The 118779-nt window shown below is 38.4% G+C and overlaps 6 protein-coding genes across 17 annotated transcripts; 2 read left to right on the top strand and 4 right to left on the bottom strand.

Annotated features, from left to right (window-relative positions):
* Positions 1–271: 271 nt before the first annotated feature.
* Positions 272–12862, bottom strand: ddx56 (DEAD (Asp-Glu-Ala-Asp) box helicase 56). Its single transcript, XM_085165839.1, has 14 exons — positions 12741–12862; positions 11157–11318; positions 10737–10891; positions 9799–9969; positions 9150–9240; positions 8064–8305; positions 6561–6701; positions 5559–5672; positions 5390–5484; positions 3900–3973; positions 3000–3089; positions 2808–2913; positions 1223–1323; positions 272–531 (listed from the first exon to the last, which is right to left on the bottom strand). Exons 1-14 carry the CDS (start codon positions 12795–12797, stop codon positions 448–450), a joined length of 1683 nt encoding a protein of 560 aa, XP_085021965.1. The 5' UTR covers positions 12798–12862; the 3' UTR covers positions 272–447.
* Positions 12863–15322: 2460 nt separating this feature from the next.
* dusp26 (dual specificity phosphatase 26) lies at positions 15323–22461 on the top strand. The gene is made up of 3 exons (XM_085165840.1): positions 15323–15501; positions 15906–16117; positions 19196–22461. The coding sequence occupies exons 1-3, from the start codon at positions 15323–15325 to the stop codon at positions 19399–19401; spliced, it is 597 nt and encodes a 198-aa protein (XP_085021966.1). The 3' UTR covers positions 19402–22461.
* Positions 22462–31964: 9503 nt separating this feature from the next.
* ppiab (peptidylprolyl isomerase Ab (cyclophilin A)) lies at positions 31965–35752 on the bottom strand. Of its 2 annotated transcripts, XM_085165841.1 has the most exons (5): positions 35582–35746; positions 33479–33509; positions 32763–32851; positions 32494–32666; positions 31965–32399 (listed from the first exon to the last, which is right to left on the bottom strand). In XM_085165841.1, the coding sequence occupies exons 1-5, from the start codon at positions 35648–35650 to the stop codon at positions 32264–32266; spliced, it is 498 nt and encodes a 165-aa protein (XP_085021967.1). In that variant the 5' UTR covers positions 35651–35746; the 3' UTR covers positions 31965–32263. The 2 variants fall into 2 exon arrangements, with proteins under 2 accessions (XP_085021967.1, XP_085021968.1); XM_085165842.1 differs by having other exon boundaries at positions 32494–32851; positions 35582–35752.
* A 2486-nt stretch (positions 35753–38238) lies between these two features.
* Positions 38239–71351, bottom strand: zmiz2 (zinc finger, MIZ-type containing 2). Of its 7 annotated transcripts, none has more exons than XM_085165832.1 (20): positions 70536–71351; positions 63624–63699; positions 61698–61815; positions 60504–60706; positions 59407–59575; positions 57710–57928; positions 56992–57204; positions 53497–53580; positions 52054–52231; positions 51404–51545; positions 51009–51087; positions 50390–50521; positions 50150–50255; positions 48843–49000; positions 48686–48753; positions 48530–48598; positions 46928–47169; positions 43525–43646; positions 40757–40966; positions 38239–40458 (listed from the first exon to the last, which is right to left on the bottom strand). In XM_085165832.1, the coding sequence occupies exons 2-20, from the start codon at positions 63665–63667 to the stop codon at positions 40351–40353; spliced, it is 2664 nt and encodes an 887-aa protein (XP_085021958.1). In that variant the 5' UTR covers positions 63668–63699; positions 70536–71351; the 3' UTR covers positions 38239–40350. The 7 variants fall into 7 exon arrangements, with proteins under 7 accessions (XP_085021958.1, XP_085021957.1, XP_085021962.1 ...); XM_085165831.1 differs by having other exon boundaries at positions 70918–71351; XM_085165836.1 differs by lacking the exon at positions 61698–61815 and having other exon boundaries at positions 70918–71351.
* A 5407-nt stretch (positions 71352–76758) lies between these two features.
* Positions 76759–95012, top strand: pargl (poly (ADP-ribose) glycohydrolase, like). 4 transcript variants are annotated; one of them, XM_085165299.1, is made up of 16 exons: positions 76759–76912; positions 79995–80167; positions 80969–81058; positions 84884–84973; positions 85149–85220; positions 85312–85398; positions 87109–87269; positions 87353–87432; positions 87512–87584; positions 87693–87768; positions 87861–88008; positions 89870–89948; positions 90043–90151; positions 91363–91462; positions 92066–92194; positions 93020–95012. In XM_085165299.1, exons 2-16 carry the CDS (start codon positions 80057–80059, stop codon positions 93127–93129), a joined length of 1515 nt encoding a protein of 504 aa, XP_085021425.1. In that variant the 5' UTR covers positions 76759–76912; positions 79995–80056; the 3' UTR covers positions 93130–95012. The 4 variants fall into 4 exon arrangements, with proteins under 4 accessions (XP_085021425.1, XP_085021422.1, XP_085021423.1 ...); XM_085165296.1 differs by having other exon boundaries at positions 79839–80167; XM_085165297.1 differs by having other exon boundaries at positions 79839–80167; positions 80969–81062; positions 84888–84973.
* Positions 94849–118492, bottom strand: ogdhb (oxoglutarate dehydrogenase b). 2 transcript variants are annotated; one of them, XM_085165295.1, is made up of 24 exons: positions 116485–118492; positions 114833–115225; positions 112849–113037; positions 111157–111250; positions 108667–108782; positions 108301–108455; positions 108023–108169; positions 104413–104503; positions 103424–103603; positions 103201–103329; positions 102688–102867; positions 101687–101839; positions 101028–101130; positions 100714–100842; positions 100466–100616; positions 100140–100267; positions 99771–99949; positions 99280–99351; positions 97370–97495; positions 97216–97288; positions 96973–97136; positions 96529–96683; positions 96150–96175; positions 94898–94987 (listed from the first exon to the last, which is right to left on the bottom strand). In XM_085165295.1, the coding sequence occupies exons 2-23, from the start codon at positions 115118–115120 to the stop codon at positions 96160–96162; spliced, it is 3018 nt and encodes a 1005-aa protein (XP_085021421.1). In that variant the 5' UTR covers positions 115121–115225; positions 116485–118492; the 3' UTR covers positions 94898–94987; positions 96150–96159. The 2 variants fall into 2 exon arrangements, with proteins under 2 accessions (XP_085021420.1, XP_085021421.1); XM_085165294.1 differs by lacking the exon at positions 96150–96175 and having other exon boundaries at positions 94849–94987.
* Positions 118493–118779: the final 287 nt, after the last annotated feature.

Here is a 118779-nt window from a genome sequence, read left to right as displayed (position 1 = left end):
TAAGGACTTACATTCTAGGCCTAAAAGGTTAGAAACCTCAGTTTTAGCCTCTGGGCTTATGAGTCAAATACACAGAGAAAAGAGAGAAGTCAGAGAGACAGACCAAATTATTGCCAAGTAACAAAGTAGTAGAATTTCACTCAGTGAAACTAAAGTTTTCTAAACTTTACCAACCTTTGTTTTATGTGTCATTTTGCAAACATCAGCATGCTAATGCTCATCGAATTACACGTAAACAACTTTGCAAACTTAAGCCCCAAGAAGCACAACAGAGGTTTGACAGAAAATTTATTCCAACATGTGTAACTATACAGAACAAATGCACTGTGTATACAGTTAATTATTCAATGGATCAAATAAAACAGATATTGCTAATGAGATATAATAGACTGGTGTATGAGTGTAATAACATTTGCAACTCAAACGCATTCAGGTGTGTTCCAACGGCTATAACTGCCTCGCTTTGCCTTTTCTGTTTTTCCCTCCAGTGTACTGGAAACTCTTCAGTGGGTTCTTCCCCCGGATGTTCTTCTACCAAAACCAAAAGGGAACACATTAGCTCAGAACAAGGGGGTGATTTCATCAAACTAACTGGACATTTTTGTTTTAATATACATTTTATATTGTGAGCTTTGTAAAAGGCATAAAATGGCATCTCACTAATATCAATATAAATAAAATTGATAAAACGTGCCATCTAAAAGTGATGCTCAAAACTAGTTCCTGCATTTATTACATCTAGGCTAGACTATTATAATTCATTATTATCAGATTGTGTCTTTTATCCTGCCAGCTGCAGTAGATGTCTGCCCCTCCCTGTTTCTGTTAGAGGTTTCTTCCTATTAAAAAGAAGCTCCTTCTTCCCAGTGTCACCAAGTGTTTGCACACAGGGGGTCGTTCGACTGTTGGGGTTTTCTTCTGTACTATTATAGGGTGTTTGCCTTACAATATAAAATGCCTTGAAGCAACTGTCCTCATTTGGTATATTATAAGTAAAAGTGAACTGAAATTTAGAAGTAAGAAAATAGTACAAACGCTCACAACTCAAATTGCCTGATTTTGTTTAACTAAAATCTAATAGATATACAGTTTGTTTTCACAGTGAAACAGAAAATACATGACAAAAAATATGACAAGAAGGTGAAACCTGGAACAGAATTCAAACTATTACACAGATCTGTAGTGTATCAAAGACCTGGTGTCCCTTCCGACCAAATCTCACCTTAAAACTGCTCTTGATGACTCCTTCTGGTCTCTGTATCTCTTTTCTCCGCCTTCTTCTGCTTGTCAGTGGATGTACCACGCCCTTCAGTGCCTCAGGAACTGCAGGAAAGTGAAATGAAAATGAAATAAAATTGCATACTCAAATATACATTGATACATTGTAATTAGATCTTCCAGCAAATTGATGCATCCTTATAAAATAAATTAATCCATGAAACGTACTTAGGAGTAGAAAGCCACCATGTTTGCCCTGCCATCTTGAACACAGTGGCTGAGTAGGTCATTGCCATTTTGCGTTAACTGTGTTTTATGCATGTGGACAGAGAAGGATCCACATGTGCAGTACACCAAAGGCAGAAGAGAAGAAACTCGTAGGCATTTGCGTGCCACTGAGACAAATTTTAATTTGTCTGTGGACTTTCACACTCAACATATGAAGGATCATTCTTATATTTTTTTCATTTGAGAAGCTGTCGCCACCAAAGAAGCAAAAATGCAAAGGGAAGAGACAACACAACAGGCATCATTATAAGACGCCATCTTTTCACCTCATTCCTCATCTGAAGTCTTTAGTCAGGCCTCTAACATACAAAAACATATGTAAACATTCTTATTTATTCCTGATATTGTCGCAAATGCTTATGGTCAAGCAAATTAGACATGTAACCATCCCACCTCCGGACAGCTAACAACAAGCAAGTTAACAACAGCTGATTATATGCTAGCAATATACCAGCTAATGTTAGGTTCCAGTTTCCTAAAAAATGTACTTTCTGCTCTGATGATTAGTTTGCTCATTCACATTATATGACAGTTTATTCACTAAGTGTCGCACAGTCCAATAATCTCAGATCTACTTCAAAGAAAGTTTTACAAACAATGACTAACAGTAGGACAAACAGAAGCACTTACTGACAGAAAAGTTTAGACCTCTTCAGCAACTCAGTATCACTGTCATCAGACTGACTCATGGACTCGTATCGAATTCTTTCGGCGTAAATAGATGTGACCACATATTGACAGCTGATTGACCATTTTTTGTCCTACAGAAACCATTATGGCTAGGATTATTGAACTGAATTGGGAGGCGTAAGAAAACAGAACTCGACTTGACTGAAATTTGCAATCTAGTGGTGAAATTTTACACTCTGTAACTTAAGCTCTGTAAGCTCTGAAAATATGCTACTGTAACTTAACTCCAACTTTCAGTTATCTCGCCCAATTACATTTTTCACAATAAAAAAATTACGTTCTGTTAATGTTAATTTCCTTCAATAAAAAATGAACTAACAGAATTTTAGAAGAAATTATCCAAATTTGAGCTAACACTATGTAAACCTAATTGTCCAATGTGATGTGCCCATGTGTAATAGTTTCTTTCAGTATTGTATTTAAAGTCAAACTTTCAACAAAAAAAAATATTATTTCACACAAATCACTCCTTACTAGCCAAGACCTACATGGCATCATGGAAGTAGAAGATCAATATTTTTTTAGCATGAACAATATACATTATAAACAGGAAAAATATCTTAATGGAAAATTTTTGTTAGGGTGACGTTCATATATAATCAGACACTTACTGAGATACTCAGGTACATTCTTAAGGTGAGGTTTGACAACAGCAGGATGGAGGTCTTTGTCATGCCGGAGTAGCTGCAGATCTCTGGGGTTGTCCTCAAAGTATGTCTGAGTGAGAGCACAAGCATGCAATCAAAACGTGTTCAAACACTTCTGCCTTCCTCTGTCTTTAGAAAAAAAAAATCATCGCTCACCTTAAGTTTTTCTGAATTGAGCAGCTCCTGTTTGATCTCTTTTAGTCTGGCCTCCTTCACTGCCTGCTTTGTCACTGAGCGCATTGCGTCCTAAAGAAAAACTAAAAATAATCAATTCCCCTTACATTACACTTAAAAAGGGCTAGGACTTGGCGATAAAACGATAAAAACGGTTATCTTTCCTCGTCTTTCCATCAAAAGAAATATGAGAAATGGTCAACATAAAGTAGAACTTGAAATTTGACAGACAACACAAAAGGCACAATGAGAATAGCACTGGACCAAATCAATCATGTGCTCGAAAACTCAGCTGATGGCATTACTACACAAGACAACTCAACAGACACAGTCCAAAGGTCAAACGATGAACAACCAAGGAACTCATCACCATCTTTATTTCTAGCATTTTTCTGTTTTTTAAAACAGTTTGGTCAGAAGGTCCACTGCTGTCTCTCCCACACATCTCCCTCCTTCAACTGAGCCAAAAATCTTTCTGCTCTTCATTCTCTGCCTCCTTCTCCTGCCTTTCCTTCGCTCTTGTTGCCTCCTAACATGTCTTCCCCCTTTCCTATTTCTTGGTCAGGTGGTCATTGTTGAGTCAAAACCTGACCAATCGGTAGGGAAATCTTTTTTTTTTTTTAATGATCAGTATGTTTGATTTGTCCAAGATTTTACACCAAATGCCCTTCCTGATGGAACTCCCCCCATTTACAAGGGCGAAGGGACTGGCACAGAGTATACCGGCTTGTGCTGATATGAAAAAATGATTATAAGTTTGTTTGTTTTTTCCATTTGTTGTTCAGCCATAGACTCAACTAATGCCAACAATCAGCAAATGTTGAGGAATTTGCCATTTTTGGAATTAAATTGAGCTTCCAAAAGGAGGAGGAGGATACTCACCCGGCATCTGTACCTGAAGCCTTCAATCTGCTCCATTTTAAATTCATATGGTTTGAGGGGAGAATTTGTCTCATCTAAACACAAACAGAATAAAAACAACTTAGAAAATTATCTCACTACATTTAAATATCATGCTACACTCTAAAAGTATTTGCACCCATCCTGATTTCATAGTTATTTTGTACATTTGTCTTCCCTTTACTTGTTGGTAGACAGCAGAATCCATACTTCCACTAGGTTTCCAACAAAGAAGCAGCAAAGCAGCCCCACATAATCACACTACCAAGCACTTTAGATTTTTGGTATGAAATGCTATTTTATTTTTATGCCCGATGTAATGAGACTCAAACCTTCCAACAAGTTCAACTTTTGTCTCGTCAATCCACAAAATATTTTCCCATGAGCCTTGCAGATCAAGATATTTTTTTGGCTAATGTGAGACAAGGCTTTTTTGTTTGTTTGTCAGGAATGTTTTTCACCTTGCAACTCTCCAATTTTTTCCCAGTTTCTTTTTTCATGAATACTGACTTCAACTGAGGCAACTGAGGCCTGCAGTTCTTTAGATGTTATTCTGGGTTCTTTTGTGAACTTCTCGATGAGCCATTGATAGCCCATCATTTTTGGCAGGCCATCCATTTGGAAGGTTCACTACAGTTTCAGATGTTCTCCTTTTGTGGATAATGGCTCTCCCCATAGTTCATTGGAGTTCCAAAGCTTGAGAAAGGCTTTGGAACTATTTCCAAATTAGACAAATGTCACTGACTTTGTTTTTTTTTATCTGTTCTTGAGTTTCTTCAGATCGCAGCATGATGCGTTCCTCTTTGAGATCTTTCAGCCTATTTCACTTTGTCCAACTGGTTTTATTTAAAGGATTTATGTCTGGAGGTAATCAGCCATGAGGTGAGTGTGGCTAGTGAATTTGAACTCAGCATTCCAAAGGAAAAAAAAGTCACACCTAATTCCTGATTCAACAAAAGGGGATTTCCACATTGGTAGGTTTGGATGAAAAACAAAAAATTTAAAAACTGCAGTTTGTGTTTAGTCTGGTTATCAATTTCTTTGATAATGTGAAACATGCAAGTGTGACAAATATGCAAAAAGATATAGGGTGCAAGTACTTGTTCACAGCACTGTATACTACTCCCTGAGGTTCAATATTTTAGCACTGAGAGACATCAAACTCTGATGCAGCTGTAGAAGGTGAAACTGACTAACTAGAGAAACGGTCTACCATTTCACTTATTCAGCGAAAAACTAGATGTGGGCCTTTTCCGCATGTGAAGTGAACATAGCCTAACTGTGTTTAAAGTAAAATGGAAAACAACATGCTACAGTCATCAACACAGAAACAGTCCCCTAAAAGCTCATAATAATAATGATGATATTAATGCAAGTGGATCTCTACGCAACTCCATTTTTACTTAATTTTCACATTAAAAAGTCAGTGAAAGTTGTAGGCCTATAAATAGATCAAAACATATCTTCATTACCCCCAGTAAGAGCTTCTTCCACCTCTGACAGCAAACCAAGCTCGGTGTGAGATACAAATGACAGAGCGGTGCCCGGGTTGTCTGCTCTTGCCGTTCTGCAAGAATAAAAGTGGCCATCAGAGTTTGATTTTTATGTCATGTCATTTTTTTTAAAAGAAACTGTACATACCTTCCAACTCGATGAATATACGATTCCACAGTTTTTGGAAAATCAAAGTTAATTACATTGGCAACATTTTGGAAGTCCACACCTCTTGACACTCCATACTCTTTATCTTTAGCTCTAAAGAGACAACAAAACAGTCAACACAGTGTCCAAATGCAATTTTTAAACAGGCTGGTTCTACCATCCAATATCTGACGACATGGGTTACGCCACATAATGTGGAGTTTTCAATGTGGCTGCAAACACAGCTTGTTTAGAAGGTTTAAATGTATTTATTGAAATGGTAAAATCTCAACTTCAGCAGTCCAACTGAACATCAAACTCTTTTTCCACTGATAAAAACCAACAACCTGAAAGCTTCCATTTATCCATCCATCCTCTCCTGCTAACCCTTATCAGGGTCGTGGAGAGACTGGAGCCTTTTGTAAGACTACATTACTGTCTGTAATATTGTTAAAGTCCTAAATTATCACCTTTAAAGTGTTTGCACTCATAACATCATGTACAGTAAGACAGGCATGGAGAACAGTGGCGAGGCAGCCCAGGCGGAGAAATTTTGCTTTTAGACTTTGTGACTCATTTAATTTCTATATCTGACGGAGAAAAAAAAAGAACTATCCAATCAGATAGGTATTTATGGTGAATGAAATACAGTTACAGTTTCAAGCAGTTTTAAGCACCACATCCAAAATTCAAGCACTTTTCAAACCACGAAGGGGCAATGTTAAAATTTAAGCAATTTCTAGAATTTCAAGCACCCATACGAACCCTGGGCACCATTTCTGGTAACCAGCACCAAAAAACTTCACTTTTGTCTATACTTAAGAATATAAACTGTAGTTTTACACTGTTGAGAAAGTCCAACTGGTTACTGAAACATCACATAAAATGTATTCTACTAACATTAGTTTGCTCCCTTATGGCATTTTTCCCCATCTTGTGCTGCTTCAGAATATTATCTCTCTAATATTTTTTATTTGAGTGTTAATCAATAGTCTGACTTACTTTCCTCCCTTCTTTTGGGTCTTTTTCTTCTCTTTCCCTGCAGTCGTCTGTGGTGCAGCGGCTGTATCAGTCAGACTCTGCTCATCTGAGGCGATGATGTAGTCATAAAACCCCTGATTAAACTGGGCAATAATGTGACACCTGCAACAGAGTGATACAAAACACAAACACAGAGAGAAGAGAAAGGAATCAATAATGCACCATACATACTGGCTGCCTGCTACAGTATACTTTTACTATTGTGGGTGTCATGTGCCGTGTCGGGTCCAAATTAACAAGACGCTTAAAAAAAAACAAGCAAATAAACAAAAATCTTAAAACAGATGCATTAATAGTTCAAAACTATGATACTTATATTTGTGGACAGACTATTCTGTGTAACACTACACAAGCCTCTCTAATAGTGCCTTGAAACGTGATCCTTTGTTGTTACTTTGCTGTCTAGACTGATTATTAATTAGTTTTTGTTCTTTAAGTCATCCAGCTATTTATCAACAGAGGTTCCAACCCTAACCCACAGGTAAATTTACCTTAATTTCACCAACTTAAACTGCAGTAGCTTTTCTTCAAAAGATGCAGGGCATTTTAAAATGTGGCAAGTTCAAAACTGGATTTGTGCTGCTACACAGAGCTCCCCATGGCTATGGTGCAGAACAAAGACCATCAGCTGCAGTCTAAGCTAGTGGAGCTGGAGCAGCTATTGGCCGCAAAGTGCAATATTTGCAAGACTCCTTTTACTGTGCTCACAGATACTCGCATGCTTATTGAGCCCAATTCTTTTAATTCTTTTAAAAAACAAAAAAAACCCAAAACAAAACAAAAAAAACTCATTATGTGATATTATAGTATATAGTATATCAGAAATCTGTTCACTATTTTTATTACAAATTATATCAGTAAGGGAGCTGACTAAATATTAACTGATAATTTATGGCAAAGGCGTGGGATTAAATAAGTGTTTACTTCTTCCCACTCCCTTTCAACATGTAAATTAATCAGAACGTTTTTTTTGTATAGTATTTTTTTTTCTTTCCTATTTTCTTTTCTAAATGTACTTGTATATTGTTCACATGTTGAAATAAATTACCAATCAAAAAATCAAAAATCTATTTTTGTACACAACCTTGGGATCTAAAGTCTGATCTTCAAAGCGCATGTTTCATGTAGGTTCTGATGTTAATCATTTAAAGAAATATTACAGAATCATCTGCATTGTCACATTGCGTATAAAATCAATGAAATTGACTGTCCCTCTTCACAGGAGTCATTGACCAATAAAGTTTACTGCAACAGTCTAGATGGTCACAAAGGAACTCTGGCCTTTTTAACACTTATGTTCATGTTCATCAGTCCATCATCAGGGGAAAACTCAATAATTACACTGTATAGAGCCCAATGTTGTGCTCTGAATAAGGTGACTGTACACCTTCATATTTCCACACAGAATCAAGTTGAAAGAAAAAAAACATGTATATAACACTGTCCTGTGAATTCTCCTCTCACCTGGACTGGACCGGCAGTTCAGAATTGAGGACGCAGGCAGGAATGCCAAACTGTTCGAGAAACAGTTTGAGTCTATAGCATCTGTCCACAGTTCCCACAAACAATAGCGTCTTCCCCTTAACCAGGCACAGCTTGAGCAGTGTGTACACAAGTAGAAACTTGTCCTCCTCCTCACATTTGATGCTGTACTGCTGCAGCTGGCTGCTGTCTGGGAGCTGGGATCCTTGAAGCTTCAGTATCACCTAACAAAACACCATATCCAAAATGGATGTGTGGGTCAAGACAAAACCAGAAACATCAACACATCCTGCAGATCACCTCTGACTGCAGCTTAAACTTCACTTATTCTTCACTAAGGTTTTTGCAAGAGAATAACGTTGTGTTTTTTTGTACTCATTTACTTTGCGCAAGTCTTTAACGGCACAATGCAGAAGAGAACACTGATAATGATAATACAACAATGATCAATTTACACTGTGTGAAATTAACTCTTGGTCTCAGTCTGTACAGTATTAATTAGAAACATAGCAGGCTAAGAGTGTTTTCACAACTATAGTTCTTTTACTCTGGTCCGAATCAGGTGGCTAGTTGCTAACTTGTACTGACCTTCGCTTCTATGATACCCTGCCACATCTCAGGTGGGAAGGTGTGTATCTTAAACTTACTAGTATTTGGGTTGAATCACGTTCACACCAAACGGTATGGTTGTTTTGTTTTGTTCTCAACCCAAGTGCAATTACTGTGTTCTGTTAAATTAATATAGTGGCCGTTTGCTGTTACTGGTTGGGGGTTAAGGGAAGAGAAAATATAATAATAATAAATCTAATAATAAATACTGAATAAATATATTCAGTAAGTGGGAGTCTCTGGGAGAAAATGCTGTGTTGATACCTGAGGCTGAAGGAGAAAGGCAGGGCTGATTTGACTTGACAGGAAGGCAACAGTAACTCAAATGTTATTAATAATGTATCTAAACATTCAATCTGTATCTCATTGTACAACTGTCTAGTGACAATAAAGGCATTCTATTCTAATTGTATAGAAAACAATAAATCTTTGATCAAGTGAGTGTTAAGGGGACATTACAGGATTGTGCAGCAACAGCTCCTTGAGGCTCTGGACATCCTCATTAAATGTAGCAGACATCAGGAAAGACTGGTAGATATTTGGTAAATGGCTGTTTAAAAAAAAGAAAAGAAAGAAAGATTAAAAAAAAAAAAAAACAGTTAAATTTGACATTAAGGCTACAATAACTAACCTAAACCCAACTGAAGCCAAACTAAATGTAAACACAGGCAACTTGTGGCTGCAGGGAAGAAAAGTATGTTTGGTGGTCTTTGAAAAAGACTGATGCTCTAATCTAAAACAGATTTTTGCTTCATTTCTTTTTTACCAAGTTTGAGATTTTAAGAACAAGAACAGAAGAAAACTATGATGTGAAAAAAGAGACTTCTTTCTTATTTGCCTCTCACATTTAAATTAGTTTGGAAAATGGATGAGTTGAAAACATTATTAGCTTGTGTCATATTCATAAGAAGGCTATAACCTATAACACTATTACACATGTAGGTTTCATGCAACTTTCACCTAAAAAGGCTGGGAATCTCTCATTTAAATCCTGGACGTTAAAAACAAACAAAAACACCACCTTTCTAATGCAAATTTTAAAACAAACAGCGGCAGGAGACGCTTGCATGAAGCGAGTTCCCTTTGGTGAAAATCTGTACACTCTCACCACAACAAGTTCTTCAGGTCAGACTCAAAGCCAAAAGAGAAGATTAGGTCGGCTTCGTCTACCACCAGCATCTCAAGAGAAGAACGCAGGACCAGGTTCTGTGCGTTGAGATGGGCAAGCACACGGGATGGCGTCCCCACAACTACATCCGGCTTCTCCATTAAAATGGGCCTGTCCACACATAAAAGTGATCATTTAAAATACATCTCCTTGTTTGACAACACGGACTTTTTTATTAATCTATGAAGTCCACAATTACACTTTGCGGATTTAAAAATATTATATAACTGCAATACTGTGGAAAAATGCAGGCACTTGAAGTCTTTAGATTCTTATCACACAATCAGGGACTTTTGAGCTTGCTAAATGTACAACAGAACAATAAACCCAAGCAAAGCATTAAACAGGAAGGGGTAAGAGCAATTAAAATCAAAAGAACAAGGAGGACTGTTCACTAGCAAAATCTTTGCAGATTTACAAAAAGAAAGAAAGAAATTAATTAATAAATAAAATACTAAAAAAAATGACTGTACCATGAAATCAAATACACATGTTACAGTACCATTGTACCATGATAGATCAAATTCTACTTTACTGTATTCATAATTCCATCAGTATTGACATGATCCCAAACACCACTGGCTGAAATGCAGCTCTAAAGCATGGTAGGCCTCCACAATGTTTTAGAGATTACTGTAGCCACACACAGCTGCACCCATCTTCTGACGTGTTCCATACATGTTGGCACTAATCAGAACCAAAGTGAGAACAAAAGTAACCTGATGACAGCAATATTGAGGTCACTGTTTTTTTTCTGTGGACTACTCTGAAGTTAAACGATAAATAAAAACTATTCAGACCACGTGGACCAGTATCTCCCACACAGACTTTATTTGAACAGACCGCTTCAGCTTTCTGACTGAAAGAAATGTGCTGACCTCTGTGTTGACAGATCAACCTTGCTAGAGATGTCGGCCACTCGGACGTCCCTGGAGCAGTACGCCGTTAACTGTCTCATCATAATCTGAACTTGGTGACCCAGTTCTTTGGTTGGCACCACAATCAGAGCCCTCACATCTTGCTCACGCACAGTCTAACAGGAGAAACAACAAACAGTGAATAAACAACTCTGGAGTAAAACAAATTATCTGGAGAACAGAAAACATCACCCTAAGCAATAGGAACACCATTTTGTTTTTTAAATTTTATACACTAAACAATAAAAAACAAAAAAACAAAACCCGGAGAGTCACATTCTCTAAGGTGCAGAGATCATCTAAGATGAAAGTAATATCAACCTACAGTGTGTAAACTCAGCATTTGAATCTGCTTCCAAAAAGGTTATTGCTGTTTCTCACCTGTTTGGAAGCCAGGATGCGCTGTATGACAGGTATACCATATGAGGCAGTCTTCCCAGACCCAGTCCGGGCTCGAGCCAGAAGGTCCTTTCCATCTAAAGCCAAAGGGATTACCTTTTCTTGGATCAGAGTGGGCTTTGACCATCCCAGATCTGCGACTGCCTGAGTCAAGAATAAAAAACAAAAAACCCAGAGGTGAAACAAATTATTATAGTGACACAGACAAATGTCAGACAAATCTCAGTTTAATATTTGGTACAGAGCATTCCCTAGGTTGACTGCTCTGTGCTAAATGTAAATGGAGCCGTTTTCTCATCTACTTGAGCACTCAGAGTGCTTTATACAACATGTCTCATTTACTCAATCACACAACCACTTTTTCTACACTTAAGCGCTTAACACACACACAAAAACAAACCCCAAAACAAAACAAAAAACCCCACTGAAAACATGGAGGTACAGGGCTGGACTGAAAATGAATGAAAAAGCAGCAAGCATGTCCACAAAAACAAACAAACTCTGCAAAAAAATTTTCTATAAAAGGACTGGCAACACAGCAGCAGCAGTTTAACATGGAGCTGGAGTTCATTCACACACACAGCAAAGAGTCTGAGCCGGCTCCCCCAAATGCAGCCCCCTTAGAGGCCCACCCTATCCCAAGACGCTTTGCATATTGGTGAAGAAATCTTTTGAACAAAAATGACGGACAATCGAAGTGAAGTGGTCCAAGAATAAACTTGTTACAAAATTTGTACATCTGCCCAACCTTTTTTATTTTATCTTGCGTGTATGTGTTTGGTTTTTTTGTTCTTCATTTTGTCATTGTTCTACTATGTGTTTTACTCTATTGTTTAGTGAACAGGGGGAGAACAGACAGCTGTTCTCTGTAGCCGAGGGAGAACAGCTGTCTATTAACAACAAGAATAATAATAAACACATTTAATTTGTAGTGCACCTTACATTTGCAAAACAAAAATTGGAACTAGCCCTTTTTTGTTTTACATTCTAACCGTAAAATTTTATTGCATACAATGAAACACGGATCTATAATTTTTGTAGTAGTTTTGTAGTTTCACTGCTAAAAAATAAGGACAAATTCAATATGGCGGACGCGCTGACGGGTCGCAGCAACGGGTCAGCCCCCTCCCTCAATGTGGCGTCTGTGTATGCATGTTTTATGTCGAAATCAATTTATGGGTTAACTGAATTCCCATTTAAGTAAATAACATTATAACCGGATTTTGTCATACATTATAAACGGGACACTAGGAAGGCAGTTACAACCAGGAGAAAGTCAAAAACAATGTAGGGTAATCAAACTGTTATTAGCTTTTGATAAAAGTGCGAAACGGCGTCTATACTAGAAAACAGCTGACATGATTTCTATTACTTCTGTAATCCAGCATTTTTCCATGTCTAGTAATTTCACCTATGCACAACTTCATGTTTGCATAAAAACTAAACTCTGCTACCGAGCGAGCAGTTCCGACTCCCGAAGTAACTGTCTAATTTTCAAACTTCTCGGAGGATTTTATTCTCCACCTGAAAATTCACAATTCCCCCGACAGCCTCGAAGTTTGTTACCTTTAGCAGGCGGTCGTCTAAGCCCATTTCATGGAATTGTAGCCTCTCATGAGCCATCGCTCTTCTCTCACCAAGCTCACACGTGCGTCGCAGGTTTATGACGTCATGTCGCTTTTAAGCAACTCCGAAATAAAAGAAAGAATACTTTGTAGTCAATCTCTACTTTATATCTGTACTTTTTAAATATTAAACACAGTTTTCTTGCTTTTAAAAAAGAAACTGAAGCATATATATATATATATATATATATATATATATATATATATATATATATAGGGATAGATAGATAGATAGATAGATATTTATTTTTAAAGTGTAGTAACACTATATGGTTATCCCACCATTCCAATTTTTTTTAAAAATATTTTTCCTTTTTTGCTGTTTTTCCTATTTTGCGTGGACTGCTGGTGTTTTTTTTCCCCCTTTACCCATGTTTCCACGTTTTCAACATTTCTATTTGTTTTTATGGATACTGTTCTTTGTACAAATTGTACAATTAATTCCTCCTGTGGTCAGTGGCCCCTGTATCATACAACTCCTCTTTGTGAGGAGTTGTATGATACAACACTTTAAAAAAACAGTCAGCACACAAAAGCTGAAGAAGAGAGTCCAAGCAGGGTGACGCAGGTGGAGATGAGTATCAGGGTTGATTTGTCAAAGAAGGACAGCAGCAAGAGTGAAAGGACATGGACATGGAAATGTCATCTACTATGATGTGTGGTTTGAAGATGGTGACGCTAACAAAAAGACAAGAGGGCGAGCTACGAAAGCTATGAAAACCTGAAGGATCTTTAGATTTTTTATGTGAGTGAGGAGGGACAGGATTAGAAATCAGTATATCAGAGTGACAGGTTGAGTCGCATCAACATAAAGTTAGAGAAACAAGACTTAGATGGTTTGAGCAAGTGCAAAGGAAAGACAGCTTACTGGACAAAAGATACTGTGGATGGAGCTGTCAGGCAGGAGGTAAAGAGGGAAACCATCATGGATGTCATGAAGGACCTTTAGTTGGTTGGTGTTGCAGAAGACGGTGCTACAGATTGGATGAGATAGGCATATGATCTGAATATATTCATTTTTATGTTAAATTTCAACTCAATATTGTTTATGACCAGTAATACTATTTTCAGGCTTATATACTTTTCTATATACTCTACCGCAAGTTACCATTGTGATGTACCCTGGCAAGCAACCACCTCAATAATGAAAACTAACCTCACCAAGACCAAAATATTGTTTCATAATACAGGCCTCTGATAATGTTATTTATGTTGTTATTGTCTGATGCTGGAAAGAAATCGTACTATTTCACACAATCATTCCAAATGAATTTTCATTTTTCCTATATTTTTTTCTGTAGCAAGCCCAAATTTTGATTTTTTTATGGTTAGATTTTTTTCAGTGGGTCTAACGTTTCTTCATTATATTTTTAAATGATTTATTAAATCAGTTATTATTAAATCAGATTTAAAACTAATTTTATTAATTGTAATTTGTAATTCATAACATATATTATTTTCTGCTAGTCAGTTTTAAGACTTTTCCATCACTCTTTATACAAGGAGAACAACACCGCACTACTCCAGTGGTGTGATGGAAAGTTCCAGAGCAGATGGACCTTGTGGTAAGACTGCTATTCATTTTTTCCTACCTTAACATTTTTAATGCTTTACCCCCATTTGACCAGCAGATGGTAGCAAACACCACAATGACTAAAATCCATTAATGATAAATAATACCATTAAAGCCATCATCAGTTAGCAATAGCAACATTCGCATAAAAACTGAAAGATCCCTCTTCGATCCCAGGAGTGCTCACAAATCCTTTTGGAGTTGCGTCGGGAAATAAACTACCTTCAATTGCTTCCTTTAGTCACAATGGTGTCAAGAAGTCGGTGTAAAAATCTTCCAAATCAAATATGCAGTCTTACTCGCTGTGGCGACCCCTTGTGACCAATGTGACTAAAGGAGCAGCTGAAAGTCGCTTATTTCAACACAACCGATTATAAATTGCCACAGAGAAGAACTGGAGAACCTCTTTGTACTGTGTAAGCTCACATTATTTTAAATTTCGTTAAATTTCGTTTTAAAACGAGAGCTATGTCCTCGGAGTCACGCACCTTAATGAAGACTTGTTGAGAAGACGGTGAAGATGCCCACTGAATGCAATAGCAGCTGTCTCGTCTACACAGTTATCCTCCCATAACAAATAAATTAGTCAACATGGCCGCAGAGCACCTAGCCCCACATAACTGAGACACGGAATAAAACATCACAGGTAAATACAAATATGGTATTCGCGTTTTAAAAAACACGTAAAATTCATGATCTGCATGCTTTTGTTTGATTCCGCAACTGTAAACTAACATGCTACGAATTATTTGCATAAAGCTATAGGTACATTTGTTATTAAAATGTCATATTCAAATAATAAACGTAGGGATTACAACACACAATCAGTTTATATTTTAATTTTATTCGCTTTATTCTGAACGCGCGCGCGTGTGAATTTCTTTAACAATAATAATAATGATGATAATAATAAAAAGACCCGTCCTTTCATCTCTGTTTTCACAGATTTAATGGCGTTCATGTCTCGATTCTCTCGGTCCCGGAGCAGCTCCAGGTCTCCGAGCCGAAAAGACTCTGAACGTTCCTCCCCGACCCTGACCGTCTCCGAGCTAGAAAGGCTCCTTTACACGGGCAAAACGGCCTGCAACCATGCAGACGAAGTGTGGCCACGACTCTATATCGGAGACCAGTGAGTGTTTCTAACCTCTAAACGGTGGCAGAAGAAGTAAATACTCAGAGTGTCTTAATAACAGTGAATAAATACTTAAAGTATTAATTTCTTAGTAACGTATTACTTAGAAATAAAAATACCCATTACTTATTACGAGTGAGTAATGAGCACCCAACGAGAACTAATTTTAATGAAGTAAATATTCTGGCATTCCACCATATAAGCTGAAAGTAGTTTAGTCTAAAGCAAACATCTTTATCTAACATCTGTATCTAGCTCCATCACCCAGCAGTATCTGTTTGTCTCATTCATAAGCTTAGGAGTCACATAAGAGTTACATGTCAGCATAAATCATACAAGTTATGTAGTCAAGTGAAAACAGTTTAACTGCTAGAGCTGGACATACCTTCTTTCCTCTGCAGGGACATTGCATCAGATCGACGAGAATTGGCCAAACTTGGCATTACACATATCCTCAACTGCGCACAGACGAAGTGGCGCGGGGGAGCCGAATATTATGCTGGGATGAACATCACCTATCATGGCATTGAGGCTCATGACTCACCAACGTTTGACATGAGTGTTAACTTCTATCCTGCTTCCGAGTTCATTCACAAAGCCCTCACCAGTGGAGGTTAGTCTGAGTCTGGGTGTGTGGGGGTCTGTGTGGGTAGATTCTCTGTTCTACTGTGTTTGATTTTAATTTTATGATCTATTGACTTTTAAATCTATGCGCTCTTCCAATTGTTATTTTTTGCATGCTGTGTTTTTTGTTATTTAATTGCTTACAAGGTATCTTTGATTCTTTTGAAAGATGCCTATAAAAAATGTATTATTAATTGATAACATGAGGGAAAATCATCACTTCAAATAGCAGGTCATCTAGCAATTAGAAGCTCTGTGTTCTGCATATCAAAAAAGGATCCCGGGGCAAGACTGAACCCCATATAACCCTGATGGCCTGATGGATAGATATTGACTAAAGTCATTTTAAGTAAAAATGAGTTATTATATTACTAGAGTAAACAAATACATTTGTTGTTTGACCTAAGACTTAAGACCTAAGACTGTTCTTTGACCTAAATGGTAAATGGCCGGTATTTGTATAGAGCTTTTCCAGTCCCTAAGGACCCCAAAGCGCTTTACACAACCTGTCATCCACCCATTCACACACTGGTGATGGCAAGCTACATTCTAGCCACAGCCACCCTGGGGCGCACTGACAGAGGGGAGGCTGCCGGACACTGGCGCCACCGAGCCCTCTGACCACCACCAGTAGGCAACGGGTGAAGTGTCTTGCCCAAAGACCTAAGAAATTTTCAGACTGTAGTATTTTCTACATTTTAAATGAATCTCTTTTTGATCTATGAAAAGTCTTATATAACTACTGGGAAAACGTAATGTAACCTTGCTTTAGCAGATTCATCCATTTGTATTTGAATGGCCCTGTTTTTAGTTTATAAATTTTCCCACTACATGCTGTTGCTTATTCAAAAACACTTAAATGTTGTGTTATATAGTTAGACTTGTGTGGCTCAGCAGGTCTAAATAATGATGCAAATGTCTAATGTAGTGAAGAAGAAAAAAAGAGGAATTTGGGGCACAGCCCTTGTCTTTACTGGTCATTTAGCTTTTTCTTTAAAGTATTAACAAATATTTAGTATATTGCTTTACACTGATTACATGAAACTATTAACATTTATATAAAATATGTATAAATATTTTTAGGGTAGCTAATAGTCTTTTGTAAATCATCAATTTATCCTAGTAATTTGCACTGGGATGAGGGGAGCAACCATTTGTGTTTAATAGCATTGATCAGGGGCACAGCTATCCTAAAACCACGCTGAAGATTGTAATATAAACAAACATCCACAAGCTCACACTCTGGTTCTGTATGTCTCTTTTGCAGACTGTATAAAAATAATAGAAGTTTGTGACATCATCCATTGATTTCTGGAATCTGGCGTAATGTTAGTTTTGTGGCCACTGGCATGTTGTTTTTGGAGCCAGAGATGGTTACATTTGACATCTCTACTATTTATACATAAAAGACTGAGTGGGAATTCCAATTGCAGAACAAACTGACCATTTTAAGCAAAACATTTTGACCTAACATTTTGTAATCTTATGGAATTATTTATGTCAAAAATTCCACGCAAGAAAAAACGTAATCTAGAATTAAATTCCTCTGCATAAATTCAACAACCTGTGCATGCAGAACTTTGATTCACACTCTCACTGTTGCCTTGTTGCTCTTGAAGCTGACTCTTGCTCCTGCAAATGAATTGAATTTTGACTGTTTGGAGCGGAGCCCAAAGGAAGAAGGGTTCTAATGTGATTGGCCACTTTTAATGGACATTTCAGGTTACTGCATGAAAGCAAGGTGGCGCCATGATCAGCGCTGTTTTGAACCGTATTTGTGTACAATTTGGAAACGAAATTTGGAAGCCTCTCCAGTACTTATGTTGCTGCCAAATGGTCACTCAGTGAAACACAGCTGTACACCTCTGGCTGCAGAGTTCCACTCACTGTGGGTTCAGGTTCCAGTATTATAGGTCATCTAGATAAAGTTACATGTCCGCTGAGCAGTGGACAGAGAGGAGTATGTGACAGACTGTCTTTTTACAATATATGACAACAATAAGTAGCTCATTTGTCTGATCTGAACAGTTCAGGTTGTTTCTATCATTTTACGTAAATCATCTTATGTAAATATGGTGGTTCTTAGATCTTTGTTTACTAGTAAAAGTATTCTGCACTGTTTTGATAAACAGTGAACAAATGCTCTGATCAAATGCTGATTATCAGCATTTTACAGCTTAGGAAGAAGTGTCCTAAATCTGCTACTTATATAAAAGTAATACAATAGTGTATGTATATTCAGTAAAAATAACATTTTACTGAAATAAAAATATAAATGTGCTGCAATAAAATCTACTTGAATCTCTATAAAAGTATTTACTCATTAAAGTCTCCACCCGAGCTGGAACAAATTCACTGTAGCTAAAACACACCATTACTTATTATTTATTTTGCCTGTTTATAGTGTGAATAAATTACAAAATCACTATGAAAGATTTGATATGTGTGCTGCACATCAATAATTTGTTGTCTTCAGGATTTGTTGATTTTTTGAAAGTTAACTATACATTTCCACTGTACAAGGGTGAATGTATTGATTTATCACTGGCTTCTCTCTAATACAGAAAAAAAAATGCAAAACCTGAAACTCATCCAGTCATGATAAGTGCAGTTACATGTGTTGCTGAAGGCTGAGCAACTTTTTATTGGAGAATGAAATGTCTGTATGGGCAAAGTTATAATTGCTGGATCACAATGCACACTTACTTTCCTGAGCCTCATTATGTTTGTTTGTTTGTACAAGATATTGATATTGTACAAGACTAATGGAACAGGAGTGCTGAGGCTTTAGAGCTCGCCTTAGAATCCTCCAGTTTTAAAGATTCATGTAATCCAGTGGCAGTTGTTGATATTTCCACTGCTACACAGCAAACAATAACTGTTGACAAACTTCATTTTTCAAATAGTAAAAAGATACATTTTAAAACAACGCTGATGTTTCTGCCACAGTGGATACAAAGCAAACAGTTTTGTCTATGTGCTGGGTTATTTGTGTGCATGGCTACTGAGTTCTATGCAGGTTGTTTAATTTGCGTGGACTTGTGATTATGTTTTTTGGTATGTGCAGGTAAGGTTCTGGTCCACTGTACTGTGGGAGTGAGCCGCTCAGCTACTCTGGTGCTAGCCTACTTGATGATCAGACAAAATCTGACGCTTGTGGAGGCCATCAAGACAGTAAAAGACCACAGAGGTGTCATCCCTAACCGAGGTTTCCTCCGCCAGCTGAATGGCCTGGACAGCATCCTGAGAGAGAGCCGAAAGACATCGCCGTAGAGCTGAAAATACTCTCAAGACACACTCCACCTGAGGTAGCAGCCCATTACACTGGGAGATATTCTGGGACCAAACTAGGAGCAACCTGTGAATTTCTGACTTTGCAGCTCTGAATGGTAGCCAGTGATACCACAGATCAAGTGATGCCATTATTTTCATAGTCAATTTGCTCAGTTTGTTTAATCTTTGTAGTTCTGTAGACTCTGAAACAGCAGCACCAAATAATTTTATATTCCTTAAGATATAAAAGTTTACTGGTACATTAAGGTTCTAAAAAATTAGAAACTTTTATTAATAATTCCACTATTTCCTTCAAAGTGTTTTTTCAATTTGTAACTGACCTCTGCCTTTCAGATATTCACGCACATAATGGTAGAGATTTTACAGCAACATCAGTTGAGCTATGTAAGTTAAGTAGTAAACCCTTACCTTTGACTTATAGGATTCAAAAGTTGACTGTGAGTCCAAAATTGAGGAAACTGCTGCACAGGGTTTGAGTCAGATGTGAAACAGGGGTTTGGGGTGTAACCTCACTGTCTGAATTATGTTAATTTAGGCTACGTCCACACTAGCCCGGATAGATTTGAAAACGGCGTTTTCATCTGAAAACGCTCCGCGTCCACGCTAGCGTTTTCAGTCGTTTTCACAGAGTTGTGCGTCCACATTGAAATGGCCAAAAACGCTTACGCTCCAGTCCTGCGCATGCGCAAAGTGGGTGAGAATTAAAGAATTTGAATAAAAGCTATCTGGAGCATGTACAAACTGATATTAATCTTTTTTAGGGCTGTCAAAATTGAGAGCAATCAAAACAACTGCTGTATAATGCCCTCCGCTATCTTTGTTTAATTGGTCACATGACTGCATCACATGACTAAAATGCGTCATCGTTTTAGAAAGTCTGCGTTTTCGAGTGTCCACACTGCGACAGGACAGCTCCGTTTTGAAATATATGCGTTTTCGAGAGCGTTTTCAAAACGCTGTGTTTTTCCTTGAGGAAAATGCCATCTCAGTGTGGACAGGAGGCCAAAACTGAGAAAAAACTATGCGTTTTCAAACAAAAACGCATTAGTGTGGACGTAGCCTTAATTTAGCTTCTATTTATTGATCTGAGAAGTAGTTTCGATGCTCGGTAAACATTTTTTGCACAATTATGGCAGACTATACCGACAAGGGGAAAACACCTACGTTAAAAGTATAAAGGGACTAGAAACAATCATTCTTATGGCTGACAAGTGCTAACATGTTTATTCATGGTACCATGTTTGCAGTTATCTTGCCAGCCACAGATGTCCACAAAATTTATGCCAAAAACTTTTACAGGCTTCATCCACACATGTTTTTGGACGCTTCTGCAGTTTTGAACTCATATGCATTGTTTTTCTTTTTAGTCAAGCTTGTAGAGAACACGTCTAACAGAGATTCCTGTCTGACTTTTTTAAATTTCAGAAGAAAATAGTCAACCTGAGGCAGGTTATCGCCAACCTGATTAACATATCTGGGGTCTGAACCCAGCAAAGAGTCACAAAATAAACCCAGCAGACACTGTGATATTGACTAGGATGTTAATCTTTTTTGTTATCTAGTCTTTGTAGAGAAATAGTTCCACATAGAGTTCGAATATGAGTTGTGCCAAGGTTGCAGATGTGAGTTTACTGTTGTCTTGACATACTTTCTGAGTGTTGTCTGACTTTCTAGCAAGAGAAAGTATGTGTTTAAGAATGGTTTTATATCAGTATTTTAATGATTACAACAAAATGAAATAAACAAAACTGCCTCAACCCAGAGAGAAGTTTATAACGTTTTGTGTAAATTCCCTCTCAGTTGTTTAAATGAGAGGGAATTTACACAAAGGTAACACAAAGGTACTTGGCTTTAAAGTTATGTGAAGATAAGAATTTTAAAACAGACTCCGCGTTCTTGTCTGTCTATTTGGAATTAACATTATGTGGCTGTAACTGCATTACAAAATATATTTTTAAATAGATAAGAAAAGTGAAAGGTGCGAGTGATATTACAAAAATCAAATCATTAAGCCTAAAATTCAAACAGGCATTGTTGTTTAAAATAGTTGTATAGATTTGCAAGTCTTAACGATTTGTGAATCCACTTCATGCCTGAAATTAAACTGGCAGATGTTTTAAAGTGGTTAATGAAGTTATGAGGTCCTTTGCAGAAAGGAAAGGTATTTTACTATGATCAAAACTTATAATATGTAAAAGTAGAATAGAATCTTATATTAAAATAAACCTCAGCCTGTTAAAAAAACATGATGAAAATTGGCAGAAGAAAATTGTTTGTGCTAGGAAATTTAAATGTCTGTGTGACAGCAACATTAGGCCCTGTTCATTCACAAGCATACTTATGTAAATTCATTGTCCAGAGAGTGGGAGTTCTTGAGCATATCACAAATCCTCTGATGATACTCCATATCAATTTAATGTATTCCCTCATCATGTTGAAAGTAATCTCTTTAAATGTTCCACAACTTTAGCCCGAATCTTATGGATAAAATACACGGGTCACTGTTATGATTCAGGAGTGTCAGTAATTAAAAACTGATCACAACTGACCCTAAGCAGACACGTTCCTTGTTGTATTTTCTAGTTAATATAGAGCGTAAATAAGTTATATCAACCCCCAAAAAGGTTTTTTTTCCCCCGTGGTTCCAGTCATTTTTACATTCGTGAAATGCCCTATAACCCGGGTCTAATCCAGCAAAGTTATGTAGCTTATAGAATTCCAGCGTAATTCCAGCATATAAAATGTAATTATTTGTTTGTGAACACAAAAGCAAATGCACCAATTGCAATTTGGTTGTTTGCTTCCAAGTTCCTTTTTTTGCTGATTCTGATTTTTTTTTTCTAAAAACTATAACTTACAGCATATACAAACAAACTTTTCAACTTTTCTCAAAGTAAAATATTATTTTTATACTAAAAGAAATAATTAAACTTCCTAAATCCCCCAAATTGCATTAAATAACAGGATCTTCTCTTTTTTAAACAGTGAAAAGAGGTACAAATAATTAACAGAAATGAGTTGGTATATACCCACTGTTATCTGACATATCTTAACTTACCAAACGTAAGCAGGTTGATTTATATAACAAAACAAATGTCAGGTAGTTGCATTATTTCCAGTATGTTTATAAATTTAACAGATAAAATTATGTTGACCTCTCTTTCTTTAACATTTTTTTAAATTTTCATAATTTTTCTTGTAACTGTTTTTTTTCAGAGTAGCTTCTGGCTGGCTCTGAGCTCTGAATAGCGTAAGGCTGTTCCAAGTAGATGGTCCCTGGCCAAGCCATTGTTGCATCTTTAATTAATTAGTTGCTTACAATTTGGTGTTGTTTAAGTAAACTTTTTTATGGGGTAATTTATCAAAATAAATTCATGCTCTCTAAGTATCTCCCAGTCCAGTGTATCACCTTAACTTTACAGTGACTGTTAGCTGTCCAGAGTACTACTCGAAGTGAAGATGTAGTATGCTAGCTCAAGAAGCATTTTGAGTAGACATGCAGTGAGAGACAATACCACAGATGTGCCATTGCAAAAGCTACCAACTGCCTGGATAACATACACAGTAATCATGCTGTGTGCACAAGTCGGGTAAAGTCTGCTGTTTTGTCTTGATGTTAAAAGTGAGGCTTGTGTTCTCATGCTTGTAAAAAAAAACTTTAGAAGAGCCAATTCTGTGCTTTTAACCAGCATTTCAAATACTTTCCAGTGTGTTACTAATGATTACCTCAAGAATTATGTTTGAAACACATTTTTTGTGGCTTGTAGAATTTGTGCTGTGTAACATCACCATGTTGAGGTACAAGGGGGAATGAAGTGAGCATTGTTACTCTCAACAAATGCAGATAAAAAATACCCCCCCCCCCAAAAAAAAATAAATAAATAAATTAAAAAAAATGAGGATCTGTACAGTCTGTGGATATTAAAGAGGGTGTACTCTTAGCTCTTTATTATCTCAGTGAGTACAGATATCTCCAATAAGGTCATCTCAGGCACACAGCTCTAGTCTCCCCACCCATATGGTGTTCAAACCTGTTTGCAAGGAGCAGCAAATCTAAAGACAGTTGGCTGTTCTTCAGACAAAGGATAAACTTAGTGCCTGCACCTACACCCAGCATAAAAGAAATAGTATAATCTATTATGGTTGAAGAATAAAAATGAGAAGCTGGAAATGAGCAGACTGTGCTATTACTATTGCTCTCAGCAGCTTGGTTGCTGGCAAATATGAAGTCTTGTCAGAATCTCCAAGTAAGAAATACATTCCTGCCCACCCACTGCTGGCTCTGTTGTGCTTGCTCCAGGTCCATTGTGTAACTGACGCCACCAACATTAACAGGACACTTACATTAGAGACTCGTATTTTGTGTTTTGTTTGGGTTTCCAGGTTTGGGTTTGCGTGGAATTGCCAAAATTAGAGAGGGGACGGCCTGTGAAACAGCAAATGACTTCAGTGTAATCCATTTCAACACAGTAACTGTATTCTTATTATCACTTTTTTAAACAGTAACTCTAATGGAATACAGTTACTCATATTTTGTATTTTAAATACGTAACGCCGGTACATGTATTCCATTACTCTGCAACACTGCTCTTAGCAAGAAAGGGTGTATTTCACAAAATACATATCTGTATTTTGAACCATAGTATTGGAACGCAAACAAGAGCAACAAGCAATCTGAACTCAACTGTCATGACTTTTCAGTGACAATTTGTGTGCATTTTATAGGGAATTAATTGCATCTTAACTGGGTGCCTAGGGGTCAATAGATAATCAAATGGCCACATCAGACTATAACTTTCTGTTATAGAAAGCATATAAAGATGGATGGAATACCCATTATCACTTCCTGCCTTTTTAGCCCATGTCTTTGAGTGTAACTAGCATGACATTACCATAGTATTGTAGCCACAACTTGTGCCTGACCCAAATGGTAGCTCACTTGATAACAGTAGTTTATTGTTGTATATCTAAAAATGCTGTATCAGCCATAAGAGAAACTATTTAAAAATTGTTAAAAAGTCCTCCAATGTTTTTATGTACAATATCTAAACAGATGCTAAAACATGTCTACATTACTTATTTATTCAAAGGAGCTACCTGTCACTTTCAGTCATCAGATACCTTTTTTTTTTAGCATCAAGCAACTAAACAGTGACAAAATATCATAGTGATGAGTAAAAGTCAATTTGACTACATATTTGCTACATTTGATAAAATATGTTTTAGTCAGGCTCATATCCTCTATGCTAACAAGAATAGGGAGCTGTGATGTTGTCCATCTTAATGTCTATGCCTTGCAGTATTAAAAATTACTTCTACTGGCAAAAACCCACTTTATGTGTGTTTTTTTGCAAGGCCTGTGGTGCTTTTTCAGTTCCGTCATTCCATTTCCATCGCAGGTACAATTTTTAGTGATCATTAACTTAAGGGCAATATACATAAAAAGTGATAAGTGAAAGAAATGCAAACGGAAGATGTTTGCAAAAGTTTGCATGTTTGCAGGACGTTCGTTTCATTATCCCCCTGTCTAGAAATATCAAAATAATTTACACTTAGAATAAATAAATGCTAAAATAATTGCTCTTTGTGACATTTTTCATTCAGATTGGCCCATCCATTAAGGAGGAGATAGGGTGTATATATACATACATATAGTGGAGGAAGTCGTTGTTTGAGCCCCTGCTAAATGTGTAAGTTTACTAACTTAAAAAACAAATGAAATGTAGTAGTAGTAGTAGTGGTAATTTCATTTTTATGGACAGAGAAAAATATCAACCAAAATCCAAAAAACATGAAAATTATGTTTTGAGTTAAATAAGTATTTGATCCTCAGGCAAAACATGACTTAGTACTTGGTAAAGAAGCCCTTATTGGTAGATGTAGTTGTGAGATGTTTTTTGTAGTTCACCAGGTTTGTGCATTGTAGCAAGTGTGACCCACGCTTGGCAGTGTAATTACAGAGTCTTCATTTACAATGTGCATTGTCCTTGTAATCTTGTGCTTGCGTGAGCAGCTTTCCAGCTTCTGGTCACTTGGCAGTGCTTCTTGCCCTCGCTCTTCTTGCTACTGCTCTCCTCAGCTACTGCAGAAAAAGTGGATGCATGATTATGATGATAGGTCCTTGCTGTGTCTGCCAGCCTCCCCTGACACTACACCCTTAACCCGCTGCACCAACCCTCCTCTACGGCAGAGCCAAAGACAACACCCCGCCACACAAACATCTCAGGAGTGATTATGGCCCAGAAATTTTCTAAATCCTTTAGGTTTTTGGAAACTTGAAGCTTTAGCTGCCTTCACTGATTTTCTATAGGACTGACATCTGAAAACTGGCTAGGCCACTTCCTGACCTTAATATGCTTCTTTTTTTAGCCACTTCTTTGTTGTCTTGGCTATATGTTTGGGGTATTTGTCATGCTGGAAGACCCATCCACGATCCTTCAGTGTTCTGGCTTGGGAAAGGATGTTCTTGTTCAACATTTTACAGTACATGGCCTGCCCATTGGTTCCTTAATGCAGTGAAGTCATGCTGTAACCTTAGCAGAAAAACAGCCTTAAAGCATAATGTTTCCAGCTCCGTGCTTGACTGTGGGGATGGTATTCTTTGGGTCAACATCTTTCTTCCCTGAAATGCTCAATTTTAGTTTTATATGACCACTGGACTTGGACGGATTCTTATATAGCACTTTTCTACTTTCCTAGAGCACTCAAAGTGCTTAATACAAGCCACATTCACCCATTCACACAAGCACTGTCTTCTATGCTTTAAGTGCTTTCTATCTAAGCATTCACACACATTCATATGAGCTTGGGGTTAGGGTTAGGATACTTAGCATGCAGACTGGGGCAGCAAGGGATCAAACCACCAGCCTTCCAATTAGTAGCTGACCTGCTCTACCTCCTGAGCTACAGCCACCCCACTTTCACCTGACTGTTCCCAGAATCATTTAGAAGTGTGAAAACTGCACATGTGCTTTCTTGACCAGGGGGGTCATGTGGGCTCAGCAAGATTTTAATCCATTACAGTTTAGAGTGTTATCAATCGTGTTCTTGGCGACTGTGGTCCCAACTGCCTTCAGATCGTAGTCTTGGGTCATGATCATCCTTACCTATTAAGGCAAGATCTTACATGGAGACCGAGAATGACTGATAGTCGTTTTATATTTTTATTCCATCACACCAGCAGCCGTTACTTTCTCACAAAGCTTTTCCTGAAGGCTTTGAGATCAGAAATTGTAATATTTGATAGATTGAATATAGTCTTTGTGCTACATGGGCACATAACCAATCTGTGGAGGCCAGAATTCTGGCTGTAGGTTATAGGGGATCATTTACCTATTCCACTAAATGATATGCTATTCAATTTATAACTTTTAAGTAATGGAGTTGTCTGGATTTTTGATTGATATTCAGTTTCTCCTTTAAAATGCAACTACAATAAAAATTAGAGACTGTTCATTTCTTTGTAAGTGAGCAAACCAAATTCAACAGAGGATCAGATAATTATTACCCTGAATATACTGTATGAACATTATTGTAAGAATATGAGATTCTGATTGATATGATTGATATGATGATGTTGCTCTAATGCGTCAATTAGTATCTGGAAAAAAAGGAGCATGGTGTGCAAAATTTGGCAAAGCATCCTTAGTTTTACTGAGTTAAAGCACAGGAGAGGCGCATATATATATATATATATATATATATATATATATGATCATTTCTAGATGGGACCTGTATTACCATTGTATTACCTATGCTGTATTGGATTTGCATGTTTTGTACCTGTGAATTTTTTGTGCTGTGATTGTTGTTGTTCTCAATTCCTGTTTCTATCTCTATTGTTTTGTCATAGAGCCCTTTCTATAGAAAAACTTGAATTGTTTTAAATTTATTTTTGTATCACTTTCTGTGCGGTTCATTAAAGGAGACACTAGCAAATGAGATGTTAATGCCTTAATCTGTGTACTTCAAGTTGGTTTTTAATCTTGTGTGTCTGTTTTTATTGTAAATAACACTGAACATTGCTAATTTTGTTTTGATAAATTCTCTACTAAATGTAATAAAAATATTCTAACTGAAATATTTTACTGTTTTCATTTTTTACAAACTGTGTTGTGTCAGATCAAATATTTTATATTTTTAATTTTAATGTTCATGCAAGGAAAGAGGACATTCAACTTGAAGAACACACAGACTCGCTTCAGAGACGTAAAAACAGCTGATGATAATACCATAAGGTGATAATATACACCTTGTGTCAAACCTGTGATTTATGACCCCATATCCCCCTGAAAATCAGAATCAAAGTCAGACTTACTCTCCACAGCAACGTGAGACTGTCGTACTGGAGCAAAGATCCCAGAGAAAAGCCAGTGTGGGTAAAATGACTCATACGGGCCGCAAGTAGAGGTGACATGGGCCGTGAAATTGAGACCCAGGCATTAGAGCCTTTTAATGCGTGTTTTGTTTGGGTTTTCCACCAGCATGCAGTTACCAAAAATAGAGAGGGGACAGCCTAACATATGAAACAGGAAAAGACCGCCATGTAATCCCTTTATTTCAACAAAGTAACTGTATTCTGAATACCATCTTTTTAAACAGTAACTGTAACAGAATACAGTTACTCATATTTTGTATTTTAAATACGTAACGCTGGTACATGTATTCCGTTACTCCCCAACACTGAGTACAAGCATCATTTAACTTTTCTTTGCTTTTCAGCATAAATGCAGGAACTTGCAGGTTTTATTGAAACTGTCATAATTGCCAAAAACAGGGTTGACCCATGTTTAAATGAGGATTGCTTCATATATCAACAGAACAGAGGTTCCCCACACTTTGGGAACCCCTGTTCTAAATGACTGCAACATCATTTCCTCTCCAGCTTACATGTTAGATGTTCCCACTTCTGGCAGAGCTTTGATTGCTTTCCAAGGGAAGTTGGGAATATTGAGTCCATATTCCACACCTCCTTTCCTGAGGCAGATGCAAGGAGCTGCGGCTGCAAGGTCATTGGTGCCTTTCATGGCAGTAATCCTAGAATCAGATGGTTGATGCCAAGGTTTGGATCTGTTAGGCTGAAGAAGGAGTCTGCCTTTAGAGCTTGTGGGACTCCAGAGGGAGCTTACAGGTACCAGCAGGCCAAGCAGCCACCCCCAGCCACTACAGTAAGTGGCTGACTCAAAAAAAAAAAAAGGTGCAGGAAGAGTTTAGTTAAATCAGAAAACAAGACTTTTGGTCAGCCTCAAGCCAATCTGGAAAATTGTAAGACAACTCGGGAGGCGAAAGCAGTGCCTTATTCACACTGTGTACAGTGGTCGAAGAATATAATCAGCCGATGGATGGAACACTTTAAGGATCTCCTAAGTCTCACTCTCACGCCTTCTATAATGGGAGAAATCTGGAGATGAAGGGTACAATCGTTAGTAGAACCTTGGATTCAATTAACATGAGCAGCCTCAGTGCCCAATTCTTTTTGTGCCATATATATGGCCTAGGGCTCATCCCCCTCCCTAATCCAGTGGAGCGTCATTATTGGTGCCCGGGAGGAGCCAGATCTCCAGAACTCTGGTCTGGAGCGCTGCCTGGTCTTGCAGTGTGTCCACCTGTTGTTGACACACCACCGCCTACTCCGAATACATAATTTGCCAGTGTCAGAGTTTCTGCAGAGATGGTAAAAATCAGTGGGCGACATGTTGTGCCACTGTCACCACAGCTGGGCAGCACAGAAACAGCGGCTCAGGGCAGCAGATTGCAGATAGGCTGATATATCGGCTGATAGAGTTGGGTTCTACCATATTAGAGTTGTTATTGTTTTGGTTAATTGGTATTCGAAATTGGTTGTAGGTGTGAATATGAGTTTGGACTGTTAAATGGTAAAATGGCCTGTATTTATATAGCGCTTTACTAGTCCCTAAGGACCCCAAAGCGCTTTACATATCCAGTCATCCACCCATTCACACACACATTCACACACTGGTGATGGCAAGCTACATTGTAGCCACAGCCACCCTGGGGCGCACTGACAGAGGCGAGGCTGCCGGACACTGGCGCCACCGGGCCCTCTGACCACCACCAGTAGGCAACGGGTGAAGTGTCTTGCCCAAGGACACAACGACCGAGACTGTCCAAGCCGGGGCTCGAACCGGCAACCTTCCGATTACAAGGCGAACTCCCAACTCTTGAGCCACGATCGCCCACGTTGTCTGTTGTCTGTCACTATGCATTATCCCTGCAACTGACTGACAAGCTCCATCTCTGCTATGACCATCAATTGGATAAGCAAAAGAAAATGGATGGATGGATATCAACCATCACCCCCAATCAATCACGACAGATGGAGGCCCCTCCCCGTACCTGGTTCTGTTATGACAGGACTGGGCAACTCCAGGCCTTGAGGGCCAGTGTCCTGCAGGTTTTAGATGTGTCCTTGAGCCAACACAGCTGACTCAAATGGCTAAATTACCTCAACAAGCCACTGGAGAACTCCAGAGGCTTGGTAACTAACTAATCATGTGATTCAGGTGTGTTGACCCAGGGTGATATCTAAAACCTGCAAGACACCAGCCCTCGAGGCCTGGAGTAGCCCACCCCTGCACTATGACCTGTTAAAAGAGTTTTTTTCCTTTCAACTGTTTGTCAAGTACTTGCTCATAGGTGGTCATCTGATTTTTGGGGTCTCCTATTATTGAAGCACCTTTACCTTACAATATAAAGTATAATACAATATAAGTGTGATTTGGAGCCATAAAAAAAAAGTGGAAGTGAAAGTGGATAGAGGGAAGGTTTAGCTTCAGAATTAGGGGGCTTGGATAGTAATTTCACATACTGATCAGTAAAGTTTACATTTATTTCTTTTGGCAATTTCTTGTTTTAACAGATGAGATGTAATGCTCCAAGAAATGTGCCCCGCTTGTCTGCTCTGTGTTCTTATCAATCCCAGTGAGTATATGCAACAAAGAACACGTGCTGTAAATACACCTGAAGGACAATGACTTGCAAACAAGCAGGCTTCTTCACGTTGCTGTGGAAATTTTAAGCAACAAGATCATCCAAACCACTGGAAACAGAATTCTGAAACCAAAGTATTATGTGATTTCAGCAAAAGTGGCAGAGCTGGCTAGAGAATTTAAGTTAATCTTAAGGGTTTGCATGCTCCCTAGTGCATGTGTGTATGTTACACCACTCTAAAAGATGCCTATCGCTCTGTGCCCCGGGCAGCTTTGGGACATTCTGATCACTGCATGGTCCATCTTATTCCAGTTTATAGGTAAAAACTCAAACGTGTCAAGCCTGTAGTCAAAACTGTGAAGAAGTGGACTTTTAACACCATTGTGCCTGAACTTCTCTCCTCCAAACTCTCCCAGCTCAGCGTGTCACCAGCTACCTGTCAGTGGATCACCAGCTTCCTGACAGATAGAAAGCAACAAGTGAGATCACCTCTGAAACTCGGTCCCTCAGTATTCCCTCAAGGATGTGTCCTCTCACCACTGTTCTCCCTCTACACTAATGACTGCACCTCCAAGAACTCGGCTGTTAAACTCCTAAAGTTTGCAGATGACACCACTGTCATTGGCCTCATTCAGGATGGTGATGAGTCTGCATACCGGCAGGAAGTTGAGCGGCTGGTACTCTGGTGCAGTCAGCACAATCTGGAGCTGAACACTTAAAACTGTAGAGATGACAGTGGACTTCAGGAGACATCCCTCAACTCTGCTCCCCCTCACCATATCAGACAGCCCTGTGTCGACTGTGAAGATCTTCAAGTTCCTGGGTACAACCATCTCCCAGGACCTGAAGTGGGAGACCAACATTAACTCCATCCTCAAAAAGACCCAGCAGAGGATGTACTTCCTGATACAACTGGGGAAGTACAGTCGTCCACAGGAGCTGCTAATCCAGTTCTACACTGCGGTCATTGAGTCTGTCCTGTGCTCCTCCATCACAGTCTGGTATGGTGCAGCCACTAAACAGGACAGGAGCAGACTGCAGCGAACTGTACGGGCAGCAGAAAGGATCATCGGCGCCCCCCTGCCCTCCATCCAGGATCTGTACCTCTCAAGAGCCAGGAAACGGGCAGAGAAAATCATCACAGACCCCTCACACCCTGGACGCAGACTTTTTGATCTGCTGCCCTCTGGCAGACGGTACAGAAGCCTGCAGACCAGGACCACCCGACATAGGAACAGTTTCTTTCCCCTCGCCATCTCCCTTCTAAACAGTTGACCTGTCACACTGCTAGACTGCAACTGCACCTTCTGTACATTCTGTAGTATTCATTCCACCTCATTTCATTGCTGTATTTTATGTATACAAGTTTAGATTAGTTATTTATAGTTGGTTTACACAACTTTTAGTATGTATGTGTATGCATGTGTAATGTATATATAGACACGTGTGTGTGTGTCTAATTTACATTGCTGTGCTTGAGAGCCACCATCTACCGGAACCAAATTCCTTGTATGTGTCTGCACATATACTTGGCCAATAAACACGATTCTGATTCTGATAATGTATAAATAAAAGAGGCCATACACAAAAAACATGCTTTCAATTAGTTTATTTATAACACCACCACCATTTTATCTAGATTTCGTTAACAAATGTGATCATGAAAAGGATAATGTTATAGGTAAAAAGAAATTAAACAAAATAAATTATTTAAAAAAAACAAACAAACAAAAAATAACACGACAAATGACAACACAGCAGACAAACATTTTAGAAGGAGAAAGTTGGTCAACTTGGTGTTTTTCCCCCATTCTGACTGTTGATATGCTGAACCATAAAAACTGACTGGCGTGGATGATAAAGGCTATATCAGATAAGGGAATGAGTTACACTACTTTAGTTCGCCACAGTCAGCAATGACAATCTTGGCTTTAGTTGTGCCACTCTTTGTGCCTTGCTTCTCCATTGCCTTGACAACATCGATACCCTCCACAATGTTGCCAAACACCACATGCTTCCCATTCAGCCTGGAGAGCAGAGGAAAGTATTAGTATGCGAGAAAGACACCTGAAATAAGCTGAATAGAACCTGAATGCAGCAGCATTACTAAGTAGAGCTTACCAGTCAGTTGAGGCTGTGCAGATGAAGAACTGGGAACCATTTGTGTTGGGCCCTGCATTGGCCATGGACAGTGTCCCCATGCCTGTGTGCTTCAACTGAAAGTTCTCATCAGGAAATTTCTCTCCATAGATGGACTTGCCCCCTGTTCCATTGTGGTTGGTAAAGTCTCCACCCTGAAGAGAAAAAATGAAGCACATGTGGTAAACATACATAAATACATACATACAGGTGAAAGTGAGGACACTACATATTCCAAGCCTCGACTGTACCTGGCACATGAATTTAGGGATCACACGGTGAAATGTGGAGCCTTTGTAGCCAAAACCTCTCTCTCCAGTGCACAAAGCACGGAAGTTTTCTGTAAAATTAACATATTGTTGCTTACTTAAAAATATATAAAGCAACTAAAGTCAGTAAAAATAATATGCACACTATGTTTCTGCTTTTTGTAAACAAAACAAAAACAACAAACAAACAAATAAAAAAACCTGAATACTCAATTAATTTCCTGGAGGAACCTACCTGAGGGATGAATAAAGTTCTATCATCTTTACAGTAAATTTGAAACTTCATGGATAACAATAATAATTATATTTTAACATTTTTAGAAATACCATTTTGATTAAGTATGTTATGGTGAATTATTCATCTCAGAAATATAATAAATAATGTCATAATAATATAACTTTTGGGCAGCTGTGGCATAAACCTTAGTGGTTGGTGATCTAGTAAATTTGTAAAGCATTACACAGATCCTTCTCTTTCTAGTATTAAGCTATAGGTGTTAGTATCTCCACGAGTCAGTTGATTCCTGTATTATTTTCACAATCTCTATCACCCATAACCCTGACAGATATTTAGAATAAATCCCGCTGAGGTTGAATGGGGATGCAAACTTTTCAGCAGTGAAACATAAATTGATTGTTGGGTGTGAGGAAGCTGAGGACGCACAGTCACACGGAAAATGTTTTTCAACCTCACCTACCTGCAGTCTTCGGGACCACATCAGCCCGGAGCTACAGAACACAGAGATTTCAATTAGTGGAAAGGAAACAGGGGATTCTGTTTTAAGGTTGAGAATTTATTGATGTCATAAAAACACGCAAGTTTGAGACCTGCTAAAGGATATTTGCTTTTATTTATTTGCTTAAACGTTAATATATTTTTAAGCAGCATATTTATCAACACTCAACCCTATACTAGAGACAGCAACCCCACCCTTCCCCAAGCACTACTCATAGGAATTGACGATTCTGCGAATGCAACATACAAATATAAATAGTTCATGTAAAAAACCGTTAACCTGGAACCAGTAGCGGTTTTAGATACGGGCGACACGGGCGGTTGCCCCGGGCGGCATCGTGGTGGGGGGCGGCGTCACGGACATCGGCAAAAAAAAAAAGAAAGAAATTGCTCGTACTCATGCTGCCCCGACATCAGCCAGCGCATACTGGGAATGGCATAGGCACCGATCGGTTTTCTATCGCCCATTTGCTGGGAGTAAAGGCGCCCTCCGTTTGCAAGGTGCGCCTGCTGCTTGCGGCACAGGGAGGAGAGGGCGGGGCGGCGGGGGATTCTCTGGCTGGCTGGAGCAGCGTCTAATAACCAACTCGCAAAATAAAACAAAATAAAAACAAAACAACAAACACGAAAACACCCGACATTATGATGCAGACTTATAATTTGCACCGATGTTTTTTCGAAATTCTATACACGAAAAGTGAGCGAGAGAGCCCTCGGTGCGCATGCTCGCTGCTGAAGTCAAAGTAAACTTTATTGTCATCTCCGCTACAGTCCAGTATGTAGAAAGACGAGACGACGAGGCTCCACTTACAGCAGTGAAAGTAAACAAACAATAAATATAAGTAGAGTAAGAAAATAAATGTACACTTTAGTACCAAGGGTAAAGGGATCATTAACAATTTAAAATTTATAATTTACAGTTTGATGATTTAAAGTCTCACACACAGCCCGTCGAAAGGGGAGGGGGGGCTGGCTGCTTCCAAATAGAGCACATTTAATTCATAATGTTGTAAATCCAAGCCCATTATGTATTCATGATTTGAATCCTGGGTTGTGTGAAATCTCAGAAATAAAGTGAATCTGTGAACTAAGGTGTAGGTCTATTAGGTTATGTTGTGGTGATCCTCAAGTTGGGGGATTTGTATTCATACTGGAGTGCAAAATTAAAACCAAGATGGACAAGAAAAGTTCAAAGCCATCAGGTGCTCAGTTTAGAAAAAAGAGAAAAGAAGAGGAAGAGAAACGAGCAAAAGATGCAGGTAAGCAGATGTGTCATTGGATAACGGCAGGTCATCCTGAAACAATCAGAATCAGAATCAAAATACTTTATTAATCCCTAAAGAAATTATGTGAATTACAGCTGCTCCAAGAAGAAATGGTAAAAATAGTAACAGTAACAGACTAAACTCCAAACAATACAATATGTTACAGATTTTAATATTAATTAGTCATTGTCAATTGTTGATTTGTCCTGTTCTCATCATTACAATTCTCATTGTATGAGGAATTATGATGGCTGTTTGGTAGCTGTTTGCATACAATGCATCAATGCATACTCTCTCATACTCTCTGTGTGATTCTCTGGCGAAATTCAGTATGGTTCCGACAACAGCTTTATGTTAATGTATAATCCTTAATATGTTTTGTGTGTGTGTGTGCGTGTGTGGAAGGGGGGGGGGGGGGGCGCCAGAGGGAGTGTTCGCCCGGGGCGCCAAACGGGCTAGGACCGCCACTGCCTGGAACACTGGAGTACCCGGAGAGAACCCACGGAGACACTGGAAGAAGCCATAGGCCGCACACAGAGAGGCTAGATTGGAAACCACAGTGCTAACCATAGTAGCACTATGGTTGCCCTCAGTTTATATTGTCACCTGACGATAACACTGACACCTACATGCATTTTCTTTGACGAGAGTTTAAAAAAAAAAAAAAAAAAAAAAAGCAGCGAGATTTTAAATCTCATCAGACTATTGAGAATGAAATTGAGACTACTCCTTAGAAGATGACGAAGCTGTAGCTCTGGAACACGGAGTGACAAAATAAACGATAATAGGAAATCTCTTACCTCCATTACAATTCTGCCGGCGTTAGCGCCATCAATTGTGATGTCAAAGAAAACTCTGGGGTTTCCCATGTTCACAAATGTGTTCGCGATTCGGTCGTGATAAAGAATAACGTACTGAACCTGACAGCGACACTCGGGTCTATTTTTGGATGGGTCTTGCGGCAGCGATGTAAAGGGCCCACAGCCAATCACAGCCGTTCCCTTTCAAAGACTCCAATGCTGACCAATTGGATTTAAGATAATCGAGGTTACGTGTGACATTTCCACGGCAACCCTCAAGGGCGGGGCAGGGAGCAAAACAGTTAGGTGCCTGACCTAAATTATTCCCTTTTGATAGACTTGTAGTCAAGACCAGCTAAACCAAGACCAAGACAATACCAAGACCAGAGGGTATAGACCAAGACAAGACCGAGACCGAGACAAAAAAAAGTCTTTAAACTGCAGCCAGATGCTGCTTCGTTTACGGGTGTCAGGCATATTTATGTGTTTTTGCGATGCACTCGCACAGCCCTCCTCACCGCTGTCTACTGTCTCACTCACTTACAGAGAGGACAGACGCACGCTCCACTTGACTGTCGCGTCTCTCACCCTCTCTGTTTTTCTCATAATGATATTATCCTATATGCTCGTATGTGATTGGCCACAATATGGAGGGATTGAAGCATAGCTGAGCCACTGTGTGAGAACTGAGCAGCGAAAGGAAATTAAGTGAGGCTCTTAGAGAACTTACGTTGTGTGTCATGGATACTGTTGACTCCAAATCTCCCCCGACCACTATGTCGATCTGAGACAGCAAAGCCGAGAAAGCGAGACCAAGACAAGACCAAAGTCCATCGAGACCATTACATCAGTTACATTTGGGGTCAGATGATGATTCATCTGAGCCCAAAACAGCTTTCCACTTTACCTTGGTCCATTTTTGAATGAGCTTTGGTGCACATACAATGGTGACACTATTGGATCATTTTAACATATGCCTTCTTTTTTGCATAATACTGCTTCAGCCAACATTTGTGGATGGCATGGTGAACTGTCTGAACAGAAAATTTAGGAATTTTTATACATAGTCCCCCATTTTCAGGTTCAGCATTAACTGTGCAGTTGACTAACAAGCAGTTTCATGGTCAGGAGAGGTCTATGACAAATTAAGTAGATCAAAGATTTGAAGCTGATTCCAAATGTTGGATTTCCATTTGGTAGCTGCTCAATAGAACTCTCAACATGAGGTCCACAGAAATGTCAAGGTGGCCATCATTACACTGAAAAAACAGATAAATCAAAGATTAACTTGGGACAGCATGCTAGTAAGAGAAAAGTATGGAGAAAGAGAGAAATGGTGGAGGCAATGTTATGGCATAGGCATGGTTGCCAGTAGAACCAGACCACTACTGTTTATTGATGATGTGCCTGCTAATAGAAGTAGGATTAATTCTAAAGGCTATGCTCTGAGCCCAAAAATGCTGTAACATACAAACTATTTCAAAAAATTATTTATGCTATTAGTTTTATCCATTTATAACACAGAGTTTAAATATCCAGCTAAAAGCAGACTAATAGTTAACTATAAGGGAAAACAAAATTAATAAAGATGACTAACCCAAACAGCAGTTGGCATTCTGATGGAAAAAGTTTTACATACAATAAATACATTCAAAAAGCTAAAACTAAAATAAACGTTAAAGTTAAATATAAAAAACACCATTGGTCAAATAGCAATGTTTAATTCTGATTCAGTTTCAGGAAGGGGACAAAGCAACTGTGAATACAATGATAATTATAATTAAAAAATAAATAGAAAATAATGGCAATTACAATGTGTTACAAAATAGGCAGAACATTTTTAAAATATTTTTTGTTTTTTGTTTAGTTTTTTTGTAGTAAATTTGTTTGTTCATACTTTTCAAATATAATTTTGCGTAGCTCAACCTGGAAAAGAATTTCTGTTGCTTTGTCAACACAATGTTGGACCACAACGAGTAAATAGTTCATACAAAAAATGTCAACTTTAAAAAAACCACATTAGGAATAATTTCAACTTTATCTTGATGACTGCTGACTGTCCATTTTTTTTGTCACACATGCATCTTTTATGTATGACCTTGATTTTTACAATTGGTTTAACACTTTTAAACATACAGTATACAGTGCCAACAATGATCCTTTATCCAACTAATAACATTAAAATTATCATGTTTAACAATTTGTCTGATACACACACACGTTCTCTAATGAAAACAGTTGATTATACAATACGTAAACCCGTGCCATGATGGGTTATAAATGTAAAACAATATAAAAACATACTAACTTTCAAATGGCAGAAAAATGCCATGACACACAGCTCATATAAAGTATTTTTGAAAGCCCTCAAAAGAGGGTAAACCAACAGAGGGAAAGTGAGGCTTTGTACATTTCACAGTGCTGAAGGATGTCAGAGAGACAATGAATGTCAGTGCTCTCCCAGCTTTATGTTGTGGAAAAGGCCTACTGGCAATGCCTTCATACATTGGGCTTTTTCTCATTTACTCTATGACGACATGTGTCTTTTAGCTCTACACCTTAACCACTCTCATTTTACATTGTAATCATTGTGTATTTAAGAAAATGTTTGTCAGTTTTCTTTATCTTGAATTATCATCAATTCCCAGAAGATGACCACAACTAAGAAATGCATCATGCTACCAATTAGTGGGTCTCAAGCAAGAAATACTTGTATGAATAAATATAGTAACTTATAGTATTTAATTTAAATAAAATTGCACAAAATCATCAATTTTTACCTGAATAAATGTAAACAAACTAAATTATGTAAGATTAATATTTAGTTATTTAATTAATAATATTATCAATTACCAAAAATGTCCAATGTAATCATCTTCAGTTTCCCAAGGTTGGCTCAAACTCATCAAACCACTGCTGCTTGAAAAGAACTATAAATACTTTTAAATGACCCCAAGTTTACTGGGTTTGGATCATACCACATTCCTTTGTTATCTTGTAAATTTGAATTTTCTCATAAATTGACAACAGCGTTATATGGTTAGATCAACCTCACCTCACCATTGACACCACTCATGGCTTCCCCAATTATAATCTCAGAATATCTGGCTGTTCTTATAAATAGATCACACATTGCTTGTTTGGATTAACATCAATTTCCAACAGATATCACTTACATATTTATGATTTATAATATGAGAATGTCAGAGCTATTCTTGTGTGTGTGTGTGTGTGTGTGTGTGTGTGTGTGTATATCAGCTCTTTCAATGATGGTCCCATGTAATATTTTCATACGAATAAAAGGGAAACTGCTCCAGCACCTCTTTACACCCCTATATGTGATTTGACCTCAGTAACTTATTTCTGAATTTAGTTTGCAAAATACTGTTTTGTAAATCTTATTCACACTATGCTTCAAAATGAAAGTTTATATGACTTGTGATCGACATGTCATTAGCCAATACACAACTAGTTTCGCAGTCAGACTCACCCCTCCTTGTCACATTCAAATGTTTGTTAACCAAAAGCTGAAAACAGTAAATTCAAACCTTCAAAGGGGGCTCCAACTTGTATACCGTCTATTGAAAACACACTTATCCCAATCCCCAGTTTGATTTAACTGGTCATTATTGGGCAATGTTTATGTAAATAACCAGTGCTAAATGTTTTCTATTGCTTTCCATTGTATTACTAACAAAAATCTTAGAAAAACAGGTGCTTTCAACTTTTTCAACTCAAAGTGAGCTCATAGTTGGATTTGACCTTCCCCTCAAAAATTAAATGCCATGATACCACCCTGGCCGTTGGTCACATATTCTGTAGCATAAAATTGTCTTTCTTTTGGCTAATATTACCAGACAATGCAGATGCAGACAAATTGCTTGTCACTGGCAATATGCTATCTGAAGCCATATCAGTATTTGAGTCGTGAAATTTATGTTGGAGTCTGTTGGTAATTAGTGGGATATTATTGGCTAGAGCCAAACAAGTTTATAAATAATCATTATACCGTTTAGGAGCAGTGTATCCTATGGGGGAGTGACCCTGTTTAGCTTGAACCTTTAATTTTAGAACTGTGTAAACTTAACACACACAAAAAAAGCTACAGAATGAGAAAAATCCCAAAAGCATAATAGGGGTGCTTTAAACAAAAGGTGCTATGTAATGGAAGGAAATTCAAATTAACTGTATATATAAATAAATATATATGTTTTTTAAGCTGAGTTGGCATTAAAAATAAGCCAATAATAACCTTACAGAAAAACCTAATTTTAAGGCAAGAATACAAAAATATTCTTGCATGAAACTTTTTGTTTCCATTATCATACTTAACATGTGGACAAGTTACAATACAACGATCTGCAGACAATTTGCAGCACTCACAATGTGCAGAAGTGTATGTTAATGTATGAAAATCCCCAGTCAAATTTTGGGAACTCCTTTATGAATGTACACCAATAAAAAAAACCAAACAAAAAACAATTTAATCATTAAATACAAAATACTCCAGCCAGTAATTTGTGCTATAGTTTCAAATGCTGGTCTGTAGAGTCAATGCCTGTGTACTGTTGCATTCTTCATACTCATAATAGTGTTCACATTTCGAGAGTGTTCCTACATACACCTTAACACTGTACTCAAAGAATTTCAGCAGCAGGACACTTCAGAGCAACTGATACACAAAAAACAACATAACACACACAAAGAAGTTGGTGAAAACTGAGCTGAGCTACAGCAAAGAGAGAAAGAGGCTGGAATGGAAGTTTGACTCAGTTGTTCTCGAACAGAGAAAGCAGATCATCACTGCTGTTGTTGGGAAGGTCCGGAGGCCCCAGATAGGACAGCAGCTCATCTGGGTTGGTCAGCTCAGGAAGAAGCTTGATGACAGATAATTAAGGAAAAAAATAGACACTTAAAATGTTTTTCAAATAAAATAAACACTGAAAGTTTGAGATACAGCAATCTTATTAAAACTGTATTCAAATCTTTATATACACAAACAAGAACCAAACTTCTTGTTTACCCCACTCTTTCTGTGGATCATGTTCATATTTCTGTTCCTTTATGGGAAATGTTTTGCTACACTATGTTTATACGTTTTTATGATTTCTTTACTATTCTTTTTTTTTTTTTTAAACTGAAAATTTAGTACGACATCAACAGGCCTCTACTCACATCTAGCGCATGATCTGTCCCCTCTCCCACAGGCAGTCCCGGGCCGCTCAGACCAAAGGTGCCTTCGCTCTGTCCGAGGGTATTCTGGGTATTGGTGCTCCGCTGTGGCAGAGGGCTGCTAGTGTCACACAGACTCGGGTTACTGTGCACACCTGAGCCATGCTGCTGGAGGATGTTATGAGAGTGGTCAATTTGTCCAGAATGAGCCGTCTAACAGGAAAAAGAAAATAAAAAAGGAAACAAGAAGGGAATGCTTATTTTACAGTATCACATGGACAACATTATTCACCACAAATAATACTGTGCAAGGACAATTTACTGAGGCCTTTACTTCAGAGGTTGAAGGTAAGACGTTTCTGGCAGCAAAAGGAGGGCAGCTGCTTTGAAAACACGAAGCAGCTGCATGTGACAGGATTCGTTTTAGTGGCCAATGACTGTAAGTGTGAGCAAACATGTTGTTGATGACAGCCAAGCGCAGAGAAGCATGATTTTAAGCTGGATGACAAATGATTCAAACCAAAACAAATAACTAACCAATCAAAAGGCAAACACTCTTATAGCTAATTGATAACTTTTAAAATATTAGGGGGAAACTTTACATTTTGTCTATTTTGCCAAGCACTTTCATGACCATGAAAGGTGTGCATTATTTTGAAGTCTAAAATCAGAGAACTGCTCTCCAAAAATAAAGAACATTAAACTTTTACATTTTTCTCACTTTTAATGAGGCAGTGAGAGAACAGTGTGTTACCCAGGAGCTCTAAGAGACCATAAAAGACTTATCCTTGTGGATTTCTAGCTTTATTAATAATAATAATAATAATAATAATAATAATAATAATAATAATAGGAAGAAGAAGAAGAAGAAGAAGAAGAAGAAGAAGAAGAAGAAGAAGAAGAAGAAGAAGAAGAAGAAGAATGGATTGGATTTATATAGCGCTTTTCAAGGCACCCAAAGCGCTTTACAATGCCACTATTCATTCACTCTCACATTCACACACTGGTGGAGGCAAGCTACAGTTGTAGCCACAGCTGCCCTGGGGCAGACTGACAGAGGCGAGGCTGCCATATCGCGCCATCGGCCCCTCTGGCCAACACCAGTAGGCGGTAGGGTAGAGTGTCTTGCCCAAGGACACAACGACCAGGACAAAGAGCCCAGGGATCGAACCGGCAATACATCTGTAACTTCCGGTTACAGATGCCCTTCCCAACCCCCTGAGCCACGGTCGCCCCCTTTATAAACTTAAATTTACCATAACAGTTCTGCTTACTTAACAGTTCATAATAATCCTCATCTATCTTATATTGGGGCTTGGTGCAGACCTCAGTTCATCCTCTATGTGAAAAAAAGCCATTTTAGCCCATTAAGGCCATGCTCCCTTTAAGCCCACATTATTTCTGATGGGCTGCCCTTTGTTAACAGAAGCTTTGAAAAACAAGTGGGAAAGACCATCTCTGAATCGAGGAGGGGGCCTAAGGGTACATCTTTCACCATTTTACAATGCTGTGATTGCATCCATTCCCAAATTTTTTGTGAATGGTACTCGTGGCCAGTGATCAGTGGTTGTTGATCAGTGGGTTTTGGTCAGTGGTTGTTGATCAATGGTCATGAGAATTTGCATAATTATGATTAAGGAACTGACCTCCCAGCCCATTGTTCCTTCAGTGGGCTGGTTTCAGTCATTATGCAAATGTACTGTTTATAAGATTGGGGAAACCTGCAGTCAGCTGAGACTGAAGAAGTCACTTGGATGAGTGACGAAACGTTTCTCCCACAAAACGCTACGTCCAGATGAACAGAATCAACTTTTGGAGAAGTGGGCTCACTGCCAGACGGTGTGGGTGAGAAAAAACAGTGCACAATATCCACTCAGTAACATCCTATAACAGCACTCATTAGTTAGGTTAGCTGTTTACTCCGTTCATAATCTAAATCAGGAGCGTCAAACATAAGGGCCCAGGGTCAGAACTGGCCCGACAAAGACTCAAATCTCCCCCATTGAACAGCTTTAGAAAATCTAAAGGACGGTATCAAGTTTGGACTTTTAACTGTATTTTTATATCTTATATAGCTTTTCCTGTTGATAAAGCTCTCCCCCCAGGGACATTAAGGTTGGGCGACGTAAAATTTTTCCAATCGTCAATCCAGTAAATGACGACAGGCAATAGATTTGTGCAAGTGACTTTTTGACAGGCAGAGCAATGTAATCATGCACGGACTGATTTGCACATTTAGAATTTATACGTTTTGTTTGGAGGGAATATTTTAACCTTGTTTCAGTATTAATAGCTACTTTTATAGCTACTTTTTGGATTATTCATTTATTTATTTATTTGAGATGCGCCAAATCACACATAAGACTTAACATTACGTTGAAGATTTAAATGTTTTTTAAAAAGTTTGGATGAAGAGCAGGAATCTCTCTGAGATAGAGGTTTTCAGTTGAGAAAACATAACAGACAAAATAATTCGAAACAAGAAGTCAGACTTCCTGTAGCTTCTAGTAGCTAGCCCTAAGATAAACTACTATGTGTGCTTCTTCAAGTAATGGACTGCATCAATTAGGGTTACATAAACAACAGTACAGTATATAAGAAGCCTTTGACTGTGGTGCATTTATTCTTGTTTATTGCTGAAGTCTACTTAGCGTCAAAGGAAAATACCTGAGGAAATTGACCCTAATTCGCATTGCTGTGGCCATAAGGTCCCTCTTTTTCCCTGCCCGTTTATTTACATATATATTAATTGGGTATTAAAGATATCCAACCTGCTCAGACTGATAAGGGAGTGGAGGTGGTGGTCCAGAAGGTGCATACTCTCCTAGTATTGGGGTCCCAGGAGTGTTGGGGAAATCTGTAAATCCTGGCTGGTTGGAGAATCCCTGATTCCCTACAACAAAAATAATACAAACATTATTTCCATTGAGCAAATAAAAACAGGCCAGTAGAGACTTTTTTTTCCTGTTGCATAATAGTACTCAAGGCAACAGTGGAGAGAGAAAACTTCCTGCTGAAGAGTCAAAGAGCATATCTTTATTGCAGTGCTTGTAATATTACTTAGGTCCCTCACATCTATCTTCTATGCTTGTCTATAGTTTCTGCAATGATGCACAATATATATCATGAGTTACAAGTGGGGATAGCATAGAAACCATGGAAACTTCATTTTCTGGACATTTCTGACCAAGCAAACAGTCCTCTTTAAAATGGTTTCAATAAAAGAAAAAAAAAAAAAAAAGCTGTCAATGAAAGTTGCACCGAAAAAAGTAGATCCAGCAATACATTTGTCAGGCTTTTAAATCCATCTGATTAGAATCAGTGGTTCCACATCAGATCAGGGCTCTTGAACCATTTTATAAATCAAAATTACGTTTTTCTTAAGACCTATTTAAAATCTCAACCAAAAAAAATCTTGACATGAAATGGCTATTAAAGACAGCTTTTTTGGTATACAGCTCTTTAGCAGTGTAATCCCTATAATAATCCCTTAAACCACAGGGTAGGGATTACTGGTATGATAATGGACGTGTGGTAAAGTGAATGTGGAAAAGCGTTTCACATCAAGTAATTTTGTGTTTTTACATCAGTAAAAATAAATGAAGACACATAAGATGCTACCTTAACTCATTTGACTTAACAGAGTACTAAACAGACCTTATTTGATTGAGGGAGCATATTAGTTATTGTTATTTATCATTATATAATTTTTTATTTTTAATACATAGTTACAGTCATGGTATGTACAGTATATAGGGCTTTTGTACTGAGCACTCAAAACACTTTTTTAAACATGTATCTGGGCAACATGGGTTCAGTATCTTATTCAAGTATAGGTTGACATGTAGGTGGGAGTATCCAGGGATCAATCCACACTTTCTAACAGTGTTGCATCGGTTAATTGAAGTTTGTGGGCATGTCTTTATGCACAGTTTTTTTTAAAGCCTCAACTTTGGTCTTGTTGTCCACAAGACATTGTTCCAGAAGTCTCATGGTTTGTTCAAATGCAAATTTGGAAAGTGAAGTAGTGTTGCCATGCTTTTTTCAGTGAGAAGAGGCTTTCTGTACTTGTGCAGTGTTTTTCTAATCTGATTGTCATAATTGTCAAATTGTCTGGAAATGGCCTTTTAACCCTTCTGTGTGTGTGAGAGAGAGAGAGAGAGAGAGAGAGAGAGAGAGAGAGAGAGAGAGAGAGAGAGAGAGAGAGACAGACAGACAGACAGACAGACAGACAGACAGACAGACAGACAGACAGCAACAATTTCTACCTTAAAATCATTGCTGGCTGATATCTTTCCTCCTTGGTATCGTGATAATAGGTAACTGTCACAATTTGTAAATGATACAGATTAATGAGTGAGGACCAACAATGCCGATACCATAGGTAGGCAGAAAACGAGCCATTTATTAAGGCTGGAAAAATGTAAAAAAGCATAACACAAATCTAATGAGGAAACCGTGACACTAAAATCAAACATGCAGGCAGCCGCCAGTGCTACTCCTCAGCCTCCTAGTAATCTGAGAAGGTAATTTCATTTCATGGTGCAGGTATTCATTGCCACTCAAGCAATTAAATTCCTTGTGTGCGAATTCAACATCCTGCGTGAATAGAACTTGGCAGCTACACGCACAAAGAAGCCTTTGCACACGTGAGTCTGCTTTGTGTGTATGGGTGCAGCGTCACACTCTTGTGGGTAGCTTTTGCGCTAAAAGCTAAATCCTGCTCGCTCAAATCAGACTTTTGACTGTCTGGATGCGGAGCCCAAAGGAAGAGTTGTCCTAAAGTGACTGGTCACTTTAATGGAGGTTATTGCATTAAACAGAGTTACACCTTGTCAGCAACATAAGTGTTGTTTTAAAATGTATCTGTTTATAATTTCGAAAATAAAGTTTGCTCTTAACAACAGTTGCTGTTTGCTGTGCAGCAGTGGAAATACTGACAACCAGTGTTGGTCAAGCTACTTGAAAATCGTAATTAGATACTAATTACGGATTACTTCTCCAAGAAAGTAATCCCATTATTTTACTGATTACTTTTTTAAAGTAATTAGTTATTTTATTAATTACCTTATTAGTGTACAGTGGACGCTAATGTTTTTGTCACTTTTTACGGAATAAAACTCAAAGTAATGTCAGTACTTCTAAGCTTTAAACGCTGCATGGTCGTACTCTCTTCCGCACTCCATATTATCCATTGTTGATCAATACACGTCTGTTGCTGCCACAGACGCCGCACGTTCATACGTCATTGTCATGAGACACTCTCACAAACAAAATCAAGTTCTAGTAATGCAGTAACAGTAATCGAATTACTTTTTTGGCAATAGTAATCCCTTACTTGTTACTTGAAAAAAGTAATTGGACAACTTGACAATCAACAACTGTCACTGGTTTACGTTAATGCTGAAGAAATCTTAAAATCCATAATTCTAAGGGACATTTTGAAGCACTCCAATCTAGTCATGTATGCAGTTACATGCGTTTCCTGCAGAGTGAGCAACTTTTGATGGCAGGTTTATAAATCTCTATTGTGGTCAAAGTTATAATTGCTAGATCCCAGTGCACACTTGCTTTCCCGATCCTTGTTATGAGTTTATTTGTTATTTTAAATTTGGAAAATTATTTTTAAACTGTGTACAACAGATTCATGGGACAGTATTTCAGAGGTTTGAGGCTTCATTATATAGGATTCATTATTTGCTGTTACTTGCAGATTATGTTTTTTCTCACATGCAACTTTTGAGAAAAAAGTAATTCCACAAACTATGGAACAAAGTAAAACAAGAAATACAGAAAAAGATGACAGATTCTAACATACAAATATGACCACAGGATACAAAAAAATAGGAAAGGTAACTAAACCCAAATTCCATCTATCCATCTTATAGACCAATGTCAACCTTATTTTTATCTCAAAATTTTATTAAAGAGTAGTTATAAAACCTAGTTGTAAGACATTTTTTATATTAAAAATGTTTATTTGTATATTCATGTAGATTAATTATTTTTTAGATTTTGATCTTGGAGGTTAGGTGGGTTAGGGAATGTGAATAAAATGGAATCAGACTTAAAAAAAACTGTAACAAAAAAATCTCATTATATTTTATGTATGTTAATTATAACCGCCTCTCTTCAAATTATAACAACAACAAAAAAAAAAGTCCTCTTTCATACCTGGCCGACTGTACTCTGGGGTGTTCCTGCCTCCTGCATTCAGACTTTGGTAAGGGGATGATGCTGGGCCCAGAGCAGCAATCATTTCCATCACATTTGGTAAGACCATGTGACTTGGACTGACCGTGCGACAGCGTTTGAGGACTGGTCCATCAGGCTCCTCTTTTATGTGAAGGTCAGGTTTAACAGGCACCGGCCTCCATCCACAAACTGGGTCTATAGTGATCTCCTCATAGTCCGAACTGAGGAAGGGAGGGAGGGGTGAGACATGAAAATGGAGGACATTAAATAACAAAAATAAATAAATAAATCAATTGTGGAGCTTTTATCAAATTCTGTTCATTTCTAATATCATGTGTTCATAATTCATTAAATGCCGTTTTACTTATATAGCACCAGTTCCCAGCAACAGTCATTTTAAGGCATTTTATATTATGATGCGCTTCCAATATTAAAGAGAGAACCCAAACCATCTGATGATTCCCAATTAACAACACTGGAGTGATGAATGGAAACTAATGCTCCTGTTTAGATTCATCACTTGTTGTCCTCCACCTGTTCTGTTTCCTCATGTTTTTTTAAGGACACACCACACAGCATGTTAAGAAATGCCAATAATAGCTATTTCTGCTAATAGCGCTTTTGGAATCCTATTGTTGGTTAAAAAAAACTATTTTATGTCTTTCAAACTATGTTATCTTTGTCATTTCTCATAAATTCAACTAAATTGTGAACTAATTAAGTGTGTTTGCAATGGTCTGCTATTAAAGTACCTAAAAAATACTATTTAAAACTGGTTCTTGGCTTAGTTTTCTGTTATGTGTAGCGACAAGACTAGTTCATTTCATGAGTTGGGTGCCTTTTTTACGCTTGAATGATTCAAAAGGTCACAGCTAAGTTGTTCACCAAACAAAAAATTGTCCTCTGAAAATGGTCAGGTAAAGACTGGGCAAAAAGTAAGTGAAAAAGCAAAACGTTAACAGATTTTAAAAGAATAATAAGAATAAGAAAGCAAAATATAAAGAAATAAAAGGTGGCTCAACATTTTTGTTGTGTGTGTGTGTGTGTGTGTGTATAGCATTATTGTGAACCTTATTCTTTTTAACCACAAAAATGTAGTGACCTGAAAATTGGCAAGCTCTTTAGATAGCCATTTATCATTTTTCAGGATTATGGCAAATAAAGAATTACTAAAAAAATAGTTTTTTGTTAAAAATGACAGCAGTACAGAAGTGAGTGTATCAATTAAATTCAATGTCATTTTACTTGTATATATCAACGGTAGTTGCCTCAGGTACTTTATATTGTAAAGACTGTAGAGACATACAGAGAAAGCACCAACAATCAAACTACCACCTTGGAGCAAGCACTTGGTGACAGTGGGAAGGAAAAACTCCCTTTTAACAGGAAGAAAGCTCTGGCAGAACCAGGCTGGGGGAGTAGCAAGCATCTGCCATGACTGCTTGGGGGGTGAGTATCATGAGTAATCTACCATTTTCTGTATACTAATGCAGCTCTCTTACATTTATTAGAATTTAAGAGATTTCACTTATTTTGAGATTCTATAGCTGTTAAGTAACTATTTACAGTAACAACACTTACTTTTGGATATAGACAAGAATCCCAAGCATATACTGGTCAACCTCCAGTCCTTCTAGCAAAGCTGTTTTACTGTGAACAAGAGGAACAAACAGCTGGTTAAAACTTTATGCTGATGATTATGAAAAAAGGGCAACAAGTCATTGTTAATGCACTTACTTGCAAACAGGGCATCGCCAGGTCCCTCTTTCACAGTTTAGCTGCAAATAGGACTCTAGATCGAAACACTATAAAAAAAGATCAAAGATTTCCACGTTGAAAGAACTCCACCAAATTTATCTGGAGGTGTAAGTAATAAGTGCACACATGACCTTACCTGTATGTGCCTGCAGTCATGGCCTCTGGCTGGCAGCTGGATTCGTTTGAATGTGATGGGGCATTTGAGAGAAACTTTAATAGCCGTCTGCTCCACTCCATCCTCCCCATTCAGACCAGGGGTTCCAGGAATGGTGCCACTGCTGAAGTTTCTTTTTACTGAAACAAAATGACCATAAAAAAGAAAAAGATGACTACCCGAGTGCTCCTAGAACTCCTTTGAGGAGAAAACTCTACAGCCGAAATAGACAAAGATTTTTCTGTATCAATGCTGGTGCGAAGACTGTTTGTGCTGTACTGATCCCCTTGCAAAGTTTCTTTCAATAAATCCCCAAATCAGTTTTCTTTCAATGGTGAATTTTATTTTTCACAACTGGAAGTCTACAAAGTTAGCTCCTTCATTCTTCATTCTGTATTCTCTGTAGCTTAGAAGGTAGAATGGGTCATTTACTAATCGAATGCTTTGTGGTTCGATCCCTGACTATGCTAGTTTGCATGCCAGATATCCTTGGGGAAGCTGCTAATCCCAAAGCTGCTATTTGATGCATCCACCAGAGTATGAATGTTAGATAGAAAGCACTTAGACAGAAAAAAGTGCTTGTATGAATGGTTGAATGAGACATGTTGTACAAAGTGCTTTGAGTACTCAGTAGTGCTATGCAAGTACCAGTCCATTTGCCAGTTGCTACTTTTCACCAATACTGAATACAATAAGGAATTCGGTTCATAAACTATCGTGTCCAATGATTAGCATTATCATATCTCTAGACTATAAGTGTTTATTGTCTCTTTGCTTTTCAAATATATTTCCTCACATATCCTGCATACTTTTAAAAGACCAAGATGGTTATGGTAAAACTGGGGTGGCTGTAGCTCAGGCGGTAGAGCAGGTCATCTACTGATCGGAAGGTTGGTGGTTCGATTATCCTTACTAACCCCATGTTGCTCTCTAATGCATCCATCGTAGTGTGAATGTGTATGAATGTTAGATAGGCACTAACAGCTTAGAAAAAGTGCTTGTGTGATTGGGTGAATGAATTACTTTGAGCTTTGAGTGCTCAGATAGGGTAGAAAAGCGCTATATAAGAACCAGTCCATTTACCAAAACTCTTCAACTTGAGGCTTAGTCACAGAAACTTGCTAATCAACATGCAACCTCACAGCCAGTGTTGCATAAAATACAAATACACATACACACTATACCAAGTTGTACAGGGCTTTCTAATTCACTGAATGGATGCACAGTGTGGCAAAGTGTTAAGTGGAAACCAGTGGGCCCTGCTATAACTGATGAGGTTGATAACTCACTCTTTGTAATGCAGTGCTCGGCCGGCAGCAGTCTCTTCTTCATCAGACCCTGCAGAACAGACCTGACAGATGGCCGGTGCACCAACTGTAGCACAAACAGGTGGGACTGGGGACAAAGAGACATAAGGGGCAAATAGGAGTAGAAAATGAGGTTAATTCATTAGTTCAATGTAACGTACTGTACTAAATTTTCTGCATTTCTGTGACTGAGTCAGGAAACAGTTACATCGAGGAACTTACACAGCAGCATGCTGTCACTGTGATCTGTACAGTGTTGCGCCCTGGCTGACACACTTGTTTTAGATACAAGGGCTTGTGGGAGGTTTTGTTGTCACCTCTTTCAATGGACAGAGGAGTTGCATTAACACTGACCTGATGAAAATGAAGAAGAGAGAAGAAGAGAAAACATCAACAAAATCCTGGCAAATTAATCAGCACCTTTAGAAGATCCCTTCTAAAGGTGGTAATTAAAGTTGAAATGTGGGGACAGTTACCTCTTCAAAATGTTATCTCAAGAACTGTTTATAATTAGTCACAGGAAACCAAACCAATAAATACAAAACATATCCAGCTATCTCTATCATAGACCACTGAGTTTTAGACCATCAGTGTGATGACATTTTTTAATTCAAACTTTTTTCCCCTTTCATATCCATTCAAATGCATCTTTAAGGGTTCAGACTTGGCTTTAGGTTTAAAGTAACAGAGTTTAGTGCTTAGTCTAATTGTTAAACCTAGGAATAACAGACATATGAATGCACTGATAATAAATGTCCATACAAAAAGCCAAACATACATACGGCTGTGTGTGTATATTGACGTCCATATATATAAATATATAACAGATATGGATGCTTACTTGCACAGAGGCAGGCCAGTTAGTGTTCATTTGTCTGTCTTCGTGGTGGTAACACTTAAATTGCAGCTCTAAATCTGGCCTGTGGAGGGAGACACAAAACAGCTGTCAGGGGAAAAGACTGGGTGGGGTTGTCAGACATTCTTCATTTGTTTTCTTTCTGCTGTTTTAAATTGCTCAGGAAGAGAGCAATTTATTTTCATATCACACCACAGTCAAGCACAGTGTCCCTCAAATATTTTCAAAAAGAACCTATAACATTTTTTTCTTTTTTTCTGTCATATCCTGGACATGCACAAGTAATCTATGTAAGCCAAAGCTCAGGCTTCAAACTGTTCCAAACACTGTTTCTCACTTTGTTCTGCTGTCGTCATGTGACTGCATGTCAGTCTTTATACCTCATCATTAGTGTTTTGTAGACAGAGTCTCGCAGATGGAAGGCATGGTTGCTGACAGCCAGGTTGTGCTCCAGTCTGAAAGGCTCCAATACTACACCATCTCGTACAGGGAAAGTCAGACGCAGGTCGTCACTGGGGTTACCTTGAATGGAAAGTTGCAGTTTCTGATGCATCAGTGAATTCAAGGTCTATCTGGTGCCTTGACAGACAACTGAGGCAAGAGGTTGTGGTCCCATTTTTTCAAATAAAACAGACACTTTTGTTTATGCCTAATTTTATCCTGAGAGGAGTCTGAAAGAAAACAAAAGTAACTGTACCTTTTTAGATGAATACTAAAAACCTCTGACCTGCACGTGTTCTCGTTTACATTTTTTTGTGATCAGTTGTTCTTTTGTGGATACAATGTTTATGACTCAATCAATTTTTAATTAAACATTTTGATGTTTGTTTATTTTCTCAATTGTTAATTATTCTTCTACTCTGTTATTAACACTGTGAGAGCTGAGGTAGAGGCAAGTTTTCAGTGCCATTCATCACAAGATTAAGGAAATGCTACAGAGCCTAAATTCAAGTAATTTGTTATTTCCAGTCAAACTTCATCTGTATATCATCTTTAGCAGTGTACTTACTCTGTGGCAGCTGAGTCTCACCTGTAACAGGCTGCTGGGTGTTGATGTTGGCTTTGGTTTCTGTTGTAAGGTAGGGGGGTTTGGTTTCCTGGCCTGGAGAAAGGTAGGGAGGTATGGAGGTCCCCGGTGTCATTGGAGGGGTAGGATTCCCTCCCATTGGTGAGGTGGGATACCCAGGAAGCACCCCACCCCGAACTGGCTGAGAGACGAGGATGAGGAATATTTAGAGCATCAAACCTAACTAAAAAGTATTTTCGGCACTTGACTTGTTCCACATTTTGTCACGTTACAACCTTATTACTAAATGGATTAAATCAATCCTCTCTACATGCACAACCCTATGTAATTTAAGCACATGTTGTTCTTTAATTTAAGTACTTTAACTTAAGTGCATTAGAAAAGTTCAAAAAGCATCCAGGACAGAAATAACTGCATTACACTCACCCAGAACAGAACTTCGGTTCTTTGTAAGTACCTGTACAGACAGCATGCTAATGCTAAGCTAGTCAAGAACCCTGAGTAATATTAAAGCTGACTAAATTCTAACCTCAGCAGCCAGACGCTGAATTTCAACAGGCAACAAAAGCATGAGCAGTCAGGCTGCAGCCTGAATACCTTTCTACCTGTTTATGTTTCTACAGTAGAATCACTGCGGTGATTGCTTTGAAGTCTCTTTGTACTGGATTTCTTCTTTACTTTATATTGTTAGCTTGTGTAAATACTGAGAGAAAAATCATGTGTGTCCTCATTAGGATAGGGATCTGTGTTAGTTTGTGGGACTGTAGCCTATAGATTCATATTGTTAAATGGTAATTATGAGACAGTGATTTTCAGATAATTTTACAGAGAACCATGAAAGTAATGTAACGAGTAGTGACACAAATTACTTTCTTCAGTGTGTAATTAAGTAACTACTGCATAACTTAATAAAATTCTCTTTGTAATATGTGTAATAAATTTTTGGAGTAACGACCCCAACATCGATCATAACAAACAGGGGCAACATCTCCATCATGCACAAAAATTTGACAGCATGCAAATAATTGCACGACTGTAATGACTTTCATATGTTGTTCTTAAATCAGAGCTGGTGAGAACCTAATGCGAACTGACAAGGAATCAAATCTAAAACTGATATCGATAATGGAATTAAAACTACTAAATTCTTATCAAATTATATGATGCCCCATGATGAACATTAGATACTGTAAGCAGTAGAAAACTAGCTTCTGCTTTACAATCCTCACACAGTCCTGCAACCAAACATCACGACTTCTAAGTAGAATGAATCAAAAACAGCATGAATTAAATTCAAACATTAAAAATACTTAAACTTCTAATTTTTAGATATTAAAATCTTCATAAAATATAGGAAGCCATAGAATTTTAGTATAACAAAACTAAGAGAAACTGAGCTTAGGTGTTCAGTGTTGACAGCATGGGGTGAGTGCATGGAGGACTTACCCCGTTCACTGCAGCCTGTGTGAAGGCATTGTATCCTCCTGGTCCTCCAGTTGCCATGCTGCCCTGACCATTGAAAGGCTCTGACTGAAGACCACAGAAACCAAACATGACATTGAGTACGCAGGTATGTCGACACAAAGATGTGGAGAAAACACATCTGCAATTAATGCAATTCTTTTGTTAAACCCTTTGGATGAAAGGTGAGAGTCTGCACTTCACTCGCATTGGATTAATTATTAGGGTCCAAGCACAAAATTGTGAAGGCCCTACTCTATCTACTCTGTGAAACGAATAGAATATTTAAAGGCCTAAACATACTCAAAAACAAATTCAATTTTGCACATGCATCAAAACTGGTGAAAATGTCTGTATTTTACTGGTTTTGGGACATGGACAGAGCAAAATAACTCTGTAGTGACCCCTAAAAAATTGTAAGGAAATGAGCCCACATGCTGTGTTTCATGTACATGTATGAAATTTGGCAGACATGTAGCATCTGTAGACACACGAAAAATCCTCTAAGCATGATACCCTAAACCCAACAGGAAGTCTACCATTTTGAATCGAAGATAACAAATTTTGGCACCACTTTTATCATTTCAACTTGGCAAATTTAAATGTTTTGCCATGAAGCACGAAACTGCTGTAACTCAAAGACACATTGTCCAACATAACACTGTCTCTCCTAAGCTTCTCGGGGGTCATGAGAGTCCAGAAATGAACACATTGATATGTCAATGCAAAAATTGGAGTGCCACCTAGTGGGAACAGGAAAAGTCATGTAATATACTTTGAAATACTGGTTGACCAGATTCACGTCAAATCCAAATAAACGTCAGACCTTGATGACGCTTCAGTGTGAACACTTTTATTTAATGGCACACCCTGGGGTGGCTGTAGCTCAGGTGGCAGAGCAGATCAGCCACTAACCAGAAGGTCGGTGGTTTAATCCCAGGCTGCTCCAGTCTGCATGCCAAATATCCTTGGGCAAGGCCATGTTGCTCTCCGATGCATCCATCGGAGTGTGAATGTGTATGAATGTTAGATACTTAGCACTTAAGCTTAGAAGTGCTTGTGTGAATGGGTGAATGAATTAGTTGTATAAAGCGCTTTGAGTGCTCAGACAGAGTAGAAAAGCGCTACATAAGAACCAGTCCATTTACCATTACCATTTCCCCTGATGTAATGTCTCAAGCTGTAGAAAAAAGTCTCTTGGAACTATAGCCCAAACCCAACAGGAAGCCAACCTTTTTAATTTAAAGTGAAATTTTGGCTGCAAATTTTGTATATTTGTTGCCAATTTCAGGCAAATGGAGGCAAGTTTCTTTTAACAGACTCCTTCAAGGGATTTCATCTGCTCAACATGATATTTGGTTAGTGCAGTTAAAGACTGTGATGATATTAAAGGGCAACACAAGTGGCAACAGGAAAAACGCATAATCGCGTGAATCTGCTTACCCACAGCACGCAGGAACTGTAGCTCGACTTGACCAGGCCCCTCCTGGACATGCGCCAGGGTGTCAGGCTTGGATGCCTGTACCTTCAATTTTGTTTACAATCCACTTTGGTGTTATATAGAAAAACAAGACTCTAAATAGTTTATCTTTATAACTGAATAAACCTCAGTTAGTTATTTAGTGGTTTCAATTGTCCTCTCATATCTGTTTTGTAAAAAATAAATAAATTGGTTCAAGTAGACAAAGCACTCGCCCTAGACTGCAAGACCAGATTGAAAAAAAAGCTGTAGACTTTTTTCTACAGCTTGAGACATTACATCAGGGTAAATGGTAATGGTAAATGGACTGGTTCTTATGTAGCGCTTTTCTACTCTGTCTGAGCACTCAAAGCGCTTTATAGGTCATACAAGACCTATGACTTGATGCCCCACACCTGGACTGAAGGACAATGGAATGTCATTAGGACTGGAGAAGTGTAGTCACAAGGTAACAAAGAGAGGGAAGGTAGTCAGAACTGAGGGGATTGTACTACCAGAAGGCAAAATTGCAGACACTAAAGACAGCTACAAATATCTGGAAATCCCACAGGCAAATGGACACCACAAAGAGGCCGCTAGGAAAGCTGCAACCACCAACTACACAGATGGTCAGAGAAATCCTGAGGAGATAGCTGAACGGTATTAACAAGATCTGGGCTATCAACATCTACCTGCTGCCCGTGATCAGGTACCCTGTTGGGATAATAAGCTGGCCAAAAGAGGAGATAGAAGCCACTGACATCAAGATGAGAAAGCTCCTGACCATGCATGGAGGGTTTCACCCCAGTCCAGCACCCTGAGACTGTACACTAAGCGGAAGGAATCGATTCGATCCACGATTTGATTCAATTTGATTCGGGGAAATTTTGTCTCAGACAGTCAGAAATATTATAATTCAGATCATGTATCAGTACATGTCCATACTTTTATATCTATAAAAAGAAAGCTGACACTTGCAAGACTTTATCGAAAGTGTAAGCATCACAGATGCCTTTGTGTCAAAGTAGCTGAGGATAAAACACAGAAAAACGATTTTATAAAAACATTCTGCAGTAGATCAAAAACGAAAGAAAACCATTAATCAACATCTGAACATTATCTGATGCTGCTGACGTGAAGGAGGGCAAAGTTATAGAGGTTTTAAAGACACAGCTAAGCGTTTTGCAATTTTGCATAATTTTAAAAAGTTTACATTTGTTCAGTAGCCTATTGAACAACAGATATGAGGCTTTTTTTTGGAGACTTGTGTGTAATAAGCAAGCGAATTGAGAGAGAGAGAGAGAGAGAGAGAGAGAGAGCGAGAGAGAGAGAGAGAGAGAGAGAGCGAGAGAGAGAGCTGTGCATGAAATGAGATTTTATCTCGGTGGAGGCAAAACAGCAAAAATTCATGACGATGTTTATGTGAAGGGTAGTTTGGATCTTTTTTTGCTGCTGGTTCAGTCAATGTTGTTTGATATCCCGTTATCCAAGCTAGAATCGATTTTAATCGATAAATCGATAATCAAAACCCACCCCTAACTGCTTCTGCTTCTTCGGGGTTTAACGGCAGCTGGCATCCCTGGACATGCAGTGCTGCAATCTTCTGTTTCAGTCCGTTATTACACTCTAAAATCCTACTACTTATTCCTGCGTCTTTCGGGATCTTACAAAGCTTCAAACGACGCGTCGACTATTAAATTAGTCGTCGGCGATTTTAATAGTCTACGTAATCGTGACTAGTCGACTAATCGTGGCAGCCCTATTATGTATCACCGGCTAGCTAGCTAGTGGATCTAAGAGCAGATTCCCAAGGACCCCCCCTAGAAGGTACTGGCACCATCTAACTACCAGACAATAACCAATATTCTAGATATAGTTGTGCCAGGTGAAATAGTTTCAGCATCTGATTTTATTCTGTACATTACAAGTGTTATTTAGGAAATTATAAGATAGTTAAATATCCTTAAAAATTATGTTAATCTCAAACATCCCAAAGCTGCTTGGCTTTGTTTTGTGGTCACCTTATAATACTGAGGAGGATTGGGCTGTCCAGCTCCAGGGGAAAACTGTGCTGGATTGTGTGATCCAGCAGAGTAGTGTCCCACGTGAGGCATCCGGCTGGAGAGGTAAGAGGGTGAGGTGGCGCATCTCTGCTGCGAACCAGAGGGGTATTGCAGAGGCTGGTTAGTGTACCCTGACATCCCACCAGAGCCATACTGTGGTCCAGAAAAACCCTGGAAAAAGACAGAGACGGTAAAGTGGAATTAGAGCTGTTTAATTTAATAATTTAAATGGGAAAGTATGATATTGCATGAGTTATCAAGTAAGTATCTAATTCTTTCTGCTTTTTGAATAAACCAAAATAGGACAGATGAGAGGTAGTTAGTATTGTTGCCTAACAGAAGGTCCTGACTTTGACTCCACCATCTGACCAGGGCATTTCTTTGTGGACAATTAGACAATTAGTGAGGATATGAAGTGAAATTATGTTTTTAACTGGTGACTATAAATTGCCCATAGGTGTTAATGTGAGTGCAAATGGTTGTCTCTTTGTTAGCCCTGTGATGGATTGGCGATCAATCCAGGGTGTACCCTGACCCTTGCCCTATGGTAGCTAGAATATGGTAGCTACCCCACCCCAAGTCCCTGATAAACATATACAGAAAAAAATAGATGGATGGAGGACAATATACTATAATATAGTTTGAGTTTGAGCAAACATTTGGTGGGATCACAGACCTCGGAATGGAAAGGCCGTTTGAGTCCTTGTTGTCCGCCTGGATAGCCTCCTTGATGAGGAATCCTCTGAATATGCGCAGGGTGAGAAGGATACAAGCCTCCGGTGGAAGGTGGAAGTCCAGACCTTGAAGAGATCATCCCGCCAGGGTTCATCCCTGGAGGGCCACGGGGGCCCGCATGAGATAGGAATTGGGTGCTGTAAGAGGATGTTCCGCCCAACTGAAAAGGAAAGGAGAAAAAATCAAAAATGTTATAAAGTTAACTGGATCTTTTCCACAGCACTGACAGCTCACAGAGTTCCGTCACAGCGAGTTAGGGTCTGCATTTATTAAGCAACTCAGAGCTGTGAAAGTTACTTTTGCCCAGTCGCAGTTTTGGTAGTTGAAATAAATACAACCTGTAACTTATAATGGGAATCCCATTTAACTTAAGTCTAATCAATATCAATATAGTGCTGTGGATCAAAAGACCCCTTCCTGATGTTTTGTTTTGGGGTTTTTTCCATATTTGTCACACTTTCAGATACAGTACATTTTTCAGATTATCAAACAGTGTTTAATATTAGACAAAGATAACCCAAGTAAATAAAAATTGCATTTTTTTTTAATTTAAAGTGTATTTTTTAAGGAAAATAAGCTCAGTATTGCTCAGCCTATCAAAATTACTCCAAGTGTAATTAAGAAGTCACACAAGTTTCATAAGAACCCAGAACAACATCTAAAAAACTGCAGGCCTCAGTTAGGTATGATGATTCAACAATGACAAAATATTAACGGATTGCAATTTTTGCTCAGAGTTTCAATGTAAAAATCACTGCTGACTAAAAAGAACTGTCAGGTTCATCTCACATTTGCCAAAAAAAAGTATCTTCGTTGTTCCCTGAAATTTGGGGAAAATATTCTGTGGATTGCCAAGACAAAAGCAGAACTTTTCTGAAGACTTACAACCCATTATATTCAACATGAAACAGTATTTCAGAAAAAGTACATCATACCAACAGCCAAACATGATGGTGGTAGTGTGATTCTCTGTGACTGCTTTACTGCTTCAGGATCTGCACGACTTGCCATAGCTGATGTAATCATGAATTCTGCTTTCTACCAGAAAATCCTGAAGCTCAAACACACTTGAGTCATGCACCAGAAGTATCTTAAATACACAAGTCAACATCTGAATGTTTCAAAAACACACCACAGTAGGTAAATTAAAACAATTCTGCAAGGAAGAGTGAGCCAAAATTCCTCCACAGTGATGTTAAAGACTTATTGCCATTTATTGCAAATACTTGATTGACATGTATGTATGTTTAAGCTAAAAGAGGATGCACATAATCACTGCCTGCTGCTCTCTGTGTGCTTTTGTGCCTTCATTAATAACTTCAGAGGAAATTATAGGCAGAGAGTGGGACATGTAACAGGTCCAACCTTGGATGCTAAAATTATCTGAGTCAAAAATTTGGCAATCAGGATCAACATGAACAAGTTGAAACTAAAGCTGCAACTACCAGAAACATCTGGTAACATCCAACGCAGAGTTCAGATATTCAACTCACTATCATTTATGGAAAATAAAATCAGCTAATTACATCAAATGATTGCACCTGAACCATGAAAGCTATGTGCAGCTTCTCCCTTTTCTCTTCTTGCATGCCTCCCCTAACACAAAGACATGCACATATTTTTCTCAGAGACCTTTACCTGGCCATAGCTCAGCTCCTGGTTCTGTTTTTCCTGTATTGCTGCAACGGTCGCTGTAGCAGTGGCAGTTGCTGTGGCAGCGGCGGCAGCAACAGCAGCAGCAGCAGCCTGAGTGAAATCTGAGGGTGGACGAACACCTAGACCGGCACCTCCACTGTTTCCAGAGTAACTGTGGGGAGAGAAAGGAAGACTGGGAGATGAGTGGGATTAGTAAACTACACATAACTATGTGACGTTTTGTCACTAGCATGAGTCAGAGTCGTGGGTGAGAGCAACCATATTACATTACATGCATGTAATTTAAAAAAGCATTTCAGTCCTAACCACTAGAGTCAAAACAAGATATTTATATTTGATATGGCTCTGATTTGGGAGATCACCCTCTTCCATCCGATATATGAAGAGCCTGAGGCAGAAAAAACTATAGCAGGGAATCAACACAAAACAGAAATGGAAAGAAAGAAATGTGGTGGGCTGCATAGCTGTTTGCAGTTGTTTAGCGACTGTGGGCAAGAAAAATTGACTGAGAAGGTTACGTAAAAGGTTACTAAATGCAGGACCTCTCTCTCATGATGACCTTCTGTACCACAGTTAGACCAACTAACATCATTCCAGTGTTAACTGATGTTGGCTTCCAGCCTACTTCTTCAACTGTTTCTAAGGTTACTTTGGCAATGATAAAGATGAGTTCAGTTGCTTACGGTGATATTGGTAGTCGGACACTATAAAACCATCTCTATGGGATGTAGTCAGCAAGCTAGGGGAGTTGTGCCTGTGTAAATAGTCAGTACTAAAATACACATGATTTCTTTGAATGTTCATTTTCCAGGGTGGAATGACTGTACAGCATATATCTTTAATGACTTTCAAGGTAAAATGTATGCATACATACATTCACTTACATCTTTTTAATAATTAGTGTTGAAGGATCTACAATGTCTTTTAACTTGACATGAAAAAGCATATTAACCTATTAACTGGTGATCATAATTTACTACAACTAGTAGTTTCTCTTTGCCTTTTCTCTGAGCATAAAAAAATGTTGTTTCACAGCACCAACTAGACTGGCCAATAATCAGAACAATAGGATAGCATACCTTCCACTGTAGGCGGAGGCTGGGTTGTAAGCAGTGCTGGGACGTCCATACATGACTGGCTGGCCATAACCTTTCGAGACAGGATCTCCATATGACTGCTGACCTATGAACTGGGAGCCCATCCCAGGACCCATACCAGGGCTACCACCGGGCATCATGTGACTGCCAGAGCTATCGCCAGGGCCCATGGGTGCACCAAACACCTACATAGGAATAGGAGGAATAATTTCACCCCAAACAGTCATATAAACCATAAAGTGATGGGAAGATATGAAGGCAGACAAGGTGGTGGGAGAGACATTCATTAGACCAAAGTGTGGGCTTCCTAGGTTAACTCTTAACACTCAAACTGAAAGTTAAACAGAGACAGTTTATTTTAAAATAATTAAGTAATTTTTTACACATGTACTTCTAAGTAGACTCAAACATGTTTTGGTCTTTGGGACGAAACAGTATTTGTGAAAGTTATAACAGCACTGTAGGTTAGGAATAGGACATTTAACAATGAAATGTGGATGTAACTATTGAGAGCAGCTCAACTTCAGCCATATCAGTGTCCTGAAAGTAAAGGTCTTTCAGAGAAAAGCAGCTAGCCCATTGATGACTTTATTGTTTTCTAATCTTTACTTTTCTAATAGTGGATTAAGGGACATTTATGAAAAAAAAAAACCCAAAACAAAACAAAAAAACAATCATGATGAAAAATACCGAGCAACACACTAAAACATTGGTGCTCGAGCAGCTCTCATATTGTGCAAGGCAAAATTACTGTTTTCGTCAAGTGATTCTGGTGGCTTTAAGGAGAGTAATAAAATTATTTTAGTCCCCTGTTGAACAGGGCTGAAAATCTCATACACAGTGTGCACTTACACCAGATTTTTCCTATTTTTGGGGGGGGCCGACATCCGTTTTGCTGCTGACCCTACAATAAGCTTCCAAACAGGGGATTGCCTGACTGCCATCTATTTTAGTTAACAAACTGAATATGCACAAGTACCTTTTACAAAATATAGCCCTTTTAGTAAAAGGAAATATTTCACTTCTAGATTCCCAGTCAGAATAGCAGCCCTTGATTTTATACTCTGAATTAAACCCAGGCTTTGTATATACTTCTGAAATTAGTCTTTGTATAGTTACAGCCAACAGGAGGAGAACAATGTCCCAGGATACCCAGGATACCAAGTCATGTGTTACCTGATTGTGTGTGTGATTGGTCACACCCCACACAGTGGTTACTACAGAGAGAGATCCTGCGTGCTGATTGGTGCCTGGTTGCCAGGAGACTGGCTCATTTATGAAGGAGCCGCCAGTGCTGCAGGAGGATATGAATACGAGTTACTGGGATAGTTGTGGAGGTTCAGTAGAGGCAGAGAGAGCTTTCATCTAGATATCAATAACATTAAATGTCAGAATATCAGACATAACTTTATTATTTCCTAACAAAAATAGATGATGAAAACAGACCTTATTACAGCTCATTTTACTGCTGTAGCACAAGGACATGAGTAAAAGGTAATCATTGCACCTTTTACTTTGGCGAGCTAATGATGAACCATAACATGGTTTATTTATCTCACAGTTAAGGTTTCTGCTTCCTCCTTGCAAACCATTTACTGGAAAGGACAGCACCGGTCTCAGAGCACAATATTTAAAGGCTTACTGACACTGATTCAGTGTTTTTAATATTTTTAAATTACTCTTCCATATTTTGGTAAAGACATAGAAGTTTAATCTGGCATTTGTTCACTTAATAATCAGATTCAATATGTTTCTGTAACTTTTTTCCCCATTTTCCCCCTTTTAACCATTACTGCTTGTTGTTGAGCTGCCTACACATTTCTTCCACTTCTTTCTGTAGTGAAACAGCAGTCACCAGGCTGTATGGCTGCACTCAATTAAGACTGTTTCGGCTTAAGCGAATCCAGATGCATCCAAAAAGACTGAACAGAAAACACTCTGGATTCCCCTTAATAGTTCAAACTGGAGGGGATTCAGTTATCTGCTTCTTTTTTTTCCTTTATTATTTACAGATCCATGCATCCAAGTTTTCTTCCTGGTCGGAGGTGCAGCACATACACTTACTGAGCATGTCTAAAGTCAAGATTGTCATATCCATCTCCATTGATTTATATTTGCCAGCATGGTTCTGCAATTGGACTTCTCTTCCTCTGATTTTCCATGAATGCATGAGGAAAGGCCTGCAGGGGAACATCAGCTATAGCCAGCACAAAACAGACTCTGCTTACGAATGATTGTTTAACATGTAATGTTTATGAACTTTGTTAAATTAATAGTTCATAATAAAAATTATCATAATTTCATATGTGTTATGAATTTGTCTGCATAAAAACAGCAAAATGTGACCATGGAGTGCAGGAGGAGACAGAATGAAGAAGGGTTGATACTGGTCAGAATAGCTAACACACGCAGTGCACACTCCTATCGCTTGACACTACAAGTCGTGCAGCGCTGACTTCACTCTCCCTCTGAACCTGTGTCTCAAAAAAACATCTTCCCCATCAAGTGAGACGGCACTGATGAAACTGGAGATGACAATGTCCCTTTGAGGCATAAAGCCATAAAAGAAAGATTTTATATTGGGAATTTCACGATAAAACATACTTTCAAAATTCTGAAAAACATAACTATTTCTTTTATTGTACCAGGCGTAGTGTAGGTATCACAGACAACCAATCAGTTATAGACAAATCTGGTGTAAGACCTTTAAAAAGCTTACTGCAGGATTGCTCTCCAAAATCCAAAGAAAACGGATTTAGTCTATTTGAGCCTTGAAATGCTTGGGACGTTTGATTGAAAATGAAAGTTATTTAAGTTATTCATATTTTAATTTTAGAAGATATGATGTAGAAAGAGTAGTTTTAAGAACACTTCAAACATACATAAAAATAATTAAAAAATTTTAATGAAATAACCAATTTGTATATTTAAATCATATTAAATAAGTGAACAACTAATGGGAAAAATTTCATTCCATTATAACTTGTAGTGGCTTGCCTAGTAATGCAAGACTCATTCTTGCTTGGCTTAGCAGGTGAAGGGTCACATGATTCACCTGAGGACACTGAGCTTATGGTCACACTTGTGTGAGTGTGTGGATACCTTTGTGGAGGCAAGGAGGGTTTCATGCACTTGAGGAGGTTCATCGGAATACCCCCACCATCCTCCAGTGGCAGCCCTGAGACGCACAGAAAAAGACGAATACTCAAATCTCATTTGGTGCTGCAAACAGCAGCAATTTATCATCACTGTAGCCCATACTTGGTCTGCACAAAGACAGTGCCGTCCCACTCTGAGCAACTCACTTTAATCTGTGTGTGTGTGTCACTGTGCACATCAAAATGTTAGCCTATCACTGACTGCTCTCTTGGCTCTGATACCTCGTCAAGGAGGGGGAGGGGTGCTGCGAGCTATATTTAGCCTGCTGATATCAAAAGAAATTTAAGAGAACAGAGAGGCACCGTCTTCTCTCAGAACACCAATGTACAATAGTCACATACCGACACAAACATTTAAAGCTTAAGCAGGATGAAAAGATGAAATATTTGCCGTTTAAAATATTTCAATTAGACAATTTGATGCTTTTCGTTATTAAAAAATGAAAAGCATTATTCAAAACAAAACAAAACATCAAATTTATTATCGCCTGGGTAAATAATTTGCTGTCACCCAAACATCTGAGTATGGTAACACATCTGAACACACCTTATGTGTGAACATTATTTTACAAATAATAAATACATAAATAAATTTACAGTCATTTTAAAGATTAATCTAAAAGAAATTTTAATGAAAAAAAAAAAAAAGAAAAAACACGAGTTAAACATTAACTCCATCAGCCAATAGAGCCCCTAGTTATAAAAGGGCACCAATACAAAAGGTACTTCTTTTGCTTCCTGTGTTCAAAGGAGTCCAAAGCCTTACAAAATGAACTCAAGCCATTAAAAGAATGTGAAGAAACAACCACTTTAACTTTATGTCCAGAACATCTCTGTGTTGTGTTTAAGTGACATCAATTTAAGCCAACCAGACTCTAAGCTCATGTAACTGGGGGACAATAGGGAACAGTGTATATTACTCTCCCAGCTGGTTGCTGGAGGTTTATGGTAGTGTGAAGTTGATTAAAAAGACCTATATAGCGCTGTTCTGATTTCTTTGACCACTAGCAGGTTGCCGTGTCCTTCCTACTATTCGGTGCCATTTCAAAGTTGTAATATTGTAGAAAAATGCTAGTGTTTTGAATATACAGTCAATTGATATTTCAGTTCTCTAAAAAAGTTTGTCACTGCCTTTACTTGTGCAAATTTATTTTATTTTAAGAGGGCCTTAATAAACTCTATCTATATATATATATATATATATATATATATATATATATATATATATATATATATATATATATATAAAAAACACGATCCATTTTGAAGCATAGTGTATTTTCAATCCATGTCTTTTAGATTTAAAGGAGCAGTTCACAGCTGAGTGTGAAGCAATGGGTATAACAATTAGCCCTTCCAAGTCTGAAGCCATGGTCTACTGGTTCAAGGACGAGGTGCTGCCCCAAGTGAAGGAGTTTAAGCATCTCATGGTCTTGCTGACAGACAGGTTGGGACTGTGGCTATAGTGATGCAGTACTGGTCTGCTGTGGTAGAAAGAGAGTTCAGTGTAAAAGCAAAGCTACTGATTTACCGGTCAAACTATGGCCCGACCCTCACCTCTTGTCATGAGCTATGGGTAGTGACCCAAAGAGCAAGACTGCGTATCCAAGTGACAGAAATTAGGTTTTTATTAAGGGTGGCTTGCCTCTCCCTTAGCAATAGAGTGAAGAATGTATGACTTTCATCTCCTATAGACATGTCTGTCTGTAAAAGTAAAACTTTGAACTACCGTCTCAAGACCACTTCAGAAAAACTGCAAGAAAGTGTGGCTCCTTAGAAGAACAATATAAAGAAATAAGACTTTGTGTGATGAAAAGCTAAACGCCTAAAACAATTCAATTATTTTTATTATGTAGCTAAAGCAAAATTGACATAACAGCTAATTATCCATCCATCCATTCGCTTCCGCTTATCCTTTTCAGGGTCGCGGGGGGCGCTGGAGCCTATCCCAGCTGTCATAGGGCGAGAGGCGTGGTACACCCTGGACAGGTCGCCAGTCTGTCGCAGGGCCAACACACAGGGACAGACAACCATTCGCACTCACATTCACACCTAATGGCAATTTGGATTTTCCAATTAACCTATCCCCACAAGCTGCATGTCTTTGGACGGTGGGAGGAAGCCGGAGTACCCGGAGAGAACCCACGCAAACACGGGGAGAACATGCAAACTCCACACAGAAAGACCCCGGCCTGATGTTGGAATTGAACTCAGGACCTTCTTGCTGTGCGGCACAGCTAATTATCATCCATGCAAATATATAAATGCAATTTATATTTGCCAATATATTATTATACAAGAAAAAGGTCAAAATTACCTGATATTGGTACATCCGTAAAAGACACCCTGTCATATGTGACAAAAAAAAAAAAAGCATCAAACCTCCATAAATTGAAATGTCACATTTCTGCAGCTCTACTGTGCAGACAAATGTGACGCTTGGACCATTTTAATCTACACACACAGCATGTCTTAATTACAGTGTTCAAAAAAGGTTACACCACATGAGAACATGCAAGAACAGATTAAACTTGTTCTTTGACTTGGTCAATATATTAACACCACTGCTTTTTTATTTGTGCCTTTTCCTCCTTTAATGACAGATGCTTTTTTTCCAGCACATTCTTCCTCACTGCTCTGCCACTGCTCTCCTCCTGGGTTCTCCCACTCAAGATTTTCTTTATCTGACAGTTACCAACTGACATGCTAATTTTCCAACATCAGAGCCTTGAACATCCCCTCCCACTGTATCTTTTCTCTGGCTTTCTATTTGCACTTTGTAGATTTAGGTCAGACACTTCATATTTTGTATAAAAAGAAAGAAAGAGAGAGTTGAATCTGTGAAACCATACTTGAATTCTCATTCATCAAAAAGCACTTCCAGCACTTTACAACTTATTGTTTTCTCATTACAGCTGGATGGCAAAAACCACACAAAAATAAATATGAAACATCTATGATGTCTAACTTTATCACAGGTTTAATATGAACCAGCACAGACTACCTGTACAGAAATGACAAAATGTCTAGCAGCATTCCATTTCTCACCATATGTTCTTTGCTTCTCTGTTACTGTCAACACACTGCCAGCCAAAACACCAGAGCCACTCAATCAACTCACAACTGACCCTCTGCTCCTATACCTGCATGCCTGCTTTCCAGCTCCTGCTTTTAAGAAAGTTTTAAGAATATTTTAGATAGTTTTCTATTTTTGTTTTTTAATTTTAAGCATAAATGCCTAAAATGAATAAATTTAAGCTTGCCAAATGCAAATAATTGCTGCTTTTCTGAAAATGTGCAAATTGGACTATTCAACAAAACACTATTAATCCATCACAAAAAATTAGAAACTGCAGCCCTATTTAACACTTCTCTCTCTCTCTCCCACACACAAAGAAAAGTAAACCTCTGATGCAAATTCCAACAAAGCCACTTAACAATTTGACACACATTTGACTCCTAATTCACAGTATCTGAAAATCAAACTGTCTAGATTTTTTAGATAACTTGACCTCTGATCTTAACTTTGAGGTCAAGCTCTCTGGGACTTATGATACCTTTCAAAGCCAAAATTTTAAAAATGCAAAAAGCGCCACCCCTATACACTGATAAGAAAGAGATATATGTATTATGTTTTGTTTTGTTTTGTTTTTTTAAATCTCAGTGGGCGGTGTCATAAGGCTTCTTGTATGTCAATTAGTATGTGTAGCCATCCTTTACATTACAGCCATCCTCTGGCCGCAGTCCAATATTGTCACTGAAAACTGTGCTTATTTCAGTTTCGCTAAAAAACTTATGCTCTCCATGTTTGGTGGACATAGCTTCAGTGATTTAGCATTGTCACAGATACGTTTCCTCTACCTTGGATAACATGTGTGATTCAAAGATGGAAAATGAAAAAGTTGTTCTTTAGCACATCAGCAAGAAAGCTCTGACTATGTCTTGTTCTAACAAAACAGGTAAGTTGAGCAGGTGCAGACTCAGCCAGCACTTTTAGATTACCATCCATCCACTTTCATTTATCCGTTTCAGGGTCGCGGGGGGCACTGGAGCCTACCCCAGCTGTCATAAGGCAAGGAGCGGGCTAGACCCTGGACAGGTCGCCAGTCTGTCGCAGGGCTAACACAGAGACAGACAACCATTCGCACTCACATTCACTCCTGCATTCACACCTATGGGCAATTTAGATTAATCAAGTATCCTATTGAATAGTTTACCATCTATCAGAATGTCTTAATGTAATACTTTTGACCAACTGTTTGGCCAACTCCACCTTCATTTTTCATAATAATAATAATAGTAATCTGATGAGCCAGAAATTGATCACCGACAACCCACTCTACCAGCTGAGCCACAGCTTCTCAAAATGTAACCAACATTCAAAATAAACAGCCTATCATCGCAATCTCAGTGATTTAGCAATTAGTTTTTAAGATTTTTTTTTTTTTAACTACATAAACTCCCAGATTGGGCATAGAGAATTGTTCAAATCTGCTGATATTAATACCAACTAAATTTCTGATATTGTGACATTTCTTGCTCACAGTATCTGCCAATACAGAGCAGCAAACAAATACCAATGTTAAACTAATAAGCTGCAATCCTCACTGTGGTGAAGAGTAGGAATGGGAATCGAGAACCGGTGGTTGTGGAAAACCAGTTTACAGTTCGCTGCCTATTGACCCCACTTATCAGTTCTTGCACCCTCACTACAATCAGCTGGTTTTACTTTGTGTCAGTGGAGGAAAATAAAGAGACATATGGATATTTATTTTTATTGCACAAAAGGACGAGATAAATGGTAAAGTGGAAAATGGCATCCAGGACAAAAACAACCGCATTATGCTGCTAACACAACTTTGGTTCTTTGCAAGCATCTGTGAAGACAGCATGCTAACGCTAACGAAAAATAAAAGTGATTATATTTAGACTGTATGAGGTAGAAGCGCGCTTCTAGTAACTTCAGCTTCACATTTTCATTGCTGATCAAATAAAGCTGGTAAGATAAAATACCAGTTTTCGCTCTAGTTGCTAAGCTTTCCTCTTGAAATAACAACTTTCAGACACAAATAGTTGTGTTACCCTGTCAAATTAACACCATAAATTATAATGTTACAGACGGGCACGACTGATGTTTGCTGGGTAGCTCCAAAATTAAAATTAGCTTTTTATTATTAGCCATAGCCACTACTCACTAGCTTAAGTTAACCTTCAGCTGCAACCCTCAGAATTATCAGAGTTTAGGACCAGAACTTGGAGTACACTAGCTTTTGAGCCCCTGAAACTATGCTTGTGGCTATCTAGTAACTACTAATAGTTAAGCAGCTAACATCAATGTGTACACTGGCCAAGTTAACCTTTATGAAAACTGTTTAATGCGACAATATTGTTTAAAAGGAAACTTTACTGACCTTTCCAAATTCCTCCTACTGTTGTTTATTGTTAACTACTTTAACTGCTAGTAAAGCGGGCTGTGTGTGTGCCTGTCTGCAGCAATCCTAGGTGAAGTTGTGGGCCAACTTTAACAAGAAATAATGCCTTCTGTTGTCTGTTTGTGTCTTTAGTATTAAAACAAATACAGTGCCAAAACAAGCTAAAAGCTCATTATTCCCCTCATATATACCAACTGATGAAACAATTGACAAATTTAACTAACAAGCAACTTTGAAAACAAACAGTTTTCACTTCCAAGGGGAAAAAAAGGTCAAATCTTTGGTGTCAGCTTCCCAAATATCACCTACATCACATGTGACAACAACCTGAAAACATTTTGGACAAAAGTGTAGAGAAAAGCTCAAAGCTTTTTTTTCTTAAACATTAAGCCTGTTGACTGGTATCAGAATAACAGAAAATAATATGGCATTTACCAGTGTGAGTGGTCTATAATAATTTGAAAAAAATCTAAAAGAAAAAAATTTATTTCCACTGAACAATAAGGAAAACAAAAGCTGTTTTTAAACATTAATACTAGAGAAAAATTTCACAATCAGTGCATCCCTAATGAAAACAATAAGTTGCAGTCATAGTCCAGAGTACAAGGTGCAACTCAATCCTAAACAAACTTCACTCATTCAAATCATTTCTGTTTGTTTGGTTTTTTCTATCCTATATTATACTGTACTAGTTATTCCACTAGCCCTTTTTCTGTTAGCACACATACCTTAGACATAAATACAATCCTAGACACAAGTAAAAAAAAAAAAAAAAGTGTTGAATTACATTCATTAAGTCACCAACTAGATTGTATGCCCAACTTCACCTTAAAAACTAAATAAATCAGGAAAAAGCAGCTAAAAGTCTTCACCATAAATATTCATTTGAGCCTTTTCTGAACGTATAACGGGGTTAACAAAGGTAGAAATCTGTCTTTTCATGTCAACGCTGACCCAAAATAACAGTCTGGCTTCATGTCAGAACAACATGTTATTGTACCCCTCACACAATCCAGGAAGTCATGGCCAAAGAAAAACAAAACAAAAAACAGGGCACTGGCTACCTCAGCTCAGAAATATATATCGCAACGCGACAACAACGACCACCTATGCCTATAAATGTCCCGAAACACCCAGTTAACGAAATGGACTGCAAATTAATGGTGACATACATTTTGACATGATAAGGTGAATATAAGGTGACAATCAGAGCCGTGTACAACATGCAAATCAACACTAGCACTCAACTCAAGAGTATCGCAGTACAAACAAAACATGCGGCTGTAATGTACGTGCAGCAGAACGGGAGGAAAAATCAGCAGCATAGATTGTGTGGAGGAGTTCAACCTCTGCACGAGTGTGTAAGCGTCACTTTAAAAAAAAAAAAAACAAGATGAGAATAGCAGATGTTTTGTTTCACCGACCTGCCTGGACTGATGATCAAACTCGGGTTGTTTTGGTTCCGAATGGCGATTTAAAAGCAAGGAAACGGGGGGGAAACAATGCAATAGTCCCGTATTGGTTAAAGCTGCAACGTGCTGTTGTGACCCTAGCAGCAAGTCCGTGTATCGCTGTCTTGTGAATGCCAGCAGAGAAGTGGAAACAGAGCTGTAGAGGGATGTGAACACGCCGCCGGTTGGCACCGTTAGCTAAATGGAGGATGCTTAGCTCGCGTTGATAAGTTTGTGTAACACCCTATTTTCCTACCCTAAACTAATTTCGAAGTAATTATTCACGCGATAATAAAAGCGCCTTACTAATTTCCTGGAACCGGTATTCCTGATAATAAGTGCCCGCAGAACTCACCCCGTATCTGCTCCAGCTGCCAGACAACGAAGCCGCTTGATTGTAGGTAGTTACGTTAGCTAAACAACGTTAGCTTAGCTACTAGTGTCGCAGTCGTGTCATTAAGACAAAGCTGCTTGATGGCCGTATTATCGAGCAGAGGCTAGTTGGGCGATTTATAATGCATTTTTGCAATTATCATTGCACACACACACAAAAGTAAACTAATGTGTTTATATATTAACACAGCTATTTTGTGTCAATACACACGATGACTCCAGCTGAGTCAATTACAATAGATTTTTGCAGTGTGCTTTGGCAGGCAGAGAATGGCTGCTCTGTATACCTTGCTCATTGCTCAGTGACCCTCTAATATATTCATGAGATCACAGAGTCATTGTCTCCCACAGAGAAAGGCATTTTCACGTCCCTCCTCCTACAAGTCTGACGGCTGAGTGACTGCAGACCAGAGCAGCAGGTCATTACACAAGAAAAGGAGCGATATTGCCTGTGTGTGTTGTGGCGAGAGGGAGGGCGTTGGGGGGGGGGGGGGGGGCATCATCGACCATGACGTCACCTGCTAATGATCATTTATGTTTGATTCATGCACCATGCAACATGTGTGCTTTTCACTCATTCCCATCATACATGCACCTGCAATGCACATGTTTGACAGTATTGGCTCCTAGGCAGCATGCACACACACACACACACTAAGAAAATATCACTTGATGCCTGGCAGTATTTTAGCAGCAGGGCCAGTGAGTGTTTTGGAGTCATTAGAGGTGTCTGCAGTGTCTTGCCAGAGGGCTAGTGCAGTGTGGAGAATAAAAAGTCCAGCTTGCCTGTATTTTTCCAGACCTCTGTTGCCCTGGAAACAGGTTCCCCGGATTTCCCATTTCTTCATTTTCTCTACACTATCCATATTACCCCCCCCCCCACCACCACCACCACCTCCACCTCTACACTTCATGCTGCAGCTGCCTTGCTGCTTCCTCCCCCCACAACCTTCCGCATAGTACAATCACATACAATTCCAGTGTACTGCAGTCACTTCACAATGTCAAAGAACACCTCTTTTCCTACACACATTCCTTTGCCTACACAAAAAAATCTGACAATGTATACGGCTGAAGGATTAAGCCCATTTTGAATGTGAGGCAGAAGACCCATCCTTGCTGCAACAATCTGTGCTCAGGGAGGAATGAAAAAAGCATGTTGATGGGGAGGATGAGGAGACAGAGGGTAAAGCAGTGCTAGCTACATACTCTGCCTTTGGTGAAAACACATACTTCTGCTTCTCTAAAACCATTCCTCTTATCAAATTAATTATCCTCATGGGAGCATTCTGTAGCATTAACACAAATGGTTATCCATACTGTACACACCTATTTCATAACTGTAGGCATCATTTGGAACATTTATGCCTCTAAGTGCCAAATAGAGGAAGCATTCTGGATGTGTTGCCAGTGGTTGCAGTCACAGGAGAAATGCTCTGGGTCCTCATATTCAGGCCTTTTTAAGTCATCCTTGTGTTTCTGTGCTGTTGTGTGTGCATTCCTTTGTAGTGACTTGTCTTTGGCAGCAGGCAGAACATTCCAGGGAAATGGTTGACCCAGAATAACACACAGGCGCAGAATGGCTGAAGCAGCGAGGTCCTCCTCCCCTTTACTGGCCGAGCTTGCAGAAACTCCTATTTCCTAGCAGACACATGATTTTTCTCACGTGGGCAAAGCATATCCATGCATACTGTGTAGATACAGCTGGCAACAAAACACACACGATTGCTACAAGAACAAAAAAGTTACTACACAAAATTTTAATTTTTGCTATACATACAAGAGATTAAGTTCCACCCAGTGTCATCAAGATTATCCGTTCTGCCTCTAAATCAACAAAATGGATAAAGGCGGACCCAAAAAGTTTACTATACATTAGACTTTGCTGTCACTATCTGATTAATTATAGATACAAGTGAAGTTTGCAACACTTTGCAACATTCTCTATTGCATGGACCTTAAAAGGAACCATTTATGTTTTTACTTATTCTCTATCATATAAAAATTATACAATATGATAATCAAATAATGAGTTCATTATATGAACATGTAATATCTGTGAGCCAAAGCTTGGGCTCAGACTGTTCTTAATGTTCAGTTTCAAGCAGTGAGATCTGTGTGACATCACGGAGAGAAGATATCGCCAATATGGTCATCTCAAGCACCCAGCTCTTGCAGTTAGCACAGAAGCCCCGCCCACCCAGCCTACCTGGTGTTCAAGAGGCTCACACTGTTTATGAGGGCCAGCCAGTCAGAAGAAAGTTGCCTTAAAAAGGAAAAGAAGGGAGATAAAATGTCTTGCTTTTGACAGCAGAAGATGTATGAGGATTATTTTAACTGAATAAAAGTGTCCAAGAATAAAAAATGTGGTACTCATGATTAGCATAATCTTTATAGGTCTCCATTTACCGTTAATTTTGTACTTACTATGGAAGGGCGAGTGAGTAGACAGGCATTTATATTACGTTTTCTAGTCTTATGGACAACTCAAAGCGCATTAAAATACTACAGTCACATTTACCCATAAAATAATATTCTATTCTGTATATTCTAGACAATTTAAACGCTTAATTTTTCCATTTAACATAACATACATGAATTTGGACTACAGGTGAAAGATTACCTGAAGGGAACCAAGAACTTTCCTGCTGTGAAGGGTCAGCACTAATCACCACCCTAAACTGGTACACTTGCTGTTCCAACCAAGCATTCAAAATGCTTTTACTAAAAGCCACATTCTCTACGCATTCACACACACACAAATCATGCAGAGCTATTTTCCAACAATCACACACTTACCCACTCTCCAACTGATAGGCAACCAACTTTACTTTCAGAGCTATACATTAGACTTTGCTGTCACTATCTGATTAATTATAGATACAAGTGAAGTTTGCAACACTTTGCAACATTCTCTATTGCATGGACCTTAAAAGGAACCATTTATGTTTTTACTTATTCTCTATCACACACTTACCCACTCTCCAACTGATAGGCAACCAACTTTACTTTCAGAGCTATACATTATCACACACTTACCCACTCTCCAACTGATAGGCAACCAACTTTACTTTCAGAGCCACAGTCAATTAAACTATGGAAAATTACGGGTTTTGGCATTCATAAGCTGGAAGGAAATCTTTGGAAAATGGCACTTGGTTCCCTTAATCTATGACCTCAGTAATCACTTTCCTGTTGTGTTTATGGTCTCAGTCACTAGGTTAAAGTCTTATTAGATAACAGGTCAGTGATGATTGATGTAAAGTGCAGATGACTGCCTATCCCTGAGTGTGATTCTGCCAGAGGCCTCTTCCACCAGTAGGGGAGCTCTTCTCCACCATCTTAATAATGCTAATACTACTACTACTACTACTACTACTACTACTACTACTAATAATAATAATAATTTGCAGCTAAACATCAGAAAAACAAAACAGCTATGATGGACTCCAACTGCTTTTACCTTTTAAAGAGACATTGCATTTCCACTGACTATTCACTTTTTGGAATGGGCAGCAAAGTGAGTAGAAAATAAACAGCTGTGTTTATAATAGACAATGTTGATTTCTTTGCTCTGCAAAAGCTCCCGTGCACTCATTCCTCAATGAGTCAATGAATCATTCAGCATATCATATGTAAAACAACTGTTTCAAATAGACAGCACAGTTTTTTAAGCATTACTAAAGCAACTCAAACATAATTAATATTTTTGGCAGCTCAGGTTAAGAACTCTGAGTACAATATGGAGTATTTCCATATCATATTACCTTATTTTTGTATTCCATTATAATGCAGAAGAACTTAAATAACACATTGCATTTAAAATGACTTCTACAGCTGATGAATTATTTTCCTAATCCAGGCCTCTTCATTAACGATTTACACCATTTGTGTATGAATAGAGAGTCACTCAGATATTATGGGTGATCAGATAGTGCAATGTAGTATTTTTACACCTCTTTCATGGCTTCAAAGTTGCTTTGCATGAGCTCCAATCATCATTTTGTCCTCTAACCCCTATACTTCATGTTTTTACGTGACTATCTGGCACCAAACTTCAGATGACTTCAAATCTTGGTAGAATCTGCTGATGTTGTCCACCAAAATTTTCTTTCAGGTGCTCTGATCTTAACATCTGGAGCAGCTGAACTCAAGTTGTACTATATCAGCCATAAATTTAAATACCTGGACAAGCTGCAGCATTCAGTGGGGGGTGCTGTATATTTCTATGTTTATATGTTTACTTGAGAATTTGCATTTAATCCTTGCATCAGATCAGAAATCAGTTTTGCTGCGTTTATTCCATAGCTTTAGTTGATTAATCTAATTAATCACATTATTTTTTTGTTATTGTTGTTATATAACAGACAGAGACACTAAATCTCCAACACTCCTTCACCACCACATTGACAAAGCATTAAAAACATTATTCTATAAAAAAACTTTCTTGAATCCCCTCTTCCTTTTTTGAGAATTTATACTGCATATAAAGCTGGTTCAGTTTCTTATCTAGGCATACATACAATAATTAGAGTCATGTGAAAAAACTTGCAACAACAACAACAGCAGCAGCAGCAGCAACAGCAACAACAACAACAACAACAACAACAACAACAACAACAACAACAATAATAATAATAATTATTATTATTGTTATTATTATTATTATTAGTAGTAGTAGTAGTGGTAGTAGTAGAAATAGTCGCTATTATTAATCACTCAAGGTGGTGATTTTGTGGAAATCTGAACTTAAACTGTCATAACAGTCTCACTACTGCCATCTTGTGTCTCAGAATTGAACTTCAGCAAATGTGGTGCATTGTTTTTCCCATTCTGGAGGTCCCTGTGTGGGGACCAGGCCAAAGAAATCAGTTCAACAACACACACACACACACACACACACACACACACACACACACACACACACACACACACACACACACACACACACACACACACAGTGTTGCAGTGTTGCACTGCTGCTCAACCAACAAATGCATTTTCTTTACAAATGTGGCATCATTTCAAGGTAAACAAACAGGCTTTTCAACACTATAAAATTTGTTGCCAACAAACATAACCTAACATCAACCTAACATCCTATCACATGGTCATATATAATATATGTTAATTGGACACTGTAGCCTCCTAAATAAGTAACATGTTTACATGCTTAACATGCTGTTATGATCAAAAATCAATGTCTGTTGTTTTTATGTTTGGCTTCTTCCATCAGAGTGTGTTTTTTTTCTCTCTCCTCCCTCCAAGGTGTGTAAGTGTGTGTTGTTTTTAGACTGCTGAGTGGCTAGTTCAAATGGATTCTTGTATCTGGAATGCATGATTGGCTGGACCACAAGGCCAACACAAATAGACAGAATTCTTAAATTGCCTATAGGTCAATTTAGAATCACTGATTAATGTGACCCCACTAAAGCAGGTCATCCAGGTCTTCATGTCTTTAAGAAATTCTTATTGTTTGACTAATTGGCGTGTGTTATCCGGCTTTCAGATAACACACACCAACACGATCTTGTGGCAGGATCATCAGGGGAGGGTTTAAGCTCATTTCATCCTTTTGTTTTACATTTGGAGTTATACGCTACAGTACAATCATTAAAACATTAGGGAACTAGTTCCATGTTAACTCCGTAATAATTTTTAAGTCAGTGAACACGGTAATACTGTACCTTATAATAGCAAAGTATTCAAAATATGCATTGTGTTACAAACTGACCATCGGCCGTTTCTCGAGTAATGAAAGTAGTAGCAGTTTAACCAATAGCTGCTCCCTGAACCTTACTTTCGTTTTCGTGTCAAAGTGAAAGTGAACTAAAAGGCACATACGCTGAGTGTGTCTGGTTTGGTGACGACTGTTTTTAAACCCATAAAACCAACAGTTAACATTGCAGTTAAAATACATTAAATGTGAACACCTTCGGAGAAGTCTGCGTTGAAAGGTGAGTGGGTTCCGTGTGTAATGGCAGGACTTCAGCCTTTAACCCTCGCATATTCGTCTTGTAGCCTATATGATTTGAACGTCGCTAGTTTTGCTTTTAAACACTGTTTTTTACAGACTGCAACCAATAGCCTCACAGTCTTGACTGTAAATGACAATACTTACCCTAAACTACATACACAGGTTCTTAAGCTGCTTCCTAATGTCCCCCCAGGCAGCCCTGGGGTTTTCTTAGTGTTAAATTGTTTCATTCTGAACTTCTTTCTGCTAAATTGTGAGTGTGAATTATGATTTATGAGGATACGTAGTTTAAAAAGTGAACATGAGATCAATAGTTCGGAGCCAATCGCGTGAGATCAAGAGCGTTTCCGTTTCTATTATCCACACTTTTCCAGCGGTGTAGCAGTTTGGAAACAAACTAGCCCAACTACCTTCTCATGGAAAGAGTAATCGCTGTATTTGGCCTCCCTAAGCAGACAGAGTTAGTCTGCACAATAGCACAAGGCATGTTGCAACAGCATGCATTATTTTGAACAGTGCCGCAGAAAGAGGGGTACTAATGGCTGCACCTTTTGTTAAATAGATCTGGTCAAGTGTGCAGAGGACAAGGACGATCAAGCAACCTGATACTTTAAAACAATCTCCAAAAGCTGATTCTGTTCATCTGGACAAAACGTTACGTCCAGATGAACAGAATCAGCTTTTGGAGATTTACTTTCCTGGATGATTGAGAATGCATCAAGACACTTTAAAACAATGATATTTACTTGGAATAAAATTCATTCGAATTTATATGTATATATATATATATATATATAAATCCTTATTAGGAATTCAACCTGTCCTTCAGTAAGCAATGTGCAGTTTGCAGGGGCTCCCTGCAAACTGCACATTGATTACTGGTTACTCAAAGAGAAAAATGCACACCACAGGTACGAAAGCTCAACTGTGGAAATCACAGCAGGAAAGGATCCACTCCAATATCCATGACCAAGAACATGTATTAGTAGGCTGGAGGCCACTTAAATTGAACAGTATACCCTCAAAAAACATTTTAATGATTAGATCATTACAATATTTTGCTTCTGAGGACCGAGTCTTTCTTGTATTGTTTTTTTTAAATTGGTCTTGAGCAACAGATCTCCAGGCTTTGACAGTCTTTCAAAGTTTTTCTATGAATATTGGCTGCTTTTCAATCATTTTCACTACAGGCCTTGTAGAATATTAACACTTAGATAAACCTATGTCTGGCTATATGTAATTTCATTGTAGTATTGTTACTTAGACTGAAGAACATGGGATTATTGGTTTCACCAATATATAATCTCTACCATTTTGAAGATTATTGCTTTGCAGTCTAGAGTGCAATCTTCCCGCATAGTCTGTCCATGCTTTTTTCTATGCTGACTGTCAGACAGCTGACATGTGATCTTTAGCCTAAGTCCTTACCTAACAAAACATTCAAACAATTCTATGATCATATTACGATTTCAAAGTCTCTGTACGCCAGTATTTTAAATACACTGATACTGTACACAAACCTTAACACCAAGGACTCCCACTGGCCACACGGGCTTGGGGATTGCCGTGGCAGTGAGTTGTCTATGTGTGGCATGAGGGGACCAAGAACAAGGCAAGGGAGAATCATAATTTTGTATAAAAAAAGTGTAGGAATTGGAGCAGCGAGGAAGAATGCTGGACCCAGGGTGGAGCCGACAGCATCCCCTGGTAGTGTAATCTCAGACTAGCCAGTCAGGAGCAGTGCCAGGGTTCGAAAGCTGGGTGGTGTCGGCAGAGAACACTCACACTCAGGCAGTCCCAGGTCCAGTAAGAAGGATCATGGCTGAGTCCACCGCAGGGAGCATGGGGTCCACTTACTGGTCATAAGTCCAGTAGGTGGATGGCCTTGAAAGGCTAAGCCATCTCCCAGTTATCACTGAAGCCTCAGTTTGAGGTGGTGCAGCTGTCGAGCAGGACAGTTATGGCATAGTGTCTTGAGAGCGACTGCAGCACTGAGGATGAAGAGCTGGAGATAAAGGTTGAGCTGTGTGTGGCACGGGAAGAATGGGCAAGCTGTGATTTCTTTATCTCTTTAAACATTTCCATGTGGTATATTCAATCAAAAATATCAGAGATGTTTGAATAGTAAAGCAATCAAAGATGCATGATGAGAATAGCCTTCATGTCAGAACAAATCTCACTGATATAACAATGTCATTTTTAAAAATTTTAGACAATCTCAGAAAGTCCTTCTACAGCTTACCACCCAGCAGCACCCACGCTGTTGGATCATGTCATTCTGTCAGGACTTGAGTACAATGCAGAATTAGATGGATTCAACATAGAGTTAAATGTACCTTTATGTAGGTTAAAACAGTAAATCTATATGGCAGGAGAAAACAAAGTCAGTGGATATCATTTTAAAAGAATGTTTAATAGTTAATGTTAATGTTTTGGTGTGAATGTGGGAGTGAATGTGAGTGAGAATGGTGGTCTGTGTATATGTGTTAGCCCTGTGACTGGTGACCTATCCAGGGTGTACCCTGCCTCTCGCCCTGAGACAGCTGGGTTAGGCTCCAGGCCCCCCCCCCCCCCCCCCCCCCGCAACCCTGAAAAGGATAAGTGGAAGCCGATGGATGGATGGTTTAGTGTTTCATTGAACCTAAAGACTAATCTGCACACAAATTTCTAGTAATGTTTTTTTTCTTCTGTCTTTCTTTCTTTCTGTGTTTCTTTCTTTAAATAGGGACATGATAGTGTGTCTAATCATGTAGGGTTTGTGATTTTACCAACTAGGTGTTGGACAAGTATTTGGTGCCTGTTTCTTCAAAGTACTTATCCGGGATCTTTTTTTTCTTCAGTCCTTGAGTTAAAACAAAAGTTCTTCTTGATATCCTGATGTCATGTCTTGTCTTTAAATATCCCAGACATGAAGAGCCACAAACACAATGACAGCTCTCAGATGAAGGAAGCCCTCCAGCATGATACACAGCAAAATCCTCAAAAGGAGAAAGAAAAGCATGAAAAAGAACAGCACAGCAATGATAGCGCGAATCAAGACAGCTTCTTGCCATCCTCTTCAGGAATTTGCAGGGCAGAGAATGTAAAAGACGGACAAGCAGAGTGGTCTGAGTTCCTTCAACAGATGGAACAGACTTCATCTTGCTGTCAGCTGAAGGATATGAAGCGACTTCAACATGGAGACATGAAGCTGGGTCCCCTAAGATTCGACAAGAGACACACAGTCCTCATAGATGTAAGACCAACTCATTTATTTATTTATTAATTCCTATTAGTATTGATGTAGTTTTACAGTGCCAGAGCTGATAGGTGGGCAGGTACAAATTTGCAAAGACAAAGGCAAAGTGATACTGGAAAACTTTAACTCAGGAGGTAGAGAAGGTTATCTACAAATTGGAAGGTTGGTGGTTTGATCCCTGGCCCCTCCAGTCTGCATACCAAATAACCTTGATCACAACAATAACCCCAAGTTGCTCTCTAATGCAGGTAAAGAATAAATATACATGAATGCCAGATAGAAAAAAGTGTTTGTGTGAGTGAGGCATGTTGTATAAAGCGCTTTGAATTCTTTATAAGAACTAGTCCATTTACCATAAAGAGAACAAAGGATGCAAAGACATAAACATAGAAATAAAGGAAAAATCACAATTGGTCACCAACTACTGCATGCGTAACAAAATGTTAAAAAAACTGATACACAAAAATAAAATCTTGCTATGTTGTTTGTATGAGACCATGAGTGTCTCTGCATGTGTGTTAGTCATAAAACATAATTGATGAGAAACTGCAACAATGTCCTCTGGAAGTTAGAGGCAGACAGAGAAAGGCCCAGGAGACCCACTGTCCACAGCCCCTCAAGAGCAGTGAAGACCTGAGGCCAGATGTCATGATGATAACTGCATGCCCATCCCTGCAGAAGGAAGAGGGAGGCTCCAGACAGAGTCCCCATGGCCAAAGAACCACGGAGAACCATTGAATGATTTATTGGAAAAGAGGTATTGGTTGTGTTCTTGAAATTATACTTTTTATCTTTCAGGTGGATACTTTCAACTCTCAATGGGAATTTTTACCTCGGAAAGGGAGAGATCTATGGCACAGCGACTTTGTGAAGATGCCTTGTTCACAGGCAAGTATGGCTTCCTCATTGCAAAATGATTCACTTATTATTCAGGAGAATTAATTAAGTAACCATGTAAAGTTTAGTGGCTGTCACAAACCAGAACTCAAAATGACTAAAAGAAATAAAAACCTCAGAAAATTAAACTGCCATTAATAGCAACATTAAGTCAATTTAAGACACAAGCCTGTGATTCAAGACTATGAGCAGATGTGTTTTACAAGAAGAGTTTTACATTTGGATCCTGCTCTGCCTGCCACACAGCAAGCCCATTTAAGCCCAATCTTAAAAGTAGAGCTCTGGACTGGAACTGGAAGCTGGGTCCACAGAGGAGGGGCCTGAAAGATTCAAGGTTCTGCCTCCCATTCTACTTTCTGATATTTTAGGAGCCAAGTTGACCAGCTGTCTGAAAGCAATGCACTCTAATGGGGTGATACAGTACTATAAGTTCTTTAAGATAAGATGCAACCTGATTATTCAAGACCTTGCATGTTAGGAGAAGGATTTTAAATTCAATGCTGGATTAACAGGGAAGAAGAGAAGATGAAGAGAAGCTAGTATAGGAGAAATATGCTCTCTCTTTCTAGTCCCTGTCAGTACTCTTGCTGTAGCGTTTTGGAGCAACTAAGGGCTGTTCAGGGAGTTTTTGTGACATGATACTAATGAATTACAGCAGTCCAGGCCAGAAGTAATATATGTATGACGTTTTTCAGCATCACTGAGACAGGATGTTATAGAGATATTGTGCAAATGAAAGAAAGAAGTCCTGCATATTTGTTTAATATGTGCATTGAAGGACATATCCTGGTAAAAAACAAAACAACAACAAAAAAACAATGACGCCAAGATTCCACACAGTGTTTCTGCAGGGCAAGCAAATGCCATCCAGAGTAAGGATCTGGTTAGATACCATATTTCTAAGACTTTTTGGGCCGAATACAATAACCTCAGTTTTATCAGAATTTAGAAACAGAAAATTAGAGGTCATCCAGGTCTTTATGTCTTTAAGACATTCCTGCAATTGGTGTGTGTTATATGACTTCAGATAAAGTTGGGTGTCATCTGCATAGATGTGAAAATGTTTGCTTTGCGTTCTAAGGATACTGCCTAAGTGTACCATTTACAAAATAAACAGAACTGGTCCTAGCACTGAAACTCCATAATTAACCTTAGTGTGTGAAGAAGACTCTCCATTTACATGAACAAACTGAAGTCTATTAGATATATATGATTCAAACCACTGCAGACCATTAATTTAATACCAACAGCATGCTCTAATCGCTGTAATAAAATATTACTGTCAGCAGTATCAAATGCAGCACTGAGGTCTAGCAGGACAGGCACAGAGATAAGTTCACTGTCTGAGGTTTTTCAAACCTGCGAGACATGTTATACAGGTTTTTAGGCATTCAAGAGCCACTGGAGGCTAAGAATTGCTTTGTGTAGGTTGCAAGAGGTGTATTATCTAGGTAGCTAGAGAAAAGCCAGATAAGAAGACTGCAAGAAGTTAGTGTTGATGTACAGTGCCGTGCATGTTGTTCACACAGTAGTAATTCAAACTAATGAGCAAGCCACAGGGTACTAAAATATATTTATTAAAATAACTGTCACTAGTCGCTAGTGTCCATGATCTCATTCTTTCGGTCACTACTCACAGTTTATGCCCACAAGTGAGGAGAGGGACGTAGATCGACTGGTAAATCAACAGTTTCATTTTTAGAGACAGCTGTGTCCTCAGCAAGGTGGACAGCAGTACAACATGTACATCTCTGCAGCCGTGGCCTGTTAATTTAAACATATTCCATTATCTCTCATCTCATCTTAAATATCTTTCAAATGGTTCATTAAAAATGAGTTCTGTCATTCTATCAACGGGCGATTGCGGCTATCGGGCGATTGTGGCTCAAGAGTTGGGAGTTCGCCTTGTAATCGGAAGGTTGCTGGTTCAAGCCCCTGCTTGGACAGTCTTGGTCGTTGTGTCCTTGTGCAAGACACTTCACCTGTTGCCTACTGGTGGTGGTCAGAGGGCCCGGTGGCGCCAATGTCCGGCAGCCTCGCCTCGGTCAGTGCTCCCCAGGGTGCCTGTGGCTGCAATGTAGCTTGCCATCACCTAGGGCTGTGCGATATGACCAAAATCTCATATCCTAATATAAGAATTCTATCGTCCGATAATGATTTAAATCACAAAAATGTAACATTTTCTGTGAATCTCGGGCAGCTCGTCTTGTGGGAAGTGTTTCCAGCTGCGCGTCATGTAGCTGGAGTCGAGTATTTTAACCGATGCATGAAATTATACATTTTTAGACATAAGTTGTAAAGGCCGCTGTTTTCTTTGTGAGTATTTATTACACGGCGTGCTGCGGGAAAAGCCTGTTCTAACGTTTGAGTCTAAGGTTTATTTTTTAGCACCTGGCGGCTCTTTTTTAAATTCTCATCCGTAAATAATCTGCTCTTTCACGTCATTCAGTTTATTTTGAAAAGTCTCAACAGGATCTTGAGCTTTATTGTGAAAGGTTTATGTGGCACGAGCGGACACCACAAAGCATAAAAACAGGCGCTTGTCTGTCCGTGGTGTGGTTATATAAAATAGAAGAGAAAGAGAGAACTTTAAGAAATTAATATAGCCACTACAGTGACCATCAAAACGATGAAAAAATATTGCCGTAAACAGTTTATTTTGCGACACCACAAAACAAACGATAGTGTAAAATGAAACAATAGACGTTTTTATATCGTCATCCGATATATATCGTTATATCGAACAGCCCTACCATCACCAGTGTGTGAATGGGTGGATGACTGGATGTGTAAAGCGCTTTGGGGTCCTTAGGGACTAGTAAAGCGCTATACAAATACAGACCATTTACCATTGCTGGATGTCATCACTTACAGTATAAGTTCTTGGCACTATCTCATGGATCCTGGAAAGTCTGGATTTTTAATTTTTTATTGCAGTGAATTTCTCATCTGGGGCTGACAGATCATGTGGTCCTTGTCCTCTGCTTGTTTCCTTACTTTTTTAAAAATAATCTTTTATAATCTTTTCATATCCCTTTGATTCCAGTTTTTTTCTATTTACTTCATTCACAGTGCTCCACCTAATTCACTAACTGTCCCCTTCTATTCTCCTTTGCATTCTGCATTCATCAGCTTCTCAAAGTACTTGTTCCCATCTTCTCAATATGCTCTCTTCACTTGTGTTTTTTGCCCCATCTCCCTTCCCTTAACCCCACACGGTTGCGGCAGAAGGCTGCCCTCCCTGACCCTGGTTCTGCCAGATGTTTCTTCCTGTTAAAAGGGAATTTTTACTTTCCCAAGTGCTTGCTCACAGGGGTCATATCTTTGTTGGGTTTCTCTTTGCAATTGTAAAGTCTTTATCTTACAACATAAAGCAGAATGAGGCAACTATTGTGATGATTTAATAATATATACTTCATTGATCCCCGTGGGGAAATTCCTCTCTGCATTTAACCCATTCACTCAGTGAAGCAGTGGACAGCAACTGGGTGCCCGGGGACGGTATCTTGCTTAGGATACAATAACCTCAGTTTGGCTGTTCAGTGGATTCAAACCCCCGACCTGCCAATCATGGGGCCGCCACCACTCTACCTACTGAGCTATCCCTGCCCGAAATTGCCCAGGAGCCCAGGACTATGACTCATAGTCTCCAGTTGTGTGCTAGTTTTACAACTTTACCCCCACTGACAGAGACTAACATGAAGCACATTTTAAATATGTTTTAATTGTATTTCACTTAGGCTTATATAAAAGTAATACAGATTTTATATGTTGTCTCAAATGGAACAGAGCACATAAATGTCATTGTCATTTCAGGTAGCAAATCAGAAGTCAAGGTGGGATGTGATATCCAAAAAGCTGAAATCTCTGGCCAGTAAGAAAACAGCCAGTGTCAAAGATGTAGAGGTATGTTGGCAAGAGTGGACATTTAATCATTGTTCATTTTTACACTGATAATGTGAAATTTGTTCCCAAGGACACATGAAAAGTTAAACGGGTGCTATTCTTTGACCATGCTTAATGTGAATGTCTATGACTGTTATATAAGCATATTAGGTGGTCTTAAAACTTCTCTCATCAGGAAGCTATCATCAAGTATAACCCCAAATATAAAGATCAGTGGTCATTTGATGCCCTCCACAGATTGGATCAGGTGAATGCCCACATTTGGTAATTGAATTATTAGTTTTGTGACTTGACTATTTAAATGAGCGATAATAAGCAATAACATATTTTCTTTTCAGATTACCCCAGATACAGAAAACTACTACAAGACACTGTTTCCAAAGATTGCTGAATTGGCCTTGAAACTCCCTAACTTTGTGAAAAAGGTATAATTTCAAATTATCTTCTACAAGTAATATTGTGTTGACTATTGAAATAAATTATCTTCTTGGAAAATCTAAGAAATACAAAACCCTCCAAAAAACGTACAACTTAAAATCAAGAGAATAGCATTTTCATATAAGCAATGAATTGCCAAAAATTGTAAAATTGAAACTTGAACAGTTGAAAATGCTCCAAGTCTCTTTGAAGTAGCCCCAAATACTGAGTCACTATCTTGAAATGTCACTAAAAGGAAGGTTCTTTAAATTAAACAGAAATCAAATATATTTCTTAGGGCGCAAAAGGTGTAGGACCCTAGTTTCTTCTCAGACTACATGAGTGACAATATGCTGAAAAGGAATGAAGAAATAAGCACCTGGTGTTGGTGGAAGCGGTTAAAAAGCATCTATCTATAAACATCTCTGGTTTTGTGCCTCCTGCACTTACATCTAGTCTTCAAGTTATCATCATTATTCATTGATTTTATTGACAAAAATCTTTTTGGTGTGCTGTCATTTAAACAATGCAACATTAATGCTTTGCTGCATTCCTGCAAATGTACAAATTATTAAATTAAAATAAAAATGCTCCTCCTTGTTCACCTGAATTCAGTGTTTCTTTTGGAGAAAAATTCAAAGAATACATAAAATTTTAAAATGTGCAAAATCTTAACACAAAGTCATTAGGACATTACTTTCGCCTTTACATTTAAGTTCATTCATTTGAAGATCAGCAAGGTGCTCATTTAAAGTACATCTCCGAGAAGAAAACTAAAGTCAACTGTGCTTGTCATGTGTGTGATTAGAACATGCAGGCGTGTGGTCAGTGTTTGATTTGCTTTTGGTTTGTATTCCACTGGCCCCTCAGAAATTTACAGTATCATTCAATCATATTCATCTGTTGTAGGAAGCCAAAATTGCGACTTATATTAAAATGTGTCTAATCGTGCGGCTCTGATACATAGACTATTAAGAATGCCTTGGTGACTTTAATTAGATTGTGATCAGGATGCTTATTTAGACCTAAAGCCGACACATTTATGTTTTCAGTATCTGAAAGATATTTATTTTTTCAACTCCAAAAGTACATATAAAAGTAGGCTGTAGTCCACTGGTTTGCGAAGTCTCTGGGTGTAAAGTCTCTTAATATAGGGACTGTGGGACAACACAGAGAGTACAGACACATTTGTGCGCAGTTCTGCAAGATAACAGTTCAATTCAGTTTTATTTACATAGTGCCAAATCACAATAACAGCCACCTCAAGGCAAAAAGGTTCCAGTAAAAATAGGAACCTTTTTCATCCTATACTATAAGTAGGTAGACTGCTGATTGTCTAAAACAACATGGAAGAACAGCAAAGCTTACTGTGAAAAGGTTTAAAAAAGTTTACTTTTAACGCCTTTTTGTTGTATGCATGATGATAAAAATGAACATAAATATGAACAAAAGCAGACAGCATTCCTGGTTGGTGCTAGTTGTTAACGTTATAATGTTACACTAAACTGTTATGTATATGTGGGTCTGCAGAGCACTTCATATAATTAACTCAGTACCATGACACCTTTGGACAAATTAATGTCAATTAACTTGAAACAATTATTAATTATTAGGGACATTTGTATTCTAAAAAGAATAGTTTTCAATGAGAAAAACTAAAATTAAGTTCTCCTGAAAATAAATAATCTGACTGACAAAATGTGTTTCCATGTTCTCAGGCTATCCCGCTTCTACGAAAGGGACAGAGTGCAGCCATCACATTGGCTCAGGTTCAGATATCCTGCCTACTTGCCAATGCTTTTTTTTGCACCTTCCCTCACCGTAACACCTCCAGTGCCAACGCAGAGTACTCTGGTTACCCCAGCATCAACTTCAACAGGTTGAAAAAAAAATCCCTTCACTGTAGTCTCTCATTCTGTGTGCCCAGAATTAATTAATTGTTAATAATAATTCTCCATACAGTCTATTTGGAAACTGGTCAGACAGGAAGATAGAAAAGTTGAGGGCCATCATGCATTATTTTAAAGAAGTTACAGATAAAAGTAAGTTGAATCCTCCCATTCTGCCCGTTTTTGAGACATCTCAGTAAGAGTCCATGGGTGTTTATCAATGTCATTGCAGGTACCCGACCTAAAGGACTGGTGACATTTGAGAGGGAGTGCCTCAGCTACACAGACATGCCCACATGGGAAAGGTAATAACTGATAGATTGATAGATCTACTGTGGTAAAGCAGCAGCTGTGTTACCACCTTGATTTGCTATCTTGATTTTCTCTAAATCATATTGTTGTTCATGTGATAGCTGTAAGGAGAATCTGTCTAAACTTCATATCACCTCAGAAGGTCAGATTGAGCTTGAAGGTAAAGGCATGCTTCAGGTAAGAACTGTCCCACATGAATAATGATTTACAGTTTCATATTTTTTGTTTGGGATTTGGTTATTTGTGTGTCTATGTATGTCTATGTGCAGGTAGACTTCGCTAACAGCTTGATAGGTGGAGGTGTGCTGGGCTCTGGTCTGTTGCAGGAGGAGATCCTGTTCATTATAAATCCAGAACTGATTGTAGCTCGCCTCTTCACAGAGAAACTTGAAGACAATGAGTGTCTGATCATTACAGGTTTGTTCATAAATGGATTAATCATCTCACAAAAATTAGGCTGATTTCATACAAAAATTGCCTGAATGATTAAAATGATTAATTAAGTTCATTTTTGAAGCCAAAATATCAAATAACAACTGGTTCCATCTTTTCTACTATAAAGATTTCTTTAAAAAAAAGAAATTCATAGCTATTTTAATAAGTGAATGTTACACTCATGTGTCAGAAAACATAAATGGTTATTTTTTAAAAAATCAACTATAACAAGAATTTAAGACAAAAAAGTAAGGATGGATAAAGAAAATAAAATTAACAATTATATATTATGTTTCAATTTTGAAATTAAAATAATCATCAAAAAACAACAAAAAGAATCTAATTCAGTTAGGACCATGTTACCAAATAAATCATAGCATTGCAGCATAGCTCTGTGTTGGGACCTCTCTAGCTTTTTGTCTGTATACATGGAAAAAGTTGAGAAAGACAGGACAGGAGAAGAGGAAGAGAGGTCATATTTAAATTAAAGTTCTGCTCAGTGGTATTTGATAAACTAGAAATTTAAAGCTTACCTGTAAGTCCTCATGTTTTTAAATGAGATATTGGTTAGAAACATGGAAAGGACTGATTCCTATAGCACTTTTCTACTCCTCGAGCACTCAAAGCACTTTATACAACATGCTACATTCACTCGTTCACAGCAGCACTAATTTCTTTTCAGTGCTTTTTAACTAACATTCACACACATCCATACTCTGATGGATGCATTGGAGCATTGGGGTTAGTATCTTACCCAAGGATATTTGGCATGCAGACTGGGGGAGCCAGGGATTGAAACACAAACTTTCCAATCAGCAGATGACCTGCTCTACTTCTTCAGCTACAATTATGAGACTTCAAAGGTATAAGCATCACAGCTTGTTGTGTCAAAGTAACTGAGGATAAAACACAGAAAAACATGAAGGAATTTTTTCTGGCCTGGCTTTTTATAACTTAAAAAATATTCTGTAGAAGATCAAAAATGTTTTCTTGTCGGAGGTCAATTTTGAAAAAACAAAACAAAACAACAACAACAACAAAAACCAGCAGCACTGTACACGGCGGTAGACTGGTGTGTAATAAGCAAGTGAATAATGCAGCTGTGGTGGAAGTGAAGTGTAGTTTTGATCTTCTTCTGCTGTTTCAGTCAATTTTGGTCTAAGTGACAAAACCTGCAGCTTCAGAATCTGTGAGATGCTGGTGTTGTGTCTAAAAAGTGACTGTCTGCCAAAAACTGATTTAAAATGCTATAAATAACTTGCTGGTGTATAATATGTGAAACATATGTCAAATGTATCCCTCATAAATGATATCAAATCATCTTGAGCCACAAACAACATTCCTGTGACAAGGTAGAAGCCGCAATCAGTTTTTGGCAGTGACTTTTATATATGTTTTACTTATCTTGTTGACATTAAAATGTTTTTTAAGAGTAATCTGGCCAAGAGGACAGTGGAAATTGCAACAAATATAACAATAGTTCTGTAAACATATTTTAAGTGGACAAAAAGGACCGGATTGGTTATAATGTAAGTATAATAACAAAGATTTATAAAGATAGTTGTAAACAAGTAATTTTTCAATTTTAAATATAACAACTTGTAAACCCTGTTCACTGAAGTCTATTTACCAACATACGTAAAGATATTACACATAAAAAACACACAGAAACATTGGAAGTGCCTCCACTCGAATACAAAGATAATCCTAAAATAAATAGCTCTAGGAAATTAAAAATGGGGAAAAGGAATATAGTACAGAAATTCATGATAAATATATTTACTAAAAATGAATGTGTATCAATATTTCTATTAATGTACAACTTTTGTCGTCTGTTTCTCAGGCTCACAGCAGTTCAGCTCCTATTCAGGTTTTGGAGACTCCTTTGAGTGGGCAGGTCCTTATAAAGATCAGTCTGAAAGGTCTGAGGGGGTCATTCATTATTTGCCTTTAGAACTTTTTTTTTTTTTAGAACTTTTTATTGAGTTTTCTGATGCATTTTGATCCGATTTTTAGGGATGAATGGTTTCGGCGTAAGACAAAGATCCTGGCCATTGATGCTATGAACTTCAGACACAGCGTGGATCAGTACAGAATGACACATATTATCCGAGAACTGAACAAGGTGAAGTTTATTATGTGTTATTTATTGTTCCTTTGGTTCAATAAATGTAGGATTGGATAATCTCAAACCATTTCAGCTGGGTTACGACTGGCAGATAGTGATGCCCAGATCCTATTTTGCAGAACTCCATCACTGTGCTCCTATTAGACACAAGAGATCCATCACCATTACATTCTCTTGGTGGATGGACACAAAAGTCTCACGTTTGGACACACAAAATCAAAGTCCAGGGTTAAATAAATAGCTAAATGTCTAAATTTTTGTCTTGGTCCCAGCAGTTCTCTTCTTATAGGTGTCCCTGATTTGTGGTAGTTCCACTATGAAAGGCTGATTCAGTCAATCTCCTACAAATTGCTAATGTGGTTTTATACTCTAATTTGCTGGGTGGTAGTTTCTATGGGGGGTAATTTTAATGAACTAATTCTCTGAAGTAAATAATTTTCAACTTCATCTTCAACCTTTCAACTAGCTGAAAGCTATTTCAACTGATTTGGCAGATCTTTTTTTTTTTTACACCAGATGCCCTTCCTCCTAGGTATTGAAGCACGTGTCTTGCTTTAAGTGTCTTTTATGAGCACTTTAATGTGAATAGTGTTGTGTAGGTGACGAGAATGTCAAACAGCATCATAAGTTTAAAGCTAGAAATAAAAACGTAGATGTTAAATGTTACCAGTGCCTATGTCCCACAGGTTGGATATTAGTTTGAAGAGCATGTGAGCAGAATTCAACTTGTGAGGAAATTTCACAACAAAACAGAGTTGCTGCAGTGTGCATGGTGGCAAGATTGTGTGCTTAGTCCAAATCAGCTCCCCAGGCCAGGGCCGTAACAGCAATTGGGAAAAACGATGTGAATAAGTGAATAACTGTGCCTTAACAGAACTTTTGTGTTACACACAACTTTTTGTGTGTAACCATGCTGTATTGTAAACAGGAAATGAGACATGAATGCAATTCTACAAAGAACTGAAAAACTAATCTCATGATTATAAAACAAAACAACAAAAAACAAAAAAAAACAAATTAAAAAAAAAAAATGAGTGGGTTTGTCCAAACCCTCTGAGTGGGCATGTATACATACAAATTTAATTATTTAATAATTGCATACTTATATTTTACTTTTCATCTGTGACATTTTTGTATTGCTTGTTTAAAAGTTATAGTAAAGCTTATGACTGCAATCTAAAATTAATTAATCTCATGTATCTTTGAAGGCTTACTGTGGATTTAAAGGGTACGATGGGCATGAAAACCCAGATATCGCTACAGGAAAATGGGGCTGTGGCGCCTTTAAGGGAGACCCACAACTCAAAGGTGAACTTCTTTATATTCATTAGTTTAGTGCAAAGGTCTCTGAGTTTAGTGTAAGGACTAAAGTGATATGCTTGATCATATATGCAGGATTACACTTTGATTTGGAGTTTCTGACATCAAAGAAAGCCAGCTGATTAAATGTATAATTGTGACCTATTTCTACAAACCAAACAAATGGTTAAGAACAAACTGAGTGCAACATTTGTTGTGGAAATTAATGGTGTATTAAATTTTTAAAAAAGTCAGCTGCTGGAGAGTTTTATTCTTACAAGAAGGAATTTAGTCCATATAGCAGTGTAATGAGGAATTCACAGAACCAGAGGAAATCTATTTATACAGGGTCTCACCACATCTTTATTACCCTGTTGTCAGGCAGAAATACACTTACCATACACAGATTAACACAGATTAAGAGGATATATTTAGCAAACAGAGTAATCATGTCTTATTGGTCTAGACAGAAAACAGGACAATTCAGTTCACTTCAGTTTCATTTATATAGCACTGAATCACAACAGTTGAAGGGTTAGGATCAAGGGAAGTCTGTCTGTCACAGTGCAACATGAAATAAATGTATGTAATTTCTTATCTGTTCATGTGCAGCTCTGATCCAGCTGATGGCAGCAGCAAAGGCAAAGAGGAGTTTGGCTTTCTTCACCTTTGGGGATGAAAATCTGAAGCAACGCCTACAGCGCATATATGACTTGATGTTCGCAGAAGGGATTACAGTAGGTGAGTGTTCCCAAGACATGCAGTTTTCTTTTCTCCAGTTTCTAACATCACATTACTTTAAAGCTTGTATATTTTACAGCTAATTTACTGAACACTTAATAATTTCTTTAAAAGGGTTAGCTGGTGTCTGACTGAAAGCGGTATTTCTGAAAACCTGCAGACACTGGCCTTTAGTATAAGGGAAATGGAGACCTTTCCTTACTTCTTGAATGCCTTTAACAGCTTGGACAGTTATTTTTATTTGAAGGATTCAATTTTTTTCGTAAAGTTCAAAGGATGATCAAACTTGTGTCTGAATGCCTTGCCTTAATGCCTTCACTTTCTGCATTGACAGTAAGCACATAGTATTTTGTTAGTGTCATGTGAAGTGATTAGGACCCATACAGCTTTCGATTGTTGGTCACAGCAGCTTTCTAGCTTCTTCCCACACCACACACCGCTCCTTCCTGACTCCAGAAACTAAAAGGGGGACAGAGTTCATTAATTGTAATCCTTCTCACCTGTGCCCTCCGACCTCCCGGCACCGCCCTGTGAGCTTACCGTAACACCCACCCCCTCCCCATTGCAGCAGAGCCAGAGGCCACACGCCTGCCACATGTTGGCTTTACTGACCTGTTACATTAGTAGCTAGGTAAACTAAACTTAGTCAATAGCCCTCTGTTCTACCTCTCCCAGAACCACACCCTTATAATCAGAATGAAACTATGTTCTTTAATTATTTAGAGCTCAATGCCAATTTTTTAAGATATAACTTTTCAGAATTTGGCTGTAAAAAGTGGTGTTTCTTTAATTTTTTTAATATACCTTTTTATTCCTTTTTGACAGGGACACTGTACAAACATCTGCGTGACTTTAGCTCTGCCAAGCACCGTGATCCACATGTGAATCTGTTTGACTTCATCGAAAAAAACAGAAACTCCAAGAGTCATCTGTAAAGAAGTTTGTATCCACATTTGCACTAAAATCTTGGAGGGTATTTTTTATAACAGAAGAAAATACTGAGCTACTTAATCATTTTGAGAAGACAATTATTTTGAAGTGCTTTGTTTACATGATAATTAACTATACAGTAGCAGCCAGGAACAAAACAAACATCCAAATAGCATAATTTTGGTGTGTGCTTTGAGAGTTAGCACAGTGGTTTAATCTGCTTTATGCTAAAATTTACATTTGAGGTCATTGCCAGACACCAGGAGCTGTGGACAGAAAACATTCTGAAGATAAAATACAAAAACTGCAGACATAATTCTTGAAATTTCTTGTAATTTTGCAATCTCATTAAATTACTTATATGACAATTTATTGCCAGTTTGTGTGGAATTTTATTTAATACTAGACTGAAAGAAACTTTCAGTATTTGAGATGCTGCATACATTTGTTAACAAATACACAAAATACACATGGATAGTTACCTTAATAAAACACTATTTGCACAATAAGACTGGGATATATTTTTCAGAGTACTCCATTCCATCTCCACTACATTCTTTTGCCTCTGTTTGTCCATGTGGTGTATGTGATAGTACTGTGTTGATCCTGCAACATCATATTAATGTTGCTGCAGGACTACAATTGCACCTGAGCCATCTTGTATGCCATGTATGCTGGTTGTGGTGGGTAAAGATGACGGTGATCAAGAGGCAGCTCCTTGCATTCTGAAGTGACTCATTGTGAATTCTTATCTCTACTCTTTAGAAAGAAGTGAAAGTATAAAGAAAGTGTCCAAAAGAAAAATTAGGTTAATCTACAAATTCTATTCGGGGCTTTCTCGTGAGCATGATTGGGAGATCTTGAGTATTTAGAAGATCTTTGGTTACAGACTTCTTGATTACATGTAGAAAAGAAAAAGTGCAAAATTGTAAATGATCTATTTGTGAAATATTGAAGAGCAAAAGCAGGACTATTCAAAAAGCTTTATTTGCCGAGAACAATGAAAACAGAATATGTATAATAATAATAAAAATACAAGTTAGTTCTTTATACTTGGGACTGCACTTTTCTGGACCACAGACCCGTGATGTTTGTTTTCTTCCTTAAAATATGAACATCATTAATGTTTCTGATTTTGTAAATCTCCAAAGGTTGATTCTGTTCATCTGGACGTAGCGTTTTTGGTGGGAGAAACATTTCGTCACTCATCCAAGTGACTTCTTCAGTCTCAGCTGACTGCAGGTTTCCCCAATTTTATAAACAGTACATTTGCACAACGACTGAAACTAGCTCCACTAAAGGAAATGTATCTCCCACTGAAAACACTAGGTCCAGATGAACAGAAGAACTTTTGGGGAATGTTTCTGATTGTTTGACCCAAAACAGTATACCACACATCAATATTATTTGAAGATTTTATCTGGATTAATTATCTGACTGAATATAAGCAAATAAAATAGTACAGTCTTAAAACTGTAATTTGTCTAAATTCACAGATGGATTACAGGCATATCATAAGAGTTTTCTCTAGTGGCGTCCTTCACTGTAAACATGAGATTGTAATAGTTGGTAATAGTGTTAAAAGTCATTGTGTGATTTAAGATTACACCTGTTTACAATTCTAATCTGTAAAAATACTGAAGTAAAAACACACTGATGTAAAATTTCTGGAAAATGGTGAAGCCAGCCTGGATTCTCTGAAGCTCTGCAGATAGGCTAGATCCCAGAGTGGTGGGAGATCATCAGCCCTTAGTATCAATGTAGATTCAGTTCAGTGCTGTGTCCAGCAAATATTGCAGCTCCATCTTGTGAGTGTGCTTGTTTCCAGTGGCTGGAGCTGCTGCAGCCTCGCGACCAGCATACCTACACACACACACACACACACACACACACACACACACACACACATTAAAAAAAAAAGAACAATACTGCCAATAACAATCACCTTTAACCTGGTTTACGGGTTTTTCTTTTTTTGTTTACAGATGCCTTTACCTCTTTTTGGGAGTAAATTAAACACAAAATATGAGTGAAGAACAGTGGAATGAGACTGTGAGTTTATTCAACATTTAAAAGTCACAACATTAAAAGTCTGCTGTGTGTTTGTGTACTGACATGGCCTCTAAATGATGTAGGAGTTCTCACTCCTGTTTACTATAATATCACTGCTTATGATGCAATTCAATGTGTCCTGCAGGATGGCTGTAGCTTAGGTGGTAGGATGATCCATTTACCAGTCAAAATGTCAGGGGATCAAACCCTGGATCCTCCTGTCCATGTGCCCAAGTATACTGATAGTGTGTGTGAATGTTTTTGTTTTGTTTTTTTGTTTTTTTAAAAAGCATTCGATAAATGTGCAAATAAATAAAAACTGATGACCATGAAGACAAAGACAGGTGACTATCAGTGACTATCAGTGAGCAGCAGTGTGCCACAAAAGAGTGAAGGTCAAAAGGAGTTGCACTGTGTCTTTGTAGCTCTAGATAAAGCATATAAGTGCCAAGAGGAAATGTGATACTGTACTACAAAGTCAGGAATAGCAGAGAAATATGTGAGGCAAGTGCAGGACATGCAAGACAGTGGTGAGGTGTGTGGTAGAAGATGCAGATGGGTTCAGGGTGGGACTGAGATTACATCAGGGATTGGCACTGAGCGCCTTCATTTTTGTATTGGTCTTGGACAGGTTGACAGATGAGTTCAGGCTGTGTCTACTATGATGTTTGACATTATGGCCTGTAGTGAAAGTAGGTAGCAGGGGAACGAGAGTCTGCAGAGGTATGCACTGGGGAGAAGAAGGTACATGAAGAATACATGTGTGTGAATTAGAAAGAGACAAGTGTAACAGTGAAGGTGGATGAGTTTAAATATCTGGGGTCAACCATCCAAAGCAAGTTATAATCCACAAGACTGGTGAAGATAGGAGTGCAGGTGGGGTGCAGTGAGTGGAGGCAAGAGTTAGGGGTGATGTATGACAGAAGGATAGCAGTAAGAATGAAAGGAAATGTTTAATAGATGGCAGACAGACCTGCTAAGTTTTATAGTTGGGTGGCACTAAAAAAACAAAAACAAAAGGCAGAGTTGAACAGGATTAGAAATGATTATATCAGAAGGACGATAAATCAGGTATGATATGTGACAGAAGAATGGCAGCACAAATGAAAGGGAAGTTTTACAAGACTAGTAAGACTTGTTATGATGTATGGTTTGGGACACAACCAAAAAGACCAGAATGGACTCGATTAGATATATCAGAGGGACAGTTTAGATTGAGGGTTTAAAGACAAAGTTAGTGAGGCAAGCATGGTGGTTTAGACATGTGGAGATGAACAATAGTGAACATATTGGTAAATGGACTGGTATACTGCCCTGTCTTCAGGTGTACAGTCAGCTGAAGTCAAACTTACCAGATGGGGCGTGTGTGACCGATGGTGGTGCTGATGCGGGGCTTGACATAGTCATAGTAGCCATGGTTTTTGTGCTCTTCTTGACACCAAACCAAATCTGCATTTGGATAGTGATCAGCCTCTTCTTTCACCAGATCAAAGGGGAATGGTGACAGCTGCCAAAAAAAGAAAGATGCCACAATGTGGTTGGAATGAACACTCAAGTTTCTGCTACTTTTGGTGTGGAAGTCTGTGCGGTGTTGCCTAACAAGGTGCTGTAATTGACTTAAGGCAGACAAATACTGCACACTATAAGGCCACGCCACCATTGTTTTACCTGTACGGCAGTGAAGTATGTGAAGTGTGAAATTGCCTTGACATTAGACTAAACGAGTGACTCCACAGTCTCAGTTTCAGCTTTTTACAGACTTACACTCTGAACAGTTTTACCAAAACACTGATTACCTGCTCGATGCGTACAACAGCAATAGCTTCCTCCATGCCTCTGTTCTTGCGTTCCCGGGTCAGTTCATAGTAAATCTTGCCGGTGCAGAAAATTAGTCTCTTCACCTTCTCAGGGTTGGTGGCTGCATGCCCATTATCTGTGATTAGACGCCTAAAATGTGTGCCTGCATGACAGAAATCATAAAAACAGAAAATAACCAAATATTTTAAAAGTTCTTTTGCACTTTTTTGATCTGTACTCACCTGGGAGCATATCATCAAAGCTGGACTTAACCTCAGGGTGGCGCAACAGCGACTTTGGAGTTAGTACTATGAGCTGCGATTAAAGACAGAGCATAGAACATGTTCATAATTTCAATTGACTCTTATCTTGCATGTTTTGGTATATATCTCATACAGGCTTCCTGAAAGGCAGCAGGATCTGTCTGCGGAGAACGTGGAAGTAGTTTGCAGGAGTAGAGCAGTTCACAACAATCCAGTTACAGTCATAAAGCTGATGCATGGCAAAGTCTTCAGACAGTTTCTGCCAACATACAATGAAGTAAAAAAAAACAAACAGAAATTACAATACAAAATACAAAATTTTACGTGGAAGATTAAAAAAGATAAGAAAAGTTTAGTCAACCTGATGACAAACAGAATTATTTGTTCCAATTATTTAATTTGTTTAGGTACTAAGGTAAATTAATCAAATAAAAAATATGACTCTGACAAAGACAGAAGAGGATGGAAAATTACTAATGAGTCCAAAGAAAAAACAGAAAGATGGTTTTAATTGTGGCAAAATACAAATCCAACCTGCACTGCATGTTCCACTCTGTCCTTAACATACATAGTTACTGTGATGCCACCCATTATTTTTGCTTTTGAAGCCTCTAGCTGAACTAAGTGTTTTAAAACCAGATGGGCTGATTAAGGACTGATATAACCGAGAAACACATCAACCATGACACAGGCTTACACAAAAGCATGCTCAAAATGCACAAAATGAACATAATGTTGTATGTTTACTTAGGTCATAGATTCCCTAGATCAGGGGTCGGCAACCTGCGGCTCCGGAGCCGCATTAGTCCTTATAGTGCGGCTCTGCGTGGTTTGGGAAAATAAATTAGAAGTATTTAGCTGAAGTGTATTTTATTTATGTTAGTTCTTTTTTAACTTGTAGTTCTAAATTGGAAGATTATTGTGATATTTAAATATAAAAATAAAATTATATTCTATTATTTTTTCATCGCTCAAAATAAGCGTCACACTCGCGGAAGCCGGTGTACCCGCCGAAACGCCGTGCATTTATCGAGACTTTAAACCCCAGGTAGGCCAATTATGGATCTTCGGATCCACATTATGTCAGCAGCTGTTCTCCACCGTGAACTATGTTAAAAACAAACACCGCTCACGCCTCACAGATGACAGCTTACAGTCCTGCGTAAAGATGAAAGTGACTTCGTACAGCCCCGATCTGCAGACGCTGTGCGCAGAGGTTCAGGAGCAGAAGTCCCATTGTAAACATACCACGGCAGACCCGACGCTGTTTCCATGAACATGCTTTTCAGCATCTCTTTATTGACCACTTTTCACACACGGTTGCTGTACGCATACAGCCGGCTGTAGCTTTTCAGCTCACAGCCCAACACATACCAACAACAGCATAGATAGCACAGATGTTAAGGTGGCGAGGCGTGATTGCGGGTGCCGCTCAGGTGTGTCCGCCTCCCCTGCAGACCACACCTTGCCACAAACATTAACCAGGTAATATTTAGGCAGAATTTTGCAAATATTTATTTTTAATTTTTTAGCAGCATAGTGCTTTTTTTCCAATTATTTTTTAAAAGTCAGGTCAGGGCTCACAACAGTTTTTGTTTGCTACATGGATCATTTTAGTTCAGCTGGGTGTCTTTCCTTTTGTTATATTTCTTTAAGAGTTCAAAATGTGTTAATTACATAAATAAATTGTAACTTTCTCTGTAACACTTCATGGATTTCATAAGCAACACACCTTAGTTGTTCACACAAAGCATAAAAGTAAAAAACAATATATACAGTGTTATCTTCATTTTAGATGTCAAAAAGTATTTGCGGCTCCCAGTGTTTTCGTTTGCGTGGAAACCGGGTCAAAATGGCTCTTTGAGTGTGAAAGGTTGCTGACCCCTGCCCTAGATAGACAGACTGTTTTTGGCTGTAGAGTTCCCCCTGCTGGCCATTAAAAAGAATGCTGATTTAACTTCTGAAATTCCTTCTCTTTTCAGACTTGAAAATCATTTACTTGACAGACTATGATTCCTTAATGACATTCTGACACAAACTCACAGGGAAAACATCTGGGTCATCATTGCACATCTGTAGAAATCTTTCAGGGCGTGCAGATGAGTGCTCTGGACCCTGTGATGAAAACGAAATGGAAGCAATACAAATGTGATGCAGTTTTCTTTCCTGTAGTGTATTTAAGGTTTGTTTATATGTGATATTGCAGATCTCAAGTTTATTAGTAACACATAAGGCACTATGTATCCATAGATGTCCTTTCATTTGCATCAAAATAATTTTACTACCATGGACAGAATAAACATTTTGTTCCAGTACAACACAGTACCCCACAGTTTCACACAGAGACATAAGTGATTTGTGCTCTGACAGTGCAAGCCCATAGAATGGTATTAAAAATATAACAATTCGTAAAATCAAGAAGACATCGATACAAGGCAGGCGTTGCATTATAAGGTGGTAATACAATCCCAAACTCTGATGGTGAGACAAATCAAAATGAGATACATGTGGAATGTGATAGATTAAATTCTTACCATTCCCTCCATGCCATGAGGAAGCAACAACACTATGCCATTCTGTCTGACCCACTTGGCCTGTCCCGAGCTGATAAACTGATCGATGATGCACTGGGCTGTATTGTGAAAGTCTCCAAACTGGGCCTCCCATAGAACCAGTGCATTGGGACTGGCCATAGCAAAGCCTAATTCAAAACCTGCACATGGGAGAGAAGAATGAAACAGAAGCCTTGATGTTGAAACATGCCAGCAAATTGAAAAGTGACACTTCAACTGTGAAATACTGTACTTAAGGTACTGTGGAAGAGAGAGAGGTAGGCAAAGAATCATGCAAAATGCACCAGATTTTGGTACTTTAGAAGCCTTTATTGTGTTTATGTGACCTACCCAGCACTGCATATTCAGATAGAGAGCTGTTACACACAGTGTAAGGAGCTTGATCATTGGAGATATAATTCATTGGGATGCACATCCTTTTGTCAGTATTTTGGTCATGAAGAACATGGTGTCGATGGCTGTGAAATATAACCAAAAAAAAAAACGAGTGGTATGACTGAGTTTGTCCTTTTTTTTTCAATTCAGAGATAAGATGCAGGTGAAGAAATTAATACAAGCACAGGTCAAAGAGATTTAGATGCAATCACCTCTTGATATTTTATTCTTAGGAAGTTGGCTACATAAATATGTACATAGATAGTACATCTATTTCTTACCTGAACGTGCCCCTCTCCACATCCTGACCACTGAGACGCACATGGATTCCCTCCTTGAGCAGAGAGCCAAAGGCCATATACTCCCCTAAAGCCCAGTCACACACTCGCTGGCTCACCATATTTGCACGTCCCTTTAGGATACGACTCAACCCTACAACATGTACACCAATGCAGAAAATCCAGGTCTAAAACAGCTTGAAAGTACATTCAGTGGATCTTCATTTTTGTCACATGAGACATGAGGGCACCTCCATGTATAGCAAAATCCTGCACTGGGACAGATGCAGCAATGTTGCCAATGTGGCTGAGCACTTGCTCGCTGATGCCAGTCGAAGGACAGGTCATACTTCTAGGTTGACCCTCCAGTGTGAAAAAGCCTAAATACACAGACACACAAAAGCATTAATGATGCCCTTCTTGCCCAAGATTCAAAAAGATTCTGTGTATTCAGTTGTATTCAGTCTTAATTTATTGTGTTTAATGTTAATTTATTGACAAAATAGGGAGTTAAAAAAACAACACACAGAAATGGTTTAGCTTCATTAACAACATGTAGTCGTACCGGGCCAGGGTGAATCTAGCCAGTGCTTGATGTGTACGATCTTTTCATCTTTGGAGCGAGTGTAAGCTTCCTCACAGATTTTGTTATAACTGGCTACGTCCTCCTGCAAGAGATCAATGCAAGTTGGGCATCTAATGAGAAAAATTTAGTCTTTCTTTTTATCTTCATTGTGATTTTTAATCTAGTAACTGATAGCAACAGTATAAGTAAAATACTGGCTAGTAGACACACCTATGGTAATTACAAAATCCTAAGTGACTTCCTTCTCAAGTTTTAGCATTCACAAGATTTTCAGAAAACTTGAGGTTAACTCTCTTGAATGGCTCTCTAAAATTCACACTTTAACGCTCAACCTGCTGAGATTGCCCATTACGTCATATAGACCTGGAGTTGACTGTCAGTGACAGCTGTCCACATGAGAAATCTGTGTGTTACTTGATCAGTCTCAAAGAATTAGCTGAGCTTTTTCCTTCGGTATAAAATCCTGACAATGATCATCATCTTCGGACTGAGTAAGCTCAAGCTAAATGTGTGATAGAGTTTAAAACAGCAGCCAAAAATCAAATCCACTTGGAGGTCAGAATAAGTTATATTGTGTCTTTGTCTACAATGTGCATGCTTCATAACCATCTACAGCACAGGTGTGCAGGTAGCTTTACCTCATATTCTTGAGTTGTGACGACTCCTTCATCAATGAGTTTTTCAACAAATTTCTGCAGGACTCCTTTCTGCTTCTTGATGCGCTTGTACATCAGCGGCTGTGTGAACATGGGCTCATCTATCTCATTATGTCCGTTCCGTCTGTAACACACCTGAGTGAAGAGGCAAATGTTTATGTTTGTTTTTCTGATCACCTATTTGACCCTATATGCTGTATGAAAATTTAGTATATCAGTACTGACTGGCTCGCTTGTTGGCACAGTGCAGTAAAGTGACAGTCCATTTAAATGACACAGCTGATCCCACCATCTATCATTTTAATCAGTCTTTTGAATCTATTATTTTTTCTTCTACTGGCTCATTTCACATCCACACAGTATTGTTAAAGTCTAAGATAACTGGAAGATAAGTGAAGCAAATAGACGTTGCTTCTTTTAGCAACCAACTAATCCTTGAGATAGCAACAGGTATTCTAGCCTTTTCTGAACGCACCCTGAGCATGAATATTTCATTTTCCACAATTTCATTGTACATGTACAATGATAATAAAGGGCTATTCTATTCTAATCTATTCTATTTTTTGTTGCCATTAGGGTATCATCATGCTTCACCTGATTGTAAACTACTACTACTCATTATTCTAAACTCCTCACTTTTAAAGTTTTTACCTTGATTTAGTTCGTTTGTGTGTGTGTGTGTCTGTGTTTTTCTAAACTGCTTCTAACAAATGACCCTTTATTGGATTAATCAAAAATTAGACTGAATTGAATTAAACCGTCATGTTTCTAAGGTCAGATGGGGCTTAATGCCCTTTTTAGATGTTGGAAACATGCTTACTCCTACTTTATGCTTTGTTCACAGGTTTACTTTCATTATTTTGGGTTATAGTTAATAAAAGTGTTTCCTGTTTTCAAAGTATTTTTTCTTAAATAACAGCAGTTTCAGTCAGGGTAATTTTACTTGGTGGTTAACAAAAAGTTATAATAACGAGCATATTTACCAGGTCTACAACGACATCTTTATGGAATGTGTTTCTCCATTCAGCTGCAACTTTGCACACATACATCACAGCCTCTGGATTATCTGCGTTAACGTGAAAGATGGGTGCATTGACCACTCGAGCTACATCGGTTGGGTACGGAGATGAACGAGCCACCCTGGGATCTGTCGTAAAGCCAATCTATGTGGGCAAGAGTAACACACATGTATATTAAAACCAGTTACAGTTATGACACTGTGGTCATTTTAACTACTGGAACTGCAATTCCAGCAATTCACACACAGTGTTAAATACACAGTATTATGGTCAATTCAAGTACTTTTAGTGTATATTCAATAATCCATACTCCAGAAGCCTAGTTTTATCTGGGGAAAACTAATTCAGTTACAAAACCATTATTATTATTATTATAACCATTAAGTAATCTATTTGTTGAAATACCTGTCCATACCATAAACTTGATAAGTGCTGAAAGAATTCTAAACCTAACAAACTGAATCGAACAGTGCATACCTGGTTGTTGACCACCACGTGTATTGTACCATGTGTGGTGTAGGATGGCAGGTCAGACAGGTGGAATGTCTCATACACTATACCCTGACCTGCAAATGCAGCATCGCCATGAAGGAGAATAGACATCACCTGCAAAATGATTCACCAAAATGCAAACATACTGGAAAACTTCCACGGAGACATTGTCTTCTGTTTATATGGTAAAGAAAAAAATTCAACATACTCTCTTTCCCTCAGTGTCCCCACAGTAGAACTGCTCAGCTTTGGTCTTTCCCTGCACCACTGGATCAACGGCCTCCAGATGGGAGGGGTTTGCCACGAGAGACAATGTCATGTACTTGTCACTGACCCGGTTCATCCTCCTGTGATACATCCCCAAGTGATATTTCACATCGCCAGAACCCTGAGAGCACAAAGTCAGATGCTGAACCTTTCATCTTTATTTATTTTTATTAAGAACATATGTGCACATGTGCTATTCAATAGACGGCCTACACATTTTTAATATTGTAGGTGGAGCTAATGTTAACCTGAATTTAATAACCCAACATAATAATCTGCTACTTTTATTGATCTATAAAACCATAGTAATATAGCACTTAATGTAATAAATTTATATTTTAGGAAGGTGCTGTGCCACTGCATGTTCCCTTTTTAGATATACCTCAGCATTCTGCAACCATCAGTCTACAGTTGAATTAATATGCTAGAGTTAAATACATGTGGCAGGTCACATATTTTAATAATTGCATGGCATACTGACATTGGCTTTTTAGCTTGTTCTTAACAGATAACCTAACCAACGTACTTGTGTAAGTCATAATTGCAGTGAATGAGAACTGCTGAAAAGCTGAACGGGTGTCTTACTTTGTTTTTTTCTCAGGTTTTGATTGCACTTTTGTTTGATTTTGATTACATAACATTTTCTTAATAACAGCTATCTTTCACCTCTCCTGAGTTTACAGTTAGTACCACCTCTTTGCTGTCTCTGTGTGACAGATGGGGAGCACTACTAATTTGGACCCCACTTTTAACTGAAAAAAGAGGCTTTCTCAGCTAAAGAGTGTCAATCATTTTTAAAGTTATTCATGTGCCTAAACACATTTTCCAAACATCAGTTGTTATCATTAACACAAGCACTGTCATAGTTATATTTTTTGTGTAAATCTGTTTCATTGCTCTTGACTGAATCTAACTAAATAATGTTCAAACCTCATCCGCAGCCTCTAACTTAGAGTCAAACTGACAAAAGATTTGCTCCAGCTCCTTCCGGATCACATTTGCCAGCACATTCAGTCTGCCTCTGAAGACACATAAGAGGAATAAAAACACTTCAATAAAGATACAGTAATTCTACCTTTGTAACACATTTCTGCACATTCCTAACAGAGATGCAACAGGCTTGAATTGACTACCAGTGATGAGCTGAAGAGTTTAAATGAATTTGTGGCTCTCACTATTAGTGTAGACAATCACCTATATGAACAAAACAAGGAATGGAACAACAAGTCTCAGCCTTCCTCTGGCTGTAGTTCCTGTCCTGATTCTGCCCTTTGGTTCTCCCTGCCTTCCACTTCCAGCACAGCACTTAAAGCTCCTCTGTTCGCCATTCTGAAGGGCCAATACAGCTCAGTCAGGCTATACTAGCACCTGAGGAATAGCAGTTGAGAACCAAGTTGAAGCTGTCTTTTTTGTGGTCAGTCTGGTCATTTTGTACTTGAACTTGCCCAGTATGACCAAAAGTCAATACCAACCGGTAAGAGTGGGGATCATTTGTACGGAGCCCTGCAGGGGACATGGGAGAAAAAAAAATTAAGACGGACTTTTGCGAGATCTCGCAAAACTTTTGCGAGATCTCGCAAAGGTTTCATACATCTCCAAAAACGTTGGAGCACTTTTGCAAATATGTGATGTCTTGTAAACCGAGCAGATATCTGACGTTTACACAACTACATTCACGCCTCAAAATATCTTAAAAGTGTATTTTGTGACCCAGAAAGAGTAATATTACAACTAAGTAGCTGCCGCCATTGTTGGAATTCAACTTTTGCAGGATCTCGCAAAACTTTTGCAACTTTTTGCAAAACCTTTGCAAAACTTTTGCGAGATCTCATAAAAGTCTGTCTTAATTTTTTTTTCTCCCATGTCCCCTGTGGGGCTCCGTACATTTGTGTAAACTGCTGAAGATGAAAAAAATTTCAGAAGCTTATAGACAGTTTTATTTCAGCTCTGGTGTTGGTGCATGGGGCCTTTCTTTCTCAATATGTGGACACGGTACACTACATCCTTGTACTCTGCGTTTAACACCTGCTGAAAAGAACTATGATGTAGGTAGCTGCAAGCTGCTAACTGTCGAGTTACACAACATTGCCAAAAGTATTTGCTTGTCTGCCTTCACAAATTTATGAACTTGAGTGAAATCCTATTCTTAATCCATAAGGTTTAATATGATGTCTTCCCACCCTTTGCAGTCACACTATAACAGGTTAAACTCTTCTGGGAAGGTTTTCCACAAGGTTTAGTGTGTTTATAAGAATTTTGACCAGAAGTGCATTTTTAAGGTCAGACACTGACTGTGCACGAAAAGGCCTGGTTTGCATTCATTCCAAAGGTGTTCTATTAAGTTAAGGTCAGTACTCTGCAGGCCAGTCCACACCAAAGTTGTTCCGCACCAAACCTGCTCTCCATGTCTTTATGGAACGAACTTTGCCCAGTGGTATGGAGTCATTTTGAAGCAGGAAGGGGGCACCTTGAAACTATTCCCACAAAGCATGAAATTGTACAAAATATCTTAGTATCTTGAAGCATTAAGAATTCCATTTACTGGAAGTGGCCGAGCCCACCAAAAAAAACAAAACAAAAAAAAACAACCTTCCTCCATGAAACTTTACACTTGGAACAATGCAGTCTGGCAAATTTTGTTGTCTTGGCAACTGACAAAACCACGCTTGTCCATTGGATTGCCAGATGGAGAAGCTTGATTCGTCACTTCAGTGAATAGGTTGTGTGCTTTACACCACTGCATTGTTGGGTATTTTACTTGTAAAACCACTCTGACCTATGTATGTCGGGGAGCGTTATCCATGGGATGAACAAGTTTTATCTTTTTATCTGAGGGTGTGACTGGGTCTGGAGTGCACTGGGATGCCAGGCTTGGAAAAATTATCCTGAATTTCTCTGATAAACCTGCTACAGCAGGGATGACAATGTTGTTCCATTTGTTATTCTGTTTCTCCCTGGTTGATTTCTGACCTTCTTTCATGTGAATTTAAGAGCTTTCTTTACGTGTGTGTTTCCTTTCTTTCCGTTCTGCCTAAGAGGGAATGTGTTCTGCCAAGAGTCTAGATTACCCACACTAAAAAAACAAGATCAATCAAACCCTCAAGGAACTCAGAACCAGACCCTGCAAGAATTTAGAAGAGGAACTTGCAACACTTCCACCTTACTGCATTTTAGAGGTATTGCACTGGAATTTTGTTGTTGCCCATCTTCTACCCCTCCTATACTTCTAACACCATCTCCAACAAAAAAGGCCTCAGAGTTTTATATTGGCACACCTTTGCAAATCTCTGCTTTAGTACTGTATCACCCTAAAAGAGCACTTTGCTCTCAGACTGCTGGTTTATTTGTGATTCCTAGGGTACTCAAAAGTAGAATGGGAGGCAGAGCCTTGAGCTTTCAGGGCTCTCTACTGTGGAATAAGCTCAGAGTTTAGACTTGGGCGACAGACACCCTCTGTCACGGTTCTGGGTCCGTTGGACCCAGTATTTTGAGTTTATTATGTTTTGGTTTAATTTTGCATCATGGATTGTTTTCTTGTTCTCTTGTTGTGATTGTGATGATGGTTATTATTAGAGTTTTATGTTTCTGTTATCCATGTTTTAGGAATTGTGGTTTCATGTATAGTTCAGTCCATTTGTCATTTTCTGTCTCTCTGTGTTGAGTCAGTGTCTCTGAGTTGTGATTCATGTTTCCTGTTTTATTGTGAAAGTCTTTGTCTTATGTTAGTGTGTGCAGCTTTGTTCCCCCTGTCTCATTAGCCCTGGTCTCTCCCAGCTGTGTCTCTCTCCTGTTGCCGATTCCCTCGTTACTACCTTGTGTATATAAGCCCTGTGTTTTCCAGTGCTCGGTGTCGCGTCGTACCCTCAGAATTATGCCTGTGTGTTCAGTTCTCAGTGTCATTGTTCAGTTCATGTTTTTGTTTATCACCAGCAATAAAGCTAAGGTTCTCAGTTTCAATTCAGTCTCAGAGTCTCGCATTTGGATCCTCCTCTCCATCCGCCTGCACACAGAGCCCTGACACCCTCTCTACTTTTAGGCTTAAAACTTTCCTTTTTAACACAGCATAAAATTTGGGCTGGATCTTCCCTTAGTTACCCTGCAATAGGAAGAGATTTCTTCCTGTTAAAAGGAAGTTTTTCCCTATCACTGTTGCCATCATGTTTACTCATAGAGGGTCATCTGATTGTTGGGGTTTTCTCTAGTTCCTCTCTATTACTGTTGGGTCTTTATCTTACAATATAAAGTACCTTGAGGCAGCTGTTTTTGTGATTTGTTGCTACATAAATAAACTTGAATTGAATTAGAACTGAATTTGCTGGTCATCGATATGCTGTCTCTCTTTCTGCAGACTTTTCTTTAGAACTCCTGCTGGAAAAATTTCCCGCCCAGTAGCTCATCTGTCTGGTATTTATTCTAATAATTCTGTAAATAAACCTTTTATAACTTTTGTCAGTGATTTGAGTTTGTTCCTTGATCCTTGATTCTCTACAATCCTACTCTGACATGTTAAGGCAAAAGGAAAAATTCAAAGCCATGGCACCTGTGTGGCATTCCCATGATTACACTCTCCACTCCACTCTGACTGGACTTGTCAATGATGGTCTTCAGGGCTGGAATGAGTGACTCACAACCTTCCAGACCAAAGCGCTTCTCTGAAGACCACTTCCTTTGGAGAAATTCCTCAAACCTGCAAAAAGTTGGTTGTGGTGTTTCACACTGTGGCTCGGAACTTTACACTTCCATCAGACTGAGAAAGGCCTTTTAAACTTTTAGTTATTTGTTGAGGCGTACTAAGAATGTGAAGAACCACAGACACACCTGGTTGACTGGATCATTCTGGCCAGTAGGGTCCTCTTCTCCTCCAGAGTGCACTGCATGACTCCTGGAGTCTCAAACTTCTGTCTGATCCATTGGCACTGTTCCATGTCATTAATAAACATAAACTCTACACCGATGTGTTGACAGTAAGCTCTCTAAGAGACAAAAAAAAGTTACGTTTGTATTAGTTTGGATAAAAAAGAGGTTCCTGTTACAACTTTTCTTGGCTGTGTGTATCTGCTGATATATGGGTATCTATATCAGCATCTATATAGGTATCTATACCACAAAGACATTGGAAATCAAACACGTTGGATCATCACATTCTGTGTTTAAAAAATAAGCATTTATATATATGATCCTTACCTCAAGGCGGTATATGATCTCTCTGAGAGGCAGAGCACTTTCATTCCCACCAATGAAGGTGGTAGTGGGAAGCCGGAACACCTTATCTAAGTCACTTTCAGCCAGCCCATAAATACCTGCAGTGTGAACAATGAAATTAAAAATCTTTCTTTCAGCCCATCATTATGGAACGCCAGGACTGCCATAATGAATTAATTAAATACACCATTAAATAATTAATTAAATGTGGCAATAATTAATTAAAATCGGAAATAATTAATTACATAAATATTTATGACACATGTAATTAATTAATTATTGACACATTTAATTAGTTATTTCTTTATTTCACATTTTAATTAATTATTGCACAGTTGACTCCTTCAGGTCTCACCATGAAATAATTTTATCTGTCAACCTCAACAATACAGCCCATCCAAGATATAGTATTCCAGTTTAGGTGAGTGAAATTTTTATTAGCCTGTTACTTAGAACTGTTTATGTAGAAGACGCATCTGTACAGTTTGTAAACACAGCTTCCTAACCAAGCCTTCCACCCTCTGGCCCAAATGTAACACTTTTGGCTTCAAAAGACCAACAGTGCAACAGCTATAACACTAAGGTAGAAGACTCTGCATGAAGAGTTGTTAGTTAAACAACAGTTACACATAACTTTTAGTGATCTTATTAGTTTGGGTAATTTTTTTAATTATTTCACTTTGTTCTATCAATTTTGTATGTATGTGGGTTTTCTTTACATCTTATGTCTTATAAAGTACACAGCATTTTGAATTGCCTAACTCAAAGGTTCAGGGTAAAGCCACTTTTCACGCCTTTAAATTGCTTTTTATCTCTGGCATTTTGACTATTATAACAAAATGAATTAAATTCATTCACAAAGAAACATCAATGGTTTGTAATCTTTTTTATTAAGTGGCTATAATAATTTTTCTTTGACTGAAAAATGCTTAAGTACGTTTTGCAAAGATCTTTATCTTTACCCTGTGTGAATCCATATTAACTTAAACCACTGTCTATAGTATTTGCATTGAGCTGTACAGGGATTTGATTTGATTTAGAAATGACTGACATATCATATGTCCTTCCAACCTGACCTGAACACAAGATGATTCTATTATTTCCCATTATGCAGTTTTCTTGACATAATCTCACAAGCAGCGGAAGCAGTTTGATCTTTGTGGATTAAACTGGTCAAGTCTTCCTTTAAGGAACAGTTTAGCTTAAAATCTCAAATCTCTCTTTTTATCCTTTAATTCATCAGGGGCCAAAGCTCTTTTACAGCAGCTGCAGCATCAAATCTCAGCTGATTACATTCTCAAAATGACAGAGTTTTCTTTCTCAAAACCCCGAGGCTCTGAATTAACTCGCCAAACAAGGTCAGGCAAATCACCCCTTAATACCAGCATCCATGGTTTAAACTCCTGAACCATGGTCATTATGTAATATTAACTTTTCATTTAGCTTGGTTTTATGGGTCTGTAATTTCCTAATAACTTGCCTGGAAAGAAACAGATAACCTGTCATAAATACATAGCTCTGTTATTTTTTTAATGCTTTTTTTCCCTCCTTTTTTAAAGCTCCAATCTATAATCACAGAAACCACACATAATGAGAAGCAATGTACTTAAAGCTGAAGGTAGGTTAAGTTTACTGGTCAAATGGTGCGCCAATATAGTGAAGAGACACAATCTAAGACGTCAGAGTGGCTTGTGTTTATCTAAGCATGCAATGTCCTCGTCACACCAAACCGTGATAAGACAACACTAGATAGACAAGGGGCAGGGCAACTTGTTGTATCTATGTCTTTTTGTACATCTCTGTCAGCAAATTAGTGCAGAGTACTCTGCTTATCATGGGGGATTTTTAATCCAATACATCCCAGTCAGCGTGTTACATAGGAGATCTTTAGACTTTTCTGCCTTTCTGAACTTCCTCGCACATAACCTAGCCTTGTTTTCTTTGATGATGTAACATAATCAAGTAGTTTCTGCCTGTAATCTAATCATAGTAACATTTTATTGAAGCACACTTAGATAAGCCTGTAAAAGTCCTGCTTGACCTCATTGGCCACTGAGCAAAGGTTGTCAGGAACCAACAAGCACACCTTCTTTCATGGGTGACTTGCTGCAAGACAGTTATTATTAGTTATAGTTAGTTATAATATCAAAGAAGTATGTTTTATGGCAAATGCACATGCACTGACACTCATGTTTTCTCTCTGACAGACACACACACACAAGGCGTGGGCCTGTGATAGTAAATAAAAGAGGAGGGAGGCTAAAAGATAAGAAAGCAGGGTTGTCACATTGATAAAGAAAACTGAAAGGGTAAATGGGTCGGTGAAGGTACATAAGGAGTGGATCAGTGATAAAAGAGCAGTGGGACAAATAAAGGTATCAAATATATCATGACATAAAGGATCAAAGTATAAAAATAACAGGAAAAGAAAAGAGAAAATGAATAAACATCTAACAGGATTATTGTTCTCACCGACATTCTGGAAACCAATAGTACAGGGGGCATCGTCAAAGTCTACACAACTGATGTCCAGGGGGTCCAGCTTGGCTATGTGATGCCCTCTTACCTACACAGAAGGGAATATGGCTCAATGCATCGATTATTGATACTGAAACTGTCCATTACTGTTTTTGGTGCACTGGGAAAATTGGAATTATAATGGTTATATGATATAATATGTTGTTAAGCTTGTGTTTAGGAGTTTGTCTTTGGGATGAACCAGTTTTTGTCTGAGTGTGTGGCTGGGTCTGAAGTACACAAGTCGTGCTTGGAGATGATTCTCCTGAGTTTCTCTGATAAACCTGCTACATAGGGGATGACAATATTGTTGCGTTTGTCTTTCTGATCATCCCTAATTGGTGTCTTCTTTTCTGTGCATTTTTGCTGACTTGATGAAAACCCATTTAGGATAAGCACATGTTTTAAGAGCTTCCTTTACATGTGTTTGTTCCCTCTTTTTCCCTTCAGGCTTAGAGGGAACATTTTCAAGTAGTAAATATATTTCAGTTCAATACTTTTCCTTGTGTCATTTCTTATTAATACAGATAGTTTATGGGTCTATGATTTTTTTTATTTGTATGTGTGGACTGGATGAATTATTATTGACATCTGGTAAGAATATCATGCCAATAGCACCTTTAAAAATATAGGCACAAAGGTACACAGGTCCTGTACGTACGTTTGTGTCATTTTAAAACACAACAGCTCCCCATTCTGATGAGTTTCTAACACAATTTCCAAAGGCAGAAACTGTCTCTTTATATCCCATTATCAACTCAGACTTACATGAACAATGGTCCAATAATGCATAATGCATTGGTGTAGTCTTGGTCTATTTGAGGGTTCTTAATAATGGAAACTAAGCATTCAATTTACAGATGAATCTGAGGTCACAACATTGCCAATTCAGGATGTAGGGCTGAAACTATGTCCACAATCAGTCATCTAAATTTTTGAAAAATCAATTTTTTAAAGTAAGGTTTTATAAACACCAACTTAATTATTGACCATGGCATTGAACACCTGCCTCGCACTTTCCACAATCTACTAAAGAAAATATTATGCAGTAGTTAATGGCAAAAGGAACTAAAGTAGAATTACTTTTAGTGTACCGTGTCAGAGTAAAACACCAGACTGAAAGTTGTTAATCTTTTGTTTTTTCCTTTATGAATAAACTGAAAAGGCTTACTTTAATTTTGCTTCCTTATCATTTCACTGCAGATTATAGCAGAGAACTGATGATATATGTGAAGTGGGTTTTACTATCTTTGCATTAAGTAACACAGTCTGTGTCACTTCCAGAAACTAAAATGAAACTAAAATGAAACTAAAATGGGGCGACCATGGCTCAGGGGGTTGGCAAGCGTATCTGTAACCGGAAGGTCGCCAGTTCGATCCCCGGGCTCTCTGTCCTGGTCGTTGTGTCCTTGGGCAAGACACTTCACCTACCGCCTACTGGTGTTGGCCAGAGGGGCCGATGGCGCGATATGGCAGCCTCGCCTCTGTCAGTCTGCCCCAGGTCAGCTCCACCAGTGTGTGAATGAATAGTGGCATTGTAAAGCGCTTTGGGTGCCCTGAAAAGCGCTATATAAATCCAATCCATTATTAAAACCCTAACTCTACAATAATGAGAGACAAAACATTTTCTGTGTGGTTGCAGTTAACCTGGTATGCTCGAATAAGTGAGTGTACGGCTAGATGATCCTCCACCAGCTTCTCCACACTGGGTTGAGTCCCCACCAGTGCCTGGGCACTGGACAGTCTTTCTGAAGTCCTACTGAGGTGTGGTGGGCTCTGATAGGCTGCACCAGGTGGAGCCCCAGCACTGGCATTACGGAAAAACACATCCCAGGACTGAGAGAAAGAAAGAGACAGTTTACTCAGCAATATGCTAACTGTGTCACATGAATTGTCTGCCTGTCACCATTGTAGTTAGGTTAAACAGTGATTACTAAGCAAGAGTCAAGTCAAGTCACTGTTATCTGGAGCACATCTGAAGACAGCTGAAGTTGACCTTTCAGTAGGAAAGGAGTGGTAAGCATTCATTATGACACACAAGTGTGTGTGTGTGTGTGTGTGTGTGTACATTTTGTGCAAATCCATTTTATGTAATAAACATTTTGATCAAATATAGCACTGATTAGAACTTAGCTGGCCCTATGTGGAAAAACTGGTTTTGACACCATTGGCAGCAAGAAATGTTATTAAGCATTTGCCATAACTGGCAATGAGGCAAGATTTACAAAAATCAGTATAGGTAAAATGAAAACACATAACTTTTTGAAGGCGGTTTACTCACACTCCTGTAGAGATTAAGAATGAATTGTACCTCAAGTTAATATCCGTGTGAGGGCAGGAGAGTGACTACTTCTTGCAGTTTAGTGCAAGTCATTACATTACGAGCTTTTCAGTGATTCTCCCAGGCTGACTAAGGGAATCCACATTTTAATTTATCAATGTAAGCATTTTGGTTGCTGCTATACTTTTTTTTGGAGGAGAGTCAGAGAGGAAAGCAAGGGTACAGTACCATGTAAGTCTACCAAACAAGTTGAGAAAATATGGCTCCAGCCACACATATCTGCTTATTAGTGTTAAGTAACTACAGCTGTACTCACCACAATGGAAGCACAAACTTCTGGATAATCTGTACCTTACTGCAGGACCAAATTAGATGCAGTAAGGCCTAGGAGCCAGCTATAGGCTACAACTACATCACACTTGACTTTCAACTGGCAAGATCAGTTATAAAACAAAATCTCAGACTGTGCAGTTTTTATAAAGGGGAAACTATCAATAGAGACCAAAATTGTTTTCTGGACTGGACAATAAACATTTTTAATGTTGTTCGGCTGGCCACTTAACCATGGAATTCTATGTGAACTTACTAATTTATGCAGGCAACTTCAAGTTGCCACTCCAGGAACTACAGTTTTTTTTGCATTTCATCATTTAGACTGGAGACATAGTGCACACTCTGTGTGATGTCTAAGTGAAAATAGCCTAAGTGAGAATAGTGCAGGTAGATGTCTATTGCATTTACACTGAGTGTGTCATGTATCCTTTACACTCTATTCAGGCAGCTCCATCACCTAAATTCCAGGATTTCCACTAATAATGTGTCTTCAGTGGATTGTCACTGTGCAACATGTCAAGAAGTACAGGTGTGGAAAATTTTGTGTCTTGATCATGTGTGAAAATTTGGTATTTTCAAGTTTTAGTAAAATTGTCAACTTTCTTTCTTTACATGTGGTCGTTATTTATGTACTTATTTATTATTATTTTCCATTTTTCGACCTCCCCTCCAGCCACCACCAACATCCCAATTTATTTTCAAAATCTGTTTCTGTTTATCTTTTTAAATTTCATCATAAATTTCTACTCCTTTATACAAATTTAAAAACTGTGTCATAGTCACCTTTTCAGTTATGGGTTAATCACCATCATACTTTGGTCCCATGCCAGGCAACCTAATACCTGTCTGTAACTGATGGAGGTGGAGTTATTTTTCACTGTTATATATTCATTATTAGGTCATCTCTGCCGACCAAGACACTTGGTTGGTTTTACATGCAGTTTCATATTTTAAACATATATAATTGCAGAAATGACAACAACATCAAACACAGAATTAAAGATGAATGTGCTGTACCTTGTGCACACTCTTTGGATTCTCCAGCCATGTGTAGTACATCTCCTCCACATAGTTAGAGCTGGTGCCATTAAGAAAGGGTTCACTAGCTAGAGGTGTGTTCAGGTGCCTTGCGGGCTGAGATGTCCTTAGGCCCTGTTTAACTGCCAACGGTACAGGCTTTGATAGGCTCTGGGCCATTTGTACAGCCGTTAAAGGCCAAAGCCTTACAACCGTAGTCCTTAAGTGGTGCATAGCAGCAGATGAGTCACAGTTTTGCAGGACCACTCTCCTGGACAAGGAGATCATCCAGGCTAATCAGCAGCTTCCCGTCTTCATCTGGCTTGCTGAAATGGAGAGATTGGCTTATCTGCAGACACTGCCCCTTCTCTTCTCTCAACTGTCCAATGGATCCTGCAGATTCCAAATATAGATTTTGTAATTGAGCAAACCCAATAAGGCTAATATTAATATTATTCAGTTTCTCAGTACTTGTATGTGAATGAAATTGCTAGTTGTAAATTCAAGTATGCATTTTGCCATATGTAGCTGCAGAGATTACTTAAAAATGTGGTGTGAAGTTTTTAAAGACATGTGAATTTGCATAACAGCCACAGGAAGCATAAAAAGTGGTTGTAGCCAATAGGTACGTCACCAGAATTGATACTTACAATACATTTTCATACCAAAATTCTGAAAATGTGATATGTACCATAGGCAGCATATGGACTAAGGCCTCAATTATTTCAGAAAAGACTGGGGAAGGAGTCCTAGTCTACCATTACATGCTAAAGAAGCAGAGGGTTGCTAACAAGCACAGAAAAGAGGCTAACAATTTGTGATTTCCTTACCCCTAAATCTTGGTCAATATTTAAAAGGTGAACAACAAAAAGTACTTTTGCAACCAGGCCCCTGCTCACCATTAATGAAAAATGCAGGTTTAGGGGGGATCTCTAGAGGCAAGATGTGCCCCATGTTTATACGGCCTATGACTTAGTTATAAGGTTTAAGACTCAGCGTTTAGCTATTATATTCAAGCCTTAGATTTAGTTATGGTTTTCAGTATTATAAGTTAAACAATATAGGGACACTATTCACACACTATATGCACATACTCCTATTAAATGTAGGCCTAAAGCTAACGGTCGCAAAATGTTGCAGTTTATTTCAGCAAGCAACAAAGCATGTCAAAAATAATAGCTTTCACTTTTAAAGACACCTTAGTAGTTCCTAAAACCTGGACTTTAACCTTTAGCAGATTTTACTGAAAAAGAGAATGTATGGCTTTTGGTGTATTTCTAGTCATTACTTTTTAGCATTTTGTGGCAATCTAATTGAATGTTTCTATGACAACAAATTAAGCAGTAAGACAACACAGAGGATTTTAGTTACGAAAACCCAGAAAAATAACACTGGCGCGGGTTAACAACACATCTAACGGGTCTTTCCAGGAAAAAATAATCTTAGTAAAATTAAGTTCACTGAGGGAGGCATAAAGCCTTAACACAGACAACAAGCCTTAAAATCTGCATTCAGTAAATACAATCCCAAACGCAAAGCAAGAACACTTCAAAAACCGTACTATCACTATGAAGCATTAATCAGGTTCAAAGTAAAGCTTCCCGTTAAATAAAGCTTTTAGGATAACACTTCATTTGTATCGAGTTTGTTACCTTTTCCGCCGTCTCGTAGGTGCTTTTGACACCTTCCCCGGAGCCTCCCGTGTTGTAAATGAGTGAAAGTCAGAGGTCCTGTCGTAGACTAAAGTCTGTGCGCGCGCGTGTGTGTCGCGCGCGTGCGCTGTCTCGTTCCCGGTGCTATAAAGCGTCCTGGTAGTGAACTTTATACAAATACTTGTTTAAGCAAGCAACAAAGAAAACGTTTTCGTTCTCTGGTGTTCTCGGCCTTGCTGAACGCAGGGTTAGTTTTGTCTGTTCAACTCAAATGATATGCATGTTTAAAATGCGCCTAATGTGGGCAGAGATGTAATAAATGGATAACTACATCTCGAATGTAGTCACATTTAAACAAAAAACCCAAATCATTTTTTGTGGTGTTTTTTTTATTACATAGAAATATATAGTTTTCTGATTACAGTAAATTTCATTACTGATGAAAACCGCACGAGTACACATACAAACACTCAAGAGATGACTATAACTGAGTCATCTAAGAAAAAATAGGTGTTAAAAGTTATGTGTTGGTGTAGAAGGCTGATACTATCACCGTTTGAGTCACAATGTTGTCAGTCTGGTTGGTAAAAAAGCAGAATTTCTAATTATCGCATCTTGTTTCATGAAGAAAAATATACCTGTATTAAAATCTGAAATGGTTCATTCATATGGCTCACACATAATGAAAGTACTTCAAAGCATACCTTAAGTAAAAAAGCATTTTATCCCTCAGCTTATTAATTTGTTCTCAGACAGGCTCCGATACCTCTGCACCACTGACTTTGATGTTAATATGTATTCATTTAATTGGTGTTTTGGCAACACAGCTTAATTCATGATGCTAATGAAGTATTTGCAACACTAAAGGCAGACACAGAGGAGACAAGAAAGACATTCACACATATACTTCAGGTGGTGGTGACAGATTTTTAGCCACTTCATTATGTAAACTTGGATCTCACAGCACAAATAATTAACATAGTATTACTACTGTCAGGCGTGGTGTGGAGGCGAGGAAGAACGAACCCAAACGCAGGACTCACAGGTAGGTGAAGACTGGTGGATGTTTATTATAAGGAGTGGAGGAACAGAGGGTGAACGGACACTGACTGGCTGGAACACTGAATGGCTGACTGACTGAGAGAACACGGGGAGGACAACATCACACGAACATCATCAATGACACGACAAAGAACGAATAGAAACAGAAGACTTAAATACACAGACTGATGAGGATGATAATGAGAGACCGGTGAGTACACAGCTGAACATAATCTGGCTAACGGCACGAGACGAGGTGACACAGGAACAAACAGGAAGTGACGAAATAAACTGAACGTGAACAAAACGGAAAGCACTGGGTCACCGACCCAGGAACCCTGACAACTACACTGTATTCAAAATAGAATAAATGCATTTACACCACTGCCAGAAAATGTTTTACATTTCACGAAAGCTTTATTTAATTAAATGAATTGCAAACATAATAGGCAATAAAGCCAAGAATTTTTTAACAGAAGTTTTGCCCTTTAAACTTTCCTTTAATAAAAAATCAGATCAGATCTTCAGCCTTGCTGAAGCTACTGCAGACAAAATATCAGCTGACTGCCTCTTCTCTGAAGAATTCTTGCCTTGTTTGGCTCTGTACTTTAAAACAATGGACGTCATTAACAATCAAATCTGGGCATAAATCACATGAACATTTCACACACAAATCATAATTTATCAGTATTGCTGTACCTCATTTTTTTTGTAAAGAAAACAAAATACTAAATAAAACGACAAAGTAAAAATCACAAATATATTCTCCTTATCTAGTCTTTAATTAAACATGACTTTTATCAGTTTCTTGGTACTATCCCATGGATGCTGGGAATATCATTTTTTGTGTGCGCATGTGTGTCTCTATCTCTTTTCAGGCTGACAGATCACATGTTCCTGGTTCTGTACTGCTGTTTGTGATGTTTTATTTTTTTTATTTTTGTTGTTGTTGTTTTTTTATGGTGTGCTAGTCTTTTTCTTCACAGACATAGTCTTTTTCTTGTTTTTCAGTATAACAGGTTGAAAAACCTGGTCCTGGATGAATAAGAAAGTGCAACAAGATTTCCATAGCAGAAGCCAAGAGGAGAAATGGCCTGTTTTCCAAAGATCCATGCAAAGATCCCAAGGTGTGCCTTCAGCTACAAGTGAATAACAATACAAGGGCAGATCCTGAGCTGAAATTGAACAATGCTAGAAGCGCAGTGAGGAAAACAGGCATTACACAATATCAATGCTGGTGTACCTAAGAGCAGA

The sequence above is a fragment of the Neolamprologus multifasciatus genome, chromosome 7, assembly GCF_963576455.1.
Source record: "Neolamprologus multifasciatus chromosome 7, fNeoMul1.2, whole genome shotgun sequence".
NCBI classification, from domain to species: domain Eukaryota; kingdom Metazoa; phylum Chordata; class Actinopteri; order Cichliformes; family Cichlidae; genus Neolamprologus; species Neolamprologus multifasciatus.
This window is presented reverse-complemented; position numbering and strand designations above follow the sequence as displayed.

Excerpts from the sequence above, each read along its gene's own strand:
- ddx56 (XM_085165839.1), bottom strand. The coding sequence starts at position 12,797 with ATGGCTCATGAGAGGCTACAATTCCATGAAATGGGCTTAGACGACCGC. Across the intron at positions 5,485-5,558 it reads TATATTCATCGAGTTGGAAG|AACGGCAAGAGCAGACAACC; the intron begins GTATGTACAGTT and ends TTATTCTTGCAG. Across the intron at positions 3,974-5,389 it reads GGAAGAAGCTCTTACTGGGG|ATGAGACAAATTCTCCCCTC; the intron begins GTAATGAAGATA and ends GTTTGTGTTTAG.
- dusp26 (XM_085165840.1), top strand. The coding sequence starts at position 15,323 with ATGGCGTTCATGTCTCGATTCTCTCGGTCCCGGAGCAGCTCCAGGTCT. Across the intron at positions 15,502-15,905 it reads CGACTCTATATCGGAGACCA|GGACATTGCATCAGATCGAC; the intron begins GTGAGTGTTTCT and ends TTTCCTCTGCAG. Across the intron at positions 16,118-19,195 it reads CAAAGCCCTCACCAGTGGAG|GTAAGGTTCTGGTCCACTGT; the intron begins GTTAGTCTGAGT and ends TGGTATGTGCAG.
- ppiab (XM_085165842.1), bottom strand. The coding sequence starts at position 35,650 with ATGGGAAACCCCAGAGTTTTCTTTGACATCACAATTGATGGCGCTAAC. Across the intron at positions 33,510-35,581 it reads CCGGCAGAATTGTAATGGAG|CTCCGGGCTGATGTGGTCCC; the intron begins GTAAGAGATTTC and ends TGTGTTCTGTAG. Across the intron at positions 32,400-32,493 it reads TGCACAGCCTCAACTGACTG|GCTGAATGGGAAGCATGTGG; the intron begins GTAAGCTCTACT and ends TCTGCTCTCCAG.
- zmiz2 (XM_085165832.1), bottom strand. The coding sequence starts at position 63,667 with ATGAACCTCCTCAAGTGCATGAAACCCTCCTTGCCTCCACAAAG. Across the intron at positions 61,816-63,623 it reads CCCTCCTTGCCTCCACAAAG|CACTGGCGGCTCCTTCATAA; the intron begins GTATCCACACAC and ends ATCCTCCTGCAG. Across the intron at positions 57,205-57,709 it reads AACGGCCTTTCCATTCCGAG|GGTTTTTCTGGACCACAGTA; the intron begins GTCTGTGATCCC and ends GTCTTTTTCCAG.
- pargl (XM_085165296.1), top strand. The coding sequence starts at position 79,841 with ATGAAGAGCCACAAACACAATGACAGCTCTCAGATGAAGGAAGCCCTC. Across the intron at positions 80,168-80,968 it reads GACACACAGTCCTCATAGAT|GTGGATACTTTCAACTCTCA; the intron begins GTAAGACCAACT and ends TTTATCTTTCAG. Across the intron at positions 87,585-87,692 it reads GACATGCCCACATGGGAAAG|CTGTAAGGAGAATCTGTCTA; the intron begins GTAATAACTGAT and ends TTCATGTGATAG.
- ogdhb (XM_085165294.1), bottom strand. The coding sequence starts at position 115,120 with ATGATCTCCTTGTCCAGGAGAGTGGTCCTGCAAAACTGTGACTCATCT. Across the intron at positions 99,352-99,770 it reads CTCATGGCATGGAGGGAATG|GGTCCAGAGCACTCATCTGC; the intron begins GTAAGAATTTAA and ends TTTTCATCACAG. Across the intron at positions 97,137-97,215 it reads CTTTGATGATATGCTCCCAG|GCACACATTTTAGGCGTCTA; the intron begins GTGAGTACAGAT and ends TCTGTCATGCAG.